The following is a 144,179-nucleotide window of genomic DNA, read 5'->3' as shown; positions in this document are numbered from 1 at the left end:
CTCCTCCTAGAGGTTTATTCAGATCAACACCAAACTTGATCAGTGTAATCTAAAGCCATTTGCGATGTTAAATTGCGAAGGACTTGAGGTTTCGTTAAAGGGCGTGTCCATGGCGGCCTGGCAAATTTCGATGTTTCGCCATGAAAAAGGAAGTTGCTGTAACTCAGACATACAATGTCCAATCTGCCCCAAACTTCACATGTTGGATGAGACTCTTGACCTGAACAGATCTACATGCCCATATTCAGTTATAGTCATAGCGCCACCTATTGGCAACAGGAAGTGACATATTTTACACTGTGACAAACTACTCCTAGAAATTTGATGACATCAATGTCTTTTTTTGTGGTCAGTCTAATCTAAAGACCTGTTTGATGTTTAGTTGTGAAGATCTTGAGTTTTTGTTAAAAGGCGTGTCCATGGCGCTGTGACGAAGTTCGATGTCTCGCCATGGGAATAAAAGATGTTATAACTCAGGCATAAAATGTCCGATCTTGATCAAACTTCACATGTGTGATAAGGGTCCTGGCCTGAACAGATCTGAAGGCCAATATTCCATCGGGTGTGGCAAAATGGCTCGATAGCGCCACCTATACACTTTCAACGGAGTGCGTATTCACTTTCAACGGAGTGCATCTCGAGCTATGTTTCATGTACATGTACAAAAATCGGTACACACATGTACCACACCAATATCTACGAAAAAGACTCTTGGTACAAAATCCGAATCCCAACAGGAAGTCAGTTATTTAGAATTTTCTCTGCACAATTGGCGTTGTTTTTGCCATTTTCAGGGGTAGTACTTTAGCAAACTCCTCCTAGAGATTTATTCAGATCAACACCAAACTTGGTCAGTTAAATCTTAAGGCCCTTGAGATGTTAAATGGTGAAGATCTTGAGGTTTCGTTAAAGGACGTGTACATGGTGGCCTGACAAATTTCGATGTTTCGCCATGAAAAGGAAGTTGCTGTAACTCAGACATACAATGTCCAATCTGCCCCAAACTTCACATGTTAGATAAGACTTCTGCCCTTAACAGATCTACATGCCCACATTCAGTTATAGTCATAGCGCCACCTGCTGGCAACAGGAAGTGACATGTTTTAGGCTGCGACAAACTACTCCTAGAATTTTTTTGAGATTAACATATATTTTGTGGTCAGTCTAATCTAAAGGCTTGTGCAATGTTAACTTGTGGAGATCTTGAGTTTTTGTTAAAGTGCGTGTCCATGGCGCCATGACAAATTTTGATGTCTCGCCACAGTAAGAGAAGTTGTTGGAACTCAGGCATAATTTGTTCGATCTTCCCCAAACTTCACATGTTCGATAAGAGTCCTGCCCTAAACACATTTGAAGGCCAATATTCCATTATAATGAGAGCACCACCTGCTGGCAACAGGAAGATTGGCACATATATGGAGTAAACTTTGATATATTCCACTTATATTTATGAGTTTAAATGCATATTTCTCACCGTTCACCTAATTAATAAAGCCACTCGCTGGCGGTGAGCCCGGGTGCGAGGGCCCGTTCATCGCTGCTTGCAGCTTTAATTATTATTGTTCTTCTTCTTCTTCTTCTCCCGAATGAATCGCATTTTTGAGGGCTTTAACATGCTCAAAAAGTCATGAAACTTTGCACATGCGTCAAACCTGGTGAAAATTTTCGTCTGATATAGGATTCAGAAGAGGGTGTGGCAAAATGGCTCGACAGCGCCACCTATACCAAGAAAATCAACAGCCTTCCAGCTATGTTTCACGTACATGCATGAAAATTGGCACACATATGTAACAAACCAATACCTACAAAAAAGACTCTTGGAGCGAAATTCTAAACCCAACAGGAAGTCGGTTATTTTTAATATTATGAGCATATTTTGTGTAATTTTGATCATTTCCATGTGTTGTATTTTAACGAACTCCTCCTAGAGAGTTCTTCAAATCAACACCAAATATGGTATGCCTAATCTAAAGGCCTTAGCGATGTTAAATTGCGAAGATCTTGAGGTTTCGTTAAAGGGCGTGTCCATGGCGGCCTGGCGAATTTCGATGTTTCGCCATGAAAAATGAAGTTGCTATAACTCACACATACAATGTCCAATCTGCCCCAAACTTCACATGTTTGATGAAACTCTAAACCTGAACAGATCTACATGCCAATATTCAGTTATAGTCATAGCGCCACCTATTGGCCACAGGAAGTTACATATTTTACACTGCAACAAACTACTCCTAGAAATTGTATGACATCAATGTCTTTTTTGTGGTCAGTCTAATCTAAAGACCTGTGTGATGTTTAGTTGTGAAGATCTTGAGTTTTTGTTAAAAGGTGTGTCCATGGCGCCGTGATGAAGTTCGATGTCTCGCCATGGGAATAAAAGATGTTATAACTCAGGCATAAAATGTCCGATCTTGCCCAAACTTCACTTGTGTGATAAGGGTCCTGGCCTAAACAGATCTGAAGGCCAATATTCCACTGGGTGTGGCAGAATAGCTCGATAGCGCCACCTATACACTTTCAATGGATTGCGCCTTGAGCTATGTTTCACGTACATGTACAAAAATTGGTACACACATGTAACTTACCAATATGTACAAAAAAGTCTTTTGGTACGAAATCCGAATCCCAACTGGAAGTCGGTTATTTAGAATTTTCTCTGCAAAATTGGCGTTGTTTTTGCCATTTTCAGGGGTTGTACTTTAACAAACTACTCCTAGAGATATATTCAGATCAACACCAGACTTGGTCAGTTAAATCTAAAGGCGTTTGCGATGTTAAATTGCGAAGATCTTGAGGTTTCGTTAAAGGGCGTGTCCATGGCGGCCTGACAAATTTCGATGTTTCGCCATGAAAAAGGAAGTTGCTGTAACTCAGACATACAATGTCCAGTCTGCCCCAAACTTCACATGTTCGATAAGAGTCTTGCCCTGAACACATCTGAAGGCCAATATTCCATTATAATGATAGCGCCACTTGCTGGCAACAGGAAGATTGGCACATATATGGAATAAACATTGATATATTCTACTTATATTTATGAGTTTAAACGCATTTCTCACCGTTCACCTATTGGGCAATTAGTTGAAAGGGGTGTGTTCAAAAAAATAGCAGTGTCTACCTTTGACTGTACAAACTCAAAACTATTTTGTACAAACATTTTTTTTTTCTGGGATTTAGCAATCCTGTGAATCACTAAACTAATATTTAGTTGTATGACCACAGTTTTTTAAAACTGCTTGACATCTGTGTGGCATGGAGTCAACCAACTTGTGGCACCTCTCAGCTGTTATTCCACTCCATGATTCTTTAACAACATTCCACAATTCATTCACATTTCTTGGTTTTGCTTCAGAAACAGCATTTTTGATATCACCCCACAAGTTCTCAATTGGATTAAGGTCTGGAGATTGGGCTGGCCACTCCATAACATTAATTTTGTTGGTTTGGAACCAAGACTTTGCCCGTTTACTAGTGTGTTTTGGGTCATTGTCTTGTTGAAACAACCATTTCAAGGGCATGTCCTCTTCAGCATAGGGCAACATGACCTCTTCAAGTATTTTAACATATGCAAACTGATCCATGATCCCTGGTATGCGATAAATAGGCCCAACACCATAGTAGGAGAAACATGCCCATATCATGATGCTTGCACCTCCATGCTTCACTGTCTTCACTGTGTACTGTGGCTTGAATTCAGAGTTTGGGGGTCGTCTCACAAACTGCCTGTGGCCCTTGGACCCAAAAAGAACAATTTTACTCTCATCAGTCCACAAAATGTTCCTCCATTTCTCTTTAGGCCAGTTGATGTGTTCTTTGGCAAATTGTAACCTCTTCTGCACATGCCTTTTTTTTAACAGAGGGACTTTGCGGGGGATTCTTGAAAATAGATTAGCTTCACACAGACGTCTTCTAACTGTCACAGTACTTACAGGTAACTCCAGACTGTCTTTGATCATCCTGGAGGTGATCATTGGCTGAGCCTTTGCCATTCTGGTTATTCTTCTATCCATTTTGATGGTTGTCTTCCGTTTTCTTCCACGTCTCTCTGGTTTTGCTCTCCATTTTAAGGCATTGGAGATCATTTTAGCTTAACAGCCTATCATTTTTTGCACCTCTTTATAGGTTTTCCCCTCTCTAATCAACTTTTTAATCAAAGTACGCTGTTCTTCTGAACAATGTCTTGAACGACCCATTTTCCTCAGCTTTCAAATGCATGTTCAACAAGTGTTGGCTTCATCCTTAAATAGGGGCCACCTGATTCACACCTGTTTCTTCACAAAATTGATGACCTCAGTGATTGAATCAATCAATCAATCAATCACCTTTATTTATATAGTGCTTTAAACAAAATACATTGCGCCAAAGCACTGAACAACATTCATTTGGAAAACAGTGTCTCAATAATGCAAAATGATAGTTAAAGGCAGTTCATCATTGAATTCAGTTATGTCATCTCTGTTCAGTTGAAATAGTGTCTGTTTTAATTTGCAATCAAGTCAATGATATCGCTGTAGATGAAGTGACCCCAACTAAGCAAGCCAGAGGCGACAGCGGCAAGGAACCGAAACTCCATCGGTGACAGAATGGAGAAAAAAACCTTGGGAGAAACCAGGCTCAGTTGGGGGGCCAGTTCTCCTCTGACCAGACGAAACCAGTAGTTCAATTCCAGGCTGCAGCAAAGTCAGATTGTGCAGAAGAATCATCTGTTTCCTGTGGTCTTGTCCTGGTGCTCCTCTGAGACAAGGTCTTTACAGGGGATCTGTATCCGGGGCTCTAGTTGTCCTGGTCTCCGCTGTCTTTCAGGGCAGTAGAGGTCCTTTCTTGGTGCTGATCCACCATCTGGTCTGGATACGTACTGGATCCGGGTGACTGCAGTGACCCTCTGATGTGGACACAGACTGGATCTGGTGGCCACGGTGACCTCGGAACAAGAGAGAAACAGACAAATATTAGCGTAGATGCCATTCTTCTAATGATGTAGAAAGTACGGTGTTATGTGAAGTGTTCCGGTTCCAGTTTACCTAATTAATGCAGCCTAAAAATCCTTTAACGGATTTGGATATTAAAAGCATATTAGTATGTTATGTGTATGCCAGGTTAAAGAGATGGGTCTTTAATCTAGATTTAAACTGCAAGAGTGTGTCTGCCTCCCGAACAATGTTAGGTAGGTTATTCCAGAGTTTAGGCACCAAATAGGAAAAGGATCTGCCGCCCGCAGTTGATTTTGATATTCTAGGTATTATCAAATTGCCTGAGTTTTGAGAACGTAGCGGACGTAGAGGAGTATAATGTAAAAGGAGCTCATTCAAATACTGAGGTGCTAAACCATTCAGGGCTTTATAAGTAATAAGCAATATTTTAAAATCTATACGATGTTTGATAGGGAGCCAGTGCAGTGTGGACAGGACCGGGCTAATATGGTCATACTTCCTGGTTCTAGTAAGAACTCTTGCTGCTGCATTTTGGACTAGCTGTAGTTTGTTTACCAAGCGTGCAGAACAACCACCCAATAAAGCATTACAATAGTCTAACCTTGAAGTCATAAATGCATGGATTAACATTTCTGCATTTGACATTGAGAGCATAGGCCGTAATTTAGATATATTTTTGAGATGGAAAAATGCAGTTTTACAAATGCTAGAAACGTGGCTTTCTAAGGAAAGATTGCGATCAAGTAGCACACCTAGGTTCCTAACTGATGACGAAGAATTGACAGAGCAACCATCAAGTCTTAGACAGTGTTCTAGGTTATTACAAGTAGAGTTTTTAGGCCCTATGATTAACACCTCTGTTTTTTCTGAATTTAGCAGTAAGAAATTACTCGTCATCCAATTTTTTATATCGACTATGCATTCCATTAGTTTTTCAAATTGGTGTGTTTCACCGGGCTGTGAGGAAATATAGAACTGCGTATCATCAGCATAACAGTGAAAGCTAACACCATGTTTCCTGATGATATCTCCCAAGGGTAACATATAAAGCGTGAAGAGTAGCGGCCCTAGAACTGAGCCTTGAGGTACTCCATACTGCACTTGTGATCGATATGATACATCTTCATTCACTGCTACGAACTGATGGCGATCATATAAGTACGATTTAAACCATGCTAATGCACTTCCACTGATGCCAACAAAGTGTTCAAGTCTATGCAAAAGAATGTTGTGGTCAATTGTGTCAAACGCAGCACTAAGATCCAATAAAACTAATAGAGAGATACACCCACGATCAGATGATAAGAGCAGATCATTTGTAACTCTAAGGAGAGCAGTCTCAGTACTATGATACGGTCTAAATCCTGACTGGAAATCCTCACATATACCATTTTTCTCTAAGAAGGAATATAATTGTGAGGATACCACCTTTTCTAGTATCTTGGACAGAAAAGGGAGATTCGAGATTGGTCTATAATTAACTAGTTCTCTGGGGTCAAGTTGTGGCTTTTTTATGAGAGGCTTAATAACAGCCAGTTTGAAGGTTTTGGGGACATATCCTAATGACAATGAGGAATTAATAATAGTCAGAAGAGGACCTATGACTTCTGGAAGCACCTCTTTTAAGAGCTTAGATGGTATAGGGTCTAACATACATGTTGTAAGTTTAGATGATTTAACAAGTTTATACAATTCTTCCTCTCCTATAGTAGAGACTTAGTGGAACTGTTCCTCAGGGGGTCTATAGTGCACTGTCTGATGCGAAACTGTAGCTGACGGCTGAATGGTTGCAATTTTATCTCTAATAGTATCGATTTTAGAAGTAAAGTAGTTCATAAAGTCATTACTGCTGTGGTGTTGGGAAATGTCAACACTTGTTGAGGCTTTATTTTTCGTTAATTTTGAATGCCACACTGCTATTTTTTTGAACACACCCCTTTCAACTAATTCAACTAATTGCCCAATTGCACAGCCTTAAGAGCGTGCATATCATGAATGCTGGGTCTCATTTGTTTTCTGAGAATCTACTGAACCTACTGGTAACTTGTTTGCCACGTAGCAATAAAAAAATATACGAAAAACCTTGATTATTCTGGTTAGTCACATTGTACTGCTATTATTTTGAACAATACTGTACTTGTCATAGGTTTTTTTTGCCGATTGCCACCAAACTTGGTCAACATGATCGCAAGACATTGGGGATGAAAAATTGCCAGGGGATTTTTGATATCTCGAACGGTTTGCTCGTGGTGAGGTGTTGAATTTATGGCGAGAAATGATAAACAGGAAGTGTCTAATACCATCCACATACATTTCCTGATTTTAATCAAACTTCATCAGATTATTTGTTGTATGATGTCGATCGCATATATGTGACTATTAGGAGTCAAAGTTATAGCGCCACCAACTGGCAACAGGAAGTGTGTCATTTTCAAAATGCTTTGAATTCAGCATCTTATTTTTACTCGATTTGCTTCAAACTTCATCAGAATAATGTTAAAACACAGCCGATATAAATCTGCTGGGGGGATATTGATATCTAAAAATATTGTTGCCGTAGCAACATGTCAAACTGGAATACTTCTCAGGTGATTTTGAGGCATATAACATACTTAGAATTTCACAAAACTCAGAACACACATCATTATTAATATGTGTGCTGACTGTGTGTGTGTGAGAGAGTGTGAGTGGGGGATGGGCATGAGCTGAGTGGCAGAGAGAGAGAGAGAGAGAGAGAGAGAGACTTAAACATGTCTTTAATCACCAGGAAAAAAAACTGTATTTTAAATTATTTTTTAGTTGTTGTTGCTAATTGTGCTGTTTTCATTACAGCTTAAGAAATCTCTTAGGCCTTTTTTTACATACATACATACAGACAATAAAAGTCAGGTATGTTTAAATTGCAGCTTCCAAACACTTCAAAGCATTTTTTCATGCAGAGATCAAATCATTCTGAGGAAATATGCATAGTTTCAGGACTTTACAACACTGTATGGATAACAGAAAATGTAAAAACTGTCAGACTTCTCAACTGACATGATCTCACTCTGGCCACCCTGTCTGTGTGAGGGAAGGGAGGGGGAGTGTGAGGGGGTTGGTGACTGACTTTTTGGTGACTGACAGTGTGTGTAGATTGCAGGGAGGGGCTGTCTGGCAGAGAGAGAGAGAGAGAGAGAGAGAGAGAGACCTAATCATCTCTTTAATCATCAGAAGAAAAAAAATCATTATTTTAAATTATTGTTTTTGTTTGTTGCTAATGGTGGTGTTTTTTTCCTTTCATTACAGGTTAAGAAATCTCTTAGGCCTTATACTTTTCTGACAGTTTTAGGGATTTAAAAACATCCCAAGAATCCTTATTTGTGCTGCAAATAATAATATCAAACTCATTTGATATGACATCCTGTGACGTGACATGACATTTATTAATCTCATGGATGTAACAATAAAACTCTTCAACTGACAGAATAAGCTGCAATTCAAGCAAATCTAGTTCACAAATTCTTATAGATCATTAAAATCATTACAAATCAATAAAAAATTATTAAAGGTTATTTGGTAACACTGTAAAATAATGTCTAATTTGTTCACATTAGTAAATGCATTGGTAACACTTTATAATAACTGCATTCATTAGCTAAGCATTAGTAAATAGTTAGTTCATGATTATAAAGCCTTTTCCCGTAATAATAGTTATTATTAAACAGTGATACGTCTATAAATAAATTGTTCTTGGTTTAAAAGCATATATATTACAAAGGAGATTAAAGTCTCAGTTGTCTTATAAAATAAATAAACACAACACAGTTTGATGCAGAATTCAGAAATATTTATTTCAAGATGCAATAAAAGGAAACTGTACACTTGAATAGGTTTTGAGTGATTCTTGAAGGACTCGCATCACCTCCTCTTGTACGACGGTTTGAGGAATATATCTTCCAGATAGTACCGCCACTCCCTATATGCAGAGTACGCAGTCTTCATAGGTCACCAACTCCCAGAGGGGGCACCATCCCAGTTGCTTAAAAAAAAACAAAAAAAACATGCGCCATTCTCCCATCCGCGCTCGCGACAGCTCGCACCTCATGTTTGCGGCTGAATGTTCGGAATTGATGGATGGACATCTATGCCCGGGTAAAGGACAATCCAGCACAGATAAAAGAAAACAAAAAAACAAAAACAGCCATAAAGTTGACATTGGATATTCGAGAGTCTCAAATTTAGGGACCGTCTCTAAAGTTACATGTGATATTGTTATACACTTTTCTAACGTCAGTAGCATTTGAAGAGAATGACTTACAGTCATAAAAACAACTGTAATTGTTCATCTAGGTGACAGCTATAATGCACAATTAATTTGAATGTTTGATATTTATTACAACAAACTGTAAGTCATATGTAAATTATTCTACTTTTTCACATGGGCGCAAACGCAAATATACAATTGCATAAGATTGTATTAATTTTTTTTTTATCAAGTGTACAGCTAATAATAATAATAATAATAATGATAATAATAATAATAATAATAATAATGCATTTTATTTAAGGCGCCTTTCAAACCACTCAAGGTCACCGTACAACAAGTAACAACAGTAACAATATTAAAACAGAAAATAACAGCAAATAACAATGTCAATAAAAAACAGCAATAATATTAGAATAGCACAACGTATTGTGGAATACTATATTAAGACTTTATATATAGGCTTTATGAACAGATAGGTTTTGAGAGATTCTTGAACGACTAGCATCACCTCCTCTTGTACGACGGTTTGAGGAATATATCTTCCAGATAGTACCGCCGCTTCCTATATGCAGAGTACGCAGTCTTCGTAGGGCACCAACTCCCAGAGGGGGCACCATCCCAGTAGCTCAAAAAAAACATAGAAAAAAAAAATAAAGAAAGTTAAAAACAAAACAAAAACAGGCATAAAGTTGGCTTGACACTGGACATTCGAGAGTCTCAAATTTAGGGACTATCTCTAAAGTTACATGTGATATTGTTATACACTTTTCTAATTCAGTAGCATTTGAAGAGAATGACTTACAGTCATAAAAACAACTGTAATTGTTCATCTAGGTGACAGCTATAATGCACAATTAAATCGAATTTTTGATATTTATTAAAACAAACTGTAAGTCATATGTAAATTATGCTACTTTTTCACATGAGCTCAAATGCAAATTTGAAGCTCAATAGCATTTGAGGAAAAAAGCCTTGCAGTCATAAAACAATTGTAATATGTTTATTTAAGTGTCAGCTACACCTTAAATTTTTTATATATATATTAAAATAAAGTGTTACTAAAGTTATATATATTGTTCTGTGTATGTGATTTCAAAGTCTAGATGGGTCGGATTAACCGTTTAACTGCCATATCCTTTAAAACTTGATTGCCAGAGGGTTACTGTAAATGCTTATGCCCGCTGGGCACAGTTTTCCCGATGCCACCGGGGTGGCATTGCACTGACGGCTTGAGCCTGCCATCGCTGCTTGCAGCTATATTTATTATTATTATTCCGCTTCTCCAAAATCAATCGTATTTTTGAGGGCCTAAACATACTCAAAAAGTCACACGCCTCCGAACTGGCGAAAATTTACCTCTGATATGTGTTTCAGAAGTGGGCGTGGCAAAATGGTTCGACAGCACCACCTATGCACGTTCAGTGGTGTGCGCCTCGAGCTACATTTCACGTACATGTATAAAAATCGGTGCACACATGTAACACATCAATACCTACAAAAAAGACTCTTGGAGCAAAATTCTAAACCCAACAGGAAGTCGGTTATTTTTAATATTATGAGCAAATTTTGTGTCATTTTTGCCATTTCCATGCGTTGTATTTTAACGAACTCCTCCTAGAGATTTCTTCAAATCAACACCAAATTTGGTATGCCTAATCTAAAGGCCTTTGCGATGTTAAATTGCGAAGCTTTTGAGTTTTCGTTGAAGGGCCTGTGTGTGGCGGCCTGGCGAATTTCGATGATTCGCCATGAAACAGGAAGTTGCTATAACTCCGACATACAATGACCAATCTGCCCCAAACTTCACATGTTTGATGAGACTCCTGTCCTGAACAGTTTGACATGACCATATTCAGTTATAGTCATAGCGCCACCTATTGGCAACAGGAAGTGACATATTTTACGCTGCGACAAACTACTCCTAGAAATTTTTGACATCAATGTCTTTTTTGTGGTCAGTCTAATCTAAAGGCCTGTGTGATGTTAAATTGTGAAGATCTTGAATTTTTGTTAACAGGTGTGTCCATGGCGCCGTGATGAAGTTCGATGTCTCGCCATGGGAATAAAAGATGTTATAACTCAGGCATAAAATGTCCGATCTTACCCAAACTTCACTTGTGTGATAAGGGTCCTGGATGTTAAATTGCGAAGATCTTGAGGTTTCGTTAAAGGGCGTGTCCATGGCGGCCTGACAAATTTCGATGTTTCGCCATGAAAAAGGAAGTTGCTGTAACTCAGACATACAATGTCCAATCTGCCCCAAACTTCACATGTTAGATAAGACTCTTGACCTGAACAGATCTACATGCCCATTTTCAGTTGTAGTCATAGCGCCACCTATTGGCAACAGGAAGTGACATATTTTACATTGTGACAGACTATTTCTAGAAATGTTATGACATCAATGTCTTTTTTGTGGTCAGTCTAATCTAAAGACCTGTGTGATGTTTAGTTGTGAAGATCTTAAGTTTTTGTTAAAAGGCGTGTCCATGGCGCCGTGACGAAGTTCGATGTCTCGTCATGGGAATAAAAGATGTTATAACTCAGGCATAAAGTGTCTGATCTTGCCCAAACTTCACATGTGTGATAAGGGTCCTGGCCTGAACAGATCTGAAGGCCAATATTCCATTGGGTGTGGCAAAATGGCTCGATAGCGCCACCTATAAACCTTCAACGGAGTGCATATGCACATTCAATGTAGTGCGCCTCGAGCTATTTTTCACGTACATGTACAAAAATCGGTACACACATGTAACACACCAATACCTACAAAAAAGTATTTTGGTACAAATCCGAATCCCAACAGGAAGTCGGTTATTTAGAATTTTCTCTGCAAAATTGGTGTTGTTTTTGCCATTTTCAGGGGTTGTACTTTAACGAACTCCTCCTAGAGATTTATTCAGATCAACACCATACTTGGCCAGTGTAATCTAAAGGCCTTTGCCATGTTAAATTGCGAAGATCATGAGGTTTTGTTAAAGGGCGTGTCCATGGCGGCCTGACAAATTTCGATGTTTCGCCATGAAAAAGGAACTTGCTGTAACTCAGACATACAATGTCCAATCTGCCCCAAACTTCACATGTTAGTTAAGACTGTTGCCCTTAACAGACCTACATGCCCATATTCAGTTATAGTCATAGCGCCACCTGCTGGCAACAGGAAGTGACACATTTTACGCTGCAACAAACTACTCCTAGAAATTTTTTGACATGAATGTAGTTTTTGTGATCAGTCTAATCTAAAGGCCTGTGCAATGTTAAATTGTGGAGATCTTCAGTTTTTGTTAAAGGTTATGTCCATAGTGCCATGACAAAATTTCATGTATCACCATATGAAGAGAAGTTTTTTTTTTAACTCAGGTATATAAAGTTTGTTCTTCCCCAAGCTTCACATTTTTGATAAGAGTCCTGGCATGAACATATCTGAAGGCCAATATTCCATTATAATGATAGTGCCACCTGCTGGAAACGGGAAGATTGGCACATATATGGAAGATACTTTGAAATATTCCACTTATATTTATGAGTTTAAACGCATAATTCTCAGCGTTCACCTATTTATTAAAGCCACTTGCTGCCGGTGAGCCCGGGTGCGAGGGCCCGTTCATCGCTGCTTGCAGCTTTAATTAGGGCCCGAGCACAGAGGTGCGAGGACCCTCTTGTATCTGCTTTGTTTTTTATTATTATTAGGGCTCAAGCCCGAATGGGCGAAGAGCCCTATTGTTCCCCTAAGGATTATTCTTCTTCTTCTTATTTTTTTTTTTTTTTTTAAACTTCCGGGCATTTTTGGGGGCCTTAACATGCTCAAAAACTCTTGAAAATTGGCACACACATTGGAATCTGCGGCCATCAGGACGCCACAGAGACTGGAACCCGGGCGTGGCACAGGGGCTCTACAGCGCCCCCTGGAACACAGTCAGAAATCTTGAACCATAGCTCACACACGCTTGCATGTATTTATATGAAACTCAGTACACTTATAGATCTCATTGAGCTGAACAACTTTCGCGCTCTATGTCATAGGCTCTGCCCAACAGGATGTCAGCTATTCAGGGCTGTTTAAAAAAAGCATGCTCTGGAATTTAATATACTTGTCATAGGTTTTTTACTTGATTGCCACGGAACTCGGTCAACATGATCTCAAGACATTGGGGATGAAAAATTGCCAGGGGATTTTTGATATCTCGGAACGGTTTGCTCGTGAAGAGGCGTTGAAATTAGAGCAATAAATGAGTAACAGGAAATGCTTAATAACATCCACATACATTGCCTGAGTTTGATCAAACTTCATCGGTTTGTTCGCTGTATGATACCGATCGTATATATGTGACTATTAAGAGTCAACGTTATAGCGCCACCAACTGGCAGCAGGAAGTGTGTCATTTTCAAAATGCTTTGAATTCAGCATCTTATTTTTTACTCGATTTGCTGCAAACTTCATCAGAATAATGACAAAACACGGCCGATGAAAATCTGTTGTGGGGATATTGATATCTAATATAGTGTTGCCATGGCAACGTGTCAAACTTGAATATTCTGTTATGGTGAGTTTGAGGCAGATAACAAGCTCAGATTTACATGAAAGTCAAAACACATATTGGTATTATTGATAGCTAGACAATGGCAAAAGCTTTTAAAAGGGCGTGAAGGAGGCACTCTATAGCGCCACCTTTTGTCAAAAGTGGGGGGGTTAGTTTTAGCTACAGACACCAAACTTGGTACATAAATTGTTCTAATCAAGTCGGACAACTTTCTAATTCACAGTCATAAGCTATGATCAACAGGAAGTCGGCTATTTTGATTTGAATGTGTATTTTTGAGATTTTACAGTTGTGAATTAATGCATACTCCTCACAGGGGAAGTACACTACACACACCAAACTTTGTCTACATGAAGAAAAAACATTGAGGAACTTAAATTGCGAATGGATTTTGGTTAGCTTTAACGGTTTTGTGGTGGTGATTTTTTGAAATGACAGTAAAAAGGGAAACATTAATTGTCTTGTATGTTTAAATTGCAGCTTCCAAACACTTCAAAGCATTTTTCATACAAAGATCAAATCATTCTGAGGAAATATGCATAGTTTCATGACTTTACAACACTGTATGGATAACAGAAAATTAAAAAACTGTCAGACTTCTCAACTGACATGATCTCACTCTGGCCACTCTGTCTGTGTGAGGAAAGGGAGGGGGAGAGGGAGGGGGAGTGTGAGAGGGTTGATGACTGTGAATGTTTGGTGACTGACAGTGTGTGTGGATTGTAGGGAGGGGCTGTCTGGCAGAGAGAGAGAGAGAGAGAGAGAGAGAGAGACCTAATCATCCCTTTAATAATTAGGAAAAAAAATCTGTATTTTAAATTGTTATTGTTTTTGTTGTTGCTAATGGTGGTGTTTTTTCCTTTCATTACAGGCTAAGAAATCTCTTAGGCCTTATCCTTTTCTGACAGTTTTAGGGATTTAAAAACATCCTAAGAATCCTTATTTGTGCTGCAAATAATAATTTCAAACTCATTTGATACTGACCTATGACAACCTGTGACGTGACATGACATTTATTAATCTCATGGATGTAACAGTAAAACTCTTCAACTGACAGATAAAGCTGCAATGCAAGCAAAACTATTTCACAAATGCTTATAGGTCATTAAAATCATTACAAAACACTAATTAATTATTTAAGGATTTGGTAACACTGTAAAATAATGTCTAATTTGTTAACATTCGTAAATGCATTGGTAACACTTTATAATAACTGCACTCATTAGCTAAGCATTAGTAAATAGTTCATGATTATAAAGCCTTTTCCCTTAATAATAGTCATTATTAAGCAGTAATACATCTATAAATGAATTGTTTTTGGTTTAAAAGCACATATATTACAAAATAGATTAAAGTCTCAGTTGTCTTATAAAATAAATGAATAAACACAACCCAGTTTGATTCAGAATTCAGAAATATTTATTTCAAGATGCAATAAAAGGAAACTGTACACTTGAATAGCTTTTGAGCGATTCTTGAAGGATTAGCATCACCTTCTCTTGTACGATGGTTTGAGGAATATATCTTCCAGATAGTACTGCCACTCCCTATATGCAGAGTATGCAGTCTTCGTAGGGCACCAACTCCCAGAGGGGGCACCATCCCAATTGCTCAAAAAAAAAAAAAAAAAAAACATGCGCCATTCTCCCATCTGTGCTCGCGACCGCTCACACCTCATGTTTGCGGCTGAATGTTCGTAATTGATGGATGGACATCTATGCCTGGGTATCGGACATCAGCAATCCGGCACAGAGAAAAGAAAACTAAAGAAAAAAAAAACAGGCATAAAGTTGTCTTGACATTGGACATTCGAGAGTCTCAAATTTAGGGCCGGTCTCTAAAGTTACATGTGATATTGTTATACACTTTTCTAACGTCAGTAGCATTTGAAGAGAATGACTTCCATTCATAAAAACAACTGCAATTGTTCATCTAGGTGACAGCTATAATGCACAATTAATTTGAATGTTTGATATTTATTACAACAAACTGTAAGTCATATGTAAATTATGCTACTTTTTCACATGGGCTCAAATGCAAATTTGAAGCTCAATAGCATTTGAGAAGAAAGACTTGCAGTCACAAAACAATTGTAATGTGTTCATATAGGTGTCAGCTACAATGCACACCTTATACATTTTTTATAAATATAAAAATAAAGTGTTACTAAAGTTATATATATATTGTTCTGTGTGTGTGATTTCAAAGTCTATATTGGTCGGATTAACCCTTTAACTGCCGCATCCCTTAAAACTTGATTGTCAGAGGGTTACTGTAAATGCTTATGCCCGCTGGGCACGATGGCTTGAGCCCGACATCGCTGCTTGCAGTTATATTTCTTCTTCTTCTTCTTCTTCTTCTCCCGAATGAATCGCATTTTTGAGGGCTTTAACGTGCTCAAAAAGTCATCGAACTTTGCACACGCTTCAAACCTGGTGAAAATTTTCATCTGATATAGGATTCAGAAGAGGGTGTGGCAAAATGGCTCGACAGCGCCACCTATACCAAGAAAATCAACAGCCTTCCAGCTATGTTTCACGTACATGCACGAAAATTGGCACACATATGTAACACACCAATACCTACAAAAAAGACTCTTGGAGCGAAATTCTAAACCCAACAGGAAGTCGGTTATTTTTAATATTATGAGCATATTTTGTGTAATTTTGGTCATTTCCATGTGTTGTATTTTAACGAACTCCTCCTAGAGAGTTCTTCAAATCAACACCAAATTTGGTATGCCTAATCTAAAGGCCTTTGCGATGTTAAATTGCGAAGATCTTGAGTTTTCGTTGAAGGGCGTGTCCGTGGCGGCCTGGCGAATTTCGATTTTTGATAAGAGTACTGACCTGCACACATCTGGAGGCTAATATTCCATTCGGTGTGGCAAAATGGCTCGATAGCGCCACCTATACATTTTCAATGGAGTGCGCCTCGAGCTACATGTCATGTACATGTACGAAAATCGGTAAACATATGTAACACACCAATAGCTACAAAAAAGTCTCTTGGTACGAAATCCGAATCCCAACAGGAAGTCGGTTATTTTTAATTTTCCCTGCAAAATTGGTGTTGTTTTTGTCATTTTCAGGGGTTGTATTTTAACGAACTCCTCCTAGAGATTTATTCAGATCAACACCAAACTTGGTCAGTGTAATCTAAAGCCCTTTGTGATGTTAAATTGCGAAGATCTTGAGGTTTCCTTAAAGGGCGTGTCTATGGCGGCCTGACAAAATTCGATGTTTCGCCATGAAAAAGGAAGTTGCTGTAACTCAGGCATAAACTGTCCAATCTGCCCCAAACTTCACATGTTAGATAAGACTTCTGCCCTTAACAGATCTACATGCCAATATTCAGTTATAGCCATAGCGCCACCTGCTGGCAACAGGAAGTGACATGTTTTACGCTGCGACAAACTACTCCTAGAAATCTTTTGACATTAATGTTTTTTTTTTTTTTTTGTGGTCAGTCTAATCTAAAGGCCTATGCAATGTTAAATTGTGGAGATCTTGAGTTTTTGTTAAAGGGCATGTCAATGGCGCCATGACAAAAAAAATGTCTCGTCACAGCAAGAGAAGTTGTTGTAACTCAGGCATTATTTGTTTGATCTTCCCCAAACTTCACATGTTCGATAAGAGTAAAAAAAAAACAACAACATGGACCTCACCATATTAATACTGATCGAATTTACTGTTTTTATCTATACTTATACTAACCAATATTACTAGACCCGATATATATAGAGCAAAACAAAACCAAACAAAACCAAAAACAACATAGACCTCACCATATTAATACTGACTGAATATACTCTGTTTATACTTATACTTAAACTGACCAATATTACTACAATTTTTAAGATTATCATGCAAGGAGTTCCACAGTTTTACTCCCATAACTGAGGGGCACATTTGTTTTATTGTTGTACGTGCAAATTGATGTTCAAAATTATACCTTCTCCTACTGAACTCTTTTTCTAACTGATAAAGGTGTTGTATTTTCTCTGGTAAGATTTTATGTCTTGCTTTAAACAAAATTATTAGTGTTTGAAACTTAACCAAATCTTCTAACTTTAATATTCTGGATTTAGCAAATAATTTAATTGTATGTTCTCGATAGTTAACTTTATGAATAATTCTTATAGCTCTCTTCTGTAGAATAGATAAAGGTTTTATATTTAACTGATACGTGTTCCCCCAGACTTCTATACAATAAATAAAATATGGTACGATAAGTGAACTATAAAGTATTTTCATTGTTTCCTTATTTCATACCTCCTTCACTTTGTTTAAAACAAACATGTTTTGGCAGATTTTTCTTTTAATGTGTGCTATATGAGGTTTCCATGATAACTTAGCAACCATAATTACACCAAGAAAATGAAACTCAAACACTCTCTCAATATCAACTCCATCTGTGGATAAAGTAACAGATTCATTTATTTTCCTATTTCCAAAGATCATAAATTTTGTCTTTTCTAAATTCAATGACAACTTATTTACATCAAACCATTTCTTCAGTTTTTTCATTTCATATTCAATAGATTCTACTAGTTTCTGTATATTATTTCCAGAACTGAAGAAATTAGTATCATCTGCAAATAAAACAAACTGTAATAATTTGGAAACATCACAAATGTCAGTAATATATAAAAGAAAAAGTTTAGGTCCCAAAATAGAACCCTGTGGTACCCCACATTTAATTTCCATAAGATCAGATTTGACATCAGTTAACTGTACATATTGTTTCCTGTTATGCAGATAACTTCTCAACCAATTAAGGGCCATTCCTATAATTCCATACCAACTTAATTTAGAAAGTAAAATATCATGATTCAAAGTATCAAATGCCTTTTTCAAATCAATAAACACTCCTACTGTGAATTTCTTTTCATCTGTTGCTGTTGTTATTTCTTCAACAATATTCATTAAGGCAGTCGCTGTGGACCTTTTTTGCCTTAAGCCATACTGGCTTTCACTCAGCAGGTGATGCTTTTCTAAAAAACTGTCCAACTTATAAACAAAAAGTTTTTCCAGTACTTTTGAAAATTGTGAAAGTAATGAAACTGGTCTAAATAGTGGAATAACTTTTGCCCTCTTCATTCTATCTGTAAAAATACCACTTCCAAAGATTACACACATAACAAAGGGGTTTGACAACACAGTCAATTGTCTTTTTTAATATAATCCTTTCTATTCCATCACAGTCAATAAAAGTTTTACTCTGACTTAGAAACAATAGATATAATTTCTGATTCACTGACATCCCCTAAAAACATTGACTGCAGTACTCTACTATCTCCTCTCCCCCCTCTTTGTAATGACGTGTCATGTATCTTGATACTATCTGCAAGATTTGGCCCCACATTTACAAAAAAAGAATTAAATTCATTAGCCACCTCATTCAAATCATGTAGTGTCTTATTATTATAAGTAAAATGATCAGGCAGGGCTGTATGTGCTATTTTGTTACCCATTACTTTATTCAAAATGTTCCATGTACCTTTTAAGTTATTTTTATTATCATCCAACAGTTTATTATAATAATCCTTCTTAGCCTGTCTCATAATTAATACTAATATTAATTAATAAATTAATTAATAAATACTAATAATAATATTTTTATACACCTTATATTTCATTTCAGCAGTATTTGTTCTATATTTAAAAAAATTTCTATAAAGTTTGTTTTTCTTTTTGCATGCCTTCATCAATCCTTTTGATACCCATGGCTTTCTATTTTCATTTACTTTTTGTTTGTGTACCACTATTGGACAATGTTTATCATAATATGTTATATACATTTCCAAAAAAGCATTGTAGGCTGCATCAACATCCTCCACATACACCCCCTCCCATTCTTCATTTAGGAGATCATTACGAAACCTATTTATAGCATCATCGTTTCTTACTCTTACAAGTCTACACCCTATCTCCTCTTTACTTCTTTTTAATTGCCAAGTAAAAGTAACAAAAATTGGCAGGTGGTCACTTACATAATTTATAACTAATCCACATTTTATGTTTTCTTTAAAGCAGTTTATAAAGATATTATCGATCAAGGTTACTGATTGCTCTGTATTTCTACTGGGTTTATCAATCAACGGATATAACCCTCTTCTGTACATTAACTCAAGAAAGTCAGCGGATGACTTCTGCTTGGTAACCTTTAATAAATCAATGTTGAAATCTCCACAAACTAAAAAAGTTTTGTTTTCATTTACCTTACACAATAACTCATCCATCTTTTCTATAACTGTTTCCATCAGAGACCCCAGTCGTCTGTATATACACGTAACAATTATATTACTCATCTTTTTCAATTCAATTTCCACCGATATGCATTCCATTATATCATCAATTGCCATCATCATACACTGAATTTGTTTACATTTTAAATCTTCATTCACAAACAAAGCCACACCTCCTGATCTCTTATTTGTTCTATTAATGTGATACAATTCATATCCATCAATATGAAATACAACACCTCGTTCTTCTTGCATCCATGTTTCTGATAAAGCTATTATCATAAATTGTCCCTTGAGAGTATGCAAGTAATCATTTATTTTATCAAAGTTTTTATAGAGGCTCCTGCAGTTGAAATGAATTAACGAAAACATGGAATCAATAACTATTTGTTCGGCAAATTGTTCTTCAGAATAATAACGACAAGTGGAATTGCTAGAATTAAACACATGTCTTCCTGGCTCAACGTCACATTCAAAATCATGCACTTTATGATCACTTAAAATTAAAGATACATCTTTTGATTCTGACATTTTTTTCTACACAACTGTCTCCTTTTACTTTTGAGTACCTTTTGATCTTTCATAAAAAAGTTCATCAAACCTTTTTTGTCGACTCTTCGTACATTTCTTATATGAACCTTCAGCCAATCACAGCACAAGCCTATTAACTTAGCATCCAGGTCCTCAGGAGTCATTATCTTAATCTTGCAGCAGTATATTTTTATAAACACGTTGATCCATTATCCATCCAGTTTGTTAGAAAGCCCACCTTATCCATAAGAGCATAGAAATCATATCCAGCCCTTTGAACCTTGATCCAGTCTATGAACATCCCTCGACCACTGTTCATATTCACGCCAGCATATTCCATGTGATCTCTCAAGATAAAAGTCATTCTCTATACTTATCCAGTTCTTTAATATCTTTAATTTCCATTACTTTGGATTCTTCTGGTGTTCTGTTAAGCTTTATCATTATTTTACAGTTCCTTATCCAAGTTGCTTGTATCTTTTTGGCTTTTTTCAGCATCCGAGCTTGCCAAGCGATGTCTGCATTCTTTTTTGTTAGATGGTCATTAACATATACTCCAGTGCCTTTTAGTAGATATCCTAGTTTCATTAACTCCATTTTATATTTGCGATTTGCAAATCTCATTACAATTACTTGCGTGGCCGGTTTGGGAAGTTTCTTTGAGATAACCTTTCTTGGAATTACATGACAAGCCGCTATGCCATCGCTACAAATGGACATTCCCCGACTCTCAAAAAACTCCACCACTTGCCGTTCCAATGTTTGCAGTTCCTCCGGAGGGTCCAGCTGGCCTCCAACCAATCAATCAATCAATCAATCACCTTTATTTATATAGTGCTTTAAACAAAATACATTGCGTCAAAGCACTGAACAACATTCATTTGGAAAACATTGTGTCAATAATGCAAAATGATAGTTAAAGGCAGTTCATCATTGAATACAGTTATGTCATCCCTGTTCAGTTTAAATAGTGTCTGTGCATTTATTTGCAATCAAGTCAATGATATCGCTGTAGATGAAGTCCAACGCTTCCAGACACCTTTCCGCCACCTGTTCCTCCCTCCTGGGCCACAACTCGTGCATAACTCCTGTGTTTCGTTGCCAGTCCCGTAATAATTACATCCTCCACACGAGTGTATTGTTCCAAATCCTCCACTCTTCTTTCTAGTTCATTGATTCTATTGTCTTTCATTTTTATCATTTCTTCCAGAGTGTTATTTTTCGTCTTAATTTCCTCCTTTAACTCGTTGATTTCGCTGGTCAGGTTCATTAGTGTTTCTTTCAGCGTAGCCTTGATTTCCTCCAACTCTCTTTTTACTTTCTCCATATTTTTTTCTTATTCCCGCTTTTTCTCTCTCCTTTACTTTACAAATAAGCAAATAACAGTTCCTATAAAATCTGTTAATTTATCACCAAACATTTTCTGGAGCTCAATCCACGAGGTTGAAGAATTCAGGAATTTCTGCCCATGTCTTAAAACCTACATCTACTTTTCCGGGACTAAATTTAGGATTTCCCCATATTGGTAGCGAGATATCTCACTTGTATAGGAGATATTCAAATATCTCTGTGTCTCACACCATACCCTTACCATATTTAAAACCATTGGATTCGTAACCTTACCCTTCATTTTCTATAAAATTTCACGATCTGAATGATATAAATATGATTCCAAGGGTATTTTATTCGGAATAGAGTTTTTTTCCATTTCTACCCATACAGGTTGTTCATTAGATGTTGAGAAGAAAAACATATAATATGATCTAAATTAATTATTAATTTCTTGTGGGTCAACAATGATATTACCATCTGACTCTTCAATCGAATCTATAGCCCTCTCCATTTGCTTTTTTTTAATTTGCCACGCCAACACTTTACCTGTCTTTTCGCCTTGATCATAAAATGTTTGTTTCAGCTTTAATCACTTAGCTACAGTTTTATTTGCAGAAAGTGTATTATATTTAGATCGAAGCATTAATAGCTGTTTATGTTTATCTGCACATATCGAATCACTATGATATACTTCATTTTCCAGCTCTTTAATCTCTTTTTCCAAATCTTGTAACTTCTGTGGAGATTTTTTACTTTTATAACTACAAAAACTAATAATTTGTCCCCGAATAAAACATTTAAATGCCTCCCACCGAATTCCTGCTGAAGTTTCCAATTGATTTGTTTCAAAGTAATTGTCAATTTGATTGCCCAAGAACTCTACAAAGGACGCATCTTTTAGCCAAATTTGCTGGAATCGCCATTTAGGGGTATCTTTAACTAATTTTGAATCGACATACGACAAAGACACTGGTGCATGATCAGAAATGACAATACTAAGGTATTGACAATCTATACATTTTGAAAGCAATTGGGCTGACACAAGAAAGTAATCTATTCTAGAGTAAGTTTGGTGTGTTGCCGAATAGCATGAATATGCAGTCTGTTTTGGATTAAGATGCCTCCATATATATCAACTAGTTTAAGCTCTCCTATAAAATGTAGAATCTGTTTTCTAGAATTCACATGTGCGGTATCAATTCCCGTAGATCTATCTTTTCCTGGATCATGTGTACAATTCATATCCCCCGCCATTATAACCTGACTTGGTAATGAAGCCACCATCAGAAATATGTTGCTATAAAATTTAGAGTCATCCTTATTAGGGCCAGAAGAAGACATCTTAACTGCCCAGGGGGGGAGAATAACAAGGTGGACATGGACACTTAAGTTTCTACTGAGATTTTTTTTTTTATCCTGCAGACTTGCCTAGTTACAGGTTAGCTTTTGAAATCTTTTCTTGGAGCTAATGGAGAGAAGGTTTGATTGCTAGTTCTGGACACTGGCTTTTTGGTGACATGTTTTGTGATGAAGTGGATCAGTCACGTATCCAAACATTTTTCATTGTTTTTTTATTTTATTTTTATGGTTAAGACAAGTTTATGGTTAAGACATTAATTTACAGCGGCATTAATTGATGGGCCAAGCCGAGTGCTGTTGATGGTTAGCAGTGTTCTTTTTCTAAAGTACTGGAATATATAGAGGATGTTTTTTTGTGTGTATGTTGTCATGAATGGATGTTGTGATTTTTATGTATAAAAAAAAATTTAACACAAACAAAAAAAAAGTTTATTCTGTGGCACTAAGTTCTTTTCTTATAGGACCCATTGGGTTGTTAATATATTTTTTGTTTTGAGCCCTGCATATTCCAATTATGGTACTGCATGCCTTTTTCTCCCATGATGATTTTACATACCTGTTTTATGGTTCGATAAAGTTGTAATTTACTTTGTGTTTTTATTTATTGATCACAATGTTCCAAATAAATATCTTTATATTTATATTATATTATACTGTCTGATCATTTTATTTTGATGTTTGGGTGAGATACAGCGCTGGGGCCTATTTACATTTAGTCATTTAGCAAACGCTTTTATCCAAAGCAATGGAAGCAATCAAAATCAACAAAGAAACAATGATATACAAAGTCAAAAGTCAAAGTCACCTTTATTTATATAGCGCTTTAAACAAAATACATTGCGTCAAAGCAACTGAACAACATTCACTAGGAAAACAGTGTGTCAATAATGCAAAATGATAGTTAAAGGCAGTTCATCATTGAATTCAGTGATGTCATCTCTGTTCAGTTAAATAGTGTCTGTGCATTTATTTGCAATCATGTCAACGATATCGCTGTAGATGAAGTGACCCCAACTAAGCAAGCCAGAGGCGGCAGCAGCAAGGAACCGAAACTCCATCGGTGACAGAATGGAGAAAAAAACCTTGGGAGAAACCAGGCTCAGTTGGGGGGCCAGTTCTCCTCTGACCAGACGAAACCAGTAGTTCAATTCCAGGCTGCAGCAAAGTCAGAATTGTGCAGAAGAATCATCTGTTTTCATACTTACAAGTGCTATAACAAGTCTCAGTTAGCTTAACACAGTACGCATAACAAGGGCTTTTAAAATAATATATTAAATAAAAAGAAAACCGATAGAATAGAGCAATAAAGCAAGCCAGTGTTAGTGTTTTATTTTTTGCTTTTGTTAATTCTATAATAAATAAAAATAATGCCAATAGAAGACAAAGATTAGAAAGCTATTTTTCCCCCCTAAAAATAATAGAATTAGAATAGAGAGTGCTAGAGTTAGTGGGTCAAATAAAGATGGAAGAGGTGTGTTTTTAGCCGATTCTTGAAGATGGCTAAGGACTCAGCGGATCGGATTGAGTTGGACAGGTCATTCCACCATGGGGGAACCTTTAATTTAAAAGTCAGTAAAAGTGTCATTAAACAAGTTTACTAAATAAGTCAGGCTTGTTTTAGTTAGTGTGGCTTATTTTCAACCAAATCAACTGACAATAAGTAAGTCTAACTAAAATAAACCGGTTTTATTTGGTAAACTTGTTTTCTGAAACAGGCCCCTGGTCTGAGGCTGGTTTGTGTTAGTAGAGCTACTCAGGTTAGTAAGTCTCAGAACCAGCTTACTTTTTTCAGGGTTAAGTTCTTGGGTTTGTAGTGCCTTAAAATGTACTGATTCTGCAGGACTCGATTTTTAGATGCATGTATTAGTATTATTGTATTAATAATCAATAGGAATCGGCCTAATTCTGCCCTACATGCATTATTGGGTGTTCTCATTTGTAGTTTTAGAATCATTTAGCAGAATTCTGTGTGTCTTTATTATTATTATTAATAATAATAATATTTCATTATGCCCTTGGTTTGGTTGTGGAAATTATTAGATACTTTAAAAATGTATTGTACTTTGACAAGGAAATATCTATATGGGTACTCTCTTTAAATGGTATTTGTGCATCCCAAGTCTATTGTTAATTTTTTAATGTTAAATGTTTTTCTTTTTCTCTATAAATGTAGATCATAAGTCATGTGCAGAAACAGGCCAGGAGCTGATGAGACCATACTTACATGAATTTCTTACATCAGCATATGAGGACTATGATATTGTCATCTGGTGTAAGTATCTAGCTAGACGATCAAGTTTTGCAGAATCTTTTCTGTGATGCTCAAGAATGCAGATCTTTTGTTTCTCTTTCATGTATTTTCAGCTGCAACAAGTATGAAGTGGATTGATGCTAAAATGAAAGTACGTCAAATTATATATTTTATTTTCTCCATTTTAATGGAAGGCTTTAACCATAATTCATATAAATATAATTATTATTATGCCTCAAATGTGCCTCAGGTTATGATTGTACTGTTGAGGTCCCCTTTACTTGCATTAACATACTGGATCTGTTTTTTTATTTGTTTTTTTTTAGGAACTGGGTGTGACGGACAACCCAAACTATAAGATCACCTTCATGTTGGACAATGCAGCTATGATCACTGTGCACACACTTAAAAGAGGAGTCGTAGAGGTAAGACACATTCTAGTAAAATAAAAATAACACATCATTGTCTCTGCCAAGTCAAATTTATTTAGAGTTAGAGCATATAAAATCAATTGAGATTTGTGAAAAGTATTTTAATTCAGCAATAAGGAGCTTTAAAGGTCCCGTTTTACATGCTTTTTTGAAGCTTTGATTGTGTTTACAATGTGCAATATAACGTGTTCATGTTTCGCGTGTAAAAAAAACACAGTATTTTTCACACAATTCACCTATCTGTATACTGCTGTTTTAACTGTCACAAAAACGGGCTGTTGACTTCCTTGTTCCATAAAGCCTCTCCTTCAGAAATACGTAACGGGTTCTGATTGGGCCAGCGGTACCTGTGTTGTGAATCGACAGCAGCTGAGAGCAGGCTGCCCTCCTGGTAACGCGATTGGGCTAGAACGCACGTACTGGAGATGTATTTATAGTCACAGGAGGAGCGTTTTTACTGATGAGATACGCATGAAAACCGCATTCGTTTTTTTGCACAGCCCTAACATCTAGTTAACAAAGCTAAACAGCGTTACTCTGTGTAATAAGTTACAGAAACTGTTAAACGCACCAACTTAATAAAATACACTTACCGGTTGTGGTCCATAAACAACACCTTCTCCAGACAAAGAGGGAACTGCTCCATCTTTCAAGAATAATCTTTGTGCAAATCGAGCATTAAACTGATTGAGATTGAGAAAGTTGCCCTCAGCAAGCTGTCCTCAGCAAAATGAGCTGCCCATAGTTTTACATGTGCATTATAATTTTCGGGAATCGAGTTAAACATAAATTGTAACCATTAATCTCCAAGTACAGTATTCCTGGGAAGCCCAAACAAAGATGATTGAACTCAGAGATGAAAAAAAAAAACAGCGTGGCGACAAACACAAACACAGCTCTTCCTTCTTCTCTGTCGGAGCGCAACAAGGCCACGCCCCCCTGTTTGTGAATTCATGTGGGTGGTGGTTAATCAAAAAAACTGTTTTAGTGACGTTATTACTGCAGGAACTAGAGGGCTGTAGTCCAAACGGGTCGTTTTTTGTAGGCGAATTCTGTTAAATCAAATATCTCGCTTGGCATTGAACTTTGAGCTTTAGAATTTTACAGATATTATTTATACTCTAACAACAACATTACACACTAACTAAAGTTTAAAACATGGAATCACGGAGAAGGGGACCTTTAAAGAAGGCAATAGTCTCATCATTCAGTCAGTCATTTTAAGTCAGTAGAATGTTAATTTAGTTCAGTTCACCAACAGTGTCAATAGCCGGGTTTCCATCCAAAGTTGTGAATTTAACTTATGCACAAAATTGTAATATTGCACAAAACATTTGCGAACAATCACCATTTCCATCCAGAAATTATTTGATGACAGACTTTGCTTTGGAATTTCCGAATGACCATACAACAAAATTTCAGATGCTGTGGAACAAGATCTATCTGCTGGTTAGTCAGGATTTACTATCCCATAGTGCATTCATATTACTTTTTTGATGCGCTTGGAGGAATTTATTCACAAAATGCATTTCCATCTCCCATTATATTCGCATTAACCCTTTTTCAAGTCAAAAACCACCTCAAGCGAGCGTAAAAACTTTTCAATGTTCTTGTAATTCAGTGTTTCCATTGCTCAATTCTGATGCAATACTTCAAAATGCACATAAAAGCAGGGTGATGGAAACCCAGCTAATGTTGCAGAGAAAGTGTCAATTTCCAGCTCAGTTCAGTTCCAATTTTGTTCTTGTCCAATAGTAGCAGTACAGATAAATCATTAGTAGAAATTATAATTAATTGTCTATCAATCCCCAGTGTCCCGTTATGCATAATGTGTACTTCTAATGTTTCAGGTGAAGCCTTTAGGAGTCATATGGGATAAATATAGTGAGTTCTACAACAGAAAGAACACAATTATGTTTGATGACATTGGAAGAAACTTTCTCATGAATCCACAGAATGGACTGAAGGTATGCTAGAGTCAATGTTTATACTTAATTTCTGATTTAACAGGTAATTATTTGGGAATCTTTGTGTACATCATGATCCAATCTGATTCTGGGAATCACAATCCAATTTTAAATGGATTCTTAAAGCTACATTCTGTAAGTTTTGTATCTGTGTCACCATCACCATCTCTGTTTGAAACCTGTAATTGCAGTTATTTGTGGCATTATCTTTGTGTGCATTGTGCATTAGCATGGCTCTAGTGCGGATCTAATGTTTTGAGGAAAATGTTTGGCTGTCAGTCACTGCACCGGTGTGGATTCTGTACTTCAGATTCCAGCCTGTGACTTGGAGTATACAGTAGGTGGCCAACCAAAATGTAGTAAGTGCCACCGCATCTGCAAAGTGCATTTGCAGCTTTTGACCGCTGAGTGGCGCTTGAACCCTCTGGAGTCGATTTACGCGTATACGCGTTATGAGTCATTTTCTCCTGATAACCCTGAAAAGAACTTAAATTACACTTTCAGTTTTAATCATTCAGATAAGATCAATACATCAATCGAATCTGTAAAGGGTCTACTTTTTTTGGTTACAGAACTAATAATAACAACATTTTGTGAACTTCTAAAATAAAGATAACAAACAAGGTGTGCTGTCTGCAGCCTTTGTCTGTGCTGATCTTCATTTACAAACACATCATTAAAATGAACTGTAACTTCGTGAATACTCAACGAAGAAACATGAGAGAGATATCTATAGAACGCTTGACATGTCTACTTTTAAACTAAACAAGTTCTGCCGAAAACAAATATTCTGTGATAAAGTAATCCATATGAAAACAACGCGATGTCCGTTTTTCACATCTCCCTTCATTATATCTAATGTGACCACGTCCCCACGCTGAACGTGCTTTTCAGATTCAAACTGAAGTGCGTGGCTTGAATATGCCCACACAGAAGAAAAAGCAGTGATACTGTTCTTTAAATTCTTTTTATTTTACTGTTTGTTTTGCGATGAGAGGAATAAGACAATTCACCCCAAAAAGATGTGATGTGGTTGAGGATTTGATAAATGGATTTCCTCAGAAAAAAAGAATGAAGCATTTTATTCAGCAGAGATCATAAACATGAGTAAGTCTCTTTGTATTTATTTATATACTTGTACTAGTTTTCACATAACCTGTAAACATTTTACTAGTTAGACTTTTTCCAAAGACTTTTTCCAAACTATAATTCCTGACTAAATGTATAATCAAGTGAAATATTATGAAGTTTCAATAACAATATGCAATACTACACCATTCAAAAGCTTGATGTAAATAATATAAATTTAACAAATAAAGATTACAAACAAATGTAAAAACAATGCTGTTCTTTCAAATTTTTCCCCCTAAAAAACCAAAAAAAATATTCTCAGCTCTTTTCAACATTAATAATAAAATAATAATAATAGCAATAAATGTTTTTTTTTTTTTTTTTGTAGAAAATAAGATTGTTAAAAGGATTTCTGAAGGATTGTGTGACTGGAGTAATGATGCAAAAACATTAGTTTGAAAGTCAGCTTTGGTTGTTCCTAATAAACTGTTTAACTGCTCCCCCAAATGTATATTAAATTATGTTGTGGGATAAAAATATTTAAATACATTCTAAATAAACTACAAACATAAAATTATATAGATTTATTTTCTCCTCACATTCTTTCTTGTAACACCTCCCTCTCAGTGACACACAGCTGACTTAACCCCTTTACGTGCAAACATCGCCGACGACCCCAGTTTATTATTGTTTCACTTTCACAGCACATTAAACATCACTGTCTTCATCTGGACAAACTGTGCATCAATTGAAAGTTTAAAGACTCTAGCTTCGATATTTGACCAATATTTTTATAAAACATTGTTGCAGTGACATATATTTAGTGATTTATGTCAGGAGTGCAAAATAATAAATCCGTATTATGCCACATTTTGAATAGAAATTCACCACTCACTCTTATTCAGTCACGTCAGCAGCGGTTTATTTGTGTTCACATAGACTCACTGAACAGCGTCAATAAGGATTTATAGACCAAAGATGCATATCTGCGGAGATATATGGATATATTTACTGATGTTTACTTCATATTTCTTCAGACAGAATCGTCATTTCTATTCATTTTCCACGGATTTACGCGATCAGATGATAAACAGCCTCTCCCAGCGATCTGTGTGTGCGTGCAGTAGTCACAGCTCGTGCGGTGTGTGACTCAGACTCTGATTGGGTCTTCCCAACGTCAATATGAGAGTGTCATATATGGACACCGCCCCATCGTGTCACATGCTTCCTGTGCACTTCCTGGTAGTTATCTGGCCAAAACAACACTGAAACACCTCTGTACACACAAAGTATCCGAATAATAAACCCGCAATTACGATAGTAAAGCTTGGTATGAGAATTTCTTGAGATCTGGGGCGTTTTTATAAAAAAAATCGAATATGTACATCGGAAATGCTAACTTGTACAGCGATGAAAAAGGCTACAAATAACATATTTTTACAACAGTAAACGACCAAATTCCACCCCTGATCGCTAAAGGAAGTTATTATAAACACTCGATCGGGGTTTAAAGTGAGTTTTGAGTAAAAGTGTACTAATAATTTCATAAATTGTCAGATGTATCTTGATGCTAACGTTAGCACCAATGCTACTAATAGTAGGTGCTTTTCTTCTTCATAATGCATTTTTGTCTCAATAATTCACGTAAGGTCGTAAGAAAATGTTTTGTTGTATTTTTATAGTAAGACTTTTGATAAATAAGGGCTAAATGCAAAGAGAGACTGAAGTGAGATCGCTGCTTTGTTGCTTTGTAAAGCCTGAAAAACCACAATCAAGGCTAATAAAGGTGGAATAAAAACAAAAGAATACTGATAAAAGAATAATGCGGATAATGTGTCGTACCTGGCGGAGGTGTGAATGACTCGTTTGGTGAGAACAATACAATCATGAATCGGGCAGCTTTCAACAGTGAAACATACACAAAGAGCACAGGAATGTTTACATGTGAGATCTTATAGAGATGACAAGTGCCATAAATCAATCTGATTAGCCTTCTCTAAAAACACACATGACATGGCCTTAGAAAATATTTCATAAAATTCACAGTTTTACAGATTTGATTATGAAATTTTTTATGAAGTTTTGGAAGACTTGTGGCCTTAGCTACACTGTGTTTTCAAACTCATTTCCTACATGAACATTTTTTTAAATGCATTTAAAACATATGTTTTTTATATTTTTATTTTTGTTTTTATGTTTGAGTTTATATATCTCTATTATCATAACAGTCTGAGTGATTCTGATTCCTGAACAGTAAACTTTAAAGTGTCAGCTTTGTGAACAAAGGTTGATTATGTATCTAGTCAGAAAGAATCATGAGCAGAAACCTTTTTATTTTGGGTATGTAATTTCGGTCTCCATGCCAAAAAAGGGGGTTACTAGTAAGGGGTTAAAGGCTCATTATGCTGCTCATTATGCAGGCCTTTGTCTTCTCAGGTGTAAATCACAATGATATTCATGATAGTTGACGCCTACTCGCATATGACTTTTACCAACAAAACGTGTCTTAATAAATTTAAATCAATATATTGTTTTCTGTGAGTGAGTAAATTAGATGATTTTCACATAATTGAGAAAGAAAAATTCTAGGCTACAAGCTCCAGTTCTCAAAAATCCCAGGAACCATTGTTCTTTGTGTTTTATTACCTGATTCAAGTGTTTTAAAGTTTTTAGTTTTTCACTAACCATGCATAAACATTTTTTTTCTCAAAAATACAATCATGTACATGGGTCAAAGACGAAAAAGTGTTTAAGCATAAAAAAGCATGGAATACTGCTTTAAACTGTTTTAGTGTCCCCCCACCCCCAAAATGCAAAAACTTTTCGGTTTTATTTAATTGCAATTTTTTTAGTTTTTCTGAGCAAAAAAATAAATATCATACATTTCCCCTGATTTACAGAAGACACCCAGTAAAATGTCATTCAGTGTAACAAGCTTGTCAGGCATATTTACAACAAAAATCAATTTATGACATTAAAAGACTAATTACTCTCACTCCAAATACTATTTAGTTGTAATTTGACATTTTTAACATTTGCTACTATCCTAGGTTATGCCCATTTGTCAGTAAGTTTTTTTTTTTTACTAATTTAAAACACAATAAAATTTAGTATGCTCCATTATTCTTTTATATATTTTAATATCTACACGTCAGAATAAGCATGCTGTTTGAATTTTTGCATAAATATTGTGTTACACTGAATGACAATGTAACATTATTTTAACCAAATTTTGACATTTTATTCTCCAAAAAGTAGACATTTTACTTGCATTTAATGTACTTTCTATGGACACAAAATCACTTTTGTACATTTCTTTTGATGCGGACATCTTAACGTCTTTGACCCACATACATGCATTTCACATATTATTATAGCCTAGTTTGTGGTGATTACAGTGAGATTAGACTTTACCTATTTAGATATTTATAAGAAACTGAAAAAAGCACAAATGTCAGGGCATGACAAAACAAAACCAGACCCAAAAAATACCCTTAGACTCCAGAGGGTTAACCACAAGTTATCAAACAAGTGCATCGAAGCACATTTTCGCAAATAGCCATCAGCTTTGCCGCAATGCGTCACATTTGATGGCTACAGAAGGGGAAAATTTAAGTAAAGCACTGTTAGTTAAAATATTTGATATTCACAGATGAGAGTTGATTGCTTGAAGTTATGTGTATTTCTTAGAATGAATTCAGGCAGGATTATGTCAAGCCTATGAGCTTGTGCTTATATTTTCTCTAAGCTACACAGTATTACACCATATTTTAGATTTGATACATTGCATAGGTGTGCAGTATTATTTATATAATATGAATTATGTGTTATTCTAAAGAAATTGTGGTTTACTTTGCATCGAAGCATTAAAAGTGGTAGCCTACAGTATTTTAGTGAGCTAGTCTACATGGATTAATATGCAAAATGTCAATATTCTCACATATTAGGCCTATAATTTAATTTATATTTTAAAATTCCTTTAATAAAACAGAATGCATTTTTGTCATGCACTTCATTGTTATTTGTTACCTGTCCTTTATTTTGACATAACTTTTTGGGAAAAAGATATTTGTCTGTACGATGATTAAGAAATTGTTGCGTGTTTTATAAATGATTTCCTTTATTTTAGTAAAACGTGAGGCACTGTATAATTTCACTCCCTTTATTTAAGCCCAATTGAAACAAGAAACAAAAAAATTAAACCTGCACGATTTAGCTTAATCATTGAAACTCTAAAGAATGGACTGATTAATAAAACGTCCTCAAGTTTAAACTCAAGTTCTCTTATTATAATCAACAAAATGCACACAATGTAAAAAAGCGCTTCATTGACAACTTCAGTGATTTTAAAGGGAGCCTTCTTTATTTGCTTTCACATAATTTAAGTAAAGTAAAAAATAAATGAATTAATTGCAACCGCATTTAAATGCAGGTGTGTATAATATTCCTTAAAATATCAGAGTGCAGGATTTGCAATATAAGTAGATTTTCTTGCGTTGCACGTTGCTTAGCGTGCACTCACATCGTTTATTCTTATTTGTCTACATATTTTGTCTTCATTATTGTTTGGTTTTATTTTGGATAATTGCATGTAAAAAAATTATACTTTGTAATGCATATACAGAGTGTAAATTATTATACATATTCAAGTGTTTGTGCGAAAATTATTAATGCATATGCAGGACAGGGAAGCGCCCTCTCGATCACTTAAATTTTTTCCTGATAATGAAATAACTGAAAATTGGGGTGACTCATATACATGAGAAATATATCTAAAGAAAGTTTGAGATGTCTTTTAAACTAATTAATTAAAAACGAAAGCATTATGTAATCCATGTGGAGAGATTCAGCACTGTGAATTTAATCTTGCAGCCAGCAATAAAACATTTGTTTATTAATAAAAAATTAAAAAGTCTCCTTTTTCACAATTATTAGGCTACTTCTGCATGTGGTTTGTGGAAAACGTAATGCATGTGCTTGAGCTCAGAATTTATAAGGGGTGGATTATAGATGTACATTTAATATAATAATGACAAATGAACGACTAGTAACTAGAAAAATCTTACGTGGGAGGCAGCCCTATTAAATACCCTCTAGACATCTGTTAAAGTTTTTAAAGCTTTTTATACGCTTTTGCATAAATTCTGCTTTCAGAACGGTCTGTAATGGAGAGATCCCTTAAAGGGTTAGTTCATCGCAAATTAAAATTATCTCATTAATGGCTCTCATGTCGTTCAAAACCCATAAGACCTTTGTTCATCTTCGGAACACAGTTTAAGATATTTTAGATTTAGTCCGAGAGCTTTCTGTCTCTCCATTGAAAATGTGTTATGGTATACTGTCCATGGTTAGAAAGGTAAGAAAAACATCATCAAAAGTAGTCCATGTGACATCAGAGGGTCAGTTAGAATTTTTTGAAGCATCGAAAATTCATTTTGGTCCAAAAATAGCAAAAACTATTACTTTATTCATTATTCAATTCAATTCAATTCAAGTTTATTTGTATAGCGCTTTTTACAATACAAATCGTTACAAAGCAACTTTACAGAAAATTATGTTTCTACAATATTTAGTAGTAGCTAGTAGTTTGTGCACGTTTGACAGGATTTTAGAAAAAAATAAATAATAATAATAATACAAGACGTAGTCAGCTAGACGATGAACTATCAATATTAGTAATGAATAGTTATTATATGATGCAGTCACACATTTAGCAATAATTGTTAGTTCTGTTTGTTGATTCAAGGTTAGCATCATCTGGGGTCCTCTGAGGGTCAGCATCATCTCTTCTCAGGTGTTCTGGATCCAGACTGGAGCTTGTGTAATCCGAGTTACCACGGGATGTAAATCCCGTGGCAACACATAGAAACAAAATAAAGACATCATTAGCATAGCTGCTGATCCAACAAAGTAAAATTAGTTTAACCCAAGCTAATGAATAAAAATGCACATTTGATCAGATGCAACTACACTCACAATTTAAAAGATACATTATTCGTATGCTTGGCGAAAGAGATTTGTTTTTAATCTAGATTTAAACAGAGAGAGTGTGTCTGAACCCCGAACATTATCAGGAAGGCTATTCCAGAGTTTGGGAGCCAAATGTGAGAAAGCTCTACCTCCTTTAGTGGACTTTGCAATCCTAGGAACTACCAAAAGTCCAGCGTTTTGTGACCCATTTAGGGCCTCATAGGTAAGTGATGATAATTTGTACCTGATACGGAACTTAATAGGTAGCCAGTGCAGAGACTGTGTAACGCATATGCAGGTCATCGATTCATGGGTTAAATTCAGGCATACAAATGAAACCCTTTTTGCACTAAATGCCTGGCCTGGCACCAGCCTGGCTGGACTTAAATTATTTTATGATACCCATGCGAGCCTCAAAGGAGACCTGAAAACCCCCCAAATTCCTTAACACACACACACACAAAAAGAAACCTTTCTTAAAGTTCCTTACTAATATGTATTTTGAATGTTTGTGTATTGCATAAAAATGGTTAATCCTGGGTAAATGGTTAAAGTGATGACTTATAAGTGGAAATGTTTCTCCTCAGTCTAACTCTTTCTCAAATAGTCATGTTTATGTAACCCCCACTCCTTTGCAGCTCATAAACTTTATGACCCCCTGGGCAACAGGACAGGAAATCTAACCCTTACAAAAGAATGGTAAAATGTACTCAAATGTAGTCTAAATGTATATAGTATTGTTTTTTTCGGTACATTAGAGGTTTCCCATATAAATTGGGACTATCTGCAGTTTCATCATGTGTTAATTAAATCTTTAAATGTGGGTAATTCTGCATTTGAATGTATTTTCATGTTTTGATCATTTATATATATTATTTTTGGTATCTGTGCAATCGTCATGGTTTGACAGACCCATTTATCTAAAGCAAAGTAAGGAAAAATTTATTAATCTTGAATTAAGAACTTGCTAGAATATCACTGCTGAAATCTAACAACCCCCAAAGTTAGTAGGGTGGGTGTTTCCACAGAGACAAAGGAACTTTCCCTCTGCTTTAGATCGCGGACGTTCATTGGTTGTTCACGCGAAAAGAGGCGTGAACCATCCCAAGCCATAAGAACTGACCGAACAAGTTCCGCCTTCTCTTTTTTTTCTCTTCTTCCTCTCTTCGTTCTCGGACACGCTGCTCTCCTGTGCGACCCTCGTCGCTCCAGCGAGTCCCTCGGAGCGGCCTTGGGCCGCGCTCAGATCGCATCGATTTAAATGCTGCTTTAAAGTGTTGCTATGATTTGATCCATTGTTGGCTGAGAAGTGTTACTGTCTATAATTTTCTTACCTGAGCTCATTCTGTGATCTCTCCCTCTTTCATTCTCTCTCTCTCTCTCCCTCATTTGGATTCCGTTATGTCTTGTAAAAAGTTTACTGTCTGTATTGTCGTACGCATATTTACTCTGTGTGATTTGTAGTTTCGATGTATCATTAGTAAATTATTAAAAACCATATATTCATGATTCTTGTCTCCACCACCCGCTCACATTACGAGTCACTGAGATGTCTGATCTTTAGCTACAAGCTTTAAATTTATAAACTAAATTTATCATAAGGATAGGATAATGTTTTCATGGCCAGAGAATATTTTTCCTTGAATTATAAGAAGTGATAACTTTATTGAAAATTGATAGGTCAATCTGGTTTGCTGGACAAACCACTGTTTGATTTGCAGTAATTTACAGTAAGAGATATCACAATAATTGATATGAAGAATGGAATATTGACATATTAATGAGTAAGTTACAGTGCCCTGTAATTAGTTATTGGTATAGACAATTGAGCTATTTTTCATAATCAATACAATTTATTGTAACTGTCATATGAGATATAAATATTATTCATATTCCTGATTAATTATTCAAATTCCCTATATATCATTTGAGTTAATTATTCTGTACAACTCATTGTTGCTACAACTGTAAAATTGGGGTAATATGATCATATTTTCTTGACCTCGTAAGGACTCTAGCTGCTGCATTTTGGACTACCTGTAGCTTGTTTATTGACGAAGCAGGACAACCACCTAGAAGTGCATTACAATAGTCCAGTCTAGAGGTCATAAATGCATGAACTAGCTTTACTGCATCAGAAACAGATAACATGTTTCGTAGCTTGGCAATGTTTCTAAGATGGAAGAATGCAGTTTTTGTAACATTGGAAATATGATTTTCAAAAGACAAATTGCTGTCTAATATAACACCCAGATTTCTGACTGTATAGGAAGTAACAGGACATCCGTCTAGTTGCAGATTGTAATCTACAAGATTCTTTGTAGTGTTTTTTGGTCCAATAATTAATATCTCTGTCTTATCCGAATTTAATTGGAGAAAATTATTAGTCATCCAATCTTTTACATTTTTAACACACTCTGTTAGCTTAGATAATTGGGAAGTTTCATCTGGTCTCTTTGAGATATATAGCTGAGTATCATCAGCATAACAGTGGAAGCTAATTCTGTATTTTCTAATAATATTACCAAGGGGCAACATGAATATTGAAAATAGAAGGGGACCTAGGACGGATCCTTGTGGCACTCCATATTTTACTGATGATAAATGAGATGACACCCCATTTAAGTAAACAAAATGGTAGCAATCGGACAGGTAGGATCTAAACCATCTTAGAGCCTGCCCTTGAATACCTGTATAGTTTTGTAATCGATCTATGAGTATGTCATGATCTATGGTGTCAAACGCAGCACTAAGGTCAAGTAAGACTAGAAATGAGATGCAGCCTTGATCTGACGCAAGGAGCAGGTCATTTGTAATTTTAACAAGTGCAGTTTCTGTGCTATGGTGGGGCCTAAAACCTGACTGAAATTCTTCATACATATCATTTTTATGCAGGAAGGTGCTCAATTGAGCAGACACAACTTTTTCAAAAATATTAGACATAAATGGAAGATTTGAAATAGGCCTATAATTTGCCAGTACACTAGGATCTAGTTTTGGTTTCTTAATAAGAGGCTTGATAACCGCCAGCTTGAATGGTTTTGGGACGTGACCTAAAGATAATATTAATGATATTGAGAAACGGTTCTTCGGCTACAGGTAACAGCTCTTTCAGTAATTTAGTGGGTACAGGTCAGGATCTAATTAAACATGTTGTTGGTTTAGATACAGTGATAAGTTTATTTAGCTCTTCCTGTCCTATATTTGTAAAGCACTGCAGTTTATTTTTGGGTGCGATGGATGAAACTGAAGTGTTAGACGCTTTAGAATCTACATTCGCTATTGTATTTCTAATGTTATCTATTTTATGAGTGAAGAAATCATTACTATTTAACTTTGGTGGAATATTTCAATCAGGTGGCGTCTGGTAATTTGTTAACTTAGCCACTGTGCTAAATAAAAACCTTGGATTGTTTTGGTTATTTTCTATGAGTTTGTGTATATGTTCTGCCCTAGCAGTTTTTAGAGCCTGTCTATAGCTGGACATACTATTTTTCCATGCAATTCTAAAAACTTCTAAGTTAGTTTTTCTCCATTTGCGTTCAAGACTACGAGTTACTTTCTTGAGAGAGTGAGTATTACTGTTATACCATGGTACAGTACGTTTTTCTCTAACCTTTTTCAATTTGATGGGGGCAACAGCTTCTAATGTATTAGAGAAAATAGTGCCCATGTTGTCAGTTATTTCGTCTAATTCATGTGTATTTTTGGGTACAAATAGCAGTTGAGATAGATCAGGCAGGTTATTTGCGAATCTTTCTTTGGTGGCTGGAACAATAGTTCTGCCTAGACGGTATCGCTGAGACATATAGTTAATATCAGTTATACGCATGCACGATTCAAGGAAATGGTCTGTAATATCATCACTTTGAGGCACAATATCTGTAGCAGTAAGATTGATTCCATGCAATATAATTAAATCTAGTATAGATTAAAACGGTGAGTGGGCCCGGTGACATTTTGCTTGACTCCAAAAGAGTTTATTAGGTCAGTAAACGCAAGTCCTAATGCATCATTTGCATTATCAACGTGAATATTAAAATCTCCCATGATTAGCGCCTTATCAACTGTAACTAGAAGGTCTGAAAGGAAATCTGCAAATTCTTTTAGGAATTCTGTATACGACCTTGCTGGTCTATACACAGTAGCCAGAGCAAGAGATACATTAGATTTCTTTTGCATGTCTGACAGTGTAACATTTAGCAGGAGTATTTCAAAAGAGTTAAAGCTGTATCCTGTTTTCTGGGTAACATTGAGAATATCACTATATATTGTTGCAACACCTCCGCCACGACCAGTCTGACGGGGCTCATGCTTATAACAGTAGTTTGGTGGAGTAGACTCATTCAAACCAAAATAATCATTTGGTTTTAGCCAGGTTTCAGTCAAGCAGAGTACATCAAAACTATTATCTGTGATAATTTCATTCACAATAACTGCTTTTGGTGTGAGTGATCTAATATTTATGAGACCAAACTTTAAAAATTGTTTTTGTTCATTTACTTTACATTTTTCTGGTTTAATTGCGATAAGATTTTTCTAGATCCTAGATTATATTTATATTTTGAACTCCCTATTTGGGGAACAGACACAGTCTTAATAGTTTTTACAGTGCAAGTACTTTTATCATTTAAGCGGGTGGAACAAAACTCATCATAATGGTTATTTGAAAATTGACTTACTAGTCACATGGAGCGAAGTGTCCTGGAGATGTTGTCAGAAAGCAGCTCCGCTCCGATTTTGCTGGGGTGTAATCCATCAGCACGACACAGCCTAGGACGCTCCCAGAAAAGATTCCAGTTATTAACAAATAACACTTTCTGTTCTTTACACCATGACAACAACCATTCATTTAAAGCAAAAAGTCTACTGAACCTTTCGTGTCCTCGTCGATACGTGGGCAGTGGTCCTGACACGACGATCGTCGCCGCGGGCGTTGTGCTGCGAACCGTCTCGATCAGGCTGCTGAAGTCCCTCTTCAGCGTCTCCGTCTGCCGCAGCGTGGTGTCGTTAACCCCGGCATGAAGCACGACCGCTCTGGGGCTCTCGTTGGCCTTCAGGATCGCGGGTATCTGCGCAGAAACATCGAGAACACGAGCACCAGGCAAACAATGAGTGTGCACTTTACCTTCGGCTAACGTAGCACTTACGTGTCGGACGATGGAGTCTCCGATGATCACAGCATTGCGTCCTGTCTCACGGAGGGGAGCGAAGCGGTTCCGGATGGAGATCTCGAAGGCAGGAGGGGGAGAAGTCGTCGCCCGGGACCCGGCTCACGTCCTCCGCTGTGGATGCACCCAGGGTCCGTGGTGTCCCGGAGTCGCAGTGAAGGACATCTGGGAAGATTGCATCCTGGGTGCACCCGGCCTGTGCAGAGAAACACACGGAGTAGACGTGGTGGGACTGTTAACAGCACGCTGTATACTTACCCCGGACTTGTGAGCATCAGCCCGGGATGATTCCAGCGCGGCTCTCCTTTCTCTCAGCTGGGCCTGCCTTACCTCCAGGTCGCGAATCTGCTTCCCCACGGCCTCGAGCTCGAGCTGCACAGAGTGGAGACATTCATCCACCATTAAAGCAAGTAACAGTGAGTACAGCAGTGGTAATGTGTGTGAATAGAGTATTAGCAATGTAAGCGCAGTTAGCAGCAACCACGCTTGCTGATGCTAACGGGCTAAAAGCTAATAGCGGACCCGGGAGATCAAAATAAAACTAGTGATAGCGAGGCGCTCTGATTGTTTTTGTTGTAGAATACAATAGAGGATATATTCACACGTTATATAAACGGAAATGATGTTAAAAATAGTAAATGAAAAGAATATAGTGACAGGTCTCAAACGCAGTACAGCCGCCAACAACAAACAGGAAGTTATTATCTTCTCTTCCATGTCTGTTGTGTGAGAGTTCAAAACTCTGCAGTGTAGTGACATCCGGTTTGCGAACGAATCATTCGTTGTAACCGGATCTTCTTGAACCAGTTCACCAAATGGAACTGAATCGTTTAAAACTGTTCATGTCTCCAATAAGCATTAATCCACAAATGACTTAAGCTGTTAACTCCCTCTGAGTTAAAACAAACCAATATCCCGGAGCAATTCATGTACTCAAACAGTACACTGACTGAACTGCTGTGAAGAGAGAACTGAAAATGAACACCTAGCCAGATGACGAACAAAAGATTGACTCTTTCTCGAGACAAGAACCGGTTGCATCAGTTTTTGGATCACTAGTAGTTCTTTCAGACGGTTCAAGTCAATAAACTGGTTGAATAAAACGATTCACCGATTCTTTTGCGCTTTACCTAATGACTTCATTTGCGATGATTGCCCTTGATTAAAGCCTTCGGTTTACTTGGGCTCATAACATTAGCACATAATCATTTCAGAATCAATCACCAAAAGAATCAGTTCGGTTTAGACGCTCTGTGTGTCATTCTGCTTCATGCTGAATCACACATGCACCAAATCAGCTCCTCGGTTCTCGAATTGGACGCGTCTGACAGAAACAGTTCTTGCCTCAAGAACGAGTCAAATATTTTGTTCGTTATCTGGCTCAGCTCACAGTAACTGACCCTGCTTCTCCGTCAGCGCTTTGAGGAGAATCATATTTTTTGATCATGAGCCCAACATTTAGCAAGGCAGAAAACATTCAGTCTACCTGAAGGAAGACATATTTCATTGTAAGTTAGTGCTGTTAACCCTCTGGAGTCTAAGGGTATTTTTGGGGCCTGGGGAAGTTTTGTCATGCCCTGACACGGTAGTTTCACTAATGATTTTAACACGCGACTGACTTGCAGTTAACGCCGTGGCCCTGCGGTTGCGGTAAACACTGGTATTGCCCATTCTGGTTTTCCACCTAGTGTATGACCCAAATAAGAATTTTCACCAGATATTGTCATCTGAACAAATAACAAGTTTGACACTTTTTTTCTGACCAACTGAGAGAAAAAGTTTTACAATAAATCTAACTATCAGTTAACTCTTATCACATCAAACAATGCAAATGTTATTGTTATACTTTATACTGTTCTCAAATTATTAATCATAACAAAACCAGCATTGTGTGCCTACGTGTATGTGGCATGTACAGTATTAGCGTGTAGATTTCAATTTCTGTACAGTGTAATCTCAAATTGTCATACCTTTCAAATTTCATATAAAGAAATTCTTTTAACCCAAAAAGCTAATTATTCTTTCTTAAACTGGTTTTCTTTAAAAAACAAAACTTGTGTAAACTTGTGCTGTTTTTAATCAGATTCACAAGTAAAACATGAATGTAATCTAATTTCAGTCACATGTGTTTTATAAACACATAATCCTTTATGGATTACCTTCAATCCATCATCAATATAAATTAAATTATTCTAGTTGCTATTAAAGATCTCCCATCTGCAGCATCCTCTCATGAATTACATGGTTGTTAAGCTGTGGCTTAAGAAGCGCTGTTTCCTGGTCCAAGCCTCAACTTGCTTCACTTGAGAATACTAAATCAGCAGCCATTTATGAATGCTGTTTATTCATATTAAGCAGTTAAGATAAAAGTTTTCAAACTTATGGTGTACACTAATATCTCCATGCTCACAGTGTCCCAAACACAAATAATTTTTATATTTATTTATTAACATTTATATTGTCATTGTCTGGCTATCTGGGATTTCAGTATGGAGTTAAAGGTTAAAGGTATAATATTTTTGGTAGTATTATATCACATTGTGAGTGTATATTAGCCAATTTTATTGTTTTCCCGTGTTATCTGATCGTCCTTCTGAGCTTTTGGACACGGAAGCGGTGACACGTGACGTCAGACTTAACAAGCAGATAGCCTATTTGTCGGGACACTTCCTTAGTTTACAGATGTGATGTAATGACACAACGGTATGCTTGAATGTCCAATGAATTCCTACTAGTGCCACTCAAATTAGAAAAGATTATTATTATTAAGATGACTATTGTGAATTGGGCTAAGGTAATGAGATGGTTTTGAACACTGGCTGATTATACTTGCTCAAAAATTTATTTTTGAGCAAGTATAAAAAAAAAAAGTTAGGGACTTTAAAATTATTTATAATCCTGCATTAAATAAAGAAATTGGTATTTTTACAGTTACATTTAACACCCCCCCCCCAAAAAAAAAAAAAAGAAAAAAAAATTATATATAATATTTCAAATGAATGTTGCTGTTTTTATTTATTGCTTGTTTTTGAACTTTCTAACAATCAGAGAATCCAAAAACACAGTTTTCACAAAAATATGAAGAAGCAAATCTGCTTTTAAATTTGAAAAGAAATGTTACTTGAACACAAAATGAGCATATGATTTCTGCCGAAGACTGAAGTTATGGTTGCTGAAAACTAACTTTTCATCAGAGGAATAAATTAAATATATTTTTAAATGCATTAAAAAGAACATTTTTGATTTAAAAGAATCCACATTTCCTTTATTTGTCAATGAAATTAATCACCAATACTACTACTATCATTTCAGGTTTATCAATTGTTATTCGAAAGTTAGAAAAACATAGCTTTTTTTCCAAGTAAAAACTGCCAAATAACATTTACACAGTTATGTTATGATACATAATTATTATTCAGATGGGTGGGGAGATGGGGGATTCCCCCAGTATATGTGTCTCTACAAAACGGTTTCCAGCACTGGTAATAAATCAATATATTAGAATTATATTTTGAAGGATCATAACTCTGAAAACTGATGAAAATTTGGATTTGCATCACAAAATAAATTATATTTTAAATCATGTATTATACATGTATAAATAACCTCTAACACTGAGAAAACTCCTCACATGAACGTTAAGTTACAGAACATCTGTGTGTTTACTTATGTAACAGATATAGGTGTCATGCCATAACATGTTTTTAATACAACTGACTTTATATTAAATGTGAATTTAACATCGAAAGTCAATGTGATTATAAAAACTGCTACTATTTTTTCATTGTTCATAAAGAGAGCAAATAACATTTACATTATCAAAAATCATTTTCACTGACAGTCTAAAGTTCAATCATTCTCAAAAACACCCATTAAAATCACTGAAACTGTTAACACTGTGAAATCAAGATCTTATTTACTGATTCGTACACACATCTTCACTTTGTTGTTTCTGAAGAGAGAATTTGCCAGAAAGAGGTATTCAGTCAGTGAGCGAGTGAAGGAAGCACCGGGATTGTACTGATGACTAATCTGAACACTTCTGATTGGCCATTGCATTCATAAGCTCAACAGAATCTTGTGTGATTGGTTATAATGAGCAGTGCTGTAAAAACGCATCTATCTCTGGCTCAGCGCCAGCAAGCGATCACAGATCTGAATTTAGCAGCTGATGATATGACTCGCTGAACGTTCTCACGCCGGTGTGATTGTATTAATATTAATAAAATATTAATCGGCTATTTTTTGTCTTTTGGAAGCTGCATTCAACTTGGTTCCCTTCTGTTATAAGTCACACTTACAACAAATTAATGTCACAGTGGTATCGTGTACTGTAATCGAATTCACTCGTTTGCCAACTGGTTTGATCAAGCCTTTGAACAGAGTTGACTCAAAAGAATGAATCATTTGCGAATGAGCATCGCTCTTTGCCCATAGAAAAGTAGACGGCGAGTTTGGAATAAACTGAAGCATTTATAACATTTATTGCATTAAGATAAAGTAACGAGAGGAGCGTCGCCCATAGTATTGAAGAAAAGTACAGATTTTATTTCAAAAAATTTACTCAAGAGTAAAAGTACCCATCTTTAAATATACTCTAAGTATTAGTTACCCAAAAAATTTACTCAAGTAAATTTAACGAAGTAAATGTAACTTGTTACTACCCACCTCTGCATGCAATATACCAAAAATAATATCTTTAAAATATTGCCAAGTAACGTTGCAAGCGTGGGTGAGGGGTGTGCTATAATAATCTCTGCAAACAAATCTAAATATATACACTATAAAAAAATTAAAAGAAGTGTGAAAGATATTCCTGTTTTGGAGGGATGTTCATTTTAAATCATACCCTATTTATTGCATCAAAATTTATTAAAACTTCACTACAGTTAAGGGTGGATAATTTTGGTTTATTATTCATGTAACAATACACATTACTGTTCGTTTTTATTAATAACCATTGCTATATAGGTAAGTTTGTCTAGTGCTTTTATTAATGTTTTTAGCATGACTTGTGAAAATTTAACTACTGAATAACATAACATACACTTATAGTGTTTGTGTATTTAATTTCATTATGAAACTTAATAGTTCTACAGATCTGTGTACTAGTGTCAAATGCTGCTGTTTTGACAGCACTGATAACGAATTTGATATCCTGTCAGCAATAACCTGTCCATGGGCTTTTTTGATTACTGTCAGTTTAAGTGCCGGTGATGCAGTGTTGCCAGATATTGCTATTAACACAAACAAAAACTGAAAAATAAATACAAATAAACTGAAATGATATATTTTGCAAATAACAATATTTAGTAGGGCTGGGATGATAAATTGATGCGGAATCGATTTGTGGATTTTCCGAATGCATCGCAATTCCTCTGGAATCAATTCAGAGTTTAGATTTTAACTAGGGATGCACTGATACTTGGTATCAGTTAAAAAATAAAAAAAAGCGACTTCTATTTGTGAAAAATATCACACATTCATAACGAGTGGTTCCCTTCATTATTACAGCAAAGCGCATCATTACAGTAATAAGTTGCAATGGAGCAGCTCTAATGCTATTAAATTACAGGGGATGAAACGTAGAGCAAAAAAAATAAAAATAACAAAGAAAGTAACAAAAATTGGTAAAATACATTTTAATGGGCATAATTAAGTTTGAAAAACCCAAGGTTATACAGTCAAACCAAAAATTATTCTGAGACCAGATACAATTTTTTGCATATTTTTATTATATTTTTTTTTACTAGTGGGTGTAGGACACTATATTTTGCTAACTTTACTTAGATAAATTAACTAAAGTAAACTGGGACAAATTATACCCCAAAAAATCTTAAAACAGTGGCTTACCAGTAAAACAAATTTGGGACAAAATATTTTTCAGACAAAGTCAGCATGAACCTGGATGACAGCATGGCCAGAAGACAGCAGGCAGTCATTAAGGCTAATGTTTGTCTAAGTATTGATAGATGTGTAAATATTGTCATACTAACAGCTTTCTGAATATATATTTGTGTGTGTGTGTGTGTACTGTATATATGTATGTATGTATGTACAGTATTGTTCAAAATAATAGCAGTACAATGTGACTAACCAGAATAATCAAGGTTTTTCGTATATTTTTTTATTGCTACGTGGCAAACAAGTTACCAGTAGGTTCAGTAGATTCTCAGAAAACAAATGAGACCCAGCATTCATGATATGCACGCTCTTAAGGCTGTGCAATTGGGCAATTAGTTGAATTAGTTGAAAGGGGTGTGTTCAAAAAAATAGCAGTGTGGCATTCAATCACTGAGGTCATCAATTTTGTGAAGAAACAGGTGTGAATCAGGTGGCCCCTATTTAAGGATGAAGCCAACACTTGTTGAACATGCATTTGAAAGCTGAGGAAAATGGGTCGTTCAAGACATTGTTCAGAAGAACAGCGTACTTTGATTAAAAAGTTGATTAGAGAGGGGAAAACCTATAAAGAGGTGCAAAAAATGATAGGCTGTTCAGCTAAAATGATCTCCAATGCCTTAAAATGGAGAGCAAAACCAGAGAGACGTGGAAGAAAATGGAAGACAACCATCAAAATGGATAGAAGAATAACCAGAATGGCAAAGGCTCAGCCAATGATCACCTCCAGGATGATCAAAGACAGTCTGGAGTTACCTGTAAGTACTGTGACAGTTAGAAGACGTCTGTGTGAAGCTAATCTATTTTCAAGAATCCCCCGCAAAGTCCCTCTGTTAAAAAAAAGGCATGTGCAGAAGAGGTTACAATTTGCCAAAGAACACATCAACTGGCCTAAAGAGAAATGGAGGAACATTTTGTGGACTGATGAGAGTAAAATTGTTCTTTTTGGGTCCAAGGGCCACAGGCAGTTTGTGAGACGACCCCCAAACTCTGAATTCAAGCCACAGTACACAGTGAAGACAGTGAAGCATGGAGGTGCAAGCATCATGATATGGGCATGTTTCTCCTACTATGGTGTTGGGCCTATTTATCGCATACCAGGGATTATGGATCAGTTTGCATATGTTAAAATACTTGAAGAGGTCATGTTGCCCTATGCTGAAGAGGACATGCCCTTGAAATGGTTGTTTCAACAAGACAATGACCCAAAACACACTAGTAAACGGGCAAAGTCTTGGTTCCAAACCAACAAAATTAATGTTATGGAGTGGCCAGCCCAATCTCCAGACCTTAATCCAATTGAGAACTTGTGGGGTGATATCAAAAATGCTGTTTCTGAAGCAAAACCAAGAAATGTGAATGAAATGTGGAATGTTGTTAAAGAATCATGGAGTGGAATAACAGCTGAGAGGTGCCACAAGTTGGTTGACTCCATGCCACACAGATGTCAAGCAGTTTTAAAAAACTGTGGTCATACAACTAAATATTAGTTTAGTGATTCACAGGATTGCTAAATCCCAGAAAAAAAAAATGTTTGTACAAAATAGTTTTGAGTTTGTACAGTCAAAGGTAGACACTGCTATTTTTTGAACACACCCCTTTCAACTAATTGCCCAATTGCACAGCCTTAAGAGCGTGCATATCATGAATGCTGGGTCTTGTTTGTTTTCTGACAATCTACTGAACCTACTGGTAACTTGTTTGCTACGTAGCAATAAAAAATATACTAAAAACCTTGATTATTCTGGTTAGTCACATTGTACTGCTATTATTTTGAACAATACTGTATATATATAATTTTTTTTTTGGTTGATTGTAATACATTACATACCTTTATATCAAAGTTATCTAACATTATCAAGATGACTTTGTTCTTACACAGTTTAACTATGAGTTTTTGTCATTTTATTACCATCTTCTAAACTATAGAGATTAAACTGTGATAGTGTAATGTTAAAGGTGTGTTTTGAATGAATTTTGGTGACTGTTTCTACTTAATACCAAAAGTTAACCACCCAACATTATACATACTCTTTTGGTTGCTCTACCCAATATTTATATGTGTTCCTGTATCTCAATTGTTAGAGCACTGCATTATCAAGCGCAAGGTTGTGGGTTCAATTCCCCGGGATCACATGATATGTAAAAATTGATAGCCTGAATGCACTGTAAGTCACTTTGGATAAAAGCGTCTGCTAAATGTCTAAATTAAATTAAATTATTTAAAAAATTTACAAATACAATCCAAATATCGGTATCGGCAAGTACCAAAAATAAAAGTATTGGTATGGGGCGAGTACTGGAAAAAGCGATATCAGTGCATCCCTAATTTTACCAGCAGATGGCACTCTAATCAAGTTTTTATCCACACTCTCAAATGCTCATGAAGAAGAGAGCTAATGAGCGCTTGTGCGTTCGGCTGAGTCATGTAATGTTAATTTCACATATATATATATATATATATATATATATATACAGTATTGTTCAAAATAATAGCAGTACAATGTGACTAACCAGAATAATCAAGGTTTTTAGTATATTTTTTATTGCTACGTGGCAAACAAGTTACCAGTAGGTTCAGTAGATTGTCAGAAAACAAACAAGACCCAGCATTCATGATATGCACGCTCTTAAGGCTGTGCAATTGGGCAATTAGTTGAAAGGGGTGTGTTCAAAAAAATAGCAGTGTCTACCTTTGACTGTACAAACTCAAAACTATTTTGTACAAACATTTTTTTTTTCTGGGATTTAGCAATCCTGTGAATCACTAAACTAATATTTAGTTGTATGACCACAGTTTTTTAAAACTGCTTGACATCTGTGTGGCATGGAGTCAACCAACTTGTGGCACCTCTCAGCTGTTATTCCACTCCATGATTCTTTAACAACATTCCACAATTCATTCACATTTCTTGGTTTTGCTTCAGAAACAGCATTTTTGATATCACCCCACAAGTTCTCAATTGGATTAAGGTCTGGAGATTGGGCTGGCCACTCCATAACATTAATTTTGTTGGTTTGGAACCAAGACTTTGCCCGTTTACTAGTGTGTTTTGGGTCATTGTCTTGTTGAAACAACCATTTCAAGGGCATGTCCTCTTCAGCATAGGGCAACATGACCTCTTCAAGTATTTTAACATATGCAAACTGATCCATGATCCCTGGTATGCGATAAATAGGCCCAACACCATAGTAGGAGAAACATGCCCATATCATGATGCTTGCACCTCCATGCTTCACTGTCTTCACTGTGTACTGTGGCTTGAATTCAGAGTTTGGGGGTCGTCTCACAAACTGCCTGTGGCCCTTGGACCCAAAAAGAACAATTTTACTCTCATCAGTCCACAAAATGTTCCTCCATTTCTCTTTAGGCCAGTTGATGTGATCTTTGGCAAATTGTAACCTCTTCTGCACATGCCTTTTTTTTAACAGAGGGACTTTGCGGGGGATTCTTGAAAATAGATTAGCTTCACACAGACGTCTTCTAACTGTCACAGTACTTACAGGTAACTCCAGACTGTCTTTGATCATCCTGGAGGTGATCATTGGCTGAGCCTTTGCCATTCTGGTTATTCTTCTATCCATTTTGATGGTTGTCTTCCGTTTTCTTCCACGTCTCTCTGGTTTTGCTCTCCATTTTAAGGCATTGGAGATCATTTTAGCTGAACAGCCTATCATTTTTTGCACCTCTTTATAGGTTTTCCCCTCTCTAATCAACTTTTTAATCAAAGTACGCTGTTCTTCTGAACAATGTCTTGAACGACCCATTTTCCTCAGCTTTCAAATGCATGTTCAACAAGTGTTGGCTTCATCCTTAAATAGGGGCCACCTGATTCACACCTGTTTCTTCACAAAATTGATGACCTCAGTGATTGAATGCCACACTGCTATTTTTTTGAACACACCCCTTTCAACTAATTCAACTAATTGCCCAATTGCACAGCCTTAAGAGCGTGCATATCATGAATGCTGGGTCTGAAAAGCTGAACTGAGTAGCTGGTAACTTGCGCTGTGTTCATTGAACGCAGAGAGAGAGCTGCGTATCACGGAGAACGACACTGAACCGAGCTCTCTTCTGCGAAGAGAAAGGCGTCTCAAAACACTTGAACATCGAATTTACGAATTTACGAACGACAAATACATACAAAATATGTAAAAATATCCACATTGGAAATTATGCTCAAATAATTTCAGTTATTTCTTAAGTGAAAGTAAACAGTTGAGGGAAAAAATGGGATATTATTTTGGATGCGTTCATCGTCTCTTAAAGTGACCGCGCCTAATTTATCTACTGGCTGCTGAAATGTTAATCCAAGAAAATGAAAATGAAAATCACTCACCGCTCTTGATTGAAAAAAAATTATTCAGACACCAGGTATAATTTTTGATATATATAGCAAAACCGTAATAATGTGAGAAATGTTGAAGGTGACTGAATAAATATAGGTTTGAATTGTATATTTCATTTTTACATTGAAGACTATCCAGTGCTATTTTACATTTAATTATTTGGTTTCTCTACCTTGACACCTAGAAACTTAAAAATAAAAACACTTAAACATTGGTGTGAAAGAGGCGTAATGTTGTTTGCACCTTGTGCAATGTGGAATTAGTTTACAGATTTTTCAAGCACTTTGTGATGCATTTTGGAAACAGGAGATGAGCCCCTTTTCTATTGCACCACCTAGCATGATAAACCCCTTCTCAAAGACTTACTGTTTGTCAATTTTATTTGGGTAACACACATATTCTGAATGCCTTCGTCAGAATTCGAATGAGCCATTTTAATCTAGATTAATTTCAAGATCACAGTGAGATTTAATCTAGATTAAAAAAATAATAATCTATGCCCACCACTAATAAATATATATATATATATATATATATATATATATATATATATATATATATATATATATATTTTTTTTTTTTTTTTTTTTTTTTTTTTTTTTTTTTTTTTTACAATCATTGCAATATTGAGCAAAAGCACATGTTTCTCACATTATGTAGTGTGTGCAATGAACCCACAGTAATTTGCTTCAACCTTTCCAAACTTTGTTCAAATGCTTGTTCACAAGAGAATTGCCAGCAAGCAGAATATTGTGTATATGTAAGTGCCAGCTGTGGTGAAGATCTAAACAAATCAGTTATTCCAAACCATTTTAGAATTGATAAAGAAATTAAAATCATGATGCTTCAGAGCATTTAGTTTTTCTCTCTTCTTCCTCCACTCATGTTAATTGTTTTTGTCATTCTGTATTTGCCATAGATCAGACCATTCATGAAGGCACACTTAAACCGTAAGAAAGACAAAGAACTCTATAAGCTGTCTATGTATCTGAAGGAGATTGCTAAACTTGATGACTTCTCAGGTCTCAACCACAAGCACTGGGAAAGGTAAAGTGAATAAAATACTATATTGACTAATATGAGCAGAGATGAAGAGGGATGTAGAGTGCTGATAATAAAGCGGCTTGAAATACAACAATTGATTGAACTATTGAATTGAACTAAATAATAATATAAAAAAAAATGTTTACTTCACCTAGCAATTTGGGTACTGTATTTTCCGGACTATAAGTGGCACCTGAGCATAAGTCGCATCAGTCCAAAAATACGTCATGATGAGGAAAAAACATAAGTCGCACTGGACTGTAAGCGCCCTTTCGTGGCTGGAGACCGTAATGTTTTCTCTTAGTTCATGTGAAATTAATTTTGAGAAATAAGTCGCACCTGACTATGTCGCAGGACAAGCCAAACTATGTCCTGACTTATAGTCCGGAAAATACGGTAAATTTAAGAGGAGGATTTTAAAAGTAGTTGTGTTCACAAGTACACAATACCTACTGCCAGTTGATGGCACTATGACTGACTCACTTCCTGCTTTTTCGCAGCCCTAATGGCCGACAATTCCAACGTGTGTGCAAAGTTTCACAAGTTTTTTTAGCATGTTAAAGACACCAAAATGCTTCGAAACCTTGAAATAGAAAAAATCCTTAGGAGAACTGTAGGGGCCAATATAGTAACAAATACTTTAATGGTATATCAGTGGTACTAAACCTATCATGAACTTGTACTGTGTGCAGCTATGAATGAATTAACACTTAACACTATTTGTCTCTTCAATACCATCGTCTCTAACAATATTGCATCCCCAAAATGCATTCAGAAATGTGACTAATTCTAATTTATTAATAAGCATATGGTGTAATTAAATCAATACAGGTGTGTAATAAATTACCTTTACAACCCTAATAGTTCTGTCTCCTTGTCCAATAGGTACCTTTCAAAGAAGCAGAATCAATAACATCTTCCGCACTGAGGAGAATCTGCTGTCTAGAAAGATTTGGTGCTGGAAATTCCATCCTTACGAAACAACTGCTGGTCCACAGATCTGCTTCTCTGTATCTTGCGTTGTCCATCTTCATCTCTTTATAGTGGTCATTACTGCAGGACAAATGTAATTCTAGCACTTGTATTACTCAGAACACGGTTTACCTCAACAGGTCAATAAATGCATTCAACAGAATAATAGCACTGACTACATTTAAAACAAGCATGATGCTTGTCTTTACCTCACTTATTGTCTGACACATTCTTATAATTAATTAAATAGTAACTTGATTGGTAACGTCTGAGCAAATTATGCGTATATAATTGTTTTTGCAAAATCTTAGACCATGCTTATGCTGGGTACACACCAAAAGATTTTTTACATCTTATAAGATTTTCAAAATGTGATAGACCACAAACATGAGGATAAAATATCCTTGATTTAACTTGATTTTTGCTCCTATAGTGTGTGATGTTCCATGATGTGACAAAGACAGCACACCACACACAGAGTTGTGTGATTTTATACACAACACGTTGTATAAAAATTTGTTCTGTTGCCACAAATCAAAAAGCTGATCCTCCATCTCTGCTGTTCACATAAATTTCACTTTGTGCTGTGCCATGACTGCTTCCGTCTTCCATCATCTCATTTTCTGATTGGATATTGTTTCGTCTAACGTGATAATCTCCAGAGCGTGCGCACGTTTGTCCTCGGGGTTCCCCCCACACATCAGGATTTCTGATCATAAATATTAAACATGTTGATTCTTCCGATCAGGTTCAGACACTCTTAACACACCTCACACCAAGGGAAAATCTGATAAAATAATCTGTAGAACCATCAAGATAATCAGGACATAGCTAGGATTGTCAGAAGGGGGGAAATTGGCCCAAAATCAGCCTGATTATCTTTTTGTGTGTACCCATCATTAGGTGCATGTGAGAGTGAGATCTCATAGAACTTGAATGCTACAGGAAGGTGTAATAGATCCGTGTTTTCAGTATGACCAGCATAACTGATCGTGTCTTATTGAAAGAAGCAATAATTCTGGACAACATGATTCTGTCTGTATGGCTCTTAATTCCAAAAAAATCTCAGACAACATAATAGGTTCAAAAAGATGAACATGCATTTGCATCTTTATCAGCAGATAAAACAGTTCTCCAAATGAACAATAATGAATAGTTGTCATGTATGCACGTCCTTTTTTTTTTCGTACGTCCTTTTTTTTTTTTAAATACAAAACTAATGTTAAATGGGTATTTTTTTTTCTCTTCTCTAGAGCATTCACATTGTTTTAGGGAGAAGAAAGAAGTCATATCAAAATAGACTGGCAGATGATGATGATGATAATATTATACTCTTCATTTTTTTAAATTATGTGTTGTCATCAAAGACAGTAGATATTAGGTAAACAGTATTGCATTTTGTCTAACTGCATTTCAGACTGTATTTAAATGTGCATCTCAACAAATCAGAATGTTGTGGAAAAGTTCATTTATTTCAATAATTCAACTCAAATTGTTAAACACATGTATTAAATGAATTCAGTGCAAACAAACTGAAGTAGTTTAAGTCTTTGGTTCTTTTAATTGTGATGATTTTGTTACATTTAACCAAAACCCACCAATTCACTATCTCAAAATGGTCTCTCAGTTTGGTTTACTAGGTTACACAATCACGAGGAAGACTGCTGATCTGACAGTTCACAAGGAGGTTAAGCCATAAACATTCATTGCCAAAGAAGCTGGCTGTTCACAGAGTGCTGTATCCACGCATGTTAAAAGAAAGTTGAGTGGAAGGAATCGGAAAGAAAAAGATGCTCAACCAACCGAGAGAACCACAGCCTTATGAGGATTGTCAAGTAAAATCGATTCAAGAATTTGAGTAAACTTCTCAAGGAATGGTGGCTGGGGTCAAGATGTAGCAGATTTTTATTAATAAGATTTTATTAAGTATAATCAAGGTGAATCTAGCTCTATATATATACAGTACAGACCAAAAGAGTTTTCTTTATTTTCATGACTATGAAAATTGTAGAGTCACACTGAAGGCATTAGGGATGCACCGGTACTAGTATTGGTACCGAACGGTACTTGGGCATATTAAATTTAGAAGTGATCATCCTTATCCCCTTGAAGTGGGGACTTTGGAGTGAGTAGGGCATGTGCGTGCCATTAAGTAGTCGTTAGGAATGCACTTTGCAAAAGGAGCAATATAATTTCCTTATTATCTTCAGCTGGGATGTTCCCGTGACAGCAGATTCACTGATGGACATCGACATAAAAACAATATACATTTTAGGGATGCACGATATTGGATTTTGGCCGATATTCGATATGCCGATATTTTCTAAATAATTTTGGCCGATGCCGATACCGATATCGATATATATATACAAATATATACTGATATATTTACAAATATATACTGATATATTTAAACTTTAATTTTACTGAAGAGAAATCCATGTATCTCTTCTGTACTGATTCTACCATAAATTTATTATTTTACAAATGTAGACAGACATTCACATCTGAAAAACAGGTCAATTGTTTCACTTGGAGAATATCGGTTTGGCTCATCGGCAGAAATATTCATATCGGCCGATACCGATAATGGTCATTTTAAGCTTTTATCGGCCGATACCGATGTTGTGCCGATATTATCGTGCATCCCTAATACATTTAATGTTTTAAAAAGTTTTATATATATATTCGTTTTTATATATTATATAGCATATTTTTTTAAACTTACTCAAAAATAAAATGTATGTTTATTTGCAACGGTTATGCTAACAATAAAAAATTATAAAAAAAAACTGCGACATCTGCTGACGGACACATGGTGCGCTGTCACAGGAACATGCCAGCTGAAAATAATGAGGAAATGATGTCGCTCCTTTTGCAAAGTGCATTCCTAATGACTACTTAATGGCAACACATGCCCTATTCACTCCAAAGACCCCACTCCAAGGGGATAGGGATGATCACTTCCATTTGGAATTTGCCCAGGAACCATTCGGTACCGATACTAGTTCCGGCACACCCCTAGAAGGCATCAAGGGCTATTTGACCAAGAAGGAGAGTGATGGGGTGCTGCGCCAGATGACCTGGCCTCCACAGTCACTGGACCTGAACCCAATTGAGATGGTTTAGGGGTGAGCTGGACCGCAGACAGAAGGCAAAAGGGCCAAAAAGTGCTAAGCATCTCCTTCAACTCCTTCAAGACTGTTGCAAGACCATTTCATGACAACCTCTTGAAGCTAATCAAGAGAATGCCAAGAGTGTGCAAAGCAGTAATCAAAGCAAAAGGTGGCTACTTTGAAGAACCTAGAATATGACATATTTTCAGTTGTTTCACACTTTTTTTGTTATGTATATAATTCCATATATAATTCCACATGTGTTAATTCATAGTTTTGATGCATTCAGTGTGAATCTACAATTTTCATAGTCATGAAAATAAAGAAAACTCTTTGAATAAGAAGGTGTGTCCAAACTTTTGGCCTGTACTGTATATGTATGTATGTATATATATATATATATATATATATATATATGTATGTATATATATATATATATATGTATGTATATATATATATATATATATATATATATATATATATATATATATATGTATGTATATATATATATACACACACACACACACACACAAACACAGTTATAAGTCCTTTATAATCATATGGCCTGTGTGTAAAAAGATTGTGCCTGCCCAGCAGAAATATACAGACCCTCAGATGAGAAACATCTGGAAAAACATACAAATGGCCCTTTTCTTTACCATAAGTCTAGGGGGCCCCTCTAGGGAGGAATCGAATTGTAAACATAACGAAAGCTATAAGGAGCACATCCTGTATAAATGGTATATAAATATATACCACCTAACATTCGAGAGATATTCCTTGGAAGGAACTCTCGACTTTATTCTCCTTGAAATAACAGTCTTTTCTTCTGGAAACAAAACCCCAGACTGAGTGTGATTCTTCAGATCAACAGCAGATGACACTACATATTTGGCATCCCAGATGGGACTGGAAAAGACCAGCATAATGGACAACCACTTTTGAGCCGACCCAATGACAGGGTTTCCGTGGGGTTGTAAAAGGTAGTAAAAGGTAGTAAATTAAATTATGCCAAATTAAGGCCAGTAAAAAGTAGTAAACGTCATCTGACGAGGTAGTACATTTTAGAAACCCCATCTAAATGGGTCTATTGAGAATGAGGAGTCACGTGCCGATTTGGGTTGATTTGGGAGGGGTCTGAGCCGGTCGGCCCTGATGGCAGGATCTGTTGCCAGGGGCAATGCCTTCAGAACTTCACAGAGGAGCGACTAAACATTTCAGAGCGCTTTCATTTTTGCGCATTTATTTTGTTGGCAATGCAAAAACATAAGGAGAAAGAAAGGGGACCTTACAGGAACAAGCTCACACCAAGCGCAAAACAGCGGTGTTTGGAGAAGCTCTCAGGCATCTAAAATATCGACCCATACGAGCTCCCTGCAGCGGCACAGAGACCTGAACAATTTACCTCTGTGCTCACATATGGACATTGGGAATTATATTGTTTACGATGTAAGTCACTTTGCATTCACGCTGTTAATGGCTTTAATCTAACCTGGACATTTACATCTCGCAATCACACATTTAAAGGGGGGGGGGGGGGGTGAAATGCTCGTTTTCACTCAATATCCTGTTAATCTTGAGTACCTATAGAGTAGTACTGCATTCTTCATAACTCCAAAAAGTCTTTAGTTTTATTATATTCATAAGAGAAAGAGAAAATAGTCTGTACCGATTTTTCCCGGAAAAGCACGACCGAATGGAGGCGTGACGTGTGGGCGGAGCTAAAGAATCACGCCAGTAGGCTTTTGCGTTGAGAGCGTTTGGAAGCTGACATTACCTTGAGGAAAAAAACATCATCCAAAACAAACCATGGCTAACAGTCAGATTCAGCCGTTTATTTATGATCCAGAATCAGATCCAGAGGCTAAAACTGAACGAGAGCAGCAGCAGCAACGACTCGCTCCGAGCGGGGCTCGAACCCGGGTCTCCGATGGGAGGTGGACGCACTAACAAGAAGGCAGAGATATTTGAAGCAGTTTTACTCACCGCCTGCGGTTCCAACACACGATCGTGACCCTTTTTCGTTGGGATTGCATCATCCTTAAGAAATAAACGATACGCAAATCCGTCATCAAACTGGGCCTTGTTTGTAAAACAAGCATTTTCGAAATGCAGGGAACAAACACAAACACTTGCACAACTCCGTTGATGCTCTGTAAAAAATAAACTCCATCAACTGGTCCCTTAATGTTTTTTTTTCTTTGGTAATCTGTGCAGGGTTGTCTTGCCCTGGCAACCAAAAACACACTCCTTTTGTGACATTTCGCGATGCTCTCGCTCTGATCAGTGATTGTCTGTGCTCAGCCTCTCATTGCTCTGCTATACAGGGGCGCGCGCTCTTCCGGGAGAAGGGCCCTTGAGACCCATATAAGGAAATTCTGCTCCATCTAACGTCACACAGAGCCATACTTCAAAAAAACTTTCCGAAACTTGTGACAAACTGGAAGGAGTATTTTTGGAACATAAATACTCCTTCAAACGTACAACTTAATTTTTTTAACTTTGTCCATGTTTAGCATGGGAATCCAACTCTTTAACAGTGTAAAAAAACTCAGTATGCATGAAATAGCATTTAACCCCCCCTTTAACTACCCTAGCTAACCCAGAACTGGTTTGTCCACTTCTCAGCCCCCAACAAAAAAAACCTGATACAGTATGTGTCATTGGGTTAAAATCTAATTATAACTAAACATACACAGCTTTAGCCTAAATCAAATCTTGCGTTTCAGATCGTTAAAATAGGGCCCTAAAAGTTTGTAGATGGGTATGCTTGTATGAATGAATGTTGAATGAATGGTCAACAAAGAATACATCGTCATGACTCACCCCCTCTCCCTCTACCATACTAAGTGAACAGGTGACTAATATTAGTATTCCCAGGTAATCCCGTGACCCTCCACCATGATCACATGACAGTTAACCTTTTCATGTCCCTTTCATTCCAGCCCCTAATTATTATGAAGTAATAATTACATCTCCATTAATTAGACATGAAAACAATCAACAATGCATTTAAATCATAAAATGTCCATTTCTTCTTTCAAAAGAGAAAAAAAATCCAGAAAAAGTCAGCCAGAAAAATTGTTCATATTTTGAAAAAAAAAAAAAATTCAAGCAAAATTATCCATCTTCTGCTTCTTGTAAAAGACAGATCTTAGTTATCGGCCTTTCCAGACAGCTGCTTTTAGTTTTCACTTGCACATGACGCACAAATCCTCTTCTATCTGGAAAGGTTTGAATTATGCGTCCAATAAGCCAGGAGTTCCGAGGTGCTGTATTGTCCACTATAAGCACTATGTCTCCTGGTTTAAAGTTGCGCCTGACTCCCGACCACTTCCGACGCTCTTGAAGTTGTGGTAAATACTCCAGAACCCATCTCTTCCAGAACAAGTTTGACATGTACTGGACTTGTCTCCAACGTTTACGAGCATATACATCTTCTCTTTTGAATTCACCCGGTGGTAACAATGGTACAGTTCTCAAAATCAACAGGTGGTTTGGTGTTAATGCTTCAAGGTCATTTGGATCAGTGGATGCTTTGGTGATTGGACGACCATTAATAATCGATTCAACTTCGCAAAGAACGGTTTGCAAACCCTCTTCATCCAAATTTTGCACCTTGAGAATGGAATTCAAAACTTTACGCACAGATCGAATTAACCTTTCCCATGCCCCTCCATGATGTGATCCAGTGGGAGGGTTAAATGACCATTTGATACCTTTCTGAAGGAGGACATCATTAATGTGACATTGATTCCATTCCTTTAGGGCAACTCCTAGTTCTCGCTCCGCTCCAACAAAGTTTCTTCCATTATCAGATCTTAGTTCTTTGACTTGCCCCCGTCTTGCAATGAAACGTCGAAGTGCGTTTATGAATGAATCCGTGTCCAAGGAGGGTGCCACTTCAATATGTATAACCCGTATGGCTAAGCAGGTAAAAATTACTCCATATCTTTTCACCACACTTCTTCTACTTTTTACCTCGAAAGGTCCAAAATAATCCACCCCAACACGAGTAAATGGTGGCTCATTTGGAGTGACTCTGTCTAATGGTAAGTCAGACATCTGTTGGCAACCAGGAAGTGAATTCAGTCTCCGACATGTCACACATTTGGACAGTACCTTTCTTATTGCTGTACTTGCACCTGTTATCCAATATTTTTGTCGTAATTTAGATAACATATGATTACGACCACAATGTCCAACTTCCTCATGTATGTGTCTCAAGAGAATATCAGAGACGTGAGAATTCTTTGCTAGAATGACTGGATGCTTGGATTCTTCAGGCATTGACGCCCTACTTAATCTACCACCAACCCTCAAAACGTCGTCAAGCATAGGACAAAGTCCATAAATGTGGCTGTCTTTCTTTACACTTTCCCCTCTTTTTAGACAAGCAAGCTCCTCAGGAAACATCTTTTCTTGTGAGAATCTGAGGATCTCCAACTCGGCAATCTCTAGTTCTTCAGGTGAGAGATGAGATTTTTCGAGTTGACCTTTGAAAATTTCCATTTCCTTTTCCAAAGAATTTCCTTGTTGTCCAGTATAATGAGCTGAAGCAAGTCTCAATTGTTTCCTTTTCTGACTAAGAGATAGGAGTAGTTTCTTAAACTTTAAAATCCAAGCCATTGCCCTTTTCAAACGGAACCAAGAAGAGAAGTGATTAATAAAACGTGCAATCTTATCCTCTTCATTAAACTGCACAGAGTTAACCTCAAGACCTTTCTTGACCTCTGGGTCATCCACTTCAAGCTTTTCAAGGTCATTCAGATTGGCTACAAAGATCTTGAATCGTGAAGTTTCGTTTTTGATATATTTGAGAACAGAAGCACTGTCTGTCCAGAAAACTGAATCTTGAAGCTGCAGATGTAATTCCTTCTTCCATAGAACATCCATACGACTGGCCATTGTAGCAGCAATGAGCTCCATACGTGGGATGGTAATAGACTTCATTGGAGCTACTCTTGACTTTCCCATGATAAAAGCACAATGTATTAAAGAATCCATATTGCGTGTTAGCAAGTATGTCACAGTTCCATAGCCATCCTTACTTGCATCCGAAAAATGATGCAACTGTGCAGAAGCGATCTCACCAAAGTTTGAAGGTTTTAGACATCTTGTAAGCTCAAAGCTTTCCAAAAGATGAAGTTCTTGAAGCCAGCTTTTCCATTTTTGAACAACTAATTCAGGCAAGATATCATCCCATCCCAAGTTTCCTTTGCAGAGGTCTTGCAATATTCTCTTTGCAGACAATACAACAGAACTCACAATTCCCAAAGGATCATAGACAGAGCTAATCATGGACAGTATTCCTCTTCGTGTCATAGGTCTGTCTTTGATTACAATCTTGAACTTGAATGTGTCAGACTGAATGCACCACTGCATACCCAGAACTCTCTCAACCAATGGAGATTCTCGATCAATATTCAAGTCTGTCACAGTCTTTGCTCTTTGATCCTCAGGTATTACAGCCATGACTTCACGTCTGTTGCTCATCCACTTTGTTAGCCTAAATCCACCTTTGGCACATATGGATACAAGTTCCTGGCACAATGTCATCGCTTTTTCAACAGTAGCAACTGAAACAAGGCAATCATCAACATAAAAGGAATGTAGAATTTTATCCACTGTTTCCATGACAAAATCTTCCTTATGATCATCAGCACATTTCCTTAGAGCAAAATTAGCACAGCTAGGAGATGATGTTGCTCCAAATAAATGCACTAACATCCTAAAATCAGTAGGGTCTTGGCTTAAATCCCCCTCAGGCCACCAAAGAAACCTTAACAAGTCAGCATCCTTGGGTGGTACCTTTACTTGATGGAACATTGACTCAATGTCTGCCATAATCACCACAGGTTCTTTTCTAAATCTTGTCACCACTCCAATGAGTGAGCTGGTGAGATCTGGTCCTTGCAAGAGTTGAGCATTAAGTGATGTTCCTTGAAAACTCGCTCCACAATCAAACACCACATGGATTTTCTTCTTTGTGGGATGGTAGACACCATGATGCGGAATATACCAAATTTGTCCATCACTACACATCAAATCCTTTGCAGGTACTTGCTCTGCATAACCTTTGGAAACCATATCCTTCATGAAATCTTTATAGTCAGTAAGAAAGACAGAATCCTTTTGAAGTCTCTTCTTTAGATGTAAAGCCTGTTGTTCTACAATTCTCCGATTATTTGGCATGTGAATTCTCTCTCTCAGAGGTAAGCCAATCTCATAATGCCCATCAACAAGCTTAGCAGAATTTGTCACCATTTCCATAAATTTCTGATCTTCTCTTGAATAGCTAGTTTGTTCCTCTTGGCTACATTCAGGGAAGTCCATTTGAAATTGCTGCTGCCACATGTCTTCCAGATTCAGGACTGAAATTCTATTGACCGTGACCTCTGTTTGAGCACAATCCTTTACATCATTAGTATCTCCAGATAGCGGTCCATTGACAGTCCATCCTAACATTGTCCTGATTGCATAGGGTCCATCATTCACACTGCGGATGACTTCCAATGGTTCCAAAGCTTTAGGAACATTGGTTCCAATTAGCAGCTCAATCCCTGCCTCAATCTCAGGTAAATTAACATTCTTTAAATGGGGCCATCTTTGCAGGTCACTTTCTTTAGGTATATTCCTCTTGTGAACAGGCATACTCTCCTGCGTATAAACTCGATGCAATTCACAAAAGTCATTCCCATTCAATCCTGCTACCTCCATTTCAGACAGAGCATAGCTACTAGTAACCTTTTCTTGTCCCATAGTTCTTAAAAGTATCCGCACTTTGGTTCCTGTGAGGTTAAGCTTTTTCATTAAACTCTCAGTACAAAACACAGCTGTGCTCCCTTGATCTAAAAAGGCGTAAGTAGTAACAATTTTACTGCCTTTCTTGGCTTTTATCTGTACAGGCACAATTGGGAGTTTACAATCATAGTCACCAGCCCCAGTAAGACCACTGGAAATCAAAACATCATTCACTGACATCTTTGGTTTTTTCTCAGTTGTAACGTTAGCCTTTTCTTTTGGAAAGATATGTAGCAAAGTGGGATGTTTAAGACCACAAACATCACAACAAAGACGCTTTCTGCATTCTTTGCTTATGTGCCCAATGCATAAACAGCCAAAACACACTCCACTTGATTTCAAGAAACTAATCTTCTCACTGTGGGATTGTTTTCCCAACTGAGGACACATACCCAATGTGTGTGCACCTTCACAGCAGAGACATTCTTTCTTATCAGGACCATCATTTACCTTTCCTGGTTTTTCAGACTCACTTCGTTTGTTTGCAGAAACCACAGTGGTTGCAAAGCTGGTTTGTTTTATTCCAGGACGAGAAGGAAATTTCACTTCTTTTCACATCCTTATTCCTTAATACAGGATCATCCTGTATATTTCCAAACACTGGATCCATTACCATTTTGACTTGATGTTCTATAAAGTTAACAATATCAATGAAGGAAACTCTGCGGTTGTGTCTTTCTTGCAAATCACAAGCCACTGATCTCCATTTATCCCGAAGTCTGTAAGGGAGTTTCTTTATAACCATCATCATATTGGCTGGCATGTCCAACTCATGCATATATTGCACCTCCTCCATGACATTACCACAGCCTCTAAGGAAAAGACTGTATTCTTGTAAAGCATTAACATCCTCAGCTTTAATCTGAGGCCATGTAAGAGCTTTATTCATGTAAGCAGATGCAATTTTCTGCTCATTTCCAAAATGTTCTTGCAACAAATCTTTGGCTCTCATATATCCCCTCTGTGGGTCAATATGCTGACAACTTTGTACTAAGTCCCTTGGAAGACCAACAGTATATTGTTCAAGGAAATACAGGCAATCACTGTAGTTATCAGTTTTACTCTCAACACTGTTCACGAAAGCTCTCGTGAAGGCATGATACTGAAAAGGGTCACCATCAAATACTTTCAGATCTCTTTTGGGTAAAGATGACAAACATTGCTGTTTTAACAAGAGTGTTGTTATCTCGTTTTGCTTTCTCATTACACCATAAATGTTGCTCGGTACTTCCTCATCATCATGTGGATCCAATGCATTTCCTTGTGTCCCTTGCTCCACTGTTTGGTGTCCAGAAGGATGTTGGACCCCTATTGGAGGCTGTGAGGGTAATCTTGGTTGTACGACTCCTCCATTAGGCCTTACACCAGAGTTTAATTGACCATGCATTGATCCATTCACATTTACTGACCTTTGAGGAACAAATGATTTAGCACTGGCATTAAGACTCTGTGTTTTCCTTTGATCTGACTCCAAGTTGTAATGTCTTCCTCCTGAATGTCCAGATTTATCGCTTGACACACTCCGAGATTTTAAAACATTCAGTTTGGCAATTTGAACTTCAATTTCTCCTTGCAGATTAAGTTGTTCCTTTCTTTTTCTTAGCTGCTCCTCTTGCTCCTCCAGTTCATGTTTATCCTTCAACAACTGTTGTCGTGCCTTTAATGCAGCCAACTCAGCCTCTGCTTTGAGACGTACAGAAGGAGTAGATGACACACCAGATCTTCTTCCACTAATTGAACTCTGATTCTTAGATGATCTGCTCCCCAAATTTGAGACACTATCATTAGGTTTAATGTCATCTTGTAATTTATCTGATGTAACGATGGATGAAGCTTGGACTGTCGCTTGAGGAATAGTAAACTCTTCCCTTGATGCACCAGTTTCAGATTGAACAAGAATAACATTCTCTTCTGCCATCTTCAGCCAATTTTGAACTGCATCTTTAAATGTATCAGTATATTTCATGATGCTAAAAAACCACTCATTTTGTTTTTCCTGCTCATCTTCAGGAAGTAAGGGAATCACCATATCATGGAGCTTATTGGCATTTTCACAAGATTCAACAAGACTTTCAAACAGCACTTGCACTTGAGAGGTATTTTCATTTCTTGTCATCAGATTCTTTATCTTTGGAATCAACCCTTTGATTTTATTTACCTTTGTTTTGCGTTCCTTTTGCAAACTTTCAATCTGGTTCGCCAATGCCTTTACAGTGGGTTTGGATACTCTTTTTTCGCCATCCATGACGTCATCAGCTTTTCAACGAATCAACAAAAGTTACGCTTTACTTTCAACTTCTCACAGCATCGCAACGAAACGTAAACATTCACCATCAACTTCCAAAAACATTGCGGCATTACTTTCCACAACAAACGGATTGACAAACAACCTATTTCAAACACCAGAGCTCTGGACAAAACCAACTAAAGCCAAACAACAAACAAAACATCCGCGCGATCATTCCCAATGGATTAAACAGTGTACCAGACACTAACAGCGCATTTCCCAAAATAGCACAGCTTATTAGAAAAAAAGGCCAGCAGGCTTACCTATGCGGTGATTGTTTGCGTGCTTCTCTTCGGAACTTTGTTGGACATTTCTCGTTGGCGTTTTAGCTTTTCTTTTCTCTCCATTGAGCGAGCAGAATCCTGTATTCCGCGACGCGATGTTCAATCTTTGCATGGGTCCTCCAAGAAGTGAAGTTCTTTGTTGACAAAATGTAGCAGCTATCTTACGTTGTTAAAAGGCCGCTGAGAGGCTGAAGCAGGAACTCAATGCATTTGCGACGCATATAATAAAGTATCAGTGAGGCAAACAGCTGTTATTCACATTTATTGCACAGACAGATATTTCTTCACTTTAAAAGTTTGTAGATGGGTATGCTTGTATGAATGAATGTTGAATGAATGGTCAACAAAGAATACATCGTCCTGATTCACCCCCTCTCCCTCTACCATACTAAGTGAACAGGTAACTAATATTAGTATTTCCAGCAGAGTTTCCGCTAGAAAAAAATGGTGCCAGTCAAAGTGACCGGCAGAGGTTTCCTTTTCCGGACATTTTGACGATATGCCGGTCAAGTATCGCCTCTTAATTAGTCAAGGTGAGGAAAACTGGAGGCAGGCTATGTAACGTAAAAAATGACATAATCAGGCCGCCGAATGCAACATGTTTATTAGCCCAACTTTCAAATAGACGGAAAAAAAAACATTTTCTACTATGGTTCATTTCTTCATTCGGATCTATTTGCGATCCATTCCATTCTAAACAAACAAAGCATATGTTTTGTCCTTGTTTCATTATAGATTATGTCACGGGAGGAGCACAAGACAGACACAGTGGGCGTGGCGTCAGGCCTCGGAGAGGCTTTTATTAACAGAAATCATAAAATAACAGGGAATAAAAGTGGCCAAAGGGGGAAAGTGTCCAAAATAACAGGGAATCTGGTGTCCTCGTCGTGCTGCGGGGTTTGTGTGGGTCGGGCAGTGTTCATCGAGGAAGGGTCCAGGCAAGGGGCGGAGTTCGGCGGCCGCACGCGCTCCCCTCCTCGGTCCGGGGCGCAAGGGGCGGCGGCTTCTCCAACTTGATAAAAGTTGCAGATATGTTTTACATGCATGCACAAACAAATGCCTTTCAACTTATGTGTGCAAAATTCAGAATGAAATGAATGTGCAGCAATTTGTACAAATAGAGATTCTAGGTCTACTATACATGTTGTAGCCATTAAATAAGCTTATTTAGTTTAATATTTGTTAAAATATTATAATGTTATTTTTTAATTTATGTTGATTATGAAAAGTGAACCGCACGAGTAAGATAGGATGCGCAATATCGAGAGACATGGAGCGGGTCAGACATGATTTTGACCACTTAATTAAGTTTTGTTTAGTAGAAATACTTTTTTGAAGTGAATTTCGTTTTGTATAAATTGTATCTTAATTTTAATAATTTTTTTTTATCAACCAATTGCCTGGATTTAATACATAAGAAGCAAATATAGCAGACGACAGGCCTAATCATGCAGGCGCCCTCGCGGCCACTTGCATTGCTAGTGAACTGGAGTGCATCTCATCCTAATTTAACGAAACTCAGCGTAGGCCTCACAGACATGAAATATATCTTAAGAAAGCTTGAAATGTCTTTTGAACAATTTAAAACGAAATTTTTTTTTTTACCTATGCTAGTTACACATTAAATTCAGGTAGGCTACTGAGTCGCTGTCCTCAGTGCCCAGAAAAACGCTGAAACGGAGATGAAAGGGGAACCCGTTTTTATTTATTTATTTATTTTTTTGGCTTATTTTAGGGGCGGGATTATTAGGCAATTTTATTCGGACAATTTGACCGGAGAGATTTAATTTTGTCGGACATTTCATTTTTTTTCCGGCCAATGTCCGGCAATTACCGGACAACGGAAACCCTGATTCCCAGGTAATCCCGTGACCCTCCACCATGATCACATGACAGTTAACCTTTTCATGTCCCTTTCAGTAATTACAATACACTAAAACGCATGTGAATAAACTTACTTTGGCCAGTACAACACTGTTTTCATCACCTGCTGTAGATGGACCCAGCCACAGCAGAAAGCCTCGTAACTTTCCAAAGACTTGTGGTTTTTAAACTCCTGCATTGTGTAGTAACTTAAACCAATAACAATATAATTCCCAATGTCAATATGTGTGCATGGAGGTTGAAAAATCTTGTTAATCTGCACTCTATTGCTAGTCCGGGTTTGGATGAAGGCTACAGTTTGCCCGATCAGAACAATGATGTCTCACTTGAATAATCCAAATTGTCTTTATTAGATGTGCATATATGTGTGGTTCTGAAAATATAAAATAGAAACATAGATATGAAATTAAATGTATACATACAACAACTTAAATAAAGCTTATTTGAAAATGGCTGTTCAATGGAGATAAATATAACAGACAATATAACAATCCAGGTCTAACTACTTATATAAGTGGAAATGGGTGTCCAGTATAAACATATACAAACTATGTATGTGCGCTAACACTGCGCATGAACTGTTCACGTGAACATCTCTGCTGTGTGAGTGTTGTATCTTCGAACGTAAACAACTCCAGAGCGCATGCGCGCTACCCGAGATGCGGCCGTGTATCCTTATTTGTAATGACTAAATATGCATGTATTGACAGTAAATAACATGAATAATACTGAAAAGTAGCAGTATAATTCCGGTGGAGCACAATCATATAAACAACAGTAAAATGTAAACACTTATACAGGCGTAATAGCGTTAATCCTTAGAGTTGCTAAGAATGCTCAGTAATGATATAATTACTTACGTTGTGATGCATGCACACGCACAATCGATAGAACTCCTCTAATTTGGACTAATACTATGTATCTACATCTACAAACTATCTACAATATTCAGACAGTTTGCCTTCCCGTTTTCATCCGCCTGCTCTCTACTCCGTCACTTTGCGAACTCCGATGGAAAGTTCAGGAATAGTCCATTTCACACTGGATGACAGGGGTGACTGGAAGAGTCCATGTGTTAAGGGGGAACACATTCTACAGCCGCCCCAAATTCACAGTGTGAATTTTGCCTAAATTTGTCTTTGCTAATCAGGGAGTGGGGGCAGACAAATAATCTTGGTTACAGGTCGGGTGTAAGTCTTGTCTCTGATCTGTATTTCTGCAGATCTAATTCGTTGGTCGTGCCCAGGAAAGACCTGAACAATTCTGCCTATGGGCCAAAGTGAACGAGGTAGTTGCTGGTCCACGATCATGACTGTGTCACCGATCTGCAAGTTGGCTTCTTCGGTTTTCCATTTTTGTCTTATCTGGAGATTGGGTAAGTAGTGCCGGATAAAGTGCTTCCAAAAGTGGTCAGCCAAGACCTGGCTATGTCTCCATCTCCTACGGCTCAAGAGCTCAGTGTCCTGATATCCCACTTGCGGTAATGAGGCATCCCGCCGCCCCATCAGCAAGATGTTTGGAGTCACAGGATCTGGATCGGCAATGTCCGAAGAGGTATAGCCAATGGGCTTGGAGTTGAGGATGCCCTCTATCTCTATGAAGACTGTTCTAAGTACTTCTTCTGTAACCGTTTGGGCACCAATGGTGACTTGAAGTGCAGCCTTTAAGGAGCGTATTTCTCTTTCCCAACATCCACCGAAGTGTGGTGCACTGGGTGGATTGAAGATGAATTTGATTTGTTGGCTAGCGAGTTGGGTTTGGAGGTCAGGGTGAAGAGAGTTGAATGACTTCCTTAGTTCTTTTTCTCCTCCTTTAAAGTTGGTACCTTGGTCTGCTAGGAGCTCAAAGGGTTTCCCACGTCTTGAAATGAATCGCCGTAAAGCCATCAAGAAGGAATCGGTGTCTATACTGGTGAGAATGTCAATGTGAACTGCACGTGAAGTCATGCATTTAAAGATGATTCCCCATCTTTTCTCAGTTCTACGTCCCACCTTTATGGTATAAGGTCCAAAGCAATCCACACCTGTCGAGTAGAAGACAGGTTGATGTATCCTTAGCCTAGAAGGTGGGAGGTCTGCCATTCTGGGGGGATGTGGTTGTCCCCGCCATCTCTGACACTCTGGACACTGTCGTTGGTGGTTTCTGACTGTGGCTCGTCCCCGTATCACCCAGTATTTTCTTCTAAGTTCCGCGAACACCCTATCTGGCCCTGGGTGATGTAACTGATTGTCATAGTCCTTGATTATTAGTTTGGTGAGAGGGTGACGTGATTCGAGGACAATGGGATGTACAGCATCATCTTCCAGTTGGCTGCTTTGACGAAGTCGACCACCAACTCGTATGAGTTCTGTATCCTCATCAAATTCAGGAGCTAAGCACAGTAAGCGGCTATTTCTTGGCAAGGGTTTACCTGCTCTAAGGCAGGACAGTTCCTCTGGAAATGACTCGTACTGGCTTTGACGAAGGACTGCAAGTTCTGCCTCTTTGTAATCGTCTGCTGTTGGGATGTTAGTGGCTGCCCCATTGACTTGCTGGATGTATGCCTTTAGCATCTCTGGAAGTGTATCATACTTCTGTGGATAAGGAATGGGTGGGGAGGACGTTGATAGACCACAGAAGACTGGCTTTCTTAGTTCACAGTCTTGATCAATGGTCAGTAAAGGCAGCATCTCTGGCCAGTGGTCAGTGGTTTCCCTGAGAAATTTGGGACCTTTGTTCCACTTGCTTTCCTGGTTTATGTCACAGAGAGATTTTCCCTTGGTGATGTCATCTGCTGGATTCTCCTTTGATGGCACATACCTCCACTTATCAGACTCTGTGAGTTCCTGGATTTCTGCCACTCTGGTGCCTACAAACACTTTAAAATGACAGGAGGGTGATAGCAACCAGTTTAGGACAGTGGTGGAATCAGACCACAGGGTGACGCTGTGGATGTGCAAAGTCAGTTCTGTCTTCAGAGTCTTTGCGAGCTGGGCACCAGTCACTGCTGCACATAACTCCAACCGTGGAATGGTCTGTTGTTTTTTCGGGGCTACCCGAGATCTAGCAGCGACGAAGGCTACCTCCACTTTACCTTCTGGGTTTTCAGTTCGTAGGTAAGCCACAGAACCATAGGCTTGCTCTGAAGCATCACAGAAAATATGGATCTGTCTGGTGCTGGTAGGGTAATCTAGTTCTTTGCTGCAGTAACATCTCGGCCACGAAATGTGCTGTAGATCATCCAGCTCTCTCTCCCAAGCTTTCCACAAGTTCAACAGTTCCTCAGGCAGTCTGGTATCGTCCCAGTCTCTTTTTTTGTCCCATAGCCTCTGTACAATTACTTTGGCTCGTGTTGTGAATGGTGTAATATAGCCAATGGGGTCATACTGGCTAGCGAGGGTGTGGTATATACTCCGCATAGTTGGACGTGGGTGATTTATCCAACGTTGCTTATAGGAGAGAGAGTCCGATGAGCAATGCCAATGTAGCCCGAGGGTTGACTCTTGTGAGTCTTGATGGCCTTCGCTGAGCCACTGGATATTGCTTTGGGATCGAGCATCAGCTGGCAGGTGACTGATGACTGATGGGTCATTGCTCGCCCACTGTCTTAAGTCAAAGCCTCCTGAACTTAAGAGGTTGCTGAGTTTGTCAACAAAATATTTAGCTGTTTCACTTGAGGTGAAACTCTGAAGGCAGTTGTCAACATAGAAAGATTTCTCTATTGAGAACCTCGTGTCTTCAGACTCACTGTTATCCAGGACGTGCTTCTGTAGAGCGAATGTTGCACAGCAAGGGCTACATGTGGTTCCGAAGGGTAGAACTTGCCATTCGTACACGTCTGGTGATTTATCTCTCTGAAGATCTCTCCAAATAAATCTCAGTAGTGGTTTGTCTTCAGGTAAAAGCCGTACCTGGTGGAACATCCCACGAATGTCACTGCTAATGGCGATGGAATGCTCTCGAAAACGCAGGAGAACTGCCAGCAGAGAAGGACTGAGTGGGGGACCTGGGAGCAAGTACTCATTCAGGTTGTGACCTTGGTAAGCAAATGAACAGTTGAAGACGACCCTTTTCTTTCCATTATGTTCCACCAGATGATGTGGGATGTACCAACTCTCTCTAGAACGGTCCACCTGATCAGGACTGAGTTTGGTGATGTAGCCAGCTTGCTGTAACCTGACTATTTCCTCTTGGTAGGCTGCAGCTTGCTCAGGATTCTTGTTGAGCCGATTTTCTATTCCCCTTAATTGTGGCAGGACAGCTTCTTTGGGTGCATGTAGACATGGCATACCCTTTGTCCGTAGAAGAGGGGTAGCATAACGCTGGATTCCGTTAACATCCACTCTCACTGTTTTGTCTTGGAGAAGTTTGATACACTCTTGGTCTTGCCTTGACCTTGTCAGTACCTTCTCATTCTGATATGGAAGAATGTCAATTTTCCACAGTTTCTCCACATTCGCATAAATGTCATTACTAGGCCGCAAGCTGGTGAAGAGACACTGTTGTGGGGAAAGCTTGCTGGATATTTCCAGCGCTGGGCCTTGAAGTGTCCATCCTAGACGTGTTCTCACAGCAGCAGGGCCACCAGGAGGACCCAGTCTAACTGGTTCGATTGGCGTGATGAGGTGAGGGCAGTCAGAGCCAATGAGAACCACTGGTTTCACCTTGTGAAGGTGCTGTAGTGGCAGGCCCTCAAGATGCTTGTACCTTTTCTGGAGTACCTTGACTGGATGTGTGTGTTCTGCTAAGCCCAGGCTGTTGGCGGTGAAGGCACTCCGTATCCTGAAGGCCTTCCTTGGGTACGCTACTGAAGACACAGTGAAGGTCACAGCCGCCCCGTGAATGGTCTGGGTGTCTTGCCTGACTGTGCGAAGAACCAAGTCTTCTGGCTGTCCCTTCAAATTCAACTTCTTGACTGCTTCTTGTAGGATAATGGTCCGTTCTGACCCATCATCCAGAATTGCATATGCCTCCATGGATTTGTGGCCATTTTGGAGCAGAACTTTGGTTACCTTCAGCAGAATTTTGTTGTCACAAGTTGGACGATCCACATACAAGACTGCACTGGATGTAACTGCTTCTTCTGTAGCTCTACCTTGCTCATTTACATTGTGTAGTGCCTGTAGATGTTTCCTGTTGCAAGTTGGACAAAGGGTTTTGAGTGTGCAATTGGCGGCATGATGACCACGTCCACAGCGCCAGCATCTATTTTGACCTTTAATCCAAGTCACTTTCTGTTCCTTACTGAGAAGCTTGAAGTTCTCACAGCCATTCAAGAAATGTCTGTTGTTTTCGCAGTATGGACAGTAAGCATTCACCCCTTCTCTCTTAACAGCGGCTGGTTTGGGTGGATGTGCTGGTGTGGTTGGGCTGGGTTTTGGGTTCTCTGTACCAAGGAGGATGGTAGTGGATTTACGAGGTTGTTTAGAGTCTCTTCTCATCTCCTTTCTCAACAGTGATGAAGCTTTGGGCTGACTAGAATAGTCAGTGTGCTCCTCCTGCACCTGAAGCTCATACTCAAGCCAATCTGCAAAGTCCAATAAGGTGGGGATGCTGACACAAAGAGGGTGAGTGTACCTCTTGAAACTGGACCTGAGGTCATGTGGCAGTTTACTCATCAATCTGGAGACATGTGACCCACACTCCAGCTCAACATTGCCTTTCTGGCCCAGCTGTTCCAGCATACTAACCAGGGAGCGCACTTGGAGTCCAAACATCTGAAAAGCTTTCACGTCCCCACTGCTAATGTTTGGACCATCCATCAATTCGGCAATGCGCTGTAATGCTAGATGGTGGGGCTGACCATACATTTTATTGAGGGCTCTCAGGGTGTTTGTGAATGGGAACCTTGAGTTGCTATATGAGTCCGCCACAAGTAGCGCTTCCTCCAGTTTCAGGTGGTCAGTGAGGATCTGGTACTTGAACTGTTCTGTTGCATCCTCAGGTAGAATGTTTTCTAGTGCTATCCTCAGTCTAGAGAACTCTCTAGGGTTCGGGGTTGTCAGAAAGGGGATAGTTGGAGCAGGGCCTCTGTACATCTTTTCCTGTGTGGATGGAGGCTGGTAATAAACTTTACTGTAGTCGGTGTGAGCGGGCAGTATCCGCTCACGTGCTGGAGTCTTGAACTCTGACAGATGAGATGGAATGTGCGGTGTGGAATGAGGGTACCTGGGCTGAGGAGGGTCCCTGTAATGTACTGGTGTTGGTACTCTCTCAGGCATTGAGGAAGAAATGTCCATGTTCCTAAAATCCTCTGCCATTCCAGGGTACTCGTCCACTGTAGCTGGGCGCTGTCCTCTCACAGCAGTAGGCTTTGTTGGTGGCTTTATCCGTGGGGCTGGAATTGGACGAAACCGTTGTGGGGTCTCAGGGCTCACCCCTGGAGTAAAGGGACCTGGAGACGGGGCTGGAAAAGTCACTGGCCTGAAGGGGGATTCCTTTTCTGCCTCAAGACTTTTAAGTTTGTCATGTAACATGGCATTCTGATGGCGCATGTCCTGTAATGCTGAGATAATCTCTGGAAGCTGGTTGGCTTGTTTTCGCAGGACTGCATTCTCTTGTTTCATTTCTTGTAACATGGCTGTAAACTCTACTTCATTTCCTTCTCGCCCATCAGATGCACTTGGCCATTCGTCTCTCAGTGTCCATTTACCACGTTCGAAATCTTGGCTGACAGGAGAACTCGATCTGGTATGTCCTACTGTACTTGGTGACTGTCCTCTGATTGGACTGTGGCCTGGGAGTGGCTGTCGATGCTGCAATGGCTCACCAAGCTCGTAGTCCACTAGATGAGCTGGTGGGTTAATCCGTCTTCGTGGACGCACAACGGGCACTTCATTCTCAGGTTGAGACATCTCTGTAACAATTCACCATCCGGCTCGAAGGACCATGAAAAATCTTGTTAATCTGCACTCTATTGCTAGTCCGGGTTTGGATGAAGGCTACAGTTTGCCCGATCAGAACAATGATGTCTCACTTGAATAATCCAAATTGTCTTTATTAGATGTGCATATATGTGTGGTTCTGAAAATATAAAATAGAAACATAGATATGAAATTAAATGTATACATACAACAACTTAAATAAAGCTTATTTGAAAATGGCTGTTCAATGGAGATAAATATAACAGACAATATAACAATCCAGGTCTAACTACTTATATAAGTGGAAATGGGTGTCCAGTATAAACATATACAAACTATGTATGTGCGCTAACACTGCGCATGAACTGTTCACGTGAACATCTCTGCTGTGTGAGTGTTGTATCTTCGAACGTAAACAACTCCAGAGCGCATGCGCGCTACCCGAGATGCGGCCGTGCATCCTTATTTGTAATGACTAAATATGCATGTATTGACAGTAAATAACATGAATAATACTGAAAAGTAGCAGTATAATTCCGGTGGAGCACAATCATATAAACAACAGTAAAATGTAAACACTTATACAGGCGTAATAGCGTTAATCCTTAGAGTTGCTAAGAATGCTCAGTAATGATATAATTAGAGTTGGGGTACTCGAACTTGGACTCGGACTCGAGTCCGGACTCGAGTCCAATTTTGAATGAACTCGGACTTGTCACGCACTCGGGTGAATTTGTACTCGGACTTGACACGGACTTGAACATTTTGGACTCGGAAAATATTCCGAGTACAGTCGAGTCCACGTCATGTGTAACAATAAAACCAGCATAAAATTGAAATGATAAATTAATGAATGTCTCCCCTTCTGTCATTTTACTGCACCACACCGGCAGGCATAAGTCTCATGCTTGCAGACGAAACACACGCACCACTCACTGGATATCAGTGTGGATTAGTGATGGGAAGTTCGATTCTTTTCCGCGAACCGGTTCTTTCGGAGAGTTTGATTCAATAAACCGGTTGAAAAAAAATACATAATAATAATAACGGATACATAATCCATTGCGATGTATTTGTTATTAAATGAACTTACGTTTCGTCAGATTGCCCTTCATTCAAGCCCTCGGTTTACCCGCACTCATAACATTAGCACAAAATCAGTTCAGAATCAATCACCAAAAGAATCAGTTCGGTTCAGACGCGCTGTGAGTCATTCTTCATGCTGAATCACGAATGCGCAGTATCATCAGCTCCTCGGTTCTCGAATCGGACGCGTCCGAAAGAAACGGTTTTCGGTTCAGTTTATTGATGATCTGAAAACCGATACAACCGGTTCTTGACTCGAGAACGAGAATCGCTCAAAACCCGGGTAGGAAAATCTGACAGGGTAGGATAAAATGTCAGGACACCGGCACGTGCTGCAGTTCAGTATCATCAGCTGCTCTACTCGTGTTCTGTTTACTACAAACTCACAGTTTGTGAATCTGTCATCATTAACTATAAATACAGTACAGATATTTCATAAATCATCCCTTATTCATATTAAACATGGAGTCTTTAGAGTCTTAATTATTGTCCAACTTCCCTGAAAACCCCTTTGGCCCATACATAATCTACAATATACGGATTAGAAACATGAAGCCCCTATCTTAAAAAAAAAAAAAAAACATATATATATATATATATATATATATATATATATATATATATATATATATATATATATATACATTTTTTTATAGTTTATCACACTTTCCGATGTTTAACAAAATACTTGAAAAATTACACGCATGCGCAGTATCATCAGTTCATCGGTTCTCAAATCGGACGCCTCCGAAAGAAACGGTTTTCGGTTCAGTTTACTGGTGATCCGAAAACCGATGCAACCGACTACCAGAGACAGCAGCAGCAATCAACGGATGCTGCACAGCTCAGCATTGCAGGATTTGCAAGACCAGAACTGACCAAACAAGCAATGCAACTTTATGATGCAAGTTCTCCAAGACAACAAGAAATTCATAATGTCATCATTAAGGATCTCCTCATTGGCTGCACTTTACCTCTGTCAAATGTGGGGGAGAGGCATTAAATAACTGAAATGTCATCTTTAACTGGAGGACAGTATAGTGTGATACAATAATAAAATAGGTTCATTTGTATTTCCATGCACTTGTAATACAATAAAACCTTTGAAAACTTTTTTGATAGGAAACTAGTTCTGTTGACATAAAATAAAAATGTTCAATGGCAATGACTAGATGTAACAGTGGTATTTTTTTATTACATTTTTATATTGCCATTGGTTTAATGGGTTGAAAGGTTAAAATATTAATATAATGTAAAAATGTACAATTCCAATTTATAATCTTTTTTAAAATAATTACTTTCTGGACTCGGGCGGACTCGACTCGGACTCGGCCTTTAAGAACTCGGACTTGAGTCCAACTCGGCCCCTTTTGGACTCGGACTCGGACTTGGACTCGATGTTTGTGGACTTGGTCTTGACTCGTACTCGACAAAGGTGGACTCGGACCCAACTCTAGATATAATTACTTACGTTGTGATGCACGCACACGCACAATCGATAGAACTCCTCTAATTTGGACTAATACTATGTATCTACATCTACAAACTATCTACAATATTCAGACAGTTTGCCTTCCCGTTTTCATCCGCCTGCTCTCTACTCCGTCACTTTGCGAACTCCGATGGAAAGTTCAGGAATAGTCCATTTCACACTGGATGACAGGGGTGACTGGAAGAGTCCATGTGTTAAGGGGGAACACATTCTACAGAGGTAAATGGTCCAGGTCTCTGTGCCGCTTGAGAGCTTCTTCAAATACCCTGTTTTGCGCTTGGTGTAACCTAAAAAAAACTGTATTCCATTGTTCCTATGTTTTCCATATGTATCGTGTAAGGTACTGCAGCAGTAACTTCCAGGCATGGTAAAACAGTGCAGAATTGCGATAACCTCCTCTTAACAACACATGTAAACAATCCTGTTTCTGCGACGGTATCCTTCCAACATGGCTTCCACCGTGATATCGAGGGAGGGGTATTGTGCTATGACGAAACTTCTCATTCTCAATATCCGAGAAGGGTCTGTCTGCAGACTGCAAGACGGGGGCGTAACTTGAAGTGGGCGTAACTTGAAGTAGGAGGCGTAACTTGAAGTTGTTCAAATCACACAGAACCACGCGAGACCTCAAAACGAGATTTTGTCGGGATGCGTTCGAAACCGCATACCCTTTAATTAGGCACTTAATTTCAATAAGTACCAACTTAAGGAGCGCTAAAAGAGTTTATACTCTACAGCCTAAATGCGTTTGTATGAAGTATGAATCCAAATTGTATATCATCATCCGCTATGTTGATCATGTGACCTACAAAGTTATAACAAGCACAAAAACGTAAAAGATATAAGTGACAGGTTTAATTATTGTATTTGTAATTATCTTGATAATGAAGAACGTTGCAGAAACGGCTGCCTTTTTATTTTGTGATTGTAGTATAGCCAATACTGTTGATTTTTTTAAAATATTTATATATTTTTTAACTCCACTAATGTGATCAAGTGTTATCCTTAAAACATTTGTTTTTTATTAGAAAACCCAAAATCGTTATCTCTTGAATATTTTTTTAAATAATTTTACGTGAAAAAACGTTTTTCTTTTATAGCATCTCATACTATGAACACATAATTTTTTTATTTACTGTTTTATGGCATTATGATTGTTTATTGTCAGATACAACCTCTTACCATGATCTTTTATGTAATAATTTGGCAATAATAATAAAAAAGTGGGTCAGGTGCACAAACACCTCACAGCGACTGCAATATCTGCACAAAGGGTACTTCGATCAGCTGCTTGAAGATCTCATCTTTGGAGAAGACTGTTGATTTGATACTCTAAAAATGTAAGTATTACTACTCGAAAATTAACATTACCCCATAATGAATTGCATCTTTTGCCCACCCCAACATTTACCATGCAATAATAACGATAAATGCCAACCAATAATTATATAATTTTTTTTTCCTTAAAATTACATTTTAGTAAAAGAAGCCAAATGTATTTTCTTTTGTGACACAGCTATACATGAATATATACACTAGTTAAATAAATGCAGTCGATGTGAATACATCCATTTTCAGTCAAGCAATTAATACATTAATGGATAAAATATTTATATTTTATTTACTGACAACCAAAAATATGTCTAAATGATTAAAATAATGTATAAAAGTTAGCATCACAATAAATGCATACATGCACAAGTCAACAACACATGATACAAAGCTTCATTCAAACTTATTGTTCTAACAATCAAGTATTTACAGATGGTGAACCCAACATCCTCCTGCCATCTGAACACAGCTGATACAGTTCTGCCGCTGCACTTCACAATCTCACTCTTCTCAATGGGGATGTCGTTGAGCAACAGGATGAGGAAGACCTTGATGACGGCTCTCTGAACCACACAACCTTGAAGCTAGAGCAGGGGAACACGTGCAGGACAATCTGACTGCTGTGTCTGCTCCAAACTTTTGTGTGCCTGCACCCCATGAGCACGACTAACTGAAAAACATTTACACAGAGTTTACAAGTACATGATTTATTACTTTTGTAGTGGGCTAAACCACTGAAGTGGTTCAAATATATAAATAAATTATACATTTATCCAAAGTGACTTACAGTGCATTCAGACTAACAGTTTTTACCTAACATGTAGTTTATGTAAATCTACTATTGAGTCGTGTACTTAATGGAGCTCCCCTGTTAGTTATGCATTATAAAACATGTTTACAGCTAAATCACAAATATGCTATATTATGTAGGTCACAGACAGACTGAGCCTGTGATACCTGGGGATAGCGTCTTTTTACCTTTTGCTTATATGTTGCTTACTTTAAGCCTTAGTTTTAATAAATTATTAACTCCAAAAACAATACCACTGTATGAAAATGACTTATACACTTCAATTTAAATAATTATTTCGGAAAAAAATAAGATTCTCACCGTTGTCTCTCACAGCAAGCTGTCATATTCGTCTTCTTTCCAGTTTAACGGCGGTTGGCATCCAGCTTATTGGTGCATTACCGCCCTCTTCTGTTCCGGAGTGTGGGTCAGATAATACGTTTTCCTACTAAAACGTACACTCTCACATTGTCCCCTAACATTAATATCTACACACACATCATGAATCAAATCCTGCCTAAAACCCCTGCCTCCCTTAAAACGTAATCAATATTCTACTCTGTGCCGCCATATTGCCAATAACTTATCGTTTTGAGGTCTCGCGTGGTTCTGTGTGATTTGGACAACTTCAAGTTACGCCTCCTACTTCAAGTTACGCCCCCGTCTTGCAGTCTGCAGACGTACACGCTTGGAATATCCAGAGGCAGGCTTTTATCTTAGAAAATCGCGCAAAAAATTGAGCGCAAAGGAGGAGCAGAGAGGGAAAGGAGAAAAGCCCTGGCCACAGACGCAGCAAGTTGCTGCAAAATCCCAGCCATTTTCGCCAGTAAGGGAGCAGGTCGGTCAGAATTACATTTATATTTATATGGTTCACTGAAAAAACCGAACTGTTCAGTTAAGCACACACGGTTCGACACGCGCTGGGACCGCTGTTCAACTTAAATCTGACAAAGCATCTGTAATATGGTTTAAATAAATAACACGTAAAACAAACATGGTTCAGATAATATATGTTTCTGTTGATGCATCCGCATTCTTGATTCCCAGACTTACAACAACAGCGATGAAAAAAAACTCTACAAATCATTCACTGTTTTTCAATACTAATACGAACACTGGATCATTCTCTTAAAGTGACAGTCTTTATATTAATCGAACAGCAACAACCGAGAAATCACTCACTGCTCTTGATTAAAAAGCTTTTTTTTATTACTTAAATAAAGAATTATCTTTAATTTATAGTCCAAAATGCAATGCTGTTTTACATTTGATTACTTTAATTTCTGTACCTAAAAACTAATGCAAAACCTACCTAAAAAAAACCTGAAAGTCAGTTTATTTTATTTGTATCTTTACTCTATTGTATTTATTTGTGCTGTTGCTTGTATTTATAATATTCTTAATAATATGATAATATATATTTTTTGAAAGTATAGTTTTTCCATAAACATAGCATATACAACTATACCGAAACCGTGACTCTAAAACCGTGAAACAAACCAAACTGTGAAAAAGTTGAACTGTTCCACCCTAATATTTAAATAATCATTTGGCAGACGGAAGCTTTCATTCAAACTTCAAAGCGACTTACAATAGATAAAATCAATTTAAAATAAATATATATTACAAATGTATATAATGATAGATGTTTTAAAAGAGCATCTTAATGACAAACTAGCACACTGTTTTACATATGAAGATACAGTATTTTTTTTAGTGCCAAAATTGACCAGAAACTGATTTTCAAATTGTAGCCTACCATATATAGCCTAGTGTACAATGCTTATTTATTTTGAAGGTGACGAAGGAAGCAACAGTAGCACTAGTGCTGTTAGTGCTCCTGCTTTGAACAAGAGAGGGTGGACTGTTCAGCTTTTGAGTCAGAGCAGGAACCTTCAGCTAAAGTTTAATCTATAAGCAAAACTAAACATGCTGGCTATACTCTTAGAAAAATATGTGCTTTTATGATTTATAAGGTCATCAGTAGTAGGACGGTGATCATTGGGAAATACAATTGATGGCTGCATAATTAATATAGATTATTGAAAGTTTTTATTTGATATTGCAGAGAAACTCAATGTGCAGAGTGAGAGAGAGGGGGATTCAGGGAAAGATGATAGAGAAAGTGAATGCCTTGATTCTTCTTGATACTTAATTTGATTATTTTGCCTGTCCACAGTCTAAGGATTTTGATTTATTTTTTAAGTATAACCCAATTCAAACAACTGAAAGAGCCAAAGAGTTTAGCAGTCTGGTGGACACATGAATTGGGTGGTGGTGACTGCAGCAACAGAGGTGGCCTGGGGTGGAGTCAGATTCCCGGCCTGATTTACTGTCCCAGTCCGCCAATGCCTAGCCTACTTTTATTTAGTTTTGAATGGTTCTGTTTAAAAGTAGAAATTTCAACCTTTCTGTAGATAATAGACATAGGATATTTCTAATTTGTTTAGGTCTGTGAGGCGAGTAGCCTAGGCTACCTATACACTGAGTTTCGGTTCATGTCTGAACGTGTTGTGATTGATTATACAAAATAATGAAACATGGATTAAAATTAAGATAAAATTAATACAAAACGAAATTCGTTTCAAAGAGAGGCTTTGTGTTTTCTGTTTGATGTTTTCTCTCTTCTCTCTCTCTCTCTCTGTTGGACAATGCTTGGCTTGTGTCCAGCGTTGAAGTTATTTGTTTATTAATGAAATACTGTTATTATAGTGTACGATTGCACTTTATTATTACACATTGTGTAGCTGTTCATTCTAAAGGTCCAGTCTGTCTTCTAATTTGTATGTAATTGTTACTCTTTGACATATTGAGTAAATCCTATGGACCAAGGCCTGTTGTGATATCTTGATTAATCCAAGTCCTATGGTAGAGTTCCCTCTTACTTGAATGTAGCTCACTCACCTGCCCTAACACACATGCACACTCACATACACCTACAGAACCTCTCCTGACTTTCTCTTTCTCGCTCTCTCTGGTTCTCTATCTCTCCCTTCCAGTGTTGAAATTAAGTTATCATTGCCTCATTAAATTGTGATTAAATATATTTATAGATATTTCATGTCTTTACTTGTCACTTTACTTAACACTTAACACTGCTACAGTTGAAGTTTGAAGCCGTGTTGTTAGTAAAAATATTGAGATGGTAGTAAAATAGGTGGTAAAAGGTAGTAAATTCAATTTAAGAATCTCTGTATAAACCCTGAATGAGCAACACAAACTACGGTGACCACCATAAAATAAGGTATGCATTTTTGCTTATATAATTACGTTGTGTTGTTTAACGGTCGGTTCTGAGTAGTAAGGACACTTAAAATCTGCTCTTCCAAATTTAGAAAACAAATTAAGTATATAAAAAAATAAAAAAGTGTTTTTATTCCAGGAACATTTCAGGACAGTGTCATGTGTAATTACAGAATAAGAGTAATTACAGAATAAGAGCCTCCCAAATCTCAAAAATAAGCTGCTGCATCTCTACATTTAAAAATGTATAAAAATAAAAGTTATAGATTGCACGGGCCACTTTCACCTCAGATTGAGAGTACACCTTGCCACAATGTCAAATGCATCGTTTAAGGACGGTCTGATGTGGAATTACAAAATAAGAGCCTCCCAAATCTCATAAACAAGCTGCTGCATCTCTACTTTCAAAAATGTATATTAAGAAAAGGTTATAGATTGCACAGTCCACTTTCACCTCAGATTGAGAGTACACCTTGCCAAAATATCAGCTGCATCGTTTCAGGACAGTCTGATGTGTAATTACAAAATAAGAGCCTCCCAAATCTCATAAATGAGATGCTGCATCTCTATATTCAAAAATATATAAACATTTAAGTTATAGATTGCACAGGCCACTTTCACCTCAGATTGAGAGTACACCTTGCCACAATGTCAGCTGCATCGTTTCAGGACTGTCTGATGTGGAATTACAAAATAAGAGCCCACCAAATATCATAAATGAGATGCTACATCTCTATTTAAAAAAATATTTACAAATTAAAGTTGTACATTGCACAGACAACTTTCACCTCAGATTGAGAGTACACCTTACCACAATGTCAGCTGCATCGTTTCAGGACAGTCTGATGTGTAATTACAAAATAAGGGCCTCCCAAATCTCATAAACAAGCCTCTGCAACTCTACTTTCAAAAATGTATATTTAAAAAAGTTATAGATTGCACAGGCCACTTTCACCTCAGATTGAGAGTACACCTTGCCAAAATGTCAGCTGCATCGTTTCAGGACAGTCTGATGTGTAATTACAAAATAAGAGCCTCTCAATCTCATAAATAAATTGCTGCATCTCAACATTAAAAAATATATAAAAATAGAAGCTATAGATTGCACAAACCCATTCCACCTCAGATTGAAAGTACACATTGCCATAGTTCCACATTGTTTCAGGACTTTTTGATGTGGAATTTCAAAATAAGAGCACCCCAAATATCATAAACAAGCTGCTGCATCTCTACTTTCAAAAATGTATATAAAAAAAAAAAGTTATAGATTGCACAGGTCACTTTGACCTCAGATTGAGAGTACACCTTTCTTGAGTGTTTGCTGTTAAAAAGCTAATTTTTAAAAAACAATTCTCCAGCTGTGATCTTTGGAGAGTCTTTAGCCACTCAACTCTCCTTCTCAACATGCATTAGGACGATATAGACATACGTCCTCTTCCTGGCAGATTTGTAACATTTTATGTTGATTGAAAATTCTTAATCCATTCACCCTGATGGTGGAAATGGTCCACTTAACCAATTTGTGAATCTCAATTATCAGCAAAAGATAATTTTCATTCATCAGAAATATATTCTTTGGTTTTTCTCATTGAGATGGATGATTGATGGAATTTGAGCTTTGTTTTCCCTCCTCTTTATATTTTTGTGAAACAGGTAGCCATGGTTGGATAATTTCATGTTTATAATCACGCTGGAGTGCTCAAAAAAAAATATATACCTCATTTTTGCTATATGGAATGCAAAAACGCAGATATAACCTAAGGTTTTTTCTGTATTGTGAGCAGTATTGAGATACTGAGCTTCAAAGTTTTTGCACAGTGTCATCTGTGTAAATGCAAACTGTTTACTTATAAGATGTTTTAAAACATAAAACTAGTGTTGTATCAATGTTGTACTTATAGTGTTCCTGTGGCTCAAATGGTAGAGCTTTGAATTAGCACTGCAAGGCTGTGGGTTTGATTCCCAGGGAACACATGTTAGGTAAAAAGAAATGTTAGCCTGAATGCAATGTAAGTTGCTTTGGATAAAAGTATCTTCTAAATGCATACATTAAATTTTTAATTTTAAAACTAAAATGTATATTTAATGTACTCATGACATTTATTTTATATTTAAAAAATCAGTATGGCTAAAATAACATGCAAACATTTACTATTGTAATTGAGACCAAATCAATTAAATTGTTATAACTGAAAATAACTCCGCAATAGCTACAGCAAAACACACAAAAAGACTGTAATTCCCAGGAATTTGGGCGGCTTTAATTAACAACATCATCAATAAAATAGTCGATCTTGAGTTTTTTTAACAAACATCGACTTGTGTGAAATTATTTATGTCCCGGGCTGGCAATACCGCGACTGAGGTGTCCTTGAGCAAGGCACTGACCCCCAACTTCTCCCTGGGCGCAGCAGCATAAATGATAACCACTGCTCCGGGTTTGTGTGTGTGTGTTCACCGCTGTGTGTGTGCACTTTGGATGGGTTAAATGCAGAGCACGAATTCTAAGTATGGGTCACCATACTTGGCTGTATGTCACTTCACTTTCTTTCACTTTATTTCTCTACACTGATTTACAGTTTTTCAGCTCTCTCCTCATCGCGGCGCAGTTCAGCGACATGACAAAGAAAGATGATCCTGATTGGTCCTCTTTTGTTTAAACAAAAAAAAAAGTCGCAAAATGTAAACAACTTTAAAAAGGAATATCACAAAATGTAAACAAGTTGTCCCAGAATATGAATATGAGAATAAAAAAATGTCAGATAGTACTTTATAATGCCAAATTTCAAAGAGCGCAAAATCGTAACGTTAATAAGTTCCTGTCAGGCACTTGTGAGACCTAAACAGCCATCCATCTTGAGGGCATCAACGCCCACTACAGTACAATTGACATTTCGCAACAATATTGCTGCATCAGGGTAAACACACAAAAATCGTAGGTTTGCACGAAGACTGGAAGGATGTCGAAGCAAGATGAAGGGTGACTGTAACTTTTAATACATAATAGAGTTCCTCTGCTAAATAGCTATATTTTGGTTGGACATTTAAGCAAAATTACTTGAATCGACAGTGACGGTGTTTGCTATCCACCATTAGCAAAATTAATGATCAACCAATTGAGTAGCACTATTCAGTAATTTATATATATATTTATATATACCATTTTACTGTGATGTCTGAGTTAATGCAATACTTTATTTTAAAATAAAGATGTTTTACCAGGACACTCGTAAGATCAATCAATTGCTGAAAATGATGATGCTATCATGTAAAAATAATCACGGTGATGATAACTTTGAACACTGATGTCATGGTTATGTTTTGAGCACTGTATAGGCCTAAAGCAGAAACATGTTTTAATCGCAAGTTTTCATCATACTGACACTTTGGATTTTCTACCAGAGTGCGCTCATTCAGGGTGTTTGGGGTGAGTAATTTTAGTTTTTTTTTTAATTTTACTATACATCCATAAAAATGCAGTTCAATAACTATGTCCAACAACTATGTTTTTTACTGTATTAATGGACTTTTTTTCCTCTATAGAACAAAACCAAACTTGTATCAATTGAGGAAATTGTGGAGTCAGTTGAATTCCTGACAAAAAATGTCATCAAATTTGATGATAATGTAACACGAAAAGACGGCTTTTGGGGACAGGTGTGCAGTGCACATACCATTTCTAACACCAAAAACAATCGCTATAGACTTCTTAGAGCATTTCATAAGGTGAGCACTTTGTTTCACTAAAAGGCTTTCAAAACCAGACTCTTGATACAAATGGTTATTCAAATTACAGTTAAAATATTGTGACGAGCACTCCCAGAGGAATCAGCATCGCCCTGGAAACCAAAGGAGAACACCTGCATGTCCTCATCACGGGCTGATCGGTCACAGCTGCTCCCCATCAGCCTACACGCTCTTAAGCAGCACACGCTGCCCTCAAACGATGGTCTCGAACCGAATGCAACGTTGGTCTTATCCCTCTCTCATTTCTTCGCAGAAAGCAGCGAGTGACCGACAGCCCACCCACTTTGGAGCACGTCAGGACACCCACTTTCACCTTGATTGGCACCGAAGAGCACAGAGAGCACACGGGAAGCACCAGCCACCAGAAAGCGGATCAGCATACTTCACCAGGCACCCTACACTTATCAATAAATCCACCCTCCGGGGCATTTAATTCACCCACCTCTTGTCGAGTGATTCTGCACCCCGTGACAATATGATTACACACACACACACTCACAAAACACTTTTATGTATAAATATGTATGTACATATACATTTCTCTTGTTGATGACAGTCAACAGTGATAGTTGTTATGTTGTGTTTTTACACCATCTTTTAAGGTTTAAAAATGTATCAGTTACATGCAGTTTTATATATTTACTAGTGAAATTATAGAATTTTCAGATTCATAGACAAAGTCAGAGGTTGACATGTCTGAACCAGTTAGTCAACCTTTTTGGTTCTGACATCTGTTTCATCTACAACTTCCTACCTTTTTCTATCTTTCTGTAAAAGCACCAGCCAGATTCATCCCCATCTCCAGTGACACGCGAGGACAGTGGAAGTGCTGCTGGAGATGAAAGACACAAGTCTTCTGAACCAGTTAGTCAACCTTTTTTGTACCGATATCTTTTTCATGCAATACTTCCTACGTTGTAATAACAGTATTTTCTGTCTTTCTATAAAAGCAGCAGCCAGAATCGTCCCCATATACAGTGACATCCGAGGACAGTGGAAGTGCTGCTGGAGATGAAAGACACGAGTCTTCTGAACCTGTTAGTCAACCTTTTTTGTACTGACATCTTTTTCATGTAAGACTTCCTACGTTGTAATAACAGTATTTTCTGTCTTTCTATAAAAGCAGCAGCCAGAATCTTCCCCATATACAGTGCCATCCGAGGACAGTGGAAGTGCTGCTGGAGATGAAAGATGCAAGTCTTCTGAACCAGTTAGTCAACCTTTTTGGTACCGACATCTTTTTCATGTAATACTTCCTATGCTGTAATAACAGTATTTTCTGTCTTTCTATAAAAGCAGCAGCCAGAATCGTCCCCATATACAGTGCCATCCGAGGACAGTGGAAGTGCTGCTGGAGATGAAAGACGCAAGTCTTCTGAACCAGTTAGTCAACCTTTTTGTACCGACATCTTTTTCATGTAAGACTTCCTACGTTTTAATAACAGTATTTTCTGTCTTTCTATAAAAGCAGCAGCCAGAATCGTCCCCATATACAGTGCCATCCGAGGACAGTGGAAGTGCTGCTGGGGATGAAAGATGTGAGTCTCCAGGCCAAGTAAGTTGTCACTGTTTGTGATTCATTTAAAACAGTTCAGGGTATTTGAGGCCACTAGGCCTGTCTGGTAATTGAAAAGTTTCTGATCCAAATACCTTTGACATTCAGGAGAGTTTTTCACAGTATCCTTTAGAAAGACAATGGTCCACTTCAGGGTTATAATCGTTATGGTTTCACACATGATAATAAAGGTTCAGTCTGTGATTTCTCAAAGTCATATTTTCTCAAATTTTGGTTCCTGTGGCTCAGTGGTAGAGCATTTTGTTAGCAGCACAAAATGTCATAGGTTAAATTCCCAACATACAGTACAGACCAAAAGTTTGGACACACCTTCTCATTCAAAGAGTTTTCTTTATTTTCATGACTATGAAAATTGTAGATTCACACTGAAGGCATCAAAACTATGAATTAACACATGTGGAATTATATATGGAATTATATACATAACTAAAAAGTGTGAAACAACTGAAAATATGTCATATTGTAGGTTCTTCAAAGTAGCCACCTTTTGCTTTGATTACTGCTTTGCACACTCTTGGCATTCTCTTGATGAGCTTCAAGAGGTAGTCACCTGAAATGGTCTTCCAACAGTCTTGAAGGAGTTCCCGAGAGATGCTTAGCACTTGTTGGCCCTTTTGCCTTCTGTCTGCAGTCCAGCTCACCCTAAACCATCTCAATTGGGTTCAGGTCCAGTGACTGTGGAGGCCAGGTCATCTGGCGCAGCACCCCATCACTCTCCTTCTTGGTCAAATAGCCCTTGATGCCTTCAGTGTGACTCCACAATTTTCATAGTCATGAAAATAAAGAAAACTCTTAGAATGAGAAGGTGTGTCCAAACTTTTGGTCTGTACTGTACATACATATTGTTAAAAACGAAGTAAAAAAAAAAATGGAAAGCCTGAATAGTAAGTAGCTTTGGATAAAAGTGTCTGCTAAATGCATAAATGTTAAAACGTTGATGAACACTATTATTATATTTAAAATCAACCCAAACAAACAAAATTCCCTTTATTACTTCACCTTTAAAGGTGCCATATGCAGAAATTGAGGTAAAAATATCCATAACATGACCTACACGCATCAAAAGAATGAGAAGAAATAAAGGCGATGATGTCATTAAAAAAATGTCAAGTTATAGTGCTGCAGAGATATCAACCTTAATTAGCATTAGCATTACTAGCCCCGGCCTGGCAGGTGTTATAATACCAGTTTCGGCCGTGAGAGGCGGTATGCGGGCAACATAACCACCAGCCAACCTGCAACGAATACACGAATAACTCGCAGGGCGTACCTGGACCTGATGTCAATCGTGTGGAAAGTACAGCCCACTACTTTCAGTTCAGAGAAGAGAGCGGAAGGATAGCTGAAGCCCTTGGCAAAAGACCAACACCCGCTACAGGGAAACAACCGCACTCGGAATCACAAATCAAATCCGATAAGAATACCAGAGTAAACATCGGCACTGCTTTTAATCGCTGGAGACAACTGATGGACCTGAAAGAAATGAGGTTTGACTCCGAACTTGCAAGTTAGATGCTGTTAGTATTTCGCTAGAAGTTTGTTTTATATGTTTGTGTATTTGTTTTCGGGAAGTTATAACATAGAAATGTATCGAAGGCTGTTCGATAAACGTGCTAATGTTAGCGATGGCTAACCGTAGCTGCGTTTGATAATTAGCTAGCTATAACTTAACGTTACCCATTTTATTAAATAGGGCTGTGCATGTCTTTACTAATGTACATCTCATCAGTAAAGACGCTCCTGTAATTAGGAGTATATCTCCAGTACGTGTGTTCAGATCAGGATTGCCAGGTTTTCACAACAAATCCTGCCCAGTTGCTTCTCAAAACTAGCCCAGTCTCGCTTCCAGAAGGTTCCCCGATAAAACATTGCTTCCCGGGGTTAAAATATAGGTTTTTTTTAGCAGGGTTGCCTTGGTATAATTCGCATTTTAGGGGCTAAATATCACGTTATTTGTATTGGGGTCGCTGTGACCAGCGGACATGAAAAACAACCACGACAGACTTGGCAACACTGGTTGGCATTTACTACACTGAGCCGTAATTCACTGACAATCTACACAACATCGATGTTAAAATCGCAGGCGATTCTTTGTCGATTTTGAAATCGATTTTGTGTTAGTTGTCGGTAGACTAAGGCTCTGTGCAGTTACTGCCGCTCCACCTGAAGCAGTGTTGCCAAGTCTGCGGTTGTTTTTCATGTCCGCGGTTTGAAGCAATCCCAATACCAATAACGTGATATTTAGCCCCTAAAATGCTAATTTTACCAGGGAAACCCTTTATATTTTAACCCCGGGTTAAAAAAATTATATTTTAACCCCGGGAAGCAATTTTTATCGGGAAACCTCCTGGAAACGCGATTGGGCTAGTTTTGGACTAGTTTTAAGAAGCAACTGGGCAGGATTTGTTGTGAAAACCTGGCAACTCTGATCTGAATGCACATGCTGGAGATATACTTCTAATTACAGGAGCGTCTTTACTGATAAGAGGTGAATGAAAATCGCATTCGATTTTTTGCACAGCCCTATGTATCATAACTAACCTGCTCTGTCTAGTCTGTTGGTCTCCGTGTCCTCTTTGCTTCGTGGTTTTTCTGTGCGTGAAAAAATTGATGTGTGGCGTGAAAGCATGTGAAAAGAGTCAATTGCGTGTGTCTCACGGTGAATGCTTGAGAGTTGGCACATTAGTTCTCAAGCAGAATAAAGGACAGGTTGATTATTGCTGTTTAGCGTTTGTATTAATCTATGATGTGTCCCTGTTTGCCTACAGGGACATAAAAAAATAAATTAAAAGTGATACGTGGACCAAGGTGTCTGAGATTGTTCATTTTAAGTAAAGGATCCTAATATTTCGTCCACAACAATATTTAATGAGGTTATAACTCCTTGTGGTTAGTATGCACGAGATCAACAAGCTTGTTTGCTTTGCGGCCGCTTTAAATACAAAATAATCATTCGATCTATGTTAGAGCGTCTGAGCGCTCACAAATCTTTCTGCAGCGTCGTGAGCAGAGCGGCAAGAGCGATTTTTGACGCTCTCGACGCCGGCGGTGTGAACGCACAGTTAGGCTTCAGCTATGGCTGTAGTGTTGTTGTGAAAGTAGGGGCGGAGCATAGAGACTATGCCGTTTCTCGTTTGTTACTCTAGAGTAGACCAATTCACTTTATTGAGGCATACTCCCCCATCTGTTATGGAATGTGGAGTATGACTTGATTTTTTTTGCCAAACATCACAGATGGCACCTTTAAAAGACATGAACATGTAAAGCAGTTGTTGAAGTAACTTTGTCACAGCTGAAGTGGACCAATATAATGCTTTTAAAAAATAAAGTCCACCCCATCCAACGTTCTGATTGAACACTAGTTTATAAAATAGCATTTTTTGTTTTGTTTTCTGACCCTTTAATTTTTTTAAAATATGAATTAAAATAATGTTATTTTATAACTATTTTTGAAGTAGTTTGTTTATTTTTGTAATGTCACTTTACATTTTTGATGTTTGAATTACTACAAGTATTTGTATTCAGGTTTGACAATATTAATAACACAAAAACTGTTTTAGAATTACACTACATAGTTTGGTTTCGAATATTGGAACCATAAATTGATAAATTAATAAAGAAGATATAGTTATTGAAATTTTGCGTATCCATGCTAGAAAAATGCACATGGATAGGTGAACAGTCGAAATGTGTCCCCCAAATGAGCAGCACTATCTTAAGCAACAGACAAATAATTAAGTTTTTATAGTACAGATTAAACCTTCACACGTAACACATAAGTAGTTTAGTGTAGATGATCGTTTTTAAAAAACATTTTTTTTTCTTCATGGCAAACCATTAACATAGTACTTTTTCCATTAGGGCTTCATGATTATTGAATCAGATGAAGACGGGTTCGTCAAAATCTGTGTACCTAAGAACCCCTCCTCCTTTTTCATTGACAAGAGTGAGTGGGATAACATGATAAAGAAGAGGAAAAAAAGAGGCTTTGCAGGACTCCAATGGACCACAGTAATTTCCAAAGGGCTGAGGACAATACACCCAATACTGTTCATTTGCTTTTAAAAGACACAGACTGAAAGGATTGGGTTTGAAACAAACCAGCTCAGAATTTACATGTCTTGCCTACTGCCGATTTGAAGATTGTCCAGTCACTGTTAAAGTGACTGTGGATAGTGACAAGGACCTTAAAGCAACAGTTTAATTTCAGGGTGAAGAGTGCATACATAATCGCACTGAACTTACAAGAAGACCTGTAAGAGCAAATCACAGAAAAACATTAGGGAAGGAATTTCAAAAACAGCTCCCACGAGCAATGTTTCTAGAGAACACAGCCAAAATACCTGAGGATGTAATGAAGTCCGGCTGTAGAGATGTTGCTCCCAGTTGCAATGTCTTGAAAAACATTTCATGGGAAGCCCGTTAGTCAAGCCGCCAACACAGTAATGAAAAAATCAGCCTTCAAATAATGCTACAAAAGACAACAAACAGTCCAGATGAGGTACTCCAGAAAGTGTTGCTACACCCAAAAGGGGTCCTGCTGTGGTCAAAAAGGAGTATACACATATATCAGGAACGATGCCAGGAGGACATAATTTATCTAGATGCGACTGGAAGCATAATGAGGAGAGAGACAGGATCGCCTCCATTCTATGTATATGATTTGGTGGTCAGAAATCCACACAAAACCTCATCTCCATTTCCTGTTGCCACGTACCTTACTTCCGACCACACCACAGCCTCAGTTTTGTATTTTCTTGAGGCATTTCTAACAGACGTGGCAAGGTGGTTTGGAAGGAAGGGTATGCGGTCACCTGTCATGGTCATTTGTGATGGGTCAATTGTGTTAATGTAGGCTATATGCATGGCATTTGCCAAAAAAAAAAAAACTGACTGACACAATAAACCACTATTACAAAATTGCAAGTGGAAAAGGGAAACCGGAAGATTTTGATGTGCCAATTCTGCATAGATGCCTCAGCCATGTGATGAAGAATGCAAAGGAAATGTGCAGAAAGTAGTAGGCAGAATCTATTATTTCTGCAAAATCCTTGTAGTACACATTAAAAAAATATATTATGAAATTTGTCTGCATTAAGTACATTTCTAATACAACAGCAAATCTTAAATGCAGAACATTATGCATCCGTAATATCCATAAATGCTGTCATGTTAGTTTTTAAAAATTCAAATTCAATTATGATATTACTTTCCTCAGTGCAACAATCCACTACCACCTGGCAATGCATGTCTTTGGTGCCCTCAAAACTGCAAGCACTTTAAAAGAACTGGATGACATGGTTCAAAGTGCTACAGTTGTCTTCTCCAGTCCATGCTGTGGTGCAAGTGTTGAGAAGCACTTCAAGAACCTGCAATCGTGGCTGCAGAAAAAAGGGACTCCTTTGGATGAGACTACCAAGTCTAGGGGGGGTGCAGAGGACTTGAAGGTAAATGTTAGATCTATCACCTGACCTTCCTGATCTATCTATCTATCTATCTATCTATCTATAGGACATGGTAATTGTCAAAAAGGTCAAAGTGAGAACTTTTATTATTTTATTATGTTGGGGAATTTACAGTTAAAACCCAAGGACCAGATATTTGGCAATGAAGACCAGGAGTCAGAGATGAGTTCAATTAATAATAATTATTTTACTTGAAGAAAATAGTTTGCAATTTCATCAGCAGAAGTCAGCTTCAATACTCTCGACGGAGTTCGTAGGCCGCCCCCCGTAAAATACAAAATCAACCACAGTTATACTCCAGACAGAAGACATTAGTTGCGTCAAAGCGCTGGTCAGCAGCAATCTGATTGGTTCCAAAACCTAGATAAACTTAGACAATCTTCACATATGGGCATAAACATCTTCAGCATATCTCCAATGATTGTAGCAGGCGTCAGCACGGGTGAAGAAGACACCTCATCTCAGGTCCAGATGTCAGCAATGTCAGCAGAAACTATTCTTCTGTACAGAACATAGGTGCTGACATACACACATACACACAAAGCCCATATCTATAATTCAAGGTTCTCTAGCACTGGCAAGTCTCTTATCACTACGGTTGGATACACACACATAATAGGCCGACATTAATCTTGAGGAATAGAAATACAGGATAGAACAGGATTCACAGTTCTACATTTCTTTTCGTCCCTCGCAGCACACGTAGAGGAAGGGCCTCCCCTGAACCTTGTAGCTGACCTTGTGACCCTAGGAGAAGGAATACACTCACATTTGCTCCTGTCTCACATATGCTCCTGTCTGTAACTTCTAAACACTTCTAAAACTGAAAATATATATCTGTGTAAGCAGCATGCATCTATCTATATGTTTATGGCTTTTTACTTAATTAGTTAAATCATACAACAATCTTGGAGGTTAAATACTGATCAAACACTTGATTAATAATTACACAATATTAATGAGATAATATAAATATATATATATATATATATATATATATATATATATATATATATATATATATATATATATATATATATATATATATATATATATAGAAGAAAGGATATGATCAGTGGCATCCACTCAGTCCTCTCCTTCAATTATTATTTTGGTTATTGGACTAAGGAGGACATACTGGTAACCACAAAGACTGTTGTCTTCTCTTGAAATGTGGCAAATTTGACAAGTACTACAATTTACAGTTATTATCAGTTAGTTTGGAGAATTTCTTAAATCATTATTAATATTGCAAACCAGTAAGTGCATATCTCAAAACAATTTGTACAAACTGCATTCAACAATGGATTACTTGCAAAAGTATTACTTTCCAAAAATCCATAGTTAATCTCTCAAAAGTAAGTATTTGTGTCAAGAAATAGATCATTGACATGATAATGACAAAACCTTTTTTTCATTGTTCACAAATGTCCAAAATGTTTAAGTCATATTGTCAGTTTGTCAAAGCACAGTTTCCTTATGTCTGTGTTCCTGTGGCTCAAAGGTTGTGGGTTCGATTCCCATGGAGTACACATGTTAGGTTAAAAAAATTATAATGATTTGTTAGCTTGAATGCACTGTAATCAACTTTGGATAAAAGCATCTGGTAAATGTAAATCTAATGTCCAGATGTAAACTATGGTTTGGTTTCCATTGAAAATGCACAAGGCTGAGTTTCTTATGTATGGAATATATACATTTCAACAGCCCAAATTTACACATTACTGCATGTGCGATATTAATTACAAGACAATGGACAGGATTCACAATTCTGCTGTACTGTACTTGTGGTCTGACCATAGAAATACATTACAATGTCAATAGCCGTGTTTCCACTATCGAGCTAAGACCGGGCGTGCTAGTGCGTGCCAGGGCCAGTCGCGTTTCCACTGTCACTTCCGGGGCTTAATCGTGCCTCGCCGGGGCTTCCTTGGGGCCAACGGCCAGGTTTTTTCGGCCCGACAAAATCCTTGGGCCAAAGCGGGCCAGCTGGGGCTAGAGGAGGGGTTACGAACAAAGGCGGAGTTTCTCTGTGTCTAGAGAGCGTCAGCGCGGATAATTTCAGAAAGATAACAATTTTAACACCAGCATTAAATACTTTTTAAAATCAGTTGAGCTCAAAACTCACTCTTAGTCAGCAGCGAGTGTTTGAAATAACTTGATCCGATGTGGATTATAATCACTAAACAAGGCAGAAATATTTATAAGCGATGTAAAAGACTATGCACGATAAACATTAACATTACCATGGTAAATATGACCGCTTGGAGAAATAAGACGTCAGCTTCTTATTCTCTATCACAATTGTGTATTTATTAAGTAACATTTTATCTGTCGTCTTGTTTCGTGAGTTTAGCTCCACGTTGCATATCATCAAAATATTGTAATAAATGTGGGGGAGTATTCATTTTGATTGGCTTTGATCTTGCCTACGTGAACTTTACACAGCGCATTCTTTCATATTGATGGAAGAAGAGACTTGATTGGACTCACCTGGAGTAGAGGTAATTTAAGAGACAATGTGAAGAGGAAAGGGGGCGATGGCAGGAGTTTTGGCTTTTGCGTTCGAGGGAAAAACGGTGGACGCTTTTTGGGTTGCTCGAGACCATTAGGGTTTGTTTGGCAACGAAGATAGCGAGTTAGATCGTATTTGTTGGGTTTAGTAAGATAGTGGGGGGATGTTAGGAACGCAAGCTTTTTGGTTAATGGATGCTTCTGAGAAACAGCGCTGTTGGAAAAGGATGTATCAGTATTACTTACGCTGTGAATCTTAAACGAGTCTGTGCTGCGTTTAAAGAACTTACCAGTACCTTTATTGGACTCTAAAATAATTTGTGCTGTGCGACGAGGATTCCTCAGGCCTTGTGATTCATAAGAAGACCTGCTGTACAGAGGGGACTTGTCAGCACTATCGTCGTTAGATTTTCACTGTCGTGACTGCTTGAACTGGGATAAAATACAGGAGTGTACGTGCTGTTTTTGAGGACGCCGACTTGGCAGGGCTGATCCCTTTCCGTAGACCCCAGGGTGGGGTCTTGATTCCAGGAAACGGGGAAGTGTTTTATACTTTAATTTTTTTGTTGTATGTATGTGTGAGAATGTATGTTGTAGTTGTGAGTTTTTAAATGTTCTACGAACAACTCTGTGCTTACCGAGCTGGGGGAAGCGCTGAATTTTCACTGTGTAATATGATTAGTGTTTGATCACGAATTGATTGTGCTGTGTGACCACTAGAGTGCAGTGCAGTGCCGTGTTGGAGTGTCACTGGTGTATTGCCGTTTGCTCTAGCAAAGACGTACAGAGTTAATGTTTGTTGAATTTAATATGTTTATTTAAATCGTGTTTCTTTTCTAATAATTAATAAATATTTGTTACCTGTGAAGAACTGGTGGTATGACATACCTGTGGTCCTCCATATAGGTCTGGTAAACCCCCCCCCCTCATAAATAAAGAAAAAAAAAGGAGCGGTTTATTACACTGGTGGCAGCGGTGGGATAGTGATCAGCTAAAATGGAGGATGAGGGTATGTCTGTGTCACAATTAGGTGCAAATTTTCCAGCTTCAAGTAGCGTTATGGCAGCTGCTACTGCTAATGTAAACCCAGTTTCTCGCCCACTTTTTATGCCTGAGACCTTTACAGGGGTAGGAAGGGAATGGTCTGATTGGTCTGAACAATTTGAAATGGCTGCCCAAGTAAACGGGTGGAATGATGAGCTTAAGTTAAAGTTTATGTCTTTGTTATTTTCGGGTCGAGCCAGAGATATTTATGGCGGATTGCCTAGTGAAGCAAAGAATAATTATGTTCTTTTGAAAGATGCAATGGGTAAGTGTTTGGAGCCATGCGAGAGTGCAGATTGGAATCGGGTGAGCTTTTCTTCTCGACGCAGGCTCCCTAATGAGACGGCTCGTGAGTTTGGTAACGCATTAAGACGCTTAATTCATAAAGCTTACCCTTCTGCTGATGCTGCTACTCAAGATTTACTGGCTCGTGACCATTTTGTTGCCCATGTAGGCAGTGGTGATATGCGTATACATCTTCGCAGCGCAAAACCTGCTACTTTAGAAGGTGCAATTAATTTGGCATCTGAATTGGAGCTTATTCGGAATTTAGAACACACACATTGTTCAGACTTGAAAGTTCGTGGTCTGAGTGCTCAGAATTTGTATTCTGATAATAAGCTCGAAGTTTTACTGGGCATGGTGGAAGAATTGCGTCAAGAAGTTAAAGCATTACAGGTTACTGTAAAGGATATGCAGGCAAAGAATAGTCCGGTCTCTGCACCTGCCACTCCCCTGATGAGTGTACAGGAGCCACAGGTCCGTTTGCGGACCGATACATGCTGGGAATGTGGTTGTACTAGACATCTGCGCAGGAATTGTCCTTATTTGCAGGGAAACTGGAAGGGGCAGGCACAGTAGGCCAAATGCCTGCCCCTACGGCCGCGTCAGATAAATTGGCCTCAGTTTCTACAACCGGTGCTGGAGTATTTTTGACAGGTAAAATAGGTGGGTGTGAAACACGTTTGTTGATTGATACGGGGGCACAGGTTTCAATTGTTCCCAAGCAGTTTTGGTTAAATGTCACTAATGGAGGGTCTAGCTTAGACGGCTATCAAGGCAGAGTAGCTGTGGCCAATGGTGGAGAGATGTCCATTCTAGGTCGCTGGCAGACTGTGTGCCAGTTTGATTCATTGGCTGTGATTGCAGAGTTTTTGGTGGCTGATGTTACCCCCCAAGAATTGCTGCTGGGAACAGATTTCCTTTCTAAATTTGGGGCAGTTATTGATTTGGGGGAAAAATGTTGCTGGTTAATGGGAAAAAAGCTTCCCCTGTTTAGTGAAGATGGTAGTGTACAACCCAAAGTAGTTAGGGTACAGGAGGATGTCATGTTGCCTCCTCGAACTGAAGTCATTGTGCCTGGTAAGGTGGAAGGACTACTGCCACAACATTATGAGGGTATGGTTGAGCCTTTTTCCCTTATGCTTCCATCGTGTGATGTTTTGGTAGCTCGAGTGGTTTGTAAGGTTGAGGAAGGGGTGGTACCCGTGCGAGTCGTTAATGTGTCAGATGACCATTGTGTTTTAAAGCAAAACATGAAGATTGGTACTTTTTTTCCAGATGTAGAGGTAGGCGATAGTGCGTTAACTACAGAGCCGAATGACCCAATTTCCTCCCTTCCTTTGACTGTTGACTATTTAGTGTCACACTTTGGGTTGAGGGAGCAGAAGTTTGACTCTATTCAAATGCGGGCAATTGAGGATTTATTACACCGTAATTTGTTTGTATTTAGTAAAGGGGATACTGATCTTGGGAGAACTCATCTTGCTTCTCATAAGATAGACACTGGTTCTGCACAGCCTGTTAAACTGCCCCCTCGTCGCGTTCCCTTGCACCTCCAGCAGGATGTGGCAGAGCAGATTAAACAGATGCAAGATAATGGCATTATTCGTCCGTCATGTAGTCCGTGGGCAGCACCTGTGGTGTTAGTTAGGAAAAAGGATGGTAGTCTCCGTTTTTGCGTGGATTATCGCAAGTTAAATGATGTTACAAAGAAAGGATGCATACCCACTCCCTAGGATTGATGATGCACTTGATAGTTTAACAAATGCTTGCTGGTTTTCCACTTTAGACTTAGCAAGTGGTTACTGGCAGGTGGAAGTTGATCCTCAGGATAGACCCAAGACTGCATTTATTACCCGTCAGGGTTTATTTGAATTTAATGTTTTAAGTTTTGGGTTATGTAACTCTCCAAGTACGTTTCAGCGTCTTATGGATGTTGTTTTGGCTGATTTACAGTGGACTACTTGTTTAGTGTACTTGGATGATATTATTGTTTTTGGACGAACTTTTCAAGAACATCTTCAGAGACTTGATGAGGTGCTCTCTAAACTCCGTTGCGCTAATCTTAAGGTTAAGCCTTCTAAGTGTACCCTTTTTGCCTCCCAAGTACGATATTTGGGCCATGTTATCTCTGCTGGGGGAGTGATGGCAGATCCATCTAAAATAGAGGCAGTACGGGCTTGGCCTACACCTAAGACTCAAACTGAGGTGAGAAGTTTTTTAGGCCTGGCCTCTTATTATAGGAGATTTCTTAAAGGGTTTGCAGAGATCGCTCGCCCCTTACATCAGCTTACAGAAAAAGGGAAAAGATTTTGCTGGGGGGAAGAGTGTCAGGAGGCCTTTCAGCAGTTAAAAATGTGTCTCACTATTGCCCCTGTTCTGGCTTATCCAGATCCTAAAAAGCCCTTTATTTTAGACACTGATGCTAGTGATGTGGGGATTGGGGCTGTATTGTCTCAAGAAGAAGGGGGCTTGGAGCGGGTGGTGGCTTACGCTAGTCGAGCTTTGACTAAACAGGAACGGAAGTATGCCACCACAAAGAAGGAGCTCCTTAGCGTAGTGACCTTTACCAAGTATTTTAAACACTATTTGTTTGGGAGGGAGTTTGTATTGAGAACCGATCATAGCTCATTGCGTTGGCTGCATAACTTCAGTGGGTTGGAGGGTCAGTTGGCTCCTTGGGTTGAGCAACTGGCCAACTTCGAATATAAAATCATTCATAGACCAGGAAAACAGCATGCCAATGCGGATGCTTTGTCAAGGCTCCCTGGATTAGTCAGGGAAGACATTAGGGAGGGGGGTGGTAATTTCCCTCAGCCTAAGGGACAAGTGACCGTTCGGCAGTGAGTGAAGCAGAGGGAACGGGGGGTACCTTAAGAGATCTGGCGGGGAGTGAGGATGAGTTGGTTAAGGCTCAACAAAGGGACCCTGATATTCAGCTGCTCGTTCGTCTGAAAAGTGGGTTAGAGGAAAGTAGTAGGGAATTGGAGGGAAACCCTGCTCTTGTTAAATATTTGCCAGTGTGGGACCAATTGCAGGTCCAGAATCAGCGGTTGGTGAGAATACCTCCTGCTAATTCTGATGCTGCTTCTGTGATACAGGTGGTTTTACCAAGAAATTTGGTTCCAGGGGTGTTGTTTATGTTGCATAATACAATCACTGGAGGGCATTTAGGGATTCAGAAGTTACAAGCTAAGGTAAAAGATCGTTTCTATTGGCCTGGGTGGTTTGGGGATGTGAAAAAATGGTGCAGGGAGTGTCATGATTGTGCATCTCGCAAGGATAGTGGAAAAGCACCTTGTGCCCCCCTTCAAATGTCTAGGGTGTCCCGCCCATATGAGCGGGTGGCATTAGACATACTGGGCCCACTGCCAGAAACCCCAAATAAAAATAGGTACATTTTAGTTGTTGGTGATTATTTTTCAAAATGGACTGAAGCATTTCCTCTTCCCAATCAAGAAGCTCAGTCTATTGCTAAAGTGTTGGTGGAGGAGTGGGTGTGCCGGTATGGGGTTCCTAGGAGTGTGCATTCTGACCAAGGCAGAAATTTTGAGTCTAGCCTGTTTAAGGAGCTGTGCAGATTGTTGCAAATAAACAAGTCGCGTACTTCTCCTTATCACCCCGAGTCTGATGGGCTAATAGAACGGTTTAATCGTACACTACTATCGATGCTCTCATTATTTGTGGATGATAACCAGATAAATTGGGATAGGTTGTTGCCATATGTTATGATGGCTTATCGTAGTAGTATACAGGCAAGTACTGGATTTACACCATATAAGGTGTTATTTGGGCGGGAAATGGTCCTTCCAGTTGATATTATGTTGGGGGTAGATAATGGGCAGACATTCCAATCTGTAAATGAATATGTGACTGGAGTAGCTGAGAGCTTATCGACAGTAGTAGAAGCCGTAAAAAGGCATCAGGATCTGGCTTCAAATCGGCAGAAGACACATGCTGATTTTCGAGCGAATTTCCACTACTATGTAGAAGGGGAGTTGGTTTGGATTCAAAATAAAACTCGGAAACGTGGTGTGTCCCCTAAGTTGCAGAGGCGCTTTAAGGGGCCATTTAAAATCTTAGAAAGGGTCTCTGATGTGTTGTATAGAGTTCAGCTAGTAGAAGGGGGTTCTGAGAGTGTTGTGCATTTCAATCGAACGAAGCCTTATGTTGCTTGTTCTGTTTCAGAGTCTTGGCCAGCCTGCCCTATAATTACTACTGAATGTCAGCCAACTGAGCAACACTCCCATGACCAAAGTCCTGCTGTTTCGGAGGCAGTCAAGGTCAGGGAGAGAGCCGAGCGACACTCCAAGGCCCAAAGTCCTGCTGTTCCAGAGGTGGTCAAGATCAGGGAGAGGGCTGCTGTATCCAGCGTGGAGGAAAGAAATTCCATATTAGAGTCTGCTGTGGAAGGGGGACTCTCCGGCAGAAACTTGTGTTCTCTTCCTGTGGACACAGGTTCTGGTGAGCTGCAGCTGGAGAATGGGGATCAGATGATAGAAGTTGGAGACATCTTGGAGTCATGTCCACAAAGGAGTCGGCCAGTTCGTTCTCGGAAACCACCAGCTTGGTCTAAGGACTATAATTTGATGTGACTCGGGGACGAGTCCTGTTTATTTGAGGGGAGGGGACAGTGTAATAAATGTGGGGGAGTATTCATTTTGATTGGCTTTGATCTTGCCTACGTGAACTTTACACAGCGCATTCTTTCATATTGATGGAAGGAGAGACTGATTGGACTCACCTGGAGTAGAGGTAATTTAAGAGACAATGTGAAGAGGAAAGGGGGCGATGGCAGGAGTTTTGGCTTTTGCGTTCGAGGGAAAAACAGGGGACGCTTTTTGGGTTGCTCGAGACCATTAGGGTTTGTCCGGCAACGAAGATAGCGAGTTAGATCGTATTTGTTGGGTTTAGTAAGATAGTGGGGGGATGTTAGGAACGCAAGCTTTTTGGTTAATGGATGCTTCTGAGAAACAGCGCTGTTGGAAAAGGATGTATCAGTATTACTTACGCTGTGAATCTTAAACGAGTCTGTGCTGCGTTTAAAGAACTTACCAGTACCTTTATTGGACTCTAAAATAATTTGTGCTGTGCGACGAGGATTCCTCAGGCCTTGTGATTCATAAGAAGACCTGCTGTACAGAGGGGACTTGTCAGCACTATCGTCGTTAGATTTTCACTGTCGTGACTGCTTGAACTGGGATAAAATACAGGAGTGTACGTGCTGTTTTTGAGGACGCCGACTTGGCAGGGCTGATCCCTTTCCGTAGACCCCAGGGTGGGGTCTTGATTCCAGGAAACGGGGAAGTGTTTTATACTTTAATTTTTTTGTTGTATGTATGTGTGAGAATGTATGTTGTAGTTGTGAGTTTTTAAATGTTCTACGAACAACTCTGTGCTTACCGAGCTGGGGGAAGCTGTGTAATATGATTAGTGTTTGATCACGAATTGATTGTGCTGTGTGACCACTAGAGTGCAGTGCAGTGCCGTGTTGGAGTGTCACTGGTGTATTGCCGTTTGCTCTAGCTAAGACGTACAGAGTTAATGTTTGTTGAATTTAATATGTTTATTTAAATCGTGTTTCTTTTCTAATAATTAATAAATATTTGTTACCTGTGAAGAACTGGTGGTATGACATACCTGTGGTCCTCCATATAGGTCTGGTAAACCCCCCCCCCCTCATAAATAAAGAAAAAAAAAGGAGCGGTTTATTACAATATAATAATGATTTTTGTTCGGGAGCTTTTATAAAAATAGAGAGTCTGCGCTGTGGATCATTTCAGAAAGATAGCCGCTATAACGCCAGCATTAAACGCTTTATTTAAATAAGTTGAGCTCAAAACTCACTTTCAGTCAGCAGCGAGTGTTTGAAATAACTTGATCCAATGTGGATTATAATCACCATACAGGGCAGAAATATTTATAAGCGATGTAAAAGACTATGCACGCTGGGCATTAACATTAAACATGGTAAATATGACCGCTTGAAGAAATCAGACGTCAGCTTCTTATTCTCTATCAATCGTGTATTTATTTAGTAACTTATATTATCTATCACAAGCCTCGTCTCGAGAGTTTAGCTCATGTTGCCTATTATAAAAATATAATAATGTTTTTGTTCGGGATCCTTTATAAAAATAAAGATATAATTCATTGTTAATGTGACGTATAGGCCACTGTGACTACAAATAAACAGAAACAGACTCACTGAATAAGCAGGCTATTTTCATAAGCGTTAAAAATAAATAAATAAAATAGAAAGTGTATTTATGTGTGGTTAATTTTGAGTCTTGATAAATTAAAGCAATATGATCACTGTATCACTTATTCTATAGTTAAAACATCCATGCTTTTGAATTTGAATATATAACAAAGCATGCAAACAAACGGCCGCTTTTATCATGTTCGTTTTGTGATCGCGCATGTTCCAGTGACTTATTTCTTAATTTTCTGATAACTTCTCTAGTGAAATAATGAGGTTGCATGACGTTGTTCTGAGAGGCGTGCAAAGGGCATGTTTTAGTGACGAGCAGCGGTGCTTCAAGCTCCACTGTGGAAACCCTGCGCTATACTGGCCTCGGTGCTACTGGCCCGAGGCTATGAGCCCCGCCCGGCCCGCTTTAAGCCCTGGCTCGCACTGGCCCGACAGTGGAAATGCGGCTATTGTGATAGAAAATTAAAAGACACGAAAGCCAGTGGAGAAAAAGATAAAATAACAGAGGTAAACACACACAAAAAAACCTTGTGGATGCAGTGTAATTTTAATAAAGAACCAGTATAATATTTTTGGACATCATTACAAAAAACAATTTATAATGTAGAAAACAGCAAACAGTTGTGCACAGTCAGTAAAATGGTTGTACAAAAGTGGTCACAATTTGTTCAGAGTAGTGAGAGATTGCTTTTATGATGATGTGCACAAGATACTATATGATGTGGAGGTTGAACAAGTAGTTTTGAAAATTTCATTTCTGATCTGAAAATGCTCCAAAGCATCTGAGAAAAACTGTAAAACACCTCTAATAACACATTGTTGCATTCTTTTTAGGATATTACAGGAAGCAACAGATTTGCAAAACGTTGCAATGCAATTATTTCTAATGCCCCACTTGACAAGCATGGAGAGGTCAATATGTACCAATGCAAAGGGCTTATTGATCACCTCAAGAAATACGTTCTGCCATTTGCTGGATTATGGACCGGGATAATGTTAGGTTTGTCATATAACTATGTCACATTTCCCTTTCTGGACGGAAATATTAGACTGTGTGTTTTCTGACAATTTGAAAAAATGTTTCATTTTTTTTTTTTTTTTAAATACAAAGGTGACCTTGGACGACATGAGACAGGACCACAATATAAGCAGTGCTCCAGGAGATACAATGCCCTGAGAAAGCTTACAAGACAAGTAATTATATAGTGTGTACCATTAGAGTAAATTGTGACACAACTCTTATTTTGTCTTACAGCTAAATTATGTTTTCACCCGTCTTTTTTATCCTTTCTCAGAACATTACACAGGACAACAAAACTCTAGGAGTAATAGAAAAGAGCCAGTGGGACTTGAAACATATTCGTTTTACTTCTGGCCGGCTCACCAGGCTTGATAACTTTGTAGCCCAGTATCGGATTAGCCACACTGTACTCCTGAAGGAGTATGAGGACTCTGAAAGAGTTTTCTGAAGGAAGGTTAGAATATTTTGGAAAGGACAATAATAGGAGAATTTTTTTATTTATTATTCTTTTTTATTGCCTTTTAACTATACACATGTACATACACATTTCAATGTACCAAATAAAACATAAATCAACAAACAAAACAAAACAAAACCAAAAGCTTCTCAGTATTTTACATTAATATACAATACCACCTCTTTTCTTTTCTTCTATCAAAACATTTCCAACTCCACCACATTTTACAAACAATTTGAAAGGTCCATTTACATTTATTTTTTTATATATATATGTTATCTTTTCCATTGACATGTTTATTACCATCTCTTTCAGCCAACGACCTATACTTGTTGCACATGTACTTTTCCAATTTAAAGAAATAAGCCGTTTCGCTTGAAGAATACATATATTTATAAATATATGCTCTGTTTTCTTTAACTTGATCTCCTTAGGGTATAAATGAAATAAAAAGATTAAAGGTGACAGTGGTATGTTAACATCAAGGATATTTTCTATCATTCCTTTCACACCTTTCCAAAACTTCTGAAGTTCTTCACACTCCCATATACAGTGATATAATGTTCCTTTAAAGCCACTGCATTTTAAGCAAGCGTCTGGGATATTTTCATTGTATTTATGTAATACAACTGGAGTTATGTAAATCCTCATCAACCACTTATATTGTAGCAGTTTCAGACGTGTGTTCATTATAAGTGATTGAGCTTCCTTGCATGCTTCCATCCAGTCCTCCATTAAAATATCCACCTTAAGATCCGATCTCCAAGCTTCCATTTTATAATCTGAAGACTCCTTTGATCCTGACATCAACATATTGTATAATGAAGAAATTAAACCTTTACTAAAACAATTTCTTGTCACTTCTTTTTCCAAGATAGACCATGATGGCATATCAAGGGAATTATTTTGTGATTTGAGGATAAAGTTTCTTATTTGTAAATACTTAAAGAAGTGTTTTGCAGGAATATTGTATGTATTAACTATTTCCTCAAATGACATAAGAGTATTGTTAACATATATATCTGCTATCTTTCGAATGCCCTTATCAGCCCAAATCTTGAAGCCTGCATCTAATCTGCCTGGTTTAAATTTTTCATTGCCCCAAATGGGACTAAAACAAGATAAAGGATAGAAGACACCTAGATATTTTTTTCACGTCAAACCATACAGAAATCATATTTATAACTATGTGATTGGAAACATCTTTTTAAGATCTTTCAATTCTGATGAATATAAAAATAAATTTAAAGGCAGGCCAGCCTTAGTGGCAGCTGATTCCATATCCCAGGATGGACAGTAAAAAACATAATTGTTCTAAGTTGCACAGACCAATAATACCAATGAAAATTAGGACACTGTAAACCTCCTCTATCATATGGCAAATATAAAAGTGTTAGACGGAGTCTGGAACATCTGTTATTCCAAATGAATTTAGTGAACATTTCAAGTCTTTGAAATAGATTCTTAGGAGGAGGCAGAGGAATGTTCTGGAATAAATATAAAAATTTTGGCAAAATATTCATTTTTAAAATATTTTACAATTTATACAATTAGGTTGCTGTCTGTCAATCTCATTTAGATATAAAATAGAACTTTTAGAATTGTTAATTTTGTATCCAGAAATTCTTCCAAATGTACTGATAAGATCTAATAAAGCAGGTATTGATGTATCAAGTTGCATTAGGAAAAGAATGACATCATCAGCGAATAACGCAATTTTATGTTCTATCTCTCCAATCTTAATACCTGTTAATTCCACATGGTTTTTTACTGCTATTGCAAAAGGTTCTATGGAGATGGCAAAAAGTAGAGGAGAAAGGGGAGAACCCTGTCTACACCCTCTTGATACACTAAATGGCTTTGAAACAATATTATTTGTCAATACTTCTGCTGTAGAACTATTATAAAGTAATCTAACCCACCTACAATACCTTTCACCAAAACCAAATCTAACCAATACATCAAACAAATAAGACCATTCAACCCGATCGAAGGCCTTTTCGGCATCCAATGATAATAGAGCAGTATCTTGTTCACCCCTCTGTTCATAAAGAATATTTAGGACTCATCAAACATTGTGAAATCCCTGTCTATGCTGTAAAAAAAACATTTTGATCCTCTCCTATTAAATTTGATAACGTACTTTCTAATCTCTTAGCTAGAACTTTACTTAATATTTTTGTGTCTGAATTTAACAAACTAATTGGCTACATATTTTTACACTTTGTGTTTGTTTTTCCTGGTTTCGGTAATAATGTAATTAAAGCTCCTCTCATTGATGTAGGTAAAAGATCTTGATGATACGCCTCTACTATCATTTACATAAAAGGAGTTAGCAACTTTTCTTTAAACGTCTTGTAAATTTCTATAGGAAGTCCATCTGGACCCGCAGAGTCAATGGCTTCTGCAATTTCTTGTAATGTGAAGTCTTCATCTAATTTGTTCTTTTCTTTAGCTGAAATCTGAGGTATATTTAGACTATCTAAAAATTGCATCTGGATATCTACATTTAGTGAACACTCTGAACTACACAGTTTTTCATAATAAGTTCTAAATGCTTCATTGATCTTTCCTGGGTCAACTATATAACTCTGAATTGTTGTGATTGTACGCTCTTTTTTGTTTGTTGTTGTCGAATTTGCCAAGCAAGTAACCGTCCTGTTTTATCTCCATATTCATAAAAATTTTGTTTCAATCTTAAAGGGTTAGTTCGCCCAAAAATGAAAATTATGTCATTAATACTCATTAATAACCCTTTTGCTGTTCCAAACATGTAAGACCTCCTTTTATCTTCGGAACACAGTTTAAGATATTTTAGATTTAGTCCGAGAGCTCTCAGTCCCTCCATTGAAACTGTGTGTACGGTATACTGTCCATGTCCAGAAAGGTAAGAAAAATATCATCAAAGCAGTCCATGTGACATCATCAAAGCAGTCCATGTGACATCAGAGGGTCTGTTGGAATGGTTTGAAGCATCGAAAATACATTTTGGTCCAAAATAGCCAAAAACGACGACTTTATTCAGCATTGTCTTCTCTTCCGTGTCTGTGTGAGAGAGAGTTCAAATCAAAGCAGCTGGATATCCGGTTCTCGAACGAATCATTCAGTTCACCAAATCGAACTGAATTGTTCTAAACGTTCGCATATCTCTAATTTTGTATGATAAAGATACTGCTGCATGGTCAGATATGACTATACTGTGATAGCTACAGTCTGTTATATTGTTAACCAATTGTGCGGAAATTAGGTAGCAATCAATACGTGAGTATTTTTGATGCATACCAGAATAACAGGAAAATTATATTGCTGTAGGATTAAGATCCCTCCAAACATTAAGGTCTTTCATAAATTCCTGTATCACTTTCCTGTCTTTAGTATGCGTTTTATCAAACCCTGTTGAACGATCTTTAGTAGGATTTAGTACACAGTTAATATCCCCTGCTATAATATAGTATCCAGGCAAATTAGCAATTAACAAAAACAAATCATTAAAAAATTTAGGATTGTCATCGTTTGGACCATAAATGTTAATTAAATTTATCTTCTCTGACAAAAATAAACATTGTAAAACAATATATCTTCCTAGTGTATCCTTAATTACTTTATGAACCTGTATTGGGATTGATTTATGAATTAAAATCATTACTCCTCTTGCATTAGAAGTGTGACAAGCAGCAAACACTTGTCCTTGCCATTTCCGACGAATCCTAATTGTTTCACTTTTTAACATGTGAGTTTCCTGAAGAAATAGTATTTGTGTTTGTAATTGTTTGATTCTATCCATTACCTGCTTTATTTTTTAATATTGCCCAGTCCTCTGCAATTCCAAGTTACAAATTTTACATTCCCTGTCTCCCCCATGATCTGTTACATTTCCTATTAAGAGGTATTTTGCCTTTTATAAAATCAACAATCTTAAATACTGAGAAGCAAAAAATAAAAATAAAAACAATAATTAACAACATTCCTAATATTAAAGAACATAGAGAGATTTCCCCAGTAGCGTCCATACTACTGCGTTTAACCCCCCACCCCTTTCTCTTCATACATGGCTCTGATTGGTCCACACACACTCCTGAGGAACTATCAGGTACCTATATTTGTGACAAACAACCCTATTTGTAACATTATTCTCACCTATTTATATCAAACTATAAACACACTTTTCACATTTCCAGAGAACAATAAGACCTGAATATCTTTGATTATTATTTTACAAATTCTCCATTAATCACTACCGAGTCTTCATACCATAGACGATCGTTCATGGTATATGATCTGTATTATTTTACATCTACATTCAGGATTCAAGTAGTCCAACTGGATTGAGCCCACCTTTTATTCTGTGTTTAATTCTTCAATGAAGCTTTCGACTGCCTCCGGTGTGTCAAACACCCTTGATTTCTCCTGATGTGTAAGAAGCAGTGGTGGACAAAGTACACAAATCAAGTACTTGAGTAAAAGTACAGATACATATAGTAAAATATTACTCCAGTAAAAGTAAAAGTACTCCTTTTTCAATTTTACTCAATTGAAAGTACAAAAGTACTCGATTTTTTATGTACTTAAATAAAAAAGTACTGAAAGATAGATATTTGCAATTTTATATTGGCTACTTCATTTAATTTTATATTAGCACATTTTTTTTTATAATCCTACTGCTCAAAATACCTGGGATTTTTTCCAAAATAACCACTAAATGGAGTCAAGATATATTTTTGTTGTGTATATGGACGTTTACGAGAGTAATGTTCACTGTGAAGCTTACACTGTGATGTACCTGAGAGAAAACAGAGATGACCATCTGATCTTCACCAGTAAGAACAAAGTATTTTAAATCGTGTTGTTTTACAGAACATCACAGTTATATATATGACATGATAATAAGGCCTGAAGTTAGGAAGAACATTTTAAGGAAAATATAATTATATTTTCATAATGATTTTTTCCTTCTCAAATCTTGTCTGTGGTGTAAAAACACCCCTGGTCAAACGGGGTGCATCTCTTCCCACTTTGATAATTACTGTAGTTGCCATGTTCTGAACATCACATCTTTTCTTTTGTCCCTAGATGTAATATATATATATATATATGTGTGTGTGTGTGTGTGTGTGTGTGTATGTGTATAGGTTGTTGAATAAAAACATTTGGACATTATAAAAATTACCTCAAGTTAGCACCAGCAAGCTTGTTAGCTAGACAGTTAGCATCAGCTAACAATATTTAACTCATTTTCAGTACGGTTATGAATAAACATTCATGTCTCTCTACTCGTCTAGTTAATACAAACAATATAACGTTACTGTTGATAATATAAAAAAAGACGTCACATATGACATGGTAGCATTTTAATAAAACTGTTAATATTACGGCAGCGGGGAATTTGAACATGCACAAGTTATTTTATTTAATCGGTATTAGTTTAAGGTTTTGGGTTTTTTTTTTAACCTAAAACACAGAGACGCTGATTGATGTGTCTGCATTATCTGCACTCGAGCATGTCAGTGGGCTTACTCTCACACTTTACAGCGGATTTAGTTCCCAAACAACTGACAGTTTTGACCTAAATATGATTTTCAGTTACAATAATTAATCCTAAATTTCGACATTAATAACTTACTTTTAGCAGCATCAGACGCACGCGCGCTCATCTCCCGGTTCATACTGACTCGCACTAAACGGTTCATTTGAATCAGTGGGTGGTCGACTCCAGAACAGCTGCAATCGGATCACTCTAATTCGTAAACGAATCGTTTGGTGCGATCCGATTTAAAAGTTTATTTTGAAAAGACTCGGTTCGTTCATGATGAATCACCGCTTCTTTAGAAACTTCATTATAAGTGTTCTTGGTGGTGTACTGGTAACCCGTCTTGTCTTCCCAGGATCCATGTTTCGTTGTGGGCCAACTCTATGTGCGCGTTCGATGTACTCGAGTCCATTTCCAATATTTTTGGAATCAGGCCTCCAAAAACGCACACGCATCGCCTCCCTCTTCCCGCTCCGGCAAACCCACCAACCTTCCGTCTGTTTCTGTTTTCCATGTCATCTTGTCAGTTAGTTTCTTAATTTGTGATTCAAGAGAATTTGCGCGAGCACTGAGTTGAACGATATCATCCTCCGCTCCAGAAATTCGTTCCTTGGTCTCCTTCACGCGTTCATTCACCTCTTTGATTACTGACATGACTCCGTCAATTTTGTTTGTAACTCGTTTGTCCATTTCTTTAATGGCTTGTAATCTGCATTACTAGGGTTTGACTCAGTTACTTTCGTAGGTTCGCCGTCGTCATCTTCCTCTGTCTCTTTTCGTCTGCGTTATCAGAATCCTGAGACATCTCTTGAGCCTCGTTATTTACTTTTTCCTGAGTTTTGTTATTCTTTTTCGGTGCCATCTCGGTTGTTAATCTTTTATGTGTTAAATATCAATCGAAATATCTAAGTTTTAAGCAAGCTTGAAGGATTTAAATACACATTTTTAGGAGGGTCGTTATCTCACGTCTTCTCAGTACCACTCCATAACCGGAAGTCAATAATAGGAGAATTACATGTAGTGTGTGATTCCATTCTATGCTTTGATATGTAAACCATATCTAGAAATCCCTTACTTTATGTAGACTTACAGAGTAGAAAAAGAAATATGGAAAGAAAAGCAACAAAAAACACGGGGAAGATATGTCTTACCAATTCCCAAGCCTTTCCCTTTCAAGACATCAAAAAAGAAGGTATAGTGTCAATGTAATGCTTTCATGTGTTCTACAGAAATAAATGAAATTCGTAATCTTCACATAACAGTCCTAATTCGTATGCACCAATGGAAATTTCATCCACTCCAAAAAAAACAAAAACAAAAACAAAAAAAAATTGATTTAAAAGACAAACAGAAGCACTGTCTCATGAGGCTCCTTAAAAATCTGTTTTGTTTTTAAACTGTTGATAGTCCTGTATCTGAGGTTCCCTTTAAAAAACAAATCTCGCCACCACAGCCAAGGTCATCCCTGGAGGGGGACCATGAAAACATTGTTGATAAGGCAAAGACAACAGGAACCCCACAGCATCAAGTAATGCTTTATTTTATCAAATGTTCATACTCATAGTATTACCTTTTAAAGGTTCTAGTTTGTTTGAATATTTTAAAGAATAAAAACAGTAGTTAAAATAAAAAATCTTATTGAAACATTACATTTCTGTTTAACTGTCTTTCATGTTTGGTTGAAATTTGTAGCTCATCTCTTTGTGGAAAAGGACAGACACTGAAGTTGTGGTTTCTGTGATCCCTACACAAACCAAAGGAACATCATTTATCATACATCACAGTGAACTGTGCATGCTTTGGCCACACCAGTGGCTAAATGGCGAGGTACAGCATACATTTATTTTTTTATATTTAAAATAAGCTTAAGTAACTTTTCATAACTATAAATACAATTATAAATATACTATAAAATAAAGGTTCATGTCTCATACATAACTGTAAAGAATGTAGTGCAGGAATAATGAGTAGATCTACATTACCACGTCATCTACCATGATTAACAAATATGGACACAACAAATCTGAAAGTAAAATTCCATGTAGGACTGCCTATTAGGGGACAAAAAATTAACAGAATGAAATTAGACTCATTAAGATATACAAATTAACAAGGACAAATAATAAAGAACTACACCACAAAAAAACATAAACAAAACCAAATTAAACCCTGTGTCTTGTAACGATACATTGATGTTTAAAAGCACAAAACGATCAGTCTATGCTAGAACCTGAAAAGTATATAGTTTTTTTTAACTCTTATTCATGTCCAAACTGTTCTAAGCGCGTCCTCCTGAGCCTGTTCTCAAGTAGGCATGTGATGCGTCGTCTTACATTATGGCAGATCACAGACTTAAATGTTAATATATCAAGACTTAATTTTTTATTTGTAATATGCATTACTAAGGATTTCATTTGGACAAATTTTAATCCGACTTTCTCAGTATTTTCAAATTCTAACAAACCATACATTAATGGAAAGCTTAATTATTCAGCTTTCAGATGATGTGTAAATATTTTAAACAATTTAGCCTTATGACTGCTTTTATGGTCCAGGGTAACATATGGATAAATACTGTGTGGTTCTTTACAGCCCGTGTTTATGTGTGTATACATTGCAATATTGAAATGGTTAAATTGAAAGCACAGTTACTCATTTTGAGATAAAAGTACAAATTGCTAAAATCTTGCTGATGTTACATAGAAAATAGCATTTTGTATATTGTAAATAATATTAAGACAAATATTTATCCTAGACAGAACAATGATGTGATCAATGGTTTGTAAATGTTGTACTCTTAATGTATAACACTAATTTTCTAAAAAAATATGCAATTGTTTTCCATAGATAATTGAAGCTGTTTCATATTGCTGCCAGTGAGCTAGAGATCGGGAATTCCATTTACATTCTTAATCACTACATAGCAGGTGTGATTCTGTTTGGGGAAAAACCTCAGCTTGCCCGGCAAAAATTGTCAAAGGTAGTTATGGTGGACTGACTATAGTATGGATATGCAATTTTGTGTGTATGTGTTTCCAAAGACCAATATTATATATCTTAAGGATTCTAGAACCTAACCTAGCCTAACCCTAACCACATGCAGAATTATAGTTAATGTCATAATATTTTTAAAAGGCAAATGTACTTAATAATTGCAACGGTGATATAATGTTTGTGTTCTTTGGTAGATTAACTTGAACAATTACCAGGGAATTGTTTCTTTTGTGAACATTGACAATGTCCATTGGAAGTTTCTGGTGAGTAGTTGAATAACTTAATTTTGTCATTACCAAATCTGGATCTTCTCAGTATTAGTAGCAGTTGTTTCACCTTATCATTTTCAGTTCATATATGCGGTCAACCACACAGTGTACCTGATAGACCCATCAAAAAGTCCCAAAGAGAAAGATGACTCAATTCATGCTGCCCAAAAACTCAGGTATTCTTTATGTAACTCATTGTCACATCCTTAAGCCACATTCTTTGGCTACGTGAATGCAGTTGCACAGAATTTTCTATATTTATTTACCTACCCACTAACAAAGTTTTAATGACTTTGTCTACTGTTATTACACATCAAAAGGTATTGCTTTCACGGCATAAAATGTGTACAAGGTGTTGATATTGGTGGGACATTTCTCATTATCTTTAGATACAGCTTAAAATCAACTTTATTTTCATTAAACATTACAAGTAAATAATAATACAAGTACTTGGTAACAAAATACAATTTAGCATTTGTACAATTCCTAATAGTAGTTTTGTGCTACTATTATAATAATATAAAAATAATATTTATATTATATATAAATCATCATTAAATAACTGAACAGTAAATACACACAGCAGGTGAAAAAAATATGGATAGATGGTTCATCGACAAACAAACATAGATTGTTGTGAAGATGTTCAGTTTCTGGGGATACTAAAGATACATTTTAATAGATTTGCATTCACCACAGTGGTACACCAAAGAACCCAATAAGCATGCATAGACTGAAGTGTTTAAAAGATGTCATTATGTCATATTGCTATTTTTCCCATATCACAAGTAATTACTGACCAAGAGGCCTAAAGGTTAAATGAATCAAATTACAATTGATGCAAACATTGTTTAGACTTTGTATGACTTTAAAGTAATACAATGATTTACATAATTTACATTCTGGAAACTAAGATTCAAAAAACACTATAATAATTGTAACAACAATGAGTTTTACATAGTAATTAACTCAAATGATATATAGGGAATTTGAATAATTAATCAGGAATATGATTAATTTAGATCTCAGATGACAGTTACATTAAATTTGATTGATTATGAAAAATAGCTCAATTGCCTATAACAATAAATAATCACAGGGCACTGTAACTTACTCATTAATATGTCAATATTACATTCTTCATATCAATTATTGTGATATCTCTTACTGTAAATTACTGCAAATCAAACCGTGGTATGTCCAGCAAACCACTGTAGACCTATCAATTTTCAATAAAGTTATCACGCCTTATAATTCAAGGAAAAGTATTCTCTGGCCATGAAAATATTATCCTATCCTTATGATAAATTTAGTTTCTAAATTTAGAGCTTGTAGCTATAGATCAGACATCTCAGTGACTCGTAATGTGAGTGGGGTGGAGTCCAAGCCAATCGTCAGTATATGGGTTTTTAATAATTAAACTAGTAATACATCAAACTACAAATCACACAGAGTAAATATGCGTACGACAATACAAACAGTAAGCTTTATACAATACATAACGAATCCAAATAAAAGAGAGAGAGAGAGAGAGAGAGAGAGAGAGAGAGAGAGAGAGAAAATAGAATGAGATCACATAAGGAGCTCAGGTATGAAAATCATAGTCAGTAACTTTTGGGAAGCCAACAACAAATCAGATCATAACAACACTTTAAAGCAGCATTTAAATCTCCATAGAGAAAGTGATACTTGCAAAAGTGTCCAATGTGAGCGTGGCGTGAGATCGGCGTCGAGCTTGTGAGCTTTGCGCGCTGTTTCCGTTGAAACAGCCATGTGCCATGAAACGGAGGCCATGTGACGCGCGTGCACGCTGCGCTGGCTCTTGGCGTGAGCGTGGAGCACGTGGTCCTTTGTTCTGTCCTCGCGCGGTATTTGAAAGGTTCAACAAACATTGTTCCAGAATTCGTCTTCCTTGCGTGGAGAGGCGAATAGTTGAATAAACTTAGTAAAGAAAAGAAAAGAAAAGAACGAAAACGAAAGCTTCCAAAGGAGCCATTAAAATGGCTTTTTCTCTCAGCCCCTGTGCTGAGGGGGTTTGCGCTATGAGCGCGGCCTATGGCCGCGCGGAAGCAACGTTGGAGAGCAGCGTGTTCGAGAACGGAGAATGAGAAGAAGAGCAAGAAGAAGGAGGTGGACCTTGTTTGGTCAATTCTTATAGCTTGAAATAGTTCACGCCCCTTTTTCGCGTAAACAGCCAATGAAAGTCCGCGATCTGAAGCGGAGGGAAAAGTTCCTTTGTCTCTGTGGAGACAACCCCCCCGATGATCTAGGGCCTGTCCGATTCCATCAGGGATATTTCTAGCAAGTTTGTACTTCAGATTACATACATTTCCTTACTTTGTTCTAGATAAATGGGTCTGTCAGAGCATGACGATTAGAACAAGATTAGAACAAGACTAAACATAATATATATATGATCAAAACATGAAGTTACATTCCAAATGTAGAATTACACATTTAAAGATTTGCTTAACACATGATAACACTGCAGATGTTGGGAAACATCTAAATGTACCAAAAGGGAATACGTAATACATTTATAAAACATAAAAACAGAAAGTTAATGAATACATTCCATAGAATGCATTGTTCAAAAGAAGCCAGTGATTTGGCTTCTCTCCTGTCCTGTGTGGTCGTAAACTTTTACAACCTGCAAAAGTGGGGGTTGCAGAAACATGGCTCTCTTTGAGAAGGTTAAAGTGAGGAGAGACATTTCCTAAAGTATGAGCTTGCAACTTATACTCTTCACATAACAAGGATTAACCATTTTATGCAATCCATAAACATAATATTTATATATATTTATATTTATAAATACATATTAATAATAAAATGAAAGTAAGGAACTTATACAAAAGGTTTCCTTTGTCTCCAGTGTTGGAATGTGGTTGGGGGGATGGCAATCATCAGGATGGGCAGATGACAGGTGAATCGTGATGGTCATGCAGCAGGTGGGTCATGATGACAGGTGGTTCCTGAAGCTGACGATTCAGCTTGGTGAGGTTCGGTATTGTCTTTGACTTTGCGTCCCTTTTCCGGGGATTCCATCGGAGACCTCCAGCCACAGTTGTCGTGAGTTTGGCTGTAGAGGTTTTCATCTCGTTGAGTATCCTGTATAGGATGAAGGTCACGCCAAGAGTCAGGGCGGGACCAATGACGGTGGAGATGCACCGTGCAGTGTCGGGAGCAGTCCAGGCTCGGACCGCAGATGACTGGTTCAGAATGGGCTGTCGAGACAGTGTTTGGAGGGCTGTGTCGACAGGAGTACTGTCAATGTGTTGGGTGGTACCTTTCAGTACTTGGTCCAGCAGGTTGGCACGGGTGGCAGTGTCATGCTGGTCGTAGGTCAGCGTAGCTGAGCGCACAGGAGTGTTGACGAGCCCTCTGTTACCCACAATCTCTGCTTGCGTTTCTGTGACTTGTGTACGAGGCTTGGCTTTGGCAGGGCAGCGTGTATCGCTGACCCAGGGTTGCAGCTCGCAGATTCCTTCAGAGTTGTGTCTGAGGAAGGGTTTGCTAAGGCAGAGATACTGAATGTCTTTGGTTAAAGTACACATGTGCATGTTTGGGGCCAGGTACAGCTGTGTGTCGCTGTCGTGGTAGGCAACCACATTTGGAATGTGTGTTTTAGTGTGGGTGTTGCTTTTCCACATCCTGACACTGACAATGTCTTTAGGTCTGTAGACTTGGCTTGACTCGCTGATGGGTTGGTTCAGGAGCACGTTCACTTCTCTCTGTTTGGGGTTGACGTGCCGTAGGAAGGCGCTATCCAGAGAGTTGGCCAGGTGTATTTGGTACAGATAATAGGGAGAGAGAGAGAGAAAGGGGAGAAAGAAACAAACAAGGCCTGTCTTTGGTTGGACAGGACAGTCTCTTTGCTTCGTGGGCGGCGACTGGGTTTAGCTCGCCCTCGCCCATGTTTTGCCACATCTTGCTGCTGGCATGATGCTTGCTTCAGTGTTTTGTCAGTGGCTCTGGTGCTGCGTGGTGCAGCACATGCTGCGTCATGGAAATATATTGGCATTATCCCCCTTTTGCTCCGTGGCATTACAAGCCCTGGCATTGTGATGTCAGACGGTGCACAACCCACAATATTGTTCTGTGCACGCAGCATGGTTTGTGTATCATGCAGTGGTCTGGGGCTTTGGTTGTCAGTGACCGTAGACTGGTTGCCAGGGTGGATGGAGGGGTCTGAGAGGTGGTAAAGCAAAGTCATTATCAAGGTTGCAGAAGCCCGCATGTCTGCTATGTTGGTCTGTGTAGACAACGGAGCCTGCGTAAGCGATTCTGAGGTAGGCAGTTTAGCTAGTAAAGTTCTTGTGCTGTGTGTAATCACTTCAACCTTGAATGTGGGTGGGTGGGTTGGGAGTGACCACAGAATGTTGTTTAGTGTGCCAGTTTTGGCAAGGGTGTCAGTGTGATCTTTAAAGTCCTCGTCTAGACTTGGTAACTTCGAGTGTTCTTTTACCTTCTTCCAGTACACGATCACATTGTGTGTTTTTGTAATGTTATCACATTGCTGGAACAGGTGTTGGTGTTTGACATGCTTGTTGTTTGCAAGTGTGAGTCCGAGTTCCACACATTCAGGTGAGGATTGGAAGAAACCCAGCGTGTGGTGTAAGGTTTGACCACCTTGCAGGTTGAGCCGAACAGCGACCCCTTTGGTGTAAGCTGGTACCACCGTACCCTGTTTGTTGACTAAGGTACAGAGGCTTGAACTTGGGCCTGTTGTTAGGGCGTTGTACTCATGGCTGGCTGCTGGGGTTCCCGTGACCTCTGTGACCTGACCGTCTGGCTCTGTGGGAGTTCCCGTGACCTCTGCGACCTGACAGTCTGGCTCTAGCAACCTGTGTGGCTGGAGAGAAAGAGGTTCTCGCACTTGAGCAAAGTCTTTTAGCTGTTTGAATTTCAGAAAAGGGTCAAAGTGTTCTAGCAGGTCTTTGTCGATGAGCAATGTATGAGTGTTCATTGGTGGGACATACATGGGATGTATTAGACTCATCGGAACGAATGTCAGGTGAATGGAAACAACCTGTCCAAACTGGATGTCATCCTGTCTGTACACCTGTACATTCAGTTCATAAGTTTGAGGTGTAAGAGTTCGATCTTGTCTCTTAGCTTCAAATTGGAGTCTTTTGAAAAGGTAAGATGAGATCACCATCAGGTTTAATCCTGTGTCGATCAGGTCTTCCCTGTTGACTCCTTTTCGGCCCACCCCCTTTTTGACAAGGCTGCCCAGGAATGTTGGCATCAGGGCAGGTGTGACGATCGGTGGTTGGTGAGGACCGGTCTTGTGTAGCTCGCTGCGAAGGCAGGTAGTCAAAACAGCATTTTCTGGTGCTTGGCTCATCTTCCTTGTGAGTTTTCATGTGAAGAAGCACTTCCAGCACCCTCAGGATCTCTGCTGTCTCAGACGTGGCTGCACTGTGTTGCCCTCTGCTGGCTTGGAACGGTATTGACTCTCTGTAAAAATGTCTGTGACTGTGGCGTTGTAGGGCGCCATCTAGGGTTAACTCCAAGCAGTGCTCAGAGACAGAGACTTTGGTTTTTTTTACAGTCTTTTCACAAATAGTCTTTTGCTTGGTGCAAGCTTTGTGGGCTAAGTTCCGTAACTCTTGTGTAGTCCTGTTACGGGGACACACTGGGACTCTGAGATGAAAACTCCAACTGGCATGTAGGTTTGGGAGGAACAGAGTTTTTAAGTTGAAATCCTGTTCCATACCTGGTTCGTTGCATGCTCCGAAGTAGGTGTTTCGTAGCTGTCTACAGAAAGTCTGTGGGTTTTCAAATCGGCCCTGTTTGAGGTCCATAGCAATAAGGAGCCCATGGTCTGAGTTTGGATCAGAGAATTCAAGAATCAAAGTCTGTAGCAGTTGCTGGTAGTACGCTTTGACAGTCTCTGGTTGACGATCCAGAAAGCAATGCACATCACGGCTGGCCGTGATTTTTAACAGGTACAATGTGTTCACATCTGTCACGTTGGCGACAGTTTGCAAATGAAAGTCAATGGCTTGTAAAGAAGCATGAACGTCATGTCCTCCTGCAGGATCTGGAATGAATGTAGAGGTGCTTCTGGCTAGCTTGTGAAGTTCTCTGTGAGCAGTGCAGGGTTTGGTGACATGCGTTCTCTGGAAGGGTTCTCTTCCCTCCGTTGTTGACAGATGTTCTTGTAAGCTGGCTGGTGATTTCCTTAGAAGGGAGATTACACCCCCTTTTCCAGCTCTGGGTTCTTGGCTGAAAGGGTTGGAGTGGCGGCCCGGGAGAAATTTTGTGGTGTGCGTTTCTCCGATCCAGCCACTCTGTAATCTGTGAGATTGTCTCAGTTCTGTGTGAACAGTGTCAAGTTCATCTTGGAGCTCGTCTCTCTGCAGAGTAAGCTTGTTGAATTTAGCTCGGGCCGCTTGCAAGTGTGTTTTGCAGGCCCAGGTGTTATAGTCTCTTTCTTTCAGTTCAGTCTCTGCTCTTTTTAGGAGAGCGCCACCTTGCTGGAGTTTTTTGTTGAGGTCTTTTCGGGCTTCTCTCTCCAGCTGTTCTCTTTGATCTGTGTCGAGGCGAAGATCTTGCAGGGCATTGTGAAGTCTTTCAACTCCTTTCTGTAGCTCTGGATCTGTGTCGTCCTCTTTCTTGCGCTGGTTCTGGGTCTCGAGGAGGAGCTGATCAAGATGACTCTGGGTTGGGGCCTGGTCCTTCCAGGCCTCCTCCGCGATGTTGCTCCGTTCACTGAGCCGTGCCTGGGTGACGAGAATGTGAACTAGGCTTCCGAAGATCCTGGCGAGTTCTCTGTAGTAGTCGCTTTGGTTTGGATCGCGTGCCATCAGTTCATCTAGCTCGGTGTCTAGTTGCTCTGGGTGCTGCAGGTTACTGGCGTCCTTGGGCAGGAAGGGGGTCGTCACTGCTTTCAACCATGTCGAGAGGTTGCCCCCGTGGACTGCTGGACTGGATGCCTGGAACATCCTGATTCTCTGTCGGCGAGAGAAGCACAGCACACACACACAAAAAGACCAATGCAAGTTCGTTCTACGTTTAACGAGCTATATTCATACGGGCTGTGCCATTTATGAGAATTTTGGGGCTGACTGATGCAAACAGTCAGACAGTTAAGTAGCCAATCAACTTGGGTCAACGAAGGACCTGAAATGGAGATTTGACAGGCAGTAGCCTAGCGGGTCGTGTGATGACACCGGCTGCTGGTGGTCGCTCTACTATTTAAACTTCGTTGGTGGCTCCCAGGTTACTGTCTCTATGTGAAATGAAAGAAACAAATCACAACAGAGGAAGAAAAAGATCAAAGTGAAACACAACACTTGAAATGAGATGAAAACAATAGAAACACAATGTGTTAGTGAGAATGAGGAGGCCTAAGCCTACTGCTAGGTTTTAAGATAGGGCCAACAGGTAAGTGGGCTATCTGGGTAGGAAACCTAGAAATATGGTGTGACTTAAAGAAGCAAAAGGGTCAGAACACTTAAAATATCTAATATTCTGTGGCTTATAATAAGTGGATAGGTTTTATCACTTTTGGTTCACCTGGTTGAATTGAAGTCATTCAGGTGGGAACCAGTGGCTTGGTCAACCTCCCCGGTGCTCCCCAAACACTGAACCGCAGTGTCCCCGGTCCTCCGTTACTCTGGCATGTCGCAAGACAGCACGGCTTGTGACTTTTAGCACAACCTTTGGAGTGCCAAAATTGATGATGTCTCTTGAGACAAGAGGGACCGAGTTTCACTCGCAGCCAGTATCAGTAACACCGGTCGGGCAGCCTTGCTCACTGGAAACCTGAGATGACTGTCCAATCACCAAGGGAGTTCTACAATCAAATACACAAAGGATGAACAAAGGAAACTTAAAGTTAATTAAGGTTTGGTTTGTTTAACATCAATTGAGTAACTATATGTAGAGAGGAAAGGTAACAGCTTTACCTAATCATGATAAAACAAAACAAAGGAATTATGATAATAATGGTAATTATCAAAATAACCTAAGTCAAAAGAGAGAAGCAAAATAATAAACATCAAATAAATAAAAAAACAGGAATGAAACAAGAGAGAAGGAGTAGCTGGTTTTCTCCACAAGGGGGGGATGAGTACTGCTTCTCTGTCTTTAACCTGCTGAGCAGAAAACTTAATTCAAATTAAAAATTCAAAACTGGTTTAAATCAAAATTTAAAATAAGCATGTATGAATTAAAAAGGAAAATCTGAATAATATCCTATAATAACCATTGATAGCTTGTAAGTTATCATTAATGATCATGAAATTAATCAAACAGTGTGAGATTAATCAAAGAGGGTAAAAGTGGACATGCAATTCAAACAGAATGGAAAAGACAGAGGTCTGTTAGTCGATTTAACAGGAGACTGCCACTAGATGGCTTACCTTCTAAGTGGGTCAAACCGTAGTTGACCTGACACATCTAGATTTCCACTATTAACAATTACATTTTAATTCAAATCATGTTTGAACCAAACTCAAAGTAAATGTAAACAGTCAAAGGCAGGGAACATTCTTTTGTTTCCCTGTAATAATATTCGCACGAGCAAAGCTGTAAATGCAAATACTTAACGAGAATTTAGACATCTAATTCAAATACATCACAAGGGATTATAAATTAGCAATCAGAGCGCATTATCTGAAATGGCCACAGGATGGCAGCTTTGCACTCATGCAAGCTGGAATCAGAAAGCAGGGCGTACCCTGAAATTTCTAACCCACGCATTCCTCCTGGTGTTTAGATAGAGGAATTACAATTTCAATATGACTTAGAAATTATCTGATCGTTTGTCAGGCTGATTTTCTGCATCAAAAATCACAAGTAACAAACAGAAAGTTTTAATCTCTGAGGTGCTATATTCCAAAACACAAATGTAACAAAAACAGGAATTTTCCAACTGTTGACTCCAAAAGACATTTATCAAAATAGCACTTATGATTTAAATGTTTTAGGTTTAAAATCGGGTAGCTAAGCCAATTCTAGACCAGGAGTTTTTATCGTTTATTTTTTGAATATCATGTGGTTTACCATGAATTCAATAACGATATTTAATAAGGCCTTTTTAAACTGAATCAGAGGAACATCGCTCATGTTCAGATTTACATGTTGCAACTAATAAAAGATTTCTTTATCTTTTAATTCTTCATATTAAAATGTTCTCACTGTAAAAAGATTTTGGTCTTTCTTAACAGGATACTTTAACATTATACTGCAGTTTACTTTCATCAAAAATAACAGTGACTATACTGTTAAGTTTCTACAAATACCTAGCACTGACTGACCAGCTTTTTGCCTCAGTCAGTTGAGTGAGTTCGCGTCTTGCGACTTATCTCACAAGTAACGTTACATAATTTCATAGCGCACGTGCAGAAATTATTAAAAACCATATACATAGATTGATTGCTCACAAAATGAAGTTTGAAATGCCCGCATTCTCCACCATAATGTAACAACAATGAGTTTTACATAGTAATTAACTCAAATGATATATAGGGAATTTGAATAATTAATCAGGAATATGATTAATTTAGATCTCAGATGACAGTTACATTAAATTTGATTGATTATGAAAAATAGCTCAATTGCCTATAACAATAAATAATCACAGGGCACTGTAACTTACTCATTAATATGTCAATATTACATTCTTCATATCAATTATTGTGATATCTCTTACTGTAAATTACTGCAAATCAAACCGTGGTATGTCCAGCAAACCACTGTAGACCTATAAATTTTCAATAAAGTTATCACGCCTTATAATTCAAGGAAAAGTATTCTCTGGCCATGAAAATATTATCCTATCCTTATGATAAATTTAGTTTCTAAATTTAGAGCTTGTAGCTATAGATCAGACATCTCAGTGACTCGTAATGTGAGTGGGGTGGAGTCCAAGCCAATCGTCAGTATATGGGTTTTTAATAATTAAACTAGTAATACATCAAACTACAAATCACACAGAGTAAATATGCGTACGACAATACAAACAGTAAGCTTTATACAATACATAACGAATCCAAATAAAAGAGAGAGAGAGAGAGAGAGAGAGAGAGAGAGAGAGAGAAAATAGAATGAGATCACATAAGGAGCTCAGGTATGAAAATCATAGTCAGTAACTTTTGGGAAGCCAACAACAAATCAGATCATAACAACACTTTAAAGCAGCATTTAAATCTCCATAGAGAAAGTGATACTTGCAAAAGTGTCCAATGTGAGCGTGGCGTGAGATCGGCGTCGAGCTTGTGAGCTTTGCGCGCTGTTTCCGTTGAAACAGCCATGTGCCATGAAACGGAGGCCATGTGACGCGCGTGCACGCTGCGCTGGCTCTTGGCGTGAGCGTGGAGCACGTGGTCCTTTGTTCTGTCCTCGCGCGGTATTTGAAAGGTTCAACAAACATTGTTCCAGAATTCGTCTTCCTTGCGTGGAGAGGCGAATAGTTGAATAAACTTAGTAAAGAAAAGAAAAGAAAAGAACGAAAACGAAAGCTTCCAAAGGAGCCATTAAAATGGCTTTTTCTCTCAGCCCCTGTGCTGAGGGGGTTTGCGCTATGAGCCTATGGCCGCGCGGAAGCAACGTTGGAGAGCAGCGTGTTCGAGAACGGAGAATGAGAAGAAGAGCAAGAAGAAGGAGGTGGACCTTGTTTGGTCAATTCTTATAGCTTGAAATAGTTCACGCCCCTTTTTCGCGTAAACAGCCAATGAAAGTCCGCGATCTGAAGCGGAGGGAAAAGTTCCTTTGTCTCTGTGGAGACAACCCCCCCGATGATCTAGGGCCTGTCCGATTCCATCAGGGATATTTCTAGCAAGTTTGTACTTCAGATTACATACATTTCCTTACTTTGTTCTAGATAAATGGGTCTGTCAGAGCATGACGATTAGAACAAGACTAAACATAATATATATATGATCAAAACATGAAGTTACATTCCAAATGTAGAATTACACATTTAAAGATTTGCTTAACACATGATAACACTGCAGATGTTGGGAAACATCTAAATGTACCAAAAGGGAATACGTAATACATTTATAAAACATAAAAACAGAAAGTTAATGAATACATTCCATAGAATGCATTGTTCAAAAGAAGCCAGTGATTTGGCTTCTCTCCTGTCCTGTGTGTTCGTAAACTTTTACAACCTGCAAAAGTGGGGGTTGCAGAAACATGGCTCTCTTTGAGAAGGTTAAAGTGAGGAGAGACATTTCCTAAAGTATGAGCTTGCAACTTATACTCTTCACATAGCAAGGATTAACCATTTTATGCAATCCATAAACATAATTAAAATACATATTAATAATAAAATGAAAGTAAGGAACTTATACAAAAGGTTTCCTTTGTCTCCAGTGTTGGAATGTGGTTGGGGGTTTTCATTTCTTCTTTGAAGCTCGCATGGGCATCGTAAATAATTTAAGTCCAGCCAGGCTGGCGCCAGGCCAGGCACTTGGTGCAAAAAGAGTTTCATTTGGAAAATCTGAATTAAACACATGAATCGATGATCTGCATATCCGTTACATAATTAAGTTATAAGCATATTTATATTAAACATTTGGAATACACTAGTAATTTGATTTCAAATTGTATGTACTTTGTTCCTAATTAACCCATATTTTAATTATACATCACACCTAGTGAGTACATACAAATGAGGAATACGCACCAAAGAAAAACAGAGTGGTTGAATATATATAGTGGAAAGGAGGAGTTATGACACATTCAGTCCAGCAGAATGGCAGTAGCTGTGCCATCATTGTTGTCTTGGTATGTGACATGTACTGTAATACCTCTCTCTCTTTTATCTTCTTTATATTAATTAAATCTTTATGTGCCATTGTCTTATTTTTACTTGATTGTACAAAATGACAAGTAAAAATTTGGGGAATTCTAGTTAAAAAAGCTGCCATATGCTGGAGTCTGACATATTACATGATGGTCTTATATCATTGATTTTTTTAGATGGCAAGGGAAATAATGAAAGCATTTCCAAATGTTCCCATTTTACAATTTGGAACTTCCAGAAAGGAAATGGCCAATGAATGAAAAATGATGGCTCTACAGATACTCAAAGCATCAGGTTTGTAAAACAAGTTATTGTCTGCTGTGTGCTTGAATATATAATAAAATGCAGCTTCTCACATCTGACTCAAGTCAAAATTCAGATACACCAAGCAGAATTCAAGTATAACAAATCAGTTATAAATTGAAGTTATTAGAGTTATTAGTAGAAAGGCATACACATTGTATCTATTGGCATTATTATTAGGGGCCAAGCACCAAAGTTCTTATTCTTCTTTGTCCATTTGTCCGAGTCTATGGCAGCCCATAGAGCCACTTGCAGGAAAGTTGTCAAATTTGGTACACTGATAGAGGACAGTCTCAACACATTAACCAAAGCAAATTTGGAGTCTCTAACCACCACTTTTCCAAATTCTTACTCATGATTATTATAAGAACTTTTAAACCATAAGCCACAGAAGGAAATATTGGCTCATGCTGAGTCGAATGAATACCAAAATTGTAAAAATCATAAGGTTTAGTTTTTTCGCTAATTTCTATTGTTCGAAAAACCTACTTGTTGGATTGTCTGATTTTCAGCAAAAATTTACTCAGATCATCTTCAGAACATGCTGGCAAAAATTTTTGGCATTCAAATTTATTTGTCAAGCCATTATCGAATAAGACACGTACGAATTCTACGAAAAACATCTAAAAAAGGATGAGAGGCTATATCTCTGCAACGGTTTGGCAAATTGAGACTTTGTGTGTGTTATAACAAGTATGACCTAAGACTACCTGCAGTGTTTTGGTGTTGTCCCACCTACTGGTCAAGAGATATGAAAAATACATATTGTTGCTTATAACTTCTGAATGTAACTATGCATTAGTTAATGTTGAATACATAGGTTTAACTAATTTAGTCAGCATGGACTAAGAATGAACAGTACTTTTACATAACTTATCAATTGTAGTAAGTTAAACAATGGAACCGTTGTTACGTTTATGAACTTTCTGTTCCCTTATTTGGTCACCTTCCTTTTCTTGTTTTGGTTAATTGACTATTTCCCACCTGTCTCCAGTTCCCTCATTACCTCCTGTGTGTTTAAATACCCGGTCTAGGATTTAACTAGAAGTTATCTGTGAATGTCTATGTTAATGCTGAATGTAATATAGTATATTGTCTGTTATTCTCCTTCGTCATCCAGTAAACTCCTCATTTCCATCACTATCCTCCTCTAGCACTTGTCTTTCGTTTAGCACACACCAATTTGTAACAGAATCACGGACCCAACAGTATTTATTTAGCGGCATTTTTTCTTTCTTTTTTGTTTTTTTATTTTTTTTCCTCCATCTCCGGGAAAGGCCATTCGAGCAGTCCGTCTCCAATGCCTGGAGCAACTGGACCGTTCGCTGGAGGACCATACCAGGGACTCTCGATCTCGATCTGGCGTGCCTTACCCACTTCCCCGACCGCTCGCTCTCCAATTTCTACTACACCGGCCTGAGCGAGCAGTGTAAGGCTAGCCTACCAGCGAACGGTCTCCTAGAGGATTTTGCCGCTTTCGTGAGGTGTGCTGGAGAAAAATGGATCTTCATGGACCATCTGCACCGCCGAAGAGGATATCTCCAGCCCCACTCCCGACCCAGAGACCAGCCAGCCACCTAGGGCATGGACAACGCATCAAGGTCATCGATGACATCAACGCAAAAAATACGGCGACGCAAAATATGCGCATCGATTCGTCGACCTGTTTTTATTTCTCTAAAAAAACGTTTACCTTATGTGCGCTGAATATATGTGATGGCCGGATCAACATTCTGTCCAACGTTATATAACCAATCCAGGGGTTTTTCTGCATTGATCTTTTTTTTGGCGGCTGTCAAAGCCTTATTTGATCGGTGAGTGGTACGAAAGAGAGCCCCGGCTACGTGCGCACACTCACAGTCTTCAAACAACACAAACGCTTCTGGCTCTCTCTCTCCCTTGTGCATATTAATCAAAATCATTAGAAACGATAGAAAAAGGGCGAAACACTAAAGTTTCAAACGCGCTCGCGCACTCACAGTCTTCAAACAACACGAGCGATTCTTGCTCTCTCTCTCCCTCGTGCGTACAAGGTGTTTTTTTGGAAAAGCACTCTCTGTATTAACTTAAAGCCCTCCAGTTTACATTGGTTACTGTATTCTTTCAATTGCTCTAAACAAGTATTTTGGGTGAACTTTTTTATTGAATGCTAGACATCAAGTTGTTGTTATTTTCGTCTGAAAGAATAACTTTTTTCAGTAAGCTAGGCCCTATGTGTTCAGTAAGCTTGTTTCAGTAAGCTATGTGTTTTCAAGGCTTTATTGAATGCTATCTCTATACAAGTGCAAAGTAATGCATTCTTAGTCAGTCTTTTATTTTGTAATTTAATAGCAATAAACATATATTGCAATGTTAAGGAATTAATGTTTTTTTCATTTAGATATGTAAATCAACATGTATAAATTGTTAGTAGTCAATTAATGGGGAGATAATCGAAATCGAATTGGTCTGAAAAAATTAATTGTTAGATTAATCGATGCATCGAAAAAATAATCGCTAGATTAATCGTTTAAAAAATAATCGTTTATCCCAGCCCTACAGCCACCATCAAGGAGCAAGAGCCCACTGCAGCCACAGAGCCCGAGCCAATCACCGACAGGGTGCAGGACCTCGAGAGTGCGACTGACCAGGTGTGTGAGCCGGCAACACTGTGCATCGTGGGAGTCTTAGTGGAGATCGAGGGCATGGAGGAATGCCCTGCCCACACTTCCGCAACTGAGGGTGAGCTGTATGCGGTCTCGGGAAATTATATGGCGCAACTATTGGATCTTATGGACTGGTCTATGGAGGTATGCCCTGAATTTTCTGTTTCTCTGCTGGTTCCATCCAGCCCTGTTTGAAGCCTTATTTAAAGGCTGGATCGAGAGTAAAATATTTGTTTGTGTTACTAATTTTTGTTTATATGAAAATTGCAGTGTACGATGAAGCCAAAAACTGTTCCATGTGTTCCCTTAAAACTGGATCTGTGCATCGTTTCATAAATTGGGTGAGTTTGTTAACCACTAGATAAAGTGAAAAGCAATGGCAATATTAAACTGTAGCAGTTCCCTGATATTTCCAACTAATACATTTCTAGATGCAATGTGACACATGTTAAAGTAGGTATCATGAAAAGTGCCTGGGTATGGCCAAAGAAGACCTGGAACAGGCCAGAGCTAACACATGGAGCTGCATATTGTGCTCTTAAATTGTTTCATTAAAACAAACTTTTTTCTTTTTCCTTTTTTTAAAGTGTGCAGTTGTTCTTTTAAATTGTTATTAATAGTTGTAAATGGTAAATTGTTTTGATTAAATTGAGTATAAACTAGGGCTGCACGATATTGGGAAAAAAAATGACATTGCGATATTTTATTTTTCTGCAATATATATTGCGATATTTTTTCTTACAAACAAATGGGGTGAGCACACTTACATTCTCATTTTAAATGATTTCATCATCTCTCAAATCAATTCATATTGCTTTATTGGCATGACATACAAACAAAGGTACATATTGCCAAAGCATTGTACATATTAGAATAGAAACAAACAAAACAAAAATACATATATTCATAAGAGAAAAAAAGAAAAAAAATTAGTGCTGTCAAAATTAGCGCGTTAACGCATTCGATTAATTTGAAATATTTAACGCGTTAAAAAAAAATAACGCAATTAACGCAGTTGCAGTTTTTTTTTATTTCCAGTTGTGGCCTATGTGTGTTCAACGTGCAAAGAAATATGGATAAGACCAAGGAAGGACTTTTAGACGGAAAGTTTCAGTATAAAACTCTGCCGGATTACTCTTCAGTCTGCCACAAGAAACATTACTCTTCATTTAGTCTGCCACAAGAAACAGCAACATTAAAATCATGAACTCAAATGTCATTGTTTAAAAAAAACAAAAAAAAACAATGACTGTAACAGTGCGTAAATCAGACCTTTCTGTAACGCTAACGTTAATAAGCTTAAACGAAAATAACGAAATAATTGTGTAGCGGAGTATTTTTTGTACACAGTGCCACGAACTGTCAATCACTCATGTACGCGTGCATCACTGTCCTCCTCAGCTGCAGCAACTTGCGCTCTCTCTCTTCATCAAGCTTTAAAACAAAAAGGGGACAAAAAGATCATATTGTCTTTGTGCATAGGCTATAGATTAATTAGATAAATGAATATCTAAATTTGTGCCTTGCCATCTACGGTATTTTTTTAGAACTTAGAAAAAAGATGCTGCAGCCAATGAACCGCCAGCGGGGGCTGGCTGCAGAACGACTCAACCTCCGCAGACAGTTTTTAATGTTTATCAGACAATAAATACTCAAGATTTTGCTTTAGTATAACTCACAACGAGTTTCACACACCTTCTGGTCCCTGTATCTTTTGGTCATTCGATTTTCTATTTAAAAATGAATAAAGATAAATGAGAAACGATTTGATTTTCGTTTTTTTGTTTTGTTTAAGAAACGGAAAACGAAAATGTAGCTGGATTTTTCGTATTTTTGTTTGTGGGTAAAAAATGAGATTATGCTTTAATATTTGTTTGAATGTGTGGGCGGCGCTGAAACGCCCCTTTCATCCCTTCTGTACCGCACCCACAAGCGGCAACCGCGAGCTCAGTTCATTTTCACCAGGAGAGAAGAGCAGACAGCAGAGTTTATTAATCCTGCGAATTCTTTGCTAGTGGTGCTTGCAAGATAAAATAATAATAATAATGATAATAATTAATTAATTAAATTAATAATAAAATAAAAAATAATATTATATTTTTCCAGCTGCTGCATGTTATTGACAAAGCAGACTTGACAACTTTATTCATAAAACACCATTTGAATTTTACTTTAGCCTGTGATCTACAACGACATGGAATAAAATGTAGGCCTACTACTAATTTTTTGCCTACTTATTTTAGGCCATTCATAAAAAAAAAAAAAAAAAAGGGAAAAACCCAACCCCACATTTATAATAAAATTTATATTAAAATAAGTTAAGTTTTCCCCATAATTAGCCTACTCTAAATGTTTTAATTATAGGCTATAGGCCACTTAGAATTATGAACTGAATGTCGTCTGATGCAAGAGCCTGGCTCATTTCTGACGTTTCATTGAGTTTTGTAAGGTTTTCATGTTATTTAGGGTGTCTTACGACCCAAACTGACGGAGCTGAAGCTCTTTCCTCTTGTTATCAGGATGGAAGCTGTGGATCGGGATCCGCCGATCGGAGAAGTGCAGCAGACTACACTCTACAAGATAAAGCTTCAGTTGCTGTTGTTTGTATAGCAAATGAAAACATGTTAGGCTACCTGTGAGGTTTTTCTTAAATAGGCATAAAATAAAATTAGTAGGCTAAAAAGCCTGCATATTTCATGTCATTGTAGCTCATACAGTAAAATTCAAATGTCATTGAATAAATTAATTTCTGTTTGGTCAAATATATATTTGGTATAGGCTATGTTTGATATATATATATATATATATATATATATATATATATATATATATATATATATAAATCTTGCAAGCACCACTAGCAAAGAATTCGCAGGATTAATAAACTCTGCTGTCTGCTCTTCTCTCCTGGTGAAAATGAACTGAGCTCGCGGTTGCCGCTTGTGGGTGCGGTACAGAAGGGATGAAAGGGGCGTTTCAGCGCCGCCCACACATTCAAACAAATATTAAAGCATAATCTCATTTTTTACGCACAAACAAAAATTCGAAAAATCCAGCTAAATTTTCGTTTTCCGTTTCTTAAACAAAACGAAAAAACTAAAATCAAACCGTTTCTCATTTATCTTTATTCATTTTTAAATAGAAAATCGAATGACCAAAAGATACACGGACCCCTTCTCCGGCCACGTTGAGTTGTTGACACTTAACAGTGGGAAAAGCGACACATGCGCTATTCACTTGTATAACTTAAGGGTAAATGGGTAATGTAGTTTCTGCTCTGGGTGGGATGAATTAGGAAGCTTGCATTGTGAAGGGCGCTCTGAAAATCGGCAGTTCAGGTAAAAGATTAAAACCTCTATTAAAACAGATGTCCAAATGAGCGTACCGGTACGCTACAAGCACGTTCTGGGCGCACGGAGAGGTGGCGGTAAGCTCAAGAGCTATATTTGGAAGTGGCGGTACTGAGTACCTGTGAGTACTGGCCCACTTAAAGCACTGGCAATGACTATACTTTGGAATTTTTTTGCAGTCCACTTAGAATTCAACATGGAAATCATTTTTGTTTTTTATTGGCATTGATTGTTTTGAAATTCAAATGGTACTTACATGCCTGTGTTTTTATTTCTGTAATAAATATGGCTTTCAAGCCAACAGTTAATTTGGAGGATATTGATGGTTTATTGCAGGTATGTTGTTTACATGAGAAAATCTGTGTTACAAGTTAAACAAAAATTCCAATAAACAATCATATTTTGAATTTAAATAGTTTCTTTGTCTTGAGTTTACATTAATTATTTACATTTTACATTTACATATCCAAAAAGTTTCAGTCTTTTAATTGCGAGTTAATCGCGATTAATTTTAAAAAATTGTGCGATTAATTAGTTAATTTTTTTGAATCGATTGACAGCACTAAAAAAAATACATGCAAAATAAATGCATATACATTTCTATAAACATTGATGTTACTTCTAATGTACTCTCTCTCTGTCTTTCTTGCGCGCGCTCTCTCTCTAGCAGCAGCGCGCCAGCCCATCGCCGCTTCAGGCACGGTTCTGGTGTGTAAAGACACAGAAAACGCGAGGCAGCCACCACGCTTCTGGGACGCTTCAGACACGCGACGCTCACGCCACGCAGCCAGTGTGTCACCGGCCTCTGTCTCTCTCGCGCACGCTATTTTTTTTCTGTCTGTCTGTCTCGCACGCGCGCGCTCTCTCTCTCTCTGTCTCTCTCTCTCGCGCGCTCTCTCTCTATCTCTGTCTTTCTCGCGCGCACTCTCTCTCTCTCTCTCTCTCTCTCTCTCTCTCTCTCTCTCTCTGTCTCTCTCGCGCACCCTCTCTCTATGCCCTGTTAAACTTGCATGTGGTTTTCAGTCCTGTCAATGATGAACTTTCACTCTATGGTGGTTTAGCTGTGCAATTAATCCACGAATCACATTCGTCAAGGGCCGGGGAGCAGCTGGCCCATACAGTTATTTAATGAATAACGGATCAACTAGACAGCCTACATCGCCCATCCTGCGATGTGACTATCGTGGATTCGTACATCGCGATATTGATGCTTAAACTACACATCGTGCAGCCCTAGTATAAACACTGTTTTGTGAAAAATGTGAAATAAGTTTAAATTATTATAACATTAAACATTTTTATATGTGAAATTCAACATCAGAACATGATGTCTTTTTGTAGTTGATGTTGTACTCTTAATCTGAGCTGAAAATGGTATGTGGAACCTAGAACTTTTATTTTTATAGCTTTTTGAAGTAGAGATGCTCAAACGTATATTCTTACATTTATTTTGTAAAATTCTACATCAGAGAGTCCTGAAACGACACAGATGACATTGTGGGAATGTGTACTCTCAATCTGAGGTGAATGTGGTTTGTGCAGTCTATAAATTTAATTTGTATACATTTTTGAAAATAGAGATGCAGTATCTCATTTATGAGATTCTGGGGGCTCTTATTTTGTAATTACACATCAGACAGTTCTGAAATGATGCAGATGATTTTGTGGGAAGGTGTACTCTTAATCTGAGGTGAAAGTGGTCTGTGCAATGTATAACTTTAATTTTTATAGATTTTTTTAAATAGAGATGCAGGAGTTTATTTTTAAGATTTGGGAGGCTCTTATTTTGTAATTACACATCAGACTGTCCTGAAACGATGCAGCTGACATTTTGGCAAGGTGTACTCTCAATCTGAGGTGAAAGTGGCCTGTGCCATCTATAACTTTTTTAATACACATTTTTGAATGTAGAGATGCAGCATCTTATTTATGAGATTTGGGAGGCTCTTATTTTGTAATTACACATCAGTCTGTCCTGAAACGATGCAGCTGACATTGTGGCAAGGTGTACTCTAAATCTGAGGTGAAAGTGGTCTGTGTGTCAGGGTTTGGTAAGGGAGGAACTCAAGTGCAGACAGGAATTGGGTTACACAGTGGGTTTACACAAAGGGGAAAACAAAACCCACGAGGGGGAAAACACTGACTAAGGTAGCTACAAAATAACCAAACAGGACTGGGCTGACAAGATAAAGACTCTAAACACTAACTATAAACAAACACTCACGGTAATACAAAGACTTCTTCAGGGATGACAAGGATTAACTCTCTCACGAGGCTGACAGGTAGAAACATATATGTGAACACTCACAAGTAGGAACAATCACAAATGTGGAACAATGAACCGACAAAAGACAGAGCACACTAGAGCCCCTTTCACACTGCCATTCCGGCAAATACAGGGGTAAAGTGTTCCTGTAATTGTTCCCTGGTCGCTAGATTTGGCACTTTCACACTGCCAGTGATGACCCGGTATATGTGCGGGCTTTCACACACAACTCGTGAAGATCCCGTAACGACACGTGACATCAGCGCGTGACGTGTAATGTACGAGTCGACAACACTTGGCACGTTATACTTTAACTGAAGCAAGCAAACGATCTCTGCGTCAGCGCGGAAAGTGAGGAACTAACTGTTCTCTGCTTTATTACAGTTTGCACATATGTTTTCGTCGCGAATGTTGATCTTCCTTCAAAACAGCCGGTAAAAGAGTCGCGCGATAACGCGCGTCATCACTTCGATACGGAATTAGATCTGGCTTTTGTTCACACAGCGCTCGTTCCGGATCGATTACCGCAATGTTACTATTTCCTCGACCCGGGTTCGATTCGGTAATCAATTCCGGGACGTGGTTGCTTTCACACAGAAGGCGACCAGGCAATGTTACGGGAATATTGCGGGTCCGACGTGCAGTGTGAAAGGGGCTTAGGAGATCTAAATAGGGGAACTAATTAACCCTTTAACTGCCCCACCAAGAAAAAAGCATTTGAAAATTTTTTTGTTTGCATTTCTTATCTCCTTATGTCATTAGTTACCACACTCAATGTATTTTTTTTCAACACGTCCCATAATTTTTTAAATATCGGCCTCTACCAAATGGTTGATATGTCACTTTATGGCAAAAGTACCGGAATTCATACACATACTATGGAAATCAGAAAATATGAACTATAATGAATCATCAGAAAGTTATATTTCTCAGCAAATAGTACATTCTGACAGCAGAAAGGATTATCTGAAAACATTAGCTTAGCTTTTCTACGTTTACCATAAAGTGACAAATCAACCATTTGGTTGAGGAGGCAGTTAAAGGGTTAAGACACGACAGGTGGCACAGATAAGACAATCACGACAAGACTAGGATAACAAGGGGGGCGCGTCAAGGGAACGAGACAACACAAGCACATGGCCCAAAGACAAGGCCATGTGCTTGTACACAAAACACGGGTCTGTCATGATCCTGCCTCAAGACTAGGGAAAAATCAAGGACACGAGGGCAGAATCATGACACTGTGCAATATATAACTTTTATTTTTATAGAATTTTGAAACTAGAGATGCAACTGCTTATTTTTTTAGATTTGGGAGGCTTTTATTTTGTAATTACACATCAGACTGTCCTGAAACGATGCAGCTGACACTTTGGCAAGGTGTACTCTCAATCTGAGGTGAAAGTGGCCTGTGCAATCTATAACTTTTTTTAATATACATTTTTGAATGTAGAGATACGGCATCTTATTTATGAGATTTGGGAGGCTCTTATTTTGTAATTACACATCAGACAGTCCTGAACCAATGCAATTGATATTGTGGGAAGGTTTACTCTCAATCAGAGATGAAAGTGGTCTGTGCAATGTATAACTTTGATTTTTATTGATTTTTGAAAATAGAGATGCAGCATCTCATTTATGAGATTTCGGAGGCTCTTACTTTGTAATTACATATCAGACTGTCCTGAAACGATGCAGCTGACATTGTGGCATGGTGTATTCTCAATCTGAGGTGAAAGTGGTCTGTGCAATCTATAACTTACATTTTTATAGTTTAAAAAAAAAAAAAAATATAGATGCAGCATCTCATTTATGAGATTTGGGAGGCTCTTATTTTGTAATTACACATCAGACTGTCCTGAAACGATGCAGCTGACATTGAGGCAATGTGTACTCTCAATCTGAGGTGAAAGTGGTCTGTGCAATCTATAACTTTTTTTTAATATACATTTTTGAAGTAGAGATGCAGCAGCTTATTTTTGAAATTTGGGAGGGTTTTATTTTGTAATTACACATCAGACTGTCCTGAAACGATGCAGCTGACATTTTAGCAAGGTGTACTCTCAATCTGAGGTGAAAGTGGCCCGTGTAATCTATAACCTTTTTTTAATATACTTTTTTGAAAGTAGAGATGCAGCAGTTTTTTTAGATTTGGGAGGCTTTTATTTTGTAATTACACATCAGACTGGCCTGAAACGATGCAGCTGACATTGTGGCAAGGTGTACTCTCAATCTGAGGTGAAAGTGGCCTGTGCCATCTATAACTTTTTTTAATATACATTTTTGAAAGTAGAGATGCAGCAGTTTTTTTTTAGATGTGGGTGGCTTTTATTTTGTAGTTACACATCAGACTGTCCTGAAACGATGCAGCTGACATTGTGGTAAGGTGTACTTTCAATTTGAGGTGAAAGTGGCCTGTGCAATCTATAACTTTAATTTTTATAGATTTTCTAAAATAGAGAAGCAGCATCTCATTTATGATATTTGGGGGGCTCTAATTTTGTATTTCCACATCAGACAGCACTGAAACGATGCAGTTGATATTGTGGGAAGGCTTACTGTCAATCTGAGGTGAAAGTGGCCTGTGCAATGTATAACTTAGATTTTTATAGATTTTTGAAAATAGAGATGCAGCATCTCATTTATGAGATTTGGGAGGCTCTTATTTTGTAATTCCACATCAGACCGTCCTGAAACGATGCATCTGACATTGTGGCAAGGTGTACTCTCAATCTGCGGTGAAAGTGGCCTGTGTAATCTATAACTTTTTTAAATATATAATTTTGATTGTAGAGATGAAGCAGATTGTTTATAATAATAATAATAATTCTTTACATTTATATAGCGCTTTTCTAGACACTCAAAGCGCTTACATAGTCAAGGGTTATCTCCTCATCCACCACCAGTGTGCAGCATCCACCTGGATGATGCGACGGCAGCCATAGTGCGCCAGAACGCCCACCACACACCAGCTTACTGGTGGAGAAGAGACAGAGTGATGAAGCCAATCAGCGGATATGGGGATTGTTAGGAGGCCATGATGGTCAGAGGCCAATGGGCGAATTTAGCCAGGATGCCGAGGTCACACCTCTACTCTTTACGAAAGACATCCTGGGATTTTTAATGACCACAGAGAGTCAGGACCTCGGTTTAACGTCTCATCCGAAGGACGGTGCTTGTTGACAGTATAGTGTCCCCATCACTACACTGGGGCGCTAGGACCCACACAGACCACAGGGTGAGCACCCCCTGCTGGCCTCACTAGCACCTCTTCCAGCAGCAACCTAGTTTTCTCAGGAGGTCTCCCATCCAGGTACTGACCAGGCTCAGCCCTGCTTTGCTTCAGTGGGAAACCGGTCTTGGGCTCCAGGGTGATATGGCTGCCGGCTGATATTGTGGGAAGGCTTACTGTCAATCTGAGGTGAAAGTGGCCTGTGCAATGTATAACTTAGATTTTTATAGATTTTTGAAAATAGAGATGCAGCATCTCATTTATGAGATTTGGGAGGCTCTTATTTTGTAATTATACATCAGACTGTCCTGAAACGATGCACCTGACACTCTGGGAAGATGTACTCTCAATCTGAGGTGAAAGTGGCCTGTGCAATCTATAACTTTTTAAATATATAATTTTGAATGTAGAGATGAAGCAGCTTGTTTATGAGATTTGAGAGGCTCTTATTTTGTAATTACACTTTGATTTTTATTGATCAATACCTGTGGTATTTCCCTGCAACATATATTTTCTCTCTCGAGGGCCATGCGTGCACAATTTCCACAAGTACACCTGTAAAAAAAAAAGATAGACCTTGATGTAAGTTTTTGTTATTATTATGCTAAGTCCTAATCACAATAAAGCAGCGTAGTAGACATGACATTGACTATATTGAGTGGCTTCTATACTGTACATTTGTTGGCTAAATAAATCGACTTTATAGGCTAACCTCAATAGGCTAACTTACTGTAAGTACTTTCCCAACAATACATTCACGCGCTACACAGTTCGCTGTTTTTTTTTTTTCTTGATTCAACGTTAAAAACCTATCATTGTAAAATTATACAGTGACATTATAATAATTTACATGTTTTTAACAGGCTAAAATAAAATTGTGACTCCAGACGTTATGAGTTAACGTGTAAAGTTAATGCTATCTGCTAGTTAACGTTTAGGTTGAAGTTCTAGAATTGACGTGACAGTTAAGTTCTTACTGAAAATAAAAAATAAACTTACCATTCAGAAGAGTCCATTTCCAATCTTAAAACAACTGGTTGTTCCCCAAAATTGGCATCTTCATCTGAAACCATAGACAGTAAAAGAATCAGGCTCAAACGTGTATGGAGAGCATCTTCTTTTTCTTCTTTGACGTTTTATGGCGGTTGGCAAACCAGCTTTATGTGCATTTACCACCACCTACTAGGATGGAGCGTGGAGCATTGACGGTAATGAAAACTAACTAGGGAAAAACAAAAAACAAAAATCAAAGAAAAGGTAATGAAATAGGTAACTTGCCTAAGTGGTAATTCTTTAAATCCTATTTATTACCTCTGTATCTTTGAGATACTTAATCTGTGAAACATTTTTATATCCACATCTTTATTTAACAGTTTCTGAAGTGAGATCTGATTTATTTCTATATTAATTGATTCTTCAAGTTGCAATCTTTCTTTATCATATCCTTTACATTTTATTAAAATATGTTCAACTCTTTCAGGAAGATCACATTTTACACAAAGTCCAGACTCGTGTTTACCTATTATAAATAAAGATTGGTTAAGAGCAGTGTGTCCAATTCTAAGGCGAGATATTATGGGGCCTTCCTTTCTATTCCCACAAATTCTCCCCTCATTTCCAACTGTTCTTTGAATATTATATAAATGCCGTCCTGTATTCTCACCATGCAATTTAATTTGCGACATTTCTTTTAATGCTTTTTTAATTAGCCCTTTTATTTCTAATTTACTCATTGGACTATTAAATTCTATGTCTGGACATTTTAATGCTTTTTTTCGCTATCTGATCCGCCACTTCATTACCTTCTATGTGCAGGTATCCATACAAAATAAATAATTGTTTTTGATTGTATTCTGAATAAAATCTGTAAAATGTCTGACAAAATGTCTTGTCTAGTTGAGGATTTTCCGCTCTTTAAACTTGACAGTGCTGAAAACGAGTTTGAACATATAACTACTTCCGGTATATTAATGTCTTCAACCCACTGAAGAGCCAAAAATATGGCAATCATTTCTGTGGTATAAACTGACAGATGATTAGATGTTCTTTTTGATATTCTATACCTGAACTTTGGAACATATATTGCTGCTGCTGTGTGTCCTGTTTCTGATATATATTTCTGATCTAAATATTGCTGTACTATTGAACTTTTAGATTCTTATCGATTTTTATCATTTATACTCACTTAAACCTGAAAATCAACTTCAGGCATTGGGAATAACCTTGGAGGTGTTACTGGCAACACAACAGTATTGCAAACATCACAATTACTTATTCCAATTTCATGTGCCTTGCATCCATCTAAAACTATTTATATTTACATATTCATGTTCCCAACAGTTTTCTAATACTTTTTTATGAATGCCCTTTTACAGTAGTCCAGTATACCTGTTTCGGCTTCAACCTGCGAAGCTCCAGTGGCATCTCATTCATTTCAACCTGTAAAGCTGGTGCAGGAGAAGTTTTAAATGCTCCACAGCATAATCACAATGCCTGGTTTTGTATTTTATTCACCTTATTTAACAGAGATGCTGAGGCTTTTCCATAAGTCATACTCCCGTAGTCTAATGTAGATCTTATAAGTACACAGTATATTACTTTTAGAGACTTTCTGTCAGCTCCCCAATCTACTCCCGCTAAACATCTCAGTACATTTATTCCTCTTTTACATTTATCTACAATCTGTTGAATGTGTTTTGCAAAAGTTATCTTTGAATACAACCAAATACCTAAAAATCTAAATTCAGATAATTGCTCTAGCTTTTGTTCATACAAATTTAACTTAACAACTGGTGTTTTCTTCTTTTTTGAAAAACATATTATTTTAGACTTTTCCACTGATATTCGAAATCCCCAATTACTTGCCCACATTTCAACTTCTTTAATAGCATTCTGCATGCTTTTTACTAAATACAACAAATTTCTACCTCTTTTCCATAAAGCCCCGTCATCTGCATATAACGACTTACCAATCCCTGGTCCAATGGTATTAAAAATATAATTTACCATTATGTTGAACACTATAGCATATTTCTTTGAATACGAAGACCCTATCCTTACTTGAATGGTCCTATCAATTATCCTTTATCCAATTATACATTCTACCATTAATATTCATTTTATTCAATTTAATTAAAAGTCCTTCCTTCCACATCATATCGTATGCTTTCTGTACGTCTAAAAACACACCAACTAATACTTCTTTATTAATCTGCTATTTTCTTATATCTGATTCTAGACTTAAAACTGCATCTGTTGTGTTTCTACCCTTTCTAAAACCACTGATGAGAAGATTTTTTGATTCCAGAACATAATTCATGTTCTCCACTACACCTCGCACAACACTGTTTTCCCTTACAAACAGCTGCTACATGCCCGTACTTTTGACATTTGTAGCACCTAAGAGGAGGAACAAACGGTCTAACAGCATAGCTTATAAATCCAAAGAATACTCTTTCTGGTAATCTTTCTTCATCATAGTGCACCATTACAGATAGGCTATCCAGCTTTTCTTTTTCTCTGACATATTTCAGATGTTTGACCCCAATCACTTTTGCCCCTGATAAACTTCTCTTGATTGTGTCTTCCGATACATCCGTTGGGACACCTGTTATTACTCCCTTCATCCATTTCTTCTCTTCCAACAGTGTTCACTAATTTTTTTCCCCTGGTAATGTCTTTAAGTCTAGTACCTTCTTTTGTTGTCTGCTATCTTTATAAAAAAGTAGCAACTTGCCATTCCGTAACATTTTTGCATGTTCGATTTTCCCGATCTCTTCTTTGATGGCTTTAGTTATTTTCAGTGGGTTCAATGCAATATTATCGGACAAGGAACTTATCATTACCTTAAATTCTTCCTTCTTCCCTTTCTCCTGTTGTCTTTGCCTTTCACTTTCCGACCCGGAAAGTTGATTCCATTTTTTTTTCTTTTCCGATTTTCCACTACGTCCCATTTTCCATTTTTACCTCCTCTCTCCCCACCACTACATTCATCCTCTATGTCCAGCTCACTTCCTTCCATCTCTGCTCCAGTCACACCCTAGTTTGGCCTTGAGAGAGTGCTTCCTGCCGCCCGCCTCGGCTTCCGTATGGAGAGCATTGTCACGCTGGTCCTGTTTGTTGTCACTCTGAGCTACTGTGATGAGCCCGCAGTGAAACAGCCAATCAGAGCAGAACTCCTCATTACTATTTGTGATGGCTAAGGCCACACTTGTAGTATGAATTGGGCTAGTTTATTTTGTTGTAGACTTCTAATTCATTTCTTTTGTAGGAGATATAGATTTTTGTTTAAGGGATTAATTGTTTGTTTATAAATTTAATGTATTTATTTTGTCTCCCTAATATTTACCCTAAACATTTAGTGTTAGTTGTGCATGTTGTCTCATTGAAGATCAAAGAGCGACATAATTCATTACTAGAGTGCACGCTAGGGATTAAATAAAACCACAACTACACAAGATTTGGGTTATTTTCTTTAATTAGTTGAAAGATTGAGTATCTTACCTGTGGTTCTGCCGGGATCCATGACTGTAACTGGAGCCAAGGTTTGTAATTAAAAGAGCACGGCATTTCCTGATGTCCTTTATATCCTGTGTTAGGAATTATGGGAAATGTAGTTTGGGTACCACATGTGTTTGGATTAAAATTAGTTAATTGTAAGATTGTCATAATAAAGGGCATTCTTTATATTTATTTGATTATTGCTTATGGTGAATGGAATTTAATGTTATAGAGTTTTGTGCATATATTATACTTTTCTTTTTCATTTAGGTTTGATGTACAGACTTGAATCCCCTTGTAATTATAAAATGGTTTGTTCTGGTTTGTTAAAAGGGTGTGATTTGTCTAGGGCTGAGTCAGGATGCGTTCGGCAGATCGCGGTGCATACTGGTGGGTGTAGGTAAACGACTGGATTGTGACTGGTGTACGGATGGTAGGAACTGACGTCGATTGGACATAGGATTGAGGAAGATAGTGGGGGAAATTCAAATTTAGGGTGTTTAAAATTTGTAAAGTTTGCTGCCAATTATGTGAGTAACATCAACCCTTTGAAACCCACAAAAGCAATTAAAGAAAGTGTAGGGATTGTAGAGAATATAAAAACTATGAAGGATGGAAGACTATTGTTGTTTTGTAAAGATAGTAGTGTAACAGAAATGAGTCGAACCAGACAAATTAAAGAGTCTATCAAATCGATGTTTGAAACACGAGAGCCGAATTCCTCAGGAAGTCATAAATCAGTTCTAGTGCCACAAGAACCAAGCAAGATGACCAACCAACTTGTTCACACAACAACTTTCAACATTAACACCACTAGAACAATTATTTACAATTTCAATTCAAAGAAGAGAAATTTGGTGCCAGATGTGTTGTTCGTAATGGAAATTCAACGCTGGACATCACATGTAAACCCAGGAGATCAAGTTAAACACTTCCATTGACTTACCCCCACCTAGCAGAACCAGACTGAAATTCCTAAGGGGGAAGGGCTTTAAACCTCTGTCTTCACAGAACATCTCTTTGTCATGAGAATGGCAAAGAAACTGCTTTTTGTACATGTATATGGACCAGAATGAACTCAAAAAGACTTATAAATGAATCAGTCCATCGCTTCACTCCATATTCATTTACGTGTAACCCACACATTTGACTATCATGTTATAATCACTTATTGTGTATGTTTTTTTTAATAACTATGGGATAGCTGAAGGATACATAGTCATGTCTGGTATGTGTGTGATTGAATCTACTTGCTTGAAATAGCCCTGACAATCATTTATTTGTCACATGTATCATATTCGTGTTAAAGGAATCATGTCCAAAATTATACCCTGCAAGAGCAGGAAAATTCGGACCACATGCTTGGTAAGATAAACATATGATTTATGATACCCCCGAGGCAAGACAGTTCTGATTGGTCAAGACAACATTTGAGGTGTGTTTCGGCCTGCAAGCCTGCTGCTACTTAGCCACGATGAGAAGGAACACAACCTTGTCTCGTTAAACATTATTTCTTTTCTTTTCCATTTGAGAGTTTCGTGTTCTGAGTTAAGTTTTGTAACGTTGACCTTGTCTGCGCGTTTCAACTCCAACCAGCCACACAACTCTGCATCTTCAGCCAACGCCCAAGCACGGGCTCCCCAAGACGTCATTTCAGCGACTACTGAACTTCCAGCCAATCAGCGACATCGGAAACCAAGGCAATGTACCCTCTCAGACATTTGTGCTGGTGTATCTAATATAATTTAGTCACATTGAGGAACTCAATGCGAGGGCTAATTACGTGATTGATGGTTGTTCATGTCTATGCAATTTAACGTATTGCTGTAATACGTAATACGAGAAGTATTTTGTGTTTTGTGCTTACAAGTTAATGTCTTAAACTGCCGATCTTGTTACTGTGTTAATTGATAGTGTTTCACTGCAGTTTGGATATTAGTATCCAGCGCAGATTTGAAGTTAAACGGCTCGTTCACTGAATCGCAGGGCGTCTCAGTGACCAGCCGTGAAACAGTGATTCTGTTCAAATTCCCTTTAAAATCTTAAATGATTCCCTTTGAGCTAAATTGACCTGTTTCCGTTACAGTAGGCAACAAAAAGCAGCTTTGGGAATTAAATCAATGATCGGACATAAAATAGAATGCTCAATTCCAGAAGAGAGAAACTGGATTAGAGGTGTAATATCTGTAATTCCTTTGGATGTTTCAGATGAGATGATTAAAAGAAGTTTTAAGGGAGCAGCAGTTAAGGAAGTCAGACGCTTGAAATATTTCAGTAACAATGAGAAAACGGACAGTCTTTCAGTTATGTTTGCCTTTGATGTGTCCAAATTACCAGAAAGAGTATTTTGGGATTTGTCAGCTATGGAGTCAGATTATACATTCCTCCTCCATTAAGGTGTTTCAAATGCCAAAAATATGGACATGTGGCTGCTGTATGTAGAGGCAAACAAAGATGTGCAAGATGTGGAGACGATCATGGGTGGGGGGGCACAGTGCAGCTTATGGAGGTTGTGAAGTAAGGAAAGATGCAATTAAGGTTCAAAACGTGAGAATGGAAGAAGGAATATCATATGCTGAAGCACTTAAAAAAGTAAAACAAACCCCCAAAGCAAGCATAGTAGAGGAGGCCCCTGTTAGGATACAACCACAACCAAGTAAGATGCCAACACCAAGTAAAGTAATTGAACTGATTGAAGACAAAGTTTCAGTCATAGCTTTTGTGGCAGAAGTGGTGAATTGTTCAGCGCAGACTGAAAGTAGATCTGAAAGGATTAGGATAATCATTAGAGCTGCAGAAAAATATTTGGAACTGAAGAACATAACAGTTGACATGATTAAAGAAAGACTCTTGACACAAGTAACAAACAGTCAGACATCATGTGGGGGCTCATAATGGCTTTTGTAATCTTGCAGTGGAATGCAAGAAGTTTAATTGCAAATGGGCAAGAATTTAAGCATTTTATAGCGAATTGTGTTGTGTCCCCAGATATTATTTGTTTTCAGGAAACGTGGCTTAAACCACAGTTAAATTTTCAGATTAGTGGGTATGAGGCAATTAGGAAAGACAGGAATAAAGGAAATGGTGGTGGAGTAGCAACTTTTATTAAAAAAGGTATAGGGTTTAGGAAAGTTGAAGATAATGAGTATGAGGCTGTGGTAGTGGAGGTATGGGAAGGAAATCAGAGTATTAGGATAATTAATTTCTATAATCCATGTGACAAGCTAACTAAGGATATGATGGAAAATATTGGAGGAATTGGGAATTTTAAAATGGTATGGTGTGGGGATTTTAATGCTCATAGTACTCTTTGGGGTAGTTATAATACTGATTATAATGGATTGATTATAGAAGATATGCTGGACTGGGGAGAGCTAGTTTCTATTAATGATGGAAGCTACACAAGAGTTAATCTTTCTCAATACAAATATACTATGTTAGATTTGACAGTAGTGTCAGAAAATTTTGCTCGAAGATGTGATTGGAAAGTATTGAATGAAAGTACTATTGGTAGTAGGGGCGGATCTA

At 38.0% G+C, this 144,179-nt stretch overlaps 3 protein-coding genes and 1 long non-coding RNA gene across 5 annotated transcripts; 3 read left to right on the top strand and 1 right to left on the bottom strand.

Moving 5' to 3' along the window:
* Positions 1–25,320: 25,320 nt before the first annotated feature.
* On the top strand, positions 25,321–53,851 carry ublcp1 (ubiquitin-like domain containing CTD phosphatase 1). Of its 2 annotated transcripts, XM_026259344.1 has the most exons (6): positions 25,321–25,462; positions 25,555–25,592; positions 25,768–25,866; positions 27,723–27,839; positions 51,222–51,349; positions 52,232–53,851. In XM_026259344.1, exons 1-6 carry the CDS (start codon positions 25,336–25,338, stop codon positions 52,257–52,259), a joined length of 537 nt encoding a protein of 178 aa, XP_026115129.1. In that variant the 5' UTR covers positions 25,321–25,335; the 3' UTR covers positions 52,260–53,851. The 2 variants fall into 2 exon arrangements, with proteins under 2 accessions (XP_026115129.1, XP_026115127.1); XM_026259342.1 differs by lacking the exon at positions 51,222–51,349 and having other exon boundaries at positions 25,344–25,462.
* A 13,036-nt stretch (positions 53,852–66,887) lies between these two features.
* Positions 66,888–76,434, bottom strand: LOC113093786 (uncharacterized). Its single transcript, XM_026259352.1, has 2 exons — positions 76,093–76,434; positions 66,888–73,695 (listed from the first exon to the last, which is right to left on the bottom strand). Exon 2 carries the CDS (start codon positions 73,524–73,526, stop codon positions 67,836–67,838), a length of 5,691 nt encoding a protein of 1,896 aa, XP_026115137.1. The 5' UTR covers positions 73,527–73,695; positions 76,093–76,434; the 3' UTR covers positions 66,888–67,835.
* A 1,868-nt stretch (positions 76,435–78,302) lies between these two features.
* On the top strand, positions 78,303–104,648 carry LOC113093793 (uncharacterized). Its single transcript, XM_026259360.1, has 10 exons — positions 78,303–78,315; positions 78,832–79,073; positions 86,003–86,089; positions 86,176–86,262; positions 86,349–86,435; positions 86,522–86,608; positions 86,694–86,780; positions 103,155–103,320; positions 103,432–103,514; positions 103,616–104,648. The coding sequence occupies exons 1-10, from the start codon at positions 78,303–78,305 to the stop codon at positions 103,787–103,789; spliced, it is 1,113 nt and encodes a 370-aa protein (XP_026115145.1). The 3' UTR covers positions 103,790–104,648.
* Positions 104,649–112,204: 7,556 nt separating this feature from the next.
* LOC113093783 (uncharacterized) lies at positions 112,205–112,720 on the top strand. Its single transcript, XR_003287901.1, has 3 exons — positions 112,205–112,305; positions 112,514–112,582; positions 112,670–112,720. It is a non-coding gene; the product is annotated as an uncharacterized LOC113093783 (long non-coding RNA).
* The last annotated feature ends 31,459 nt before the right edge of the window (positions 112,721–144,179 follow it).

The sequence above is a fragment of the Carassius auratus genome, unplaced genomic scaffold, assembly GCF_003368295.1.
Source record: "Carassius auratus strain Wakin unplaced genomic scaffold, ASM336829v1 scaf_tig00215135, whole genome shotgun sequence".
NCBI classification, from domain to species: domain Eukaryota; kingdom Metazoa; phylum Chordata; class Actinopteri; order Cypriniformes; family Cyprinidae; genus Carassius; species Carassius auratus.
The sequence above is the reverse complement of the archived record's forward strand: the minus strand, read 5'-3'. Positions and strand labels throughout refer to the sequence as shown.

What these genes read in the sequence shown, in the direction of transcription:
- ublcp1 (XM_026259344.1), top strand. Translation starts at nt 25,336, where the DNA reads ATGTTTTTCTTTTTCTCTATAAATGTAGATCATAAGTCATGTGCAGAA. An exon ending in TTAAAAGAGGAGTCGTAGAG is followed by an intron (nt 25,867 to 27,722) that starts GTAAGACACATT and finishes CTAATGTTTCAG; the next exon opens with GTGAAGCCTTTAGGAGTCAT. An exon ending in AACCACAAGCACTGGGAAAG is followed by an intron (nt 51,350 to 52,231) that starts GTAAAGTGAATA and finishes CTTGTCCAATAG; the next exon opens with GTACCTTTCAAAGAAGCAGA.
- LOC113093786 (XM_026259352.1), bottom strand. Translation starts at nt 73,526, where the DNA reads ATGTCTCAACCTGAGAATGAAGTGCCCGTTGTGCGTCCACGAAGACGG.
- LOC113093793 (XM_026259360.1), top strand. An exon ending in GATGCAAGTCTTCTGAACCA is followed by an intron (nt 86,436 to 86,521) that starts GTTAGTCAACCT and finishes TTTCTATAAAAG; the next exon opens with CAGCAGCCAGAATCGTCCCC. An exon ending in ATGGACCGGGATAATGTTAG is followed by an intron (nt 103,321 to 103,431) that starts GTTTGTCATATA and finishes TTAAATACAAAG; the next exon opens with GTGACCTTGGACGACATGAG.